Source organism: Mercenaria mercenaria, chromosome 4 (genome assembly GCF_021730395.1).
Source record: "Mercenaria mercenaria strain notata chromosome 4, MADL_Memer_1, whole genome shotgun sequence".
Taxonomy (NCBI): Eukaryota; Metazoa; Mollusca; class Bivalvia; order Venerida; family Veneridae; genus Mercenaria; species Mercenaria mercenaria.
In genome coordinates, this window is record NC_069364.1 from 37,300,057 (window position 1) to 37,416,474 (window position 116,418).

Genomic DNA, 116,418 nt, shown 5'->3' on the forward strand with positions numbered 1-116,418 from the left:
AAAAAATAATGAGACAATTAAATAGTGTTGAGTACAATATTGAATTTAATTCGACTCGTTCACAGCAGTAATAATCCGTCCAAATATAGGTTATTACTGTTGTGTACTCGCCCAACAGAATTTAGTATTGTAATTGACACTGTTAAATAATCTCATATTATTCGCCAGAAAAAATTATATCGAGTGCCTCGGTTTAACCGAGGTTAATACATTTGTTTTTCGGGAACGTATCCTATTATATTGCACTGCCCATAACCATGATAACTGCGTATAAATTCTCTTATGGTTAGTATGTCAATTATGTAATATCGTAAATGTTAGAACTTTTTTTTCAGTTCCATTAAGCAAATGTTACTCAACTTCTTGTGGAATTTTAAGCATTGGGGGTTCATTCTGGCTAATCAGAATTCATTTATTTCTAGTTTATTTTTGTGTATTTAAAAGCTGGTTATAGACATGTTTATTTGAAACAAAATTAATAAAGTAGCGTTGAAATTACACTAGTTTGAGTCCCAAAGTGCAATCTTCCGATATTTTCCTTTAAAGCTACCAGAGCTGAAGGTGGGCTATTATGATCACCCACAGTCCATCGTCGTCCCCACACTTGGCCCCATTTAGAGGCTGCCACAGCAAAACACTTGGTCTGTACGTAGCATTATCTACACCAAACTTGGTCTGTAGTATTATAAGGTCTCCTCCCAACTTTTTCAAATGGGGGCACTTGTCCCCATCTGGAAGCTGCTACAGCTAAAAAAAAAAGAAAAAAAAGAGAATAACTTGAATGAACTGCTTTTCGGATATTCACAAAACTCTAAAGGTAGTGGTCCTCAGGTGAGCGACGTTGGCCTCTTGTTATGAAACATTACAACTCGTGAAACATTTAAACAGTTTTCAGCAAAGATAGCAATCCGAAGCTTCTGTAAGTACAAAATGTATTCTTCTTTTTTCACGTGCCCATGTCTACATGTAGTCTTCTTATCGTATCGTAAATCAAATCACAAAAGCTGTATCAAACGACAAATGGTTTTCAATTATCTTTTAAGCGGTTTATTTTGACATGCAAATTTCTTCTATATCAAAAATACCTATCCCAATATTTAAAACCATTTAAACCCGTTCGATAGATAACTTTTCAACGGCTTTTATCACATACGGACGGTAAATGTACAGTAAAATGTTTTGTATTCTGATAAATTCAATAAGTATTTTTTAAAATTCTATTCGATTTCATTTACGAGGTAGATGATACGTCAAGTGAACAATACATTCACGTAAGGTGATACAGAAGACAAATGGGGAACAGCTTTGTTTATTGTATTTAATGACCATCCATTGATTCTCAATAAAGCAGACGACAGGGAAGAATTAGAATCAAGATTGTAAAAGTGTTAAACTGGTTAAGAACAAGTTAATATCGACCAAGGTAATAATTTGACAAATACTAATCCGTGGATTAATTGCTGGGATTTTAATCCTAAACCTAGGAGAGGGGGTTTTAACATAATTTTGGACTTTGGTACATTTGTTGACGCAACTGTTTATGGAATGTGTGGAAAGTAACCAAACAGAGATTGTTTAGTCAAAAAGTGCACTGCGCATTAACCGGAATAATGTGAGAGATTCACCGTAAGTACACGTACGTTTTATGTTTAGTTTCTGATCCAAAAGTGTATACCCTAGACTTAATTTATGCCAGTAACTTCAAATATATCACTGTGGCATTATTTTCCAATGTATGTAACAGATTGCAAATATTTCAGCCCTGACCGGGAATCGAACCCGGGACCTCTCACATCAAAGGTGGATACTGGATACTCTACCACGTCGCTATAAATGCTACCTCATATAGCAAGGCAGTATCAGTGCACCGTTTTACTCTACCCTACTACATACACACCACTTCATTTTAGAATTCGTCCGCACATTCCAGCAGTTTATCTCCTTGGGACGTTCCAGGGTGTATATTCATATCTACTCGTCAGTTATTTACGTTGGACGCCAATGTAACAGACTGATAATACTTCAGCCCTGACCGGGAATCGAACCTGAGACATCTTGAAATACTTCAGCCCTGACCGGGAATCGAACCCGGGACATCTCGAAATACTTCAGCCCTGACCGGGAATCGAACCCGGGACCTCTCGAATACTTCAGCCCTGACCGGGAATCGAACCCGGGACCTCTCGAAATACTTCAGCCCTGACCGGGAATCGAACCCGGGACATCTCGAAATACTTCAGCCCCTCGAATACTTCAGCCCTGACCGGGAACCGAACCCGGGGCATCTCGAATCTAAGGCGGACACACTACCACGTCGCTATAAAAGCTAACTCATATAGCAAGACAGTATAAGTGAACCGTTATACTCTACCCTACTATATACACATATTTCTCCAGCTCAAGTCGAGTGACATTTGTTTAAAGTTAGAACGACCATAAGAAGTGCAAGGTAAAAAGAAGAAAAGTACAATGCTATGGTTAAAAACAAAAGGAAAACCTTAAAAGGAGGTGCAGTAGCCAGGCGCTCAGCAAATAAACGAAGGCTGGGGCTTGACTGTATACTGTGTTTGTCTAAAGCATTTATTTAAGATAGAGTGGTCGGCTCTAACAAAATGTCAAATATAATTCTGACTGGATATATTACTAAAAAGATATTTGAAATATAAAAGTAGTCTAGTTGGAAAAGTCCACAGGTATATATATATACACTCGTGAATCATCTGAATAACAGACATCGTGTAGTGACAGTTCGAATCCCAATGAAACCGGACGTATTTACAAGTCAGTCCTGGCTTGATTGTAAACATTTTAAAATTATACCCTGTTTGCAAAGGAAGTTGTTAGAGAATCTGTTTAACATAAAAAAATATAAGAAACAGGCTTTAAACTGAAGCTTAGAGTCATTTACAATTACAACGCATGGAATTCCCGCTATTTTATCCGGTATGGAGAAATACAATTTCAGTTATAAATAGTAAAAAAGGATTTGTAAAGCCATGAATTTCTTTTTATACTTTTCTTTTATTGAATACTTCGACATTGTGTATGTACTCAAACTGCGTCACAACATGCAATTAAATTTGTTGAAAAGAAATTAAATAACTTTCAAACTTTAAAGTATCTATCTGTTAAAACGTGTAAAATTTCAGGCAGTTAATTGCGTTCTTTGTGAAATTTTTTGATGCTATCAATTTGCTGGTTAAATATTGGACTCTTTTAACTTGGCGACTAAGGACGGTTTTTGACGCGATATTGAGACTTTTCAATGTCAACAAAATACTTCACTTTAATGGTTTACTTGTCGGTTGTAAATTTGAAATGATAATGAAAAAAGAAGCCTTTCCATATATTTACTGTCTTTCAAAGGATGCCTTATAGGATTTTATACCATTAAGGAAGTGCATGTAGCGATTTAAGAGGGCGCTATTACAAGAACTTGTAATATTAAATATTTTGAAGACATTTCAACTACACATTTGACGTACTTACTACAATTTATGACAGTTATATCATCAGTACAATTTAAAGAAATGTAATATAACTCCATACCTACCGAAACTAAATACAAAAATACACTGGGTATTGGGAATTGAATAACCTTGTGTGTTTCTGTTTTTCTTTTAATCTATTACGCTAATTAACTTATGTTGAAGTAGAACTCGAAACAACGATCAGTCACATTGAGTGGTGTGTTTTCTTGTGTTTTACTCAATTTGAAGAACATACATAACTGAATATTCAAAAACTTTTTTGACACATGAGCATTGACTTTATATGTTGTCTATGTGAAATAGAACTTTATACATAAAAATCTTCTATCTATGTATTTTTAACTATTAGATTTATTTCACTCTTTTTTTCAATAACCTTTTCATAAAAAAAACCCAATAAATTATCAGTATAAATACTATGATATATAATTTAAATGTTTAAATTATTTCCGTGACTTGTGTGATTATGATTCTTTTTAATTTTAAATTATTCAGAAGAATCAACCATCTGTGTACCTTTAAATTATTATAAGCCGATCAAGCTATTTAACAGTTCTAAAATTATACAGTTATTCATTTCGCAAAGAAACAGCTTTAAGATTAAGATTTAACCGTTTTAACGGTCCCTCTTACCCATTTAATTATTATTGATATAAAAAGTTTTGTTGTTATAATATGTCCAAATCTCTTAAAATTTGTGCACGGTTTAATGGCGTTTGCTGACGAAAAAAAAAGTCCTGTATACATTGTCTCGTTTTATTTCATTTTGTAAGAATAAGAGCAAATCATACTGTCAAAATGACCCCAAGTCAAAATTTTACACAAGAATGAACTTTAATTTAGAATTTTACTTTATCTCTAATATAAGTAATGATCAAATACTAGTCTAGCTACTTTCTTTTCAAAATCGTAAACCTGTTCTTAATTCTAATAATCTAAAGCAAGATTCGGGCTTAGCTATATACATGTATTGTGAAGCGAAGGGTAATACATGTAATTAATTAGTGTAAAACTAAACAAGAGCTGTCTGTTGACAGCGCGCTCGACTTTTCGAAGACTTGGTGGAAGTATGGGGCCAAAATATTACCAGAGATTTTCAGACAAAAGAAAAAGAATAGATAAGACAAAAATGTACCTGTATTTGTGGATTTGGATAAGTCTTGCACTATGACCATGATGGTAAGCAAGTGTTCAAAGTTTCAAAGCCATATATCAAACAGTTTAGACAACATATGGAATGGTATGCGAAACGTAACTAATTTCTACGTCAAAAAGGGCCATAACTGAGCTAAAATCCTTGTTTTAGCATTGCCTACATAATTATGTAGACCATGATGGTAAACAAGTAGTCAAAGTTTCAAAGCCATATGACAATCAGATTAGGCAAAAGTGATTTCCAAGTCCAAAAAGGGCATAATAGTTGAAAGAGTTATGTACTCTTGCCTACAGATGGAAAATATGACGATAAACAATTTCAAAGCAACATGTCAAATAATTCTGACAAAACGTTGACTTGTACGATAACTGAACCAATTTCCAAGTCCAAAAATGGACATAATTCAGCCAAAATCCTTGATGGAGTTATGTACTCTTGCCTAAAACTGGACATGGTGATGGTACACACGTGTTCAAAGTTTCAACAAAGCTTTATCTAAAAAGACATCGTCAAAATGCGGACTGCTACGAAAACTTAACTAATGTGTGACGCCGACACCGATGTCGACGCGGTGGTGAGTAGAATAGCTCTACTTATTCTTCGAATAGTCGAGCTAAAACAGATGGTCTAAATACGGGCTAAAATTGATATATGAGCCGTGCCATGGGACAACCAACATAGTGGCTTTGCGACCAGCATAGATCCAGACCAGCCTGCGCATCCGCGCAGTCTGGTCAGGATCCATGCTGTTCGCTAACGGTTTCTTTAATTGCAATAGGCTTTGAAAGCGAACAGCATGGATCCTGACCAGACTGCGCGGATGCGCAGGCTGGTCTGGATCCATGCTGGTCGCAAAGCCACTATGTTGGTTTTCCCATGGCACGGCTCATATGTTGTGATCTTTATTTATATTTCTTTCCAGAAATAAAACAGCTGTGCGTCTGCCATGACAACGTGTTTACCATAAAGAAGAACCAATTAATACTTAATTGAGACAATCAAGATCATCTGATTGATGCATCCATTGAAATGTTCAACGTTAAATGAAACTAAAGAGACACGCGACAGCTGGTCAATACACTGTAACAGCAATAGTTCCATGAGGTGGCATCCCTTTTTATCGCGATATGGATATAGAAAAATATTAAAAATGGCATAATACAACTGGTGGATAATTCAACTTCTCATTGGCATACAAAATCCCTATACTGTTTGTAAATATTGAAACAGTTCATTTATAAGCCACGCAAGGAATTATTGATTAGGACGATAACTCGCACCAGGGATATATAAATACAACTTACAATAATAATAATAATGTCAGTTCAAGTGGAAAGTGAAAACCTACCACCACCTAAATTGAATGGTCAAATGACAGATTCATATGGACTTCCGGTTCAAGAAAGCACGCCGAGAGGTTTACACTCGCGACCAATGGTAGGCTCTCCTAGCAAACCAGCGTATGGAGTGCGTGTTCCAGTATTGAAAGATTTGGACGGGCATTTCCTGGGACGTAAACAACCGGCACATTGTCGGTTTGATATCGTGGAAAAGATTACCACTGTGATTAAACCTGGTGCATATGGTCTGTCACAAAATGAACATGATACGGCGGAAAATAATTCGCCGAAAACCTCCGAGGGTAATTCGATTAAACGAGTAACTGTCACTCGTCAACCAACATTTCATTCTACTTATTCAAATTTCACAAAACAAGATGATCAAAAAGATAGCAGTGTTTTGGAAAAGATCGGCCCCTATCACTGGAACACTTGGGTTAAAAGTGGAAAAGAGGGAGATGCTCGAGATGTTCTATATAAAAATACGTACTGTCAAGTTCCGGAACAGGTACGATACCGTACGCTGACCTTACCGCGTATATCAACATCTTCTTCGACCGAAAGGCCTTGGACTGTGGCGGGAGACGAAAAACCGGTTGTTACGAAATCTGACCACGGAGAATACAACAAGGTTGTGACAATTGTACCCCAGCAGCCAAGAGGAACTGTTGTTCGTTTCCGGGAATATATGAAGCCAGCAACTTATTCTTCGGATGGTCGTCCACTGGCGGTAAAAAGTTACAACACGAGACCTGTCCAGTATAATCATTTCACAACAATTTCTGACGGGTTTCCACTCATTCGACATGATTTCCGACGGTCACCAAAGAAAACTGAACGGCCCCTCAAATTCGAAAATTCGCGATATACAAAAAAAAGTAAAGACACTTTATTTTCCAAACATATTCTTCCAGCATACAAGCAAGCTTTTGATAGGGATTACAGTTCTGCGGACACTTTTAAAGAATATCTGGACTGTCTGCAGCAGACGGCAAAAGCTAATACCCCAGGCATGCACACACGTGACATTTATGGTCACCGAAATTCAGAGACGCGCCAACCAATGGATTACCATAATGAGGTCTTGAAGTCAGTCTCGGATGTCAACCAACCAGAAGAAGACATAGTAAATGGAGATCCTCATGAAATATCAGTGGATATAAGAAAACAACAGAAACCTGAAACTGAACTTTTGGATTGCATAGACGGACAAAAGCCGCCAGTTATAGACAATTTGTCGTCTGTTCATGGAAGCGTAGTTCGCGCACATAGTGATACCCAGTCTGTTACAGTTCCCCGTAGTAGTAGTATAGTGGACGGTAAGAGCGTCGTGAAAATACCAAGTGTTGTTTCTGAGGCAGCCAATAGTGTTGCACAAAATGTTATCCCAGAATCAAAGTTGCCTCAGGTGGAAGAAGATGGCTCACATTGTCCCGCGAATACTCCTACACCTGGTCAAGAGCTCTGAAGTTCCTCTTCCCTTGCCACATAGTCCAAGAACTAGCGGTTAGCCGTTTCAGCAGGGTATTACAGATATATTTTTTATACGTCCTTTTTCATGAACATGTTTCTATAAAATAAAATTATGAAACGATTTCATCGTAAGAATGTTACAATTTAATTGAAATACAATTGTAATATATATACTATGATGTATACGTGTTTTCAGTTTCATTTATAACAATAATAATGAATGCCACAGTTACCATACTGTAGCAGATCGTTCCTTAGACGTGTTGTAACGTTTAAGACGTATGCGATTTAAGGACTTTCTGACTATACCCCCACTGACTATACCCCTACTGACTATACCCCCAATGTATGCAGATGTGCAAATATGTCTAGGGTTTTCATGATTTCCAATATTAAAGGCTTGGAGGTAATTAAAAGTGTATAAGGTATAAAAATAAAGCATATTTATATCTTACAGAATAGTGAACAAATGAAAAGTGGAAAAAAGGAAGACCATGCGTTTCTTTAATATATATATACACGTATATTCAGGTCTAACAATAGATGATATCAGCGAAAGACAGATGAGCTGAAACCATTAAATTTGACACGTCTTGAATACTTCTTATTATCTCGCAGATCTGGAATAGGTTCTGGGTGTTCTAAATGATACCTGAAATAAAAGAATGTTTATTTTAAACTGGACCAAAGTAAATAAAACATTTGTTGTAATGAACAACATAACAAAGTTAACACGAGAGTCAAGAATTAGCTGTAACTTCACATATATTAAGAGAGTGCAATAGAATGGTGTTTTGTTGATTAATCCCCGTGTGCATACAGCATAGACTGTGTTACGAAGCTTGAATCATTCTTACTTACCAGAGGTACATGATGAACCTCTGACGGATGAAAACAAACTATATACTTTTAGTAAACCGTGCGGACAACGTCGTCATTTTCTTGGATCGGTCAGAGTTTAAAAAAAAATCTATCCCGCTAATGCAATCGATCAAAACAAAGAAAGATGTTGAAAAGCGAAGATGATATAAGGCCGAAATCATGCAGTTGTTATTTACCGTTATGCAGTTGTCATAACTTTTCATTCTGTTGTAAAAGTGTGGTATATTTTATATGGTATATATTATAAACTGTTGTGCTTACTTAATTTTAATTCTGATGTGGTCACTTTACATAGTGGTCTTTTTAATTCCATTTTGACGTAATCACACTACATTATGATGTTGTTACTTCTCTGGCAGCCGGTTTTGGTATTTGTCATTCGGCATTATTTACTTGTCATTCGGCACTGGTTATTTGTCATTAGGTACTGGTCACTTGCCATTTGGCACTCAGTCTGGTTACTTGCCATTCTGCACTGTTAACTTGTCATTCGACAGTTTTAATTTGTCATTCGGCACTGTTAACGTGTCATTCGGCTCTGGTAACTTGTCATTCAGCACTGGTAACTTGTCAGCCAGCACAGGTAACTTGTCATTCGGCAGCGGTAACTTGTCATTCGGCATTGGTTACTTGTCAGTCGGCAGTGGCAACTTGTTATTCGGCACTGGCTACTTGTCAGTCGGCAGTGGTTACTTGTCATTCGGCACTGGTTACTTGTCAGTCGGCAGTCGTTACTTGTCATTCGGCACTAGATACTTGTCAGTCGGCAGTGGTTACTTGTCAGTCGACAGTGGCAACTTGTTATTAGGCACTGGTTACTTGTCAGTCGGCAGTGGTATCTTGTCATTCGGCACTGGTTACTTGTCAGTCGACAGGACAGTTGTTAAGGCTTGTCCTTTGGCACTGGCTACTTGTCAGTCGGCAGTGGTTACTTGTCGGTCGGTAGTGGATACTTACCATTTGGCACTGGCCACTTGTCAGTTGGCAATGTTCATTTGCAATTCGGCAGTGATGTACTATATGCGCCATAACGTTGTCACTTCTAACAGTCAAAGATATATGAAAGCATCAACAGGTCACTGGTCATATCTAGTTGTTTACTTGTAGACAGCTTCATCACTTAGTTAATCAAAATAAAGAGGAACATTCATCTTCTGAAAAACGTGCGCGACCTTCATCAGATACTTTAACAAAATCACGGATATCTGCCTTTACGCCATTTCATATCTTTGATTGGTAGAAGTAGAGACGATGCTAGATAGTGTATCAAGCTCATCGTTGCCGAGGGACATATTATGACTGCCGTATGACGAGTAACAACTGCCTACTGACAAGTTACCACTGCAGAATGACAAGTTACCACAGCCAAAGGACAACTTACCACTGCCAAAGGACAACTTACTGCTGACTAATGACAAGTTACCACTGTATAATGACAAGTTACCAGTGCCAAATCAATGCCAAGTTGCTTCTGCTGAGTGACAAGTAACCTCTACTGAATGAACAGTAACCAATGCTAAATGATATGTAATTACTGGCAAATGGCAAGTTACTGCGAACGGTGCCGAATGAAAGTAATTATTGTGTTTGGCGTTCGATAGTACTTAGGTCTACTACAGGACGGCAAGTTTCCTCTGCTAAAGGACAGATTACCACTGCCGAATGACAAGGTACCTCTACAGAATGACAATTTACACAGCCAAATGAATTGTTACCACTGCCGAACGACATATTACCATTGTCGAATGATACGTTACCATTGCCGAATGATATGTTACCATTGCCGAATGACATGTTACCTCTGCCGAATGATATGTTACCATTGCCGAATCACAAGTTGCCACTGTTGAATGACATTTTACCAGTTGCTTCAGCTGAATGACATGTTACCACTGTCAAATGATATGTAGTTACTGGCAAATGGCAAGTTACCGCGAACTTACGATAAGTTGCATTGAAAAATGACAAGAAACCACTGCCGAATCCCAGGTTACCACTACTGAATGAAAAGTAACCACTGCCGAATGACAAGTTGCTAGTGCCGAATGAAAATAATTATCGTATTTGGCGTGGTACAGAATGACAATTTACACTGCCAAAAAAATGACATGTTACCATTGCCGAATGACAACTGTCAAATGACAAGTTGCCACTGCTGAATGACATGTTACCACTGCCAAATGACAAGTTGCCATGCCCTGCTGAATGGCATGTTACCACTGCCGCATAACAAGTTGCCACTGCTGAATGACAAGTTACCACTACAAAATGATAAGTTACACTGCCAAATGACATGTTACAACTGCCGAATGAATGGTCACTGCCACCAAATGACATGTTACCACTGCCAAATGACTAGTTACCACTGCTGAATGACATATTACCATTGCCAAATAATAAGTTATCACTGCTGAATGAACTGTTACCACTGCCAAATCACAAGTTGCCACTGCTGAATGACATGTTACCACTGCCGAATGACATGTAACCACTGCTGAATGACAAGTTTCCACTGCCGAATGGTAAGTTGCCACTGCTGAATGACGTGTTACTTGTGCCAAATAACAAGTTGCTACTGTTACATGCAGTGTTACCACTGCTGAATAACAGGTTGCTACTGTTGATGAAAGACATGTTACCAATGCCAAATAACAAGTTGCCACTGCTAAATGACATGCCACCACCGCCGAATGACAAGTTGCCATTGCTGAATCACATCGCTTACCTAGTTTATACTAATTTAATTTAGGTCGATTGTGAAGCAAATTCTACATCTTATATTAATCACTCTCGACACTTCATTGATCGCGGCCGATGAGGCCGCGATCATTTTGAATAGGACAAGTATATACGTGCTGGGGAAAATATTTCATGATGGACCTGTGAATTCTTTACTTGTGGGTGAAACAGGTCTCATAAGCGTAAATACGACTAGCTTCTACTGATTATAAAACATACCGTACGATTTGTTGTGAATTAACTGTTATTGTACTTTTAGTAGTTCAACCGCCACCCTTGTTTAAGAGCAACATTTAAAAAAGACGTTTTTTTCATCCTCAAGTAATAAGTAAGTAGACTCGCCCAGTTTAATCAATCTAAACGCATACATAGAGCGCTTACTTCACCCGATTTACATTCGGAACATTTTCACGCGTTTCGGGCTTTATTACCTGCAGCCTGAAGGCCGCAGGTATATTGGAATGCAACAAGTAGTATAGCACATGGGGACTGGGTGATTTCACGTGACTTTTTACCGATATGCGATTAGCTTATCGCATTTATGGAACGCCGTTTTTGCAATATAGCTAGCACTCTACATGATATATAGAGAAATGATTGTAACCTGAATTCCTCATTCGTTATTTCATATAATTTATCCAAACTTTCAGCAATGATCAATATTTATACCTTGTTGTGCATAAGGGTTTTTATGTTAATTGCTCTTCAATTTCCTAGATTAGGCCTAAAAAAATCTTTGTTTCCGGTAACATGCTAAAACAAATTAGGGTAGGTAGGTCGGAAATTTTTTTTTTTGGAATTTCTTTTTATTAAGGGAGACTTTTCGGAAATTATTTTTGTGTCAAAAAATGACTACAAATAAGGGGGTTATGCCTTTAGAGCATCAGTAAGTTGATTTCTAACATCCCATGTTTAAAGCATAAAAAGTGCAGTTTTGCAACTTTTTGTTAAAAAGTTGAAAAAAAAAATCTCCAAGGCCATAAAAACATTTAGGGTCGGGCCAAAAATTTAGGGTAGGTCGGGATACCGGAAACGAACAATTTGTTTTACGTCTTATGGTCCCGTGTTGTCAAGCAAGTCCAGGTGAAGGCATGAATCACATTTGTGAAAGCTCTAGTAAAGTATTTCAATAGTCAAGGAATGCGACCAGTTGAGCTAAAAGTTATGTTATACATGAAAGGGAAATATAGTTATTTTTGCTCAAAAAATAACTTTCAGAATTAAGAAATACATAGTTCATATATCTACTTGTAAAGCATGTAGAATGGAGTAACATTTCTTACATTAAAGCGTAATGGCATAATAAAAAACAAAACAAGTACGTTATTCACCCATAAGTTACTATCAACAATTTCTGGTCTGTATAACTTCTGGCCGCAGGAAACCTTTCGACTTGTCGTATTTTTGAACCGTCCAAAGCACTCTACATTAGCATTAGTATGGTGAGGAACGAACGACAACTGTGCTTGGAGATTGCGTCCAAAGATGTTGGAAATGTTTGTCTCATTGTTTATTTTTTTTTTAATAAAAATGTTACTGCTTTAATTTTCTACCACTTTTTTTCCACCCTTGCCTGAAAAAAAACAGTAATGAGTTTGTACACTGTTCAGACAATTGTGCTCTGTTGAAATTTAACCAAACACAAGTTTACCTGCATAAACAGAAAGCGTGATGTCACCATGCGCGGATCCAGAGGGGGATGGGACCGGGGGTCCGGACCCCCTCTGGAAAATCTTTAAAAAAGGAAAGAAGACAAGAAGGAAATAAAATGTTTTTCGAAAAAGGCAACATTAGGACTGCATGTAAAGTATATGCGGCTGCTGCTACATACGACCCCGACATAATTCATATTATTTATCTAAAAGAAACTAATAATTTTACCTTCAAGAAAGCTTGATTTTATCACTTTTCCCAATTTTAACAGGTTAGTCCATAAAACTGCCCCAGAATGCAAAAAATGAAGTGCTAAATTTCAAAATTTCCAGGGTGGTGGGAGGGGGTGGCAGGGGATCGGACCCCCTCTGAGAAAATTGGCTGTGTCCGTGCATGGTCACTATACCTGTCCAGTACTGGACATTATGGTAAACGCTTCTTTCCTGCACAAATGACAATTTCGCAACTTCTGTCCGGTTTGTACAAATTTCTGGCCGCGATAAACCATTTGACTTGTTCCTGATGGAATCCATCGCAATGAGGGTATGAGAGATGAGAAGCCAGTTTCCCTTCTAATGCTGAGTGCTAAGCAAGGGTGCTTCTGGTATCCTTTTTCACGTCTTTGGTATGACGCGGCCGAGGATCGAACCCGCGACCTCCCGCACTCAAAACAGAGGCTCTACCACTACGCTATCAAGGCAGTTACCACTGCCAAATGTCATGTTGCCACTGCTGAATGAAATGTTACCACTGCCGAATGACTAGTTACCACAGTCAAGTGACAAGTTGTCATTGCTAAATAAATGACAATTGCCACTGCTGAATGATATATCACCACTACCGAATGACAAATTGTCTCTGCTAAATGATATGTTGCCATTGCTGAATGACATGTCACCGCTGCCGAATAACAAATTGCCACTGCTGAATGACAAGTTGCCATTGCTGAGTGACATATTACCACTGCCAAATAACAACTTGCCAATGCTGAATGACATGTTACCACTGCCAAATAACAAGTTGCCACTGCTGAATGAAATGTTACCACTGCTAAATAACAAGTTGCAATTGCTAAATGACAACTGCCACTGCTGAATGACAAGTTGCCATTACGACATGTTACCACTGCCAAATAACCACTTGTCACTGTTGAATGACATATTACCACTGCCAAATAACAAGTTGCCACTGCAGGATGAAATGTTACCACAGTCAAGTGACACGTTGCCATTGCTAAATGACAATTGCCACTGCTGAATGAAATGTTACCGCTGCAAAATCGCTATTTACCACAGCCAAGTGACAAGTTGCCACTGCTGAATGACAAATTGCCATTGCTAAATGACAAGTTAACACTGCCGAATGACAAGTTGCCATTGCTGAATGACAAATTGCCACTGCTGAATGACAAGTTGCCATTGCTGAATGACATGTTACCACTGCCAAATGACAAGTTGCCATTGCTGAATGACATGTTACCACTGCCGAATGAAAAGTTGCCATTGCTGAATGACATGTTATCACTGCTAAATAACAACGTGTCACTGCTGAATGACATGTTACCACTGCCAAATAACAACTTGCTACTGCAGGATGACAAGTTGCCACTTCTGAATGGCATGTCACCACTACCGAATTACCATTGCCATTGCCATTGCTGAATGACATGTTAACATTGCCAAATAGCAAGTTAGTTGCCACTGCCGAATGACAAGTTGCCATTGCTGAATGACAAATTGTCACTACTGAGTGACATGTTACCACTGACAAGTGACAACTTGCCACTACCGAATGACAACCTGCCACTGACAAATGTTAAATTACCACTGCTGAATGGCAAGTTGTCACTGCCGAATGACAAATAACCGCTACCGAATAAAAAAATACCATTGCAGAGTGAGTTACCATGGACGGAAGACAGGTAATCCGTGCCAAACGACAATTTTTATTGCCCAATGACAAGTTACCGCAACCATTCAAATCGTGTTTGACGTTCCATACGTACTAATACCTACATGTTTTAAATATGAAAACTCCACATTATTTCGTACTTTCATAACAGAACTTTTCGTCATCCAGTTTTTGTTGTTTTGCAACATCGTGGTTTATACTTTTCGGCATTGTAACAAGACTTTTCGTCATTATGGTTTCGTTTTTTAACTACAATGACAAAAGGTCGAGAAATTGTGAAACTACCATGTTAAAAAGTCGAAACCACGTTGAAATGTCGAAACAACGATACTAAAAACCCAATACACAACAGATGTATTGTAAAGTCGTAACCACCATAGATGTTTTAGTAGGGCTATATTGAAAAATCTAAACCATACTATTGAAAAACCAAAACAATGAAAAAACAAATCCAGACTTGATAATGTCGTAAATTCGAGTTTTCATCACTTCGCAACTTGATGATGGAAAGCTGACAGCATGATTTCAACATTACAGATTTTTGCAAGTTACTTTTAGTGTTTCTGGTTCATTGTGTGTGGCGAGGGTTTAACTGTGACACCACAGAAAACAGAGTAAACAGATGTAAAAATATCTTCAACATTTTTGAAATTCTACAGTAGGTCTCAGTCCTATTGACCTTACGTTCTCGAATGGGAAAATTAAACTTACTTTTTATGAGCATCGCTCTTGTTAGAACTTCCTATGACGTCTGCAATGCATGGTATCCTCAGGTTGTTTTCATCTCTATACATCCAACTATTGCGTCTCGTCTGCTTCATGTTTGGCGGAAGCCCCTTTTTTAATGCCTCCTCTTTATGTTTCTGTGGTACCCAAGGTTGCGTGGGAGTGTGTAACTCCGTGGCAGCATTTACTCGGTAAAGTGACTTCAACTGATCGTTGAACATTCGATTAGGAGTTAAATAAAAGTGTCGATTCTCCAAGTCTGAGGCGTATTCGTTTTGTGTAGACTGCAAGTGGATAGATGATGGAAGTTTGGACTGATACACGTTGGTGAAGATAATTTGTTCATCCCCATAACCTCTATTTTTACTGTTATCTTGCCTGGGTCCAAAAGTGTCCTTAAACGTGCTGTAACCTTCTCTTTGGTTTGAAGGGTTACTCTTTTCATTTTGCTCCTTTTCAGTTTGTATTTGACCCTGTTTATGTTCTGTCTCTAAGTCAGCATTGTTCTGATGGCATACACATGTATCGTTTAAACAATTACAAATCTCTGTTTGTCCGCCCGAGACTTTCAAATCTGATATCAGACTGCAATCATGTTTGTCTTTAGGATCGAGAATGCTATGTTGAGCAGACGACTTTTCTGTTTTCCCGCCACTGTATCCAGTATGGGTTGATTTGGTTGAACTATATTGTCTAGATTGGAACTCAGCAACTTTAGCCTCGAAGCCCGTATTGCATCCTCCGGACCAACAGTAGTGGCATGGGTCAGGGTGATTGTGAATGTGGTTACATGTCGGAGTCTCGATATAGTCAGGACCATTGTCCTGAAGATACTGGGCATCTCGTTGAGCTTTAGCTACCATGAAAGATGTTATGTCCGCTATAATAAAGGAATATAAAATATGCCAAATAACTATAATGCTCTGTATTGTATATTTAAACGTTTCTGGCACATAAAATCAGTTTTGTATGAATTTATGATGCTTTTGATGTAAAAATGGAAATAAATTATATAAAAAAATATAGTGCTCTGTATACACGTGCTTCTTGTCTAACACTGCTGATCACCGCGCAGTTATCACTGAAGTATTCCTTCAAGCAATGTTATAGTTTAACTCTGGAAATATTGAAAAGACAGAGATAAAAGCAAATGAACGACTAAATAATGCTAGAAACGTCTTTCCAACTTGAAGTCATTAAGCTTTGCGATATACCGGCAGAAATATAGCTTTCACATGTCTCACTGAAATCAGTTTTCTCCTCACCTTTAAAGATGGTGTTGTAACGCGTTGTACAATACAAACGTGTATTGTTCTCTTCAATAGCTCTTCTTGTAGCCTCACCAAGAACATGGTCTCCGTCTACAAAGCAACACGACAAGTAGCAAATATTGTTATCGTTTAAAATACAACGGGACAAAAAAAAAAAGAAAACAAAAAACAAAACCCCACATGCAATATGCTTTCAGGTAGCAAAATTATCCAACATGATAAGAATTCAACAAAGGCAACACATATAACAACTGCAGCTGGAACTGCACTTGTACACTGTGTTAACAGAACTGCACTTGCACACTGTGCTAACTGAGCGCATTGTACACTGTAAACTGGACTGCACATGTACACTGTGCTTAATGGTAGCTGACTTGCACACATGATGAACGATGGAACTGACTTGCACACTGTCAACTGGAGCTGCACTTGCACACTGTGTTAACTGGAACTGCACTTGCACACTGTGCTTAACTGGAGCTGCACTTGCACACTGTGTTAACTGGAACTGCACCACTTGCACACTGTGCTAACTGGAGCAGCACTTGCACACTGTGCCAACTGGAGCTGCACTTGCACACTGTGCCAACTGGAGACTGCAGGCATGCTTGACTGCAACAGCACTGCACTTGACTTGACGCACTCAGGATGTTGCACCTGGCACTATGATGCACACTGTGCCAACTGGAGACTGCACTTGCACACTGTGCTCAACTGGAGCTGCACTTGCACACGTGCCAAGGTCTGCGTTAATGTGCCGGAGAGCATGCACCTGTGCAACTGGAGCATGCACTTGCACACTGTGCCAACTGGAGCTGCACTTGCACACTGTGCCAACTGGAGCTGCACTTGCACACTGTGCCAACTGGAGCTGCACTTGCACACTGTGCCAACTGGAGCTGCACTTGCACACTGTGCCAACTGGAGCTGCACTTGCACACTGTGCCAACTGGAGCTGCACTTGCACACTGTGCTCAACTGGAGCTGCACTTGCACACTGTGCCAACTGGAGCTGCACTTGCACATGAGTCCAACTGAGCTCACTGCACCTGTGCAACTGGCGTGAGCTGCACTTGCACACTGTGCAACTGGAGCTCCACTTGCACACTGTGCTAACTGGAGCTGCACTTCACTTGCACACTGTGCTAACTGAGCTCCACTTGCCACACACTGTGCTAACTGGAGCTCCACTTGCACACTGTGCTAACTGGAGCTCCACTTGCACACTGTGCTAACTGGAGCTCCACTTGTACACTGTGCTAACTGGAGCTGCACTTGTACACTGTGCTAACTGGAACTGCACTTGTACACTGTGCTAACTGGAGCTGCACTTGTACACTGTGCTAACTGGAACTGCACTTGTACACTGTGCTAACTGGAGCTGCACTTGTACACTGTGCTAACTGGAACTGCACTTGTACACTGTGCTAACTGGAGCTGCACTTGTACACTGTGCTAACTGGAACTGCACTTGTACACTGTGCTAACTGGAACTGCACTTGCACACTGTGCTAACTGGAACTGCACTTGCACACTGTGCTAACTGGAACTACACTTGTACACTGTGCTAACTGAACAACAACAAACTGGACTTTGTACACTGTGCTAACTGGAACTGCACTTGTACACTGTGCTAACTGGAACTGCACTTGTACACTGTGCTAACTGGAACTGCACTTGCACACTGTGCTAACTGGAACTACACTTGCACACTGTGTTAACTGGAACTGCACTTGCACACTGTGCTAACTCTGAATAGCATCATCCATGAGGAAGTTGAAATGTGTTTGTTTACAGAGGCTATTGCTGTACGTAAACTCTAAATCAATCTATTTAATATTTGGAACGAAAAAAAAAACGCGTCTACTTGCTCTAAATTAATTCATTTGGAAAGAAAAAACAGTCACTGTCCTGATGTATTTGCTCTAGATAAATCTATCTGGAAAGAAGTCGGAGTTATTTATACAAATCAATATATCTGGAAAGAAAAACCCATTCCCCATCGTGAGGTATTTGCTCTAGATTAATCTATTGGGAAAAAAGCAAGATTTATATTTTCGGAAAAGATTCAGTTCTCGTAGGGAGGTATGCTCTAGATTAATTTATTTGTAAAGAAAAAACTGAGTCCCCATCGGGAAGTATTTGCTCCAATTCAACTAATTTGGAAAGAAAACCTTCTGCCGAGAGGTATTTGCTCTATTTATTTGGAAAGAAAAGCTCATGCCTCGTTAGGAGGTTTTTGCTCTAGATTAATCTTATTAGAAAGAAAAACTCAGTCCTCGTTTGGAAGTATTTGTTCTAGATTAATCAATTTGGAAAGAAAAACTCAGTCCTCGTTTGGAGGTATTTTCTCTAGATTAATCAATTTGGAAAGAAATGCTCAGTCCTCGTTTGGAAGTATTTGTTCTAGATTAATCAATTTGGAAAGAAAAACTCAGTCCTCGTTTTTAGGAATTTGCTCTAGATTAATCTATCTGGAAAGACTAACTCAGTCCTAGCTGGGAAGTATTTGTTCTAGATTAATCAATTTGGAAAGAAAAAGTCAGTCCTCGTTGGGAAGTATTTGTTCTAGATTAATCAATTTGGAAAGAAAAGAAAAACTCGGTCCTCGCTGGGAAGTATTTGCTCTAGATTAATCAATTTGGAAAGATGGGAAGTACTTGCTCTAGATTAATCAATTTGGAAAGAAAAACTCAGTCCTCGTAGGGAAGTATTTGTTCTAGATTAATCAGTTTTAGAAAGAAAAACTCAGTCCTCGTTGGGAAGTATTTGTTCTAGATTAATCAATTTGGAAAGAAAAACTCAGTCCTCGTTGGGAAGTATTTGCTCTAGATTAATCTATCTGCAAAGAAAAACTCGGTCCTCGTTTAGAGGTATTTGCTCTAGATTAATCTATCCGGAAATTAACTAAGTCCACGACGAAAGGTATTTGGTCTATATTAATCTTTCTGGAAAGAACAACTCAGTCCTCGTTGGGAAGTATTTGCGGAGAGAAAAACTTGGCCCAGCCTCCGTTGGGCGGAATTAACTCTTCGGGGTTAAAGTAACATGTGATATACTGTAGTAATAAAAGTTTGGTATAACAATAAGACAGAGTTAGTTGGAAAGAAATTACCGTAAAGTCTAGAAGCATCATGCCTTGGAAACATTTCACACTTGTAGTCCCTAGGTACCCGACGGCTTGTATTTGATACTGAATTGCGTAGAACGGTTAGATCGTGATGCATTGGTTTTGGGAACCTTTAAATAAAAAGGAAAAAGTACATCTACGTGTAATAGGATCATATGATGACATTTTTTTAGGTTTGTACGTTAATCCTGCTGTAATGTAATTTTATACATCTGATACATTCTCCTGTTAAAATTATCCCGGAGGATGGTTGAAAATTTATTCCTTTTTTATCACGCCGACACACACACAAATGTATAAAAAAGATTTCAAAAAAAATAAATATATATATATATATCAAAGCTTTATCCATCTACACACGAGACGGAAGTGTCACTATTCTCATTTAATTAAAAATAGATATTGTATACTTAATACAAGCACATTTGTTCAAAAAGTTGTTCAATAGTTGGACCAAAACTTGTCAAAAACACAAAAAGAAAACCTTTCCTTCAAAAGGCTTGTTTTGTTTGGTATATATATTTCTAATGGACAAAGGTCAAAGAAGTATAAAACTTCAGGTATGTGATTTGGCTAGAGAAAACGCACATTGAAGCATATATCATTTGACTGATTCCCACTTTTCTAACTACACACCAGGTTTTTCGTTGATAGCTCTGTAAAATATTAACACATTTCAATGAAAGTTGGACACTTTGCAAGTATGCGATCCTGTAACGAGAAATATGAACTAGTTTTCCAGTGAAAGATTTTTGTGACATAAGCGGCGCAATATTAATGAGCGGAAAAAGAATTCTTATTTATCGATGCAAAACTAATTGCCATTTTACTTATATTGTGACACATATTTGGTCATTTTCCTTCGTAATCATCGGTATCAATGTATTTTGCTGCCACGCCGTCTATTCATGTAGCGTTATTTGTGACTTGAAAATGAAACTATTAACTGATGCTAAATTTCAACTAAACGAGTTGAAAAAATTGTGTGCACCCGTTACGGCTGAATGAGTTTACTGCCGACTGGTATCATTGTTATGTTCCGCCGATTTTAATGAAATATTAACTAAACAGTTCTCACACCCTACAAACGACTGTACTTCCCCTCTTCCTCTTGCGAGTGATCAAACCAAAAAACAGACACGCGGAAGGTAAGATTCGTCTTGAAATTAATTATCTTGCTTTACACTGTATGTTTATTTAAGTTTAACGATATGTCTAACTTAAATGTATGTATATGGTGATATAATAGATGAAACTGACAGTTAATGTTTACAAAATGCTGCCAAAATGTTGACTAATCACACTCATTGCATGAAAATTCACTCGACCAAGTCACGAAATTGATGAACAACACGTCAAATTGATTTGCAATCAAATAATCCACGATGTTTTCTGAAATAAGTATGCATACTCCATAAATATATGTAAATAAGATGTTACATATCTACTGCGTTTTTGAATGAAATTTATTTTGATCTAGTCGGTGAAAAAACATTCACTGTATGCCGACTTGCCAATTTTGATATTTGATCTGAACGCGTATTTGCGAGTGAAACTGTATTCCATTTTGCGAGTACAATAGGCGATGTATGTTCTTTAAAGTCGTAAATAAAATAAAAAAAAATGCATACAAAATTGTCTCTTTTGAGTCGTCATGTATATGGCATTTAATGTTCGGAACTCCTCGTGCTATGCTTGTACTTATCCTTTGGTGGTGGGGCCGTGGAGGGTCTGTGACTCGCTATCCTACTTAATTATATAATGAATTGAATGCTTCAGCATCGTTTACATGCAAGTATTCAGTATTGGTTTTACACATATATATACTATCATAATACAGAATTAGAAACTGAAAGTATATACAGGGTCCCTACTATGTCATGCAATAAATTAACCGTCGTTTCCCTATGGAAATCACGCGAAGAAATGTTACCTGACGATTTCAAAATATCGATGAGATGAGACAAGAGGGGACTATAGGTTGACCCCCGTCTGTGTGCCCGTCTCCAAAAAAAAGTAATCCTCTGATTTTTCAAAAACTATTACACCCGCAAGTATCCTGCGAATGGACGTATAGATAGAAAACGATAACGAAAACATTATCAGAAAAATCGACTAAGTCCTTCTTAGTAATTCAGGGTTTACTTCATGGTAAACCAGTCAACAAGATTCAAAAGTAGTGCAACTATTTTGTCATGAATAGCCTAATGGTTTCACTACCCGATTCCCCCTTTCTCAATAATAACATAAACATGTAATCGTTACAAATACCGTGCGCGAGTAGTACTAATAAGCTTTGATAACGTGGCAGTTGAGTCCAATAAGTCCAAGGGTGTTCAAAGATAATCCGTTATAGAACAATTGTAAAGTAAATATTGTATTTACCTTTTTTGAAAAATAAACAGTGTCGAAAGTATTGAGGTCAACTGACACATTATCAAAGTTTATTTACTACCTGTCAAGATTTAACCGTTCTTTCCATGTTTGAAATAATTTATATTTGATAGTGATAACGCTTGCACACGCCGGGAATCTGTCCTTGCGGATTTAGTCGTTTTCATTGCTAAGTCTGACTCAATCCACTTCCGTTGTTTTAAAAATGGCGTGAGTTGTACCTCGTCCTTGTTTCAATATCATCGGCAAATTCCGACGTTTAAGTCAAAAGCTGTGTGTTATTTGGTAAGTATAAATGTATGAGAAATGATTATCAAATCACGGCGGATAGTCAACACGACGGCTGTATGTCCAGGCGCAGCTAAGGTTCATGTGACTGCACCTACATTGATGCTAAAGAAACACATTTAGGGCAGTGTGTAAGAAACAGGTGCCCTTGTTTTTGACCCTACTCGACCCAGATTTGAACTTTGCCTATTTTAAAGATCATCCGGATTAACATTCTGACCAAGTTTCATAGAGATATTGCCATAATTATGGCCTCTAGAGAGTTTACAGGCTTTTCCTTTGATTTTATCTGGTGACCTAGTTTTTAACCCCACTTGATCCAGATTTTAAATGTCACCTATAGATTATCAAGATTAATATTCTGACAAAGTTTCATTACGATACGATCATAGATGAGGCCTCTAGAGTGTTAACTAGCTTTTTCTTTGATTTGACCTGGTGACCAAGTTTTTGACCCATCTGACCCAGATTTGAATTCGACCTAAATATCATCAAAACTAACATTTTGAAGTTTCATTAATAAATTATCACAAATGTGCCCTCTAGAGTGTTAACTAGCTTTTCCTTTGATTTGACCTGCTGACCTTGTTTTTGAACCCAGATGACCCAAGATCGAACTCGTCCAAGATTTTATTGAGGGTACTATTCTGACCAAGATTAAAGATTGGGCCAAATTGTGATCTCTAGACTGTTAACAACCTTTTCCTTTGATTTAACCTGATGACCTACCTAGTTTTTGAGCCCAGATGACCTAATATCGAACTCGTCCAAGATTCCATTGAGGGTAACATTCTGACCAAGTTTCATTGAGATTGGGCCAAAAGTGTGACCTCAACAGTGTTAACAGTCAAATTGTTGACGACGGACGACGACGACGGACGACAGACGACGGACACAGGGTGATCAGGTGAGCTAATAAACCCTCATTTTTTTTCCTCTAATGGCACTTCTGCTTGTTAAATGGGGACTTATTTCATTCGCAGAATGTATTTTCAGTAAATAAGACAACTTTCATGTTAAATTTCGTGTGTTTATGGCAAATACAAAGACAAAACTAAAATAGAGCTGTTTACTGTGCGATGCTGTCATGAAAACGATCCACAAAGGATTAGTGGATTCAATCTGGCGCCGTTTCACTACAAATCACCCCATTTACTGATATATCGGTTTGAAGGGGTTGAAATTCTAGAAAATATAGTTTGTGTGCGAAAACCAATCGTCTCATTGGGGGTTCCATGATGGAGAAATTTGTCCCAATTTTATTTCAGAATCCCTTACTGCATAAAAAGTTATGGCACGGACACGAAAAACAGACTCTGTTTCACCTTTAGGCTAAGTGTCACATTAAAGAGAAAAGGAAAAGAGTAAGACGGACGTTAACTACATATTGCCGATGTTTGTGTGTAAACTTTGAGAGAGGTAGGTGTAATAGTATTGAAGTAATTGCACAACCAAATTTATGAGGACACACATACAAACAGACCGAACAGACAGACCGCACGGTGACTGCTATATACCACCCTCCTTCAAACTTCGTTTGCGGGTTATAAGTATGAAGAAATACTACAGGAGCATAGGAAACGCCGATATTTTATAAATAAGTCACTCGCAAACAGGCATACAGTCTTTTTACGAAACTCGCAAGCACTTGTACAGTCCTTGAGCAAGCTTGCATACAGTGAGGAAATAACACCGAATCTTCTTTCATTGACGGTTATAAACAAATTGGAGAATTAATCAATGATTTGATTTTATTTACCAAACTTGTATTGTCTTTATCCAGAAACAGTGGAATTTACAGAAAGTCTTTCCCTTCAAGCAAGAAAATATGTACTTTTGACCCCGACAATGTACAATTTCTGGACAAAATCAGTGATGAATCGAGTTTTTTGCTATAATTCTACCTGTAATCAGACTAACACATTATATACAGAAACAGATCATGTTCAGCCTCCGATAAAATATAAATATACATATCTTCAAAGCAAATCAGTCACTTTAAAATGCTGTTTTTCAAATTTTAGCTGTCGGTTTATTGTTTTGATCACTCGCAAGAGGAAGAGAGGATGTACAGTCGTTTATAGGGTGTGGTTCTGTGTTTCAAGGAAATGTTGTGAAATACACAAGTTTTGAAAACTTGAACTGGAAAATATCTTGACATAGTAGCCATCTTGAATTTCTTCTTTAAGTCTTAACAAACATTTTAAAGTACCTACTTAGATGAATTAAAATTTGCGTTGAATTTATTGTTTATTTCACCAACAACAGTTTTTTTTGACGAAAAATCTAACGTAGCTTAAATTTTGTAAACAATTCTGAAAAACCGAACAGTTTAAAGCAGCATGCCTCCAGACCGTTCGACAACAAAGAAAACATTTATTTTAGATATCTTGAAATAAATGTTATATTACTTAAGAAGGCTTTAAAACTTAATTACTGACAAATTTTATGTTAAGGAAACACTTGAGAATTTGTTGTTTTTACTACTTTTTACGATGAAAATTAAAAAGCATTTGTCATGCTTTTACTCCAGGTAAACTGTCTCGATTATAAATATCTATATTTTGGAGACACTATTCACTATTTCAGCTATAGCACTATTGGTTACGACGACGGGAAAATGTCTTTATTGCCGCGGCGGTTCGGGGTTCGATTCCCCACGCAGTCATCTTTTTTTTCTTGATTTGGAACTTTTAAAATATTTTAGAAACAAAAATTCATCTTCTAATGTTCATAATATGATCAAACTTCAATTTGAAAGAAAGATTATTTTTAGCTAAAGCTGGAGGCATGCTGCTTTTAGAGGAAAAAAATAACAAAATAATTATCAAGCTTTAAGCTATTTAACGAAAATGTCATCCTTAAATATTTAACGAAAGTTTTGAACAACTGGGCCAGTGTGTCCAATTTTCATTCAAAACTGTCCAATTTGGTAAAATTTTATAAAACCAAAAACCAGAAAGTTGTTGAGCATATCTTCACAAAGCAAATATCAACGCCAGGTTAGCCAAAAGTGAAAGCACGCAAGTGAAATATTTTGCTTATTAAAACATGATGTTTGTCCTATCCATACAATGTAACATGCCGCTATATTGAGCAGCACGTCAGATAAATTATGGAAACTCAAAATATCAGTGAAATATCTACTTTTGGTTTAAAAGATTCAAATTATACTTACATATATCCTTCATACTTTAAATGGTCGGGATCTTCTGCTACTGGATGGCAAGAAGCGATGTTAGTGCTACTGAAAATTGAACAAACAATACATAAGATCTTCCACGGGAAACAGCAACAATAATGTCTTCTGATGACATAGACACGCCAGTCGGAAATGCCCGACTCCGCTCTAAATTATCTTAATGGCGGTCAGGATTATGATGATTAGTTTTACCATCACAATTATCATAATCAAAAACAATTGCAGCAGTAGAAAACAGTAGCATGATACGAATATTGTACGACAGAAATATGCCGAACAAGCATATAATAACCGGTCTATACATTTTATTTATCAAAAAAGCTTATATCCCGCTGTAATACGGCCAAACGTGCTACATGCCAAAAAAATGCTGAATAACATAATACACAACAACGGCTAATCCGAAAGTTAAGATTTTTATGATAATGAACTGCCTACTTGTAACTTGTAACGCGATATAGATATGCATTGTACTTTTCTTGCATGTATTAGATACGTACTTTAGCAAAGTTACCATGTTTGTTTGTTTTGGGTTTAACGCCGTTTTTCAACAGTATTTCAGTCATGTAACGGCGGGCAGTTAACCTAACCAGTTTTTCCTGGATTCTGACCATACAAACCTGTTCTCCGCAGGTAACTCCCAACTTCCCCACATGAATTATCAGAGGTGGGGGGACGAATGATTTCAGACAAAATTTGCTTTCATCAAATCGTCACGGAGAAACATACGCCCCGACCGAGATCGAACTCGGGACCCAGCGATCCGTAGACCAACGTTCTCCCTACTGAGCTAAGCGGGCGGGTAAAATTACCATGAATGCGGCTGTCGGCAATTCTATATAGCCCAACAAAAAACGCCTTTAAAAAATAGGATAGGATAGGATAGGATAGATCCCATGGGATGGGATGGGGATGGGGATGGGGATGGGATGGGATGGGATACGATACGATACGATACGATACGATACGATACGATGCGATGCGATACGATACGATACGATAAGATCGATCGATTGAAGAAAATATATTTTACTGAATATTCATTAAAATATAAATCAAGAATAAACTTTCATTATTGTCCGTTTGGATATTGCATTGTAATTTATAATTATAGCTTATACGAAATGAAACGCAGAATGTAAATAAATACATCCGCGGCAAACCCTCAAACAGAAAACACTGCTATACCACATACTATCTACGATATCCGCCGTTGGCAGCACCATACTCCAATCTCTCAATGTCCTCATCCTCACCCCATCGTGAACGGGCAATTCCGTGCCATCGGATAGTGTAGCCCGGAAGTGGAGGTAAACTGGTACATAGGTCATTTATTCTGAAAAGTAATAATACAGCTAATTTTGCATGGACTGTTTACACAAAATGTGCATACAGAATACCCTGTCAATGAAGATCACCCTTCTGGGAGATAAAAAGTCATATTTATTGGCCTGAAGCCTTTATTCTCGGGAAAAAATACAATGTAAATAATAGGGAACAAAACCAGCGGTATTTACAGCCAGATGCTCTCTGTGTACAGACTGGCTTCGGCTAATGTTTGACTGTACATATTTTGGTAGTTGTAGTCACAGAGCGGCGGGCCTACATTTAAAACCCATTTTCGCAATTGTCGTTTTCTTGAAATAAGATTTTCGTACGCTGGTATGTTTAGGACATATGTTATTATTTTCTTAAGATTAAATTATCTCGTGCGCAAGACATATTATCTTGAGCTATCAACATCTTATCTTGTGCGCACGACATCTTATCTCGAGCGATCAACATATCATCTTGAGCGATCAACATCTTATCTTTAGCGATCAACATCTTATCTTGAGCGATCAACATCTTATCTCGAGCGATCAACATATTATCTTGAGCGATCAACATCTTATCTCGAGCGATCAACATATTATCTTGAGCGATCAATATCTTATTTCGTGCGCACGACATCTTATCTTGAGCGATCAACATCTTATCTCGAGCGATCAACATATTATATTGAGCGATCAACATATTATCTTGAGCGATCAACATCTTATCTTGAGCGATCAACATACTATCTTGAGCGATCAACATATTATATTGAGCGATCAACATCTTATCTCGAGCGATCAAAATATTATATTGAGCGGTCAACATATTATCTTGAGCGATCAACATCTTATCTCGAGGGATCAACATATTATCTTGAGCGATCAACATCTTATCTCGAGCGGTCAACATCTTATTTCGTGCGCACGACATCTTATCTTGAGCGATCAACACCTTATCTCGAGCGATCAACATATTATCTTGAGCGATCAACATATTATCTCGAGCGATCAACATCTTATCTCGAGCGATCAACATATTATCTTGAGCGATCAACATCTTATCTTGTGCGATCAACATCTTATCTCGAGCGCACAACGTCTTATTTATATATATTAAGGCCCTTTGTGTGTGCATTTAGGTCATCAGTAAAACATACGGACAAGTTGTTAATTAGGGTCAGGCCTATTCCGCTGTTATTTGAACTTCCCACAAGTACATGTACAAGCTGGAAAGCAATGCATATAATTGGTCATCCTATCAACATAACCAATGATGCATACTGCATGTTAGAACAGCAACAAGTTTCAGTTCGACTGATAAATTCGCGCAGAAAAGTTGCATGTATGAATTAAGGAAAACAAGGAAAATCGTTTAATATATGGGCGAAGTATGGAAACCCTGGAGAGACAATTGATTTTCGTACTTCCCACTTCTGACTTCTAACATTTGCACTTCTCATTTCCAACGTCTTGATTTCTTTCTTCTAACTTTCGCACTTCTGACTTCTAACTTCCACACTTCTGACTTCCAACTTCCTGACTTTCAACTTCTGATTTCAAACTTCCACACTTCTTACTTCCGACTTCTTGATTTCTTACTTCCTTCTTCTTACTTCCGCACTTCTGACTTCTAACTTCCGCACTTCTAACTTCCAGACTTTCGACTTCTGATTTCCAACTTCCACACTTCTTACTTCGACTTTTGACTTCTTATTTCCCCCCTTCTAACTTCCGCAAGTCTGACTTCTAACTTCCGCACTTCTGACTTTTACTTCCTGCCTTTTGACTTCTGATTTCCAACTTCTACACTTCTTACTTCCGACTTCTTGACTTCTTACTTCCCTCTTCTAACTATCGCACTTCTGACTTCTGACCTCCACACTTTTGACTTCTAACTTCCTGACTTCCAAGTTCAGCACTTCTGACTGCCAACTTTCCTTTTTAGGAAATCGGAAGTAAGAAGTGTAGAAGTTGGAAGTATGAAGTCAGAAAGCTGGAAGTCAGAAGTGCGGAAGTTAGAAGTCGAAAGTGCGAAAGTTAGAAGAAGGAAGTAAGAATTCAAAAGTCGGAAGTAAGAAGTGTGGAACTTGGAAATCAGAAGTCGAAAGTCGGGAAGTTGGAAGTCAGAAGTGCGGAAGTTAGAAGTCAGAAGTGTGGGAAATCAAGAGTTGGAAGTGAGAAGTGCAAAAGTTAGAAGTCAGAAGTGGGGAAATACGGGAAATCAATTGTCCCTCCAGGGGTTCCAAAAGCGAAGCCTACATAATATTTTTTTTTTTCAAGGGCTTAAATTTATTTCTTTGCATCCATCACTGATTTTTGCTGCCATTCTTTATCAGTTTCCGTATTTAAATGTCTAACCCCCGCAAACATGTGAAACGGTTATAAGTTTAATCTAAATAAAAACAAAAACGGTGGCAGCCGTATGCTTTTACTAATGATCGAATTTTACACAAAGGTCCTTAATAGATATTGATAAGATGACCGAGAAAAGATGTTGATCGCTCAGATAATATGTTGATCGCTCAAGATAATATGTTGATCGCTCGAGATAAGATATTGATCACTCAAGATAATATGTTGATCGCTCAAGATAATATGTTGATCGCTCGAAAAAAGATGTTGATCACTCGAGATAATATGTTGATCGCTCAAGATAAGATGTCGTACGCACGAGATAAGATGTTGATCGCTCGAGATAATATGTTGATCGCTCAAGATAAGATGTCGTGCGCACGAGATAAGATGTTGATCGCTCAAGATAAGATGTTGATCGCTCAATATAATATGTTGATCGCTCAAGATAAGATGTTGATCGCTCAAGATAATATGTTGATCGCTCGAGATAAGATGTTGATCGCTCAAAATAATATGTTGATCGCTCAAGACAAGATGTCGTGCGCACGAGATAAGATGTTGATCGCTCAATATAATTTAATCCTAAAAAAATAATTGCATGTCCTAAACATACCACCGTATTTTCGAATATATCGGGATTTAAAAAAAAATGTCACCTTCTTCATGTTGGTCTACAGACTACAGGCTACAGGCGGGGCGTATGTTCTCCGTGACGATTTGATAAAAGACATTGTGTCTGAAATCAGTCGTCCTTCGCCTCTGATAATTCATGTGGGGAAGTTGGCAGTCACTTGCGGAGAACAGGTTTGTACTGGTACAGAATCCAGGAACACTGATTAGGTTAACTGCCCGCCGTTACATAACTAAAATACTATTGAAAAACGGCGTTAAACCCAAAACAAACAAACAAATCTTCATGCATGCCCTAGAATAGTAACAGAACGTTTGTAATGAGCAGAAGCACTTCAAATATTTTGTAACGCAAGCAGTTTTTAAGAACTTACAAATACCTTCTAAAGCAGGATTTTGACCGTCTTGAGCCAGGAATTCGTCCGCCTTTTGTAAAACTTTCCAAAGAATTCTTTCGGGCGAAGCAGCAAATTTATGCCACTAACGGATTGGAGGACACGTTGATACAAGAGACGTAAAAATATCAAAAGCGTGCTACTTACGTGGTATAGGGGAGTGGCTCTCTACAGGCTAAAAGTCTACCGTTACTTATTAGCGGCAACTGGTTTAATGTGCTCATTTCTTTAACGGCTATCGCCGCCATATGTAACAAAGCACTGGGTGACTAAATCCAATTTTTTTTACAGCATTTTATTTTAAGTAAGTTAAAAGCGAAGACATTTACTATTGATTCGGCGTAACTAACGTCAGCGGATCCAGTTGTCAACGACATTTAATATGACGTCATAACAAAAAAATGGCGGTACTTTATAAAACATATAGTGTCCCACTTAATGTTATAGGGATTACAGATCTTATAGGTTAATATGAAAACAAGGTTATGTCAGTATTATATAAGCATAAATCTCACTAACAAATCTCTTTCATTTTTACATGTTTAACTTATTACCCCACCCACTTTATTTTCAATGGAAAAACATATTTAGATCTACAAAAAAAGGTTTTTCAAAATATTTTGCAGCTTTAATGACACACAAAAATTCTTCAAAATGGAAAGAAAAAATTTTGGGGTCACCGTGCATCTAAAAGAATTATTAAAAAAAAAACTTAAAAACTAATGAGTTTTGATATTTTTTGTTCTGTTTGTTTTAATTTATATTTTCTAGATAATATAAAGTGCTAACTTTAAAACTTTTATTTCAATTATAGCTTATCATTATATGTATCAGTCAGGAAAACTCTCAAAACCAAACATGATCTACTTTAATAGATATTTGAAATTACCTACCCCTACCTCATCGTAAATTTTGTGTCAATTTTAGGCAAATGCCAGACAAAAATAAGGGTTTTTTTTTTTCGCAAAAAATAGAATCTATTTGGTTAAATAGTACATTATTGGTCATATTTTAATTATTTACATTAATTTTTGCCAAAACTTGTTAGAAAGCAATATTCAAAGTAACATTTTAGCCTTTGTATAGTTTATATATATTTATGTATTCGGTGAGCACACTGGCCATAGCTTTATCAGATCAAGTGGTTCCAACGTTGTTTGAGCGGTGAATTTTACGCCGATCAGATCGAGAAATATGGCCGATACTACAAATTTCCGGTCTTGTAAGTATAATTTAAAGGAATTTCTACCCGTTAAATAACGAATCAAATGAAAACAAAGGGCGCAACTGGAGCGCAAATGTGTCTATGTTTTAGCACATGTGTCCATTTAGCTGAGATTTTTGACAGTTTTTGACTATATCGCCTCAAATATAGTGTTTATCGGGAACAAGTAACTGTTAAAACACTTTTTGTGTACGGGTTAACCCCTTAAAAACAAAGCGTGTGTTTTTCATAGAATTATTCGGGGGTTTTTTCTGAAAACAAAATCGGCCGAAAACCAATGCAACGCCGGTTCGGGTGGGCGCTATGCAACGCAATCAATAGATCCGTTTTGTGTCTTACTTGCGAAGTCTTATCCGTCTTAAAAAAAGTCATTAAAGCCCAACAATGAATAAATTTAGAGAGTTTTATACCATTATAATGATCCCGCCATATCTAATATATTGTACTTTTACACTTTTATGCTCGCTTAATATTTTACATATTTTTGCAGACATTGTCAACTTGAAAACATCAACACAAAAACATAAAGCAAGGATGAACATTGAGCAATGTCATTAAGTAAATAACAGTATTAGTTCGTAAAAACAAGAACCAGTTCACGATAAATTTATCTCCTCCCCGATGGTACTGAAAAGCCCTACCAAAAGCAGATTGACTCTTTAAATCAGTTAGTTGCAGTTGGTTACTTTTTAGACCCTTAAAACCAATAAAATTGCGATTTCATTACTGATTGTTGTGCATTTTAAACTGTTCATACAAAAAAAAATAAAATTTGGTCCATGATAAAAGTATTGATCAGTTGTTTGTATATATTTTCATTCATATTCCTGGTGAAGCGTTCATTTATTTTCAGAGAGATAAATCACCTGTGACCTTAACTTTTGTTAAGTAATCAAAAATCAATGGGGACATTACTCTACAGTCAATCTCCTATGAAGTTTCAAAATTCTGGGTCGAGTGATCCTCAAGTTATTGATCAGAAACGGGTTTCCATGTTCAGACCCCTGTGACATTGACATGTGATGTTTTTGTTTTTGTTTTTTTTTTATTCTTTTTTTTAAATGAGATCTCATCTCGGTAAAAACAGGCTATGAATATATTATACATAAATTACATAGATAAAAGACACTTCAGAATAGTTCTTAAACTAAAAGAAATCATAAAAGAATATTTACAATGAAATTAAATGTTTCATTCAATTTTAAAACAACCACTGAAACAACTCCTACTGTCTCCAATATCAGCACACATCATGATCTTCGGGTTGCATTCAGTCATTTTTCAGCTGTAGATTAATATAATATGCATGTTTTAGTATTGTTATATTTTCTGGTTCTTTGGGATCATGGAGTCCATTCAAACTATGTGTAATAGAGTTCTGCTTAAGTCGGTGCTAGGGGGCGTGAGAGGTGCTGCACATTTCATTACCTCTCATGAACAGACTCTGTCAAACCGAGTCTGCTATTATTCTTCTTGGTTGTATTCTATGCTTCCAAAGGATCTTTTTACGAATTTTATTGTTCGAATTCAAATATTGAAAATTGAATTTTTTCTAACTTAGTTTGAATGATCTCAAATGATTCCATTGCAGTCTTCCGAAATTCTGTTCTGAAGTGTCTTTTATCTATGTAATTTATGTATAATATATTCATAGCCTGCTTTTACCGAGAAAAAAGTATAAAATAAAAAAATCACATGTCAATGTCACAGAGGCCTGAACATGGAAACCCGTTTCTGGTCAATAACTTGAGGATCACTCGACCCAGAATGTTGAAACTTCATAGGATGATTGGACATGTAGAGTAGATGACCCCCTATTGATTTTTGAATCACTTGGTCAAAAGTTAAGGTCACAGGTGATTTATCTCTCTGAAAATAAATGAACGCTTCACCAGGAATATGAATGAAAATGTATACAAACAACTGATCAATACTTTTATTATGGACTTTTATCATGGAACAAATTTTATTTATTTATTCATTAGCCTCGTCCAAATATGGATTTTCACTGATGTGTACTCGTCCAATAGAATTCATAATTGTACTCAACACCGTTAAATAACCTCATAATATAAACCTACGGTCCAAAAACGCCATATTATTTTCAAATTAGATTAGAGTCCAAAAAAAATTCATATTATTTGTCATATTGGACAACTCTTCCAATTCCTTAATGCAAAGAGTCGTTCAAAAATATTTCCCTTGTATAATGCGTTTCGTCTGCAGACACTAGTAAAATGATAACTTGAAAAATGCGATTACTTTCTTATCTCAAAATATGATGATTTTTTTAAAAAAAAAAAATCTGCGCTGGGCATCAAAGCACGATATTATGAGAAAAGAATAACAACTGCCAATGTTTCTTGTAAATTATTTGGAAATATTTCAAACCGTCATATTTTTATTCTGTCAATTCTTTTTTATTTTGATAGATCTACTGTTTAATAACCTCAAAATATACTATATTGAGCATCCAATGTCACGCAATGAAACTGTTTTATATATCATAATTATGACAAGAAACTTTTTCATGCACATTTTCCCCGTCTTTACAGTTTTGTATCTTTACATTACCGTAGATATCTACTTGGTTTGTATAACTATTCCCTTGGAGCTCTTTGTAACTTGAAGTGGACATGTTCAATCATGATAGATATGTGACTCGTCCCCTCTTACAACATTTTTGCAACTTTTGTTGTAGGCCCCTACTTTGTAATTAGGCGGGAAATAACTTTAAACTACACGTGACTGGAGTGTCTCATAATAAATGCCATGGATGAGAATTAGGATAATATTACAGGCACGTGTCAAGGTGGGGGGCCAGGGGACCCGGGCCCCCCAGCTGGCTGGCTAGTTACGATTTTTATTACTATGGGCCCCTCAATTAACAAATCTATACACCAGCGCAATTGGCTTGATTTGACAGCAATACACATAGTCCGAGAAATTCGTAAAATAATTGTGCACATCGTGGAAAAGCATGAAACTTGGGATGAAAGCTGATGAATATATTTCATTTTATTTTAAAAGTGGGAAGCGGGCTGTGAAAAACAAAAAGGCTGCCAAAATCCAAGATGGCCGCCCCAAAAATTACAGTTCTAAAAGGAAAATACTGAGACGACTGTTAAGATAGCATTAAAATAACATATTTTGGCATGCATTATAATTATATCAAATTCAAATAAGCATGATGTAAAAAGCCCAAAATAAAATCCAATATGGCTGCCAAAATCCAAATGGGCGGGCCAAAAAAATTAGTTTACGAAACAAAAACGCACTACAACTGAACATTTTTGTAATTATCTTGAAATTGGCAAATAATTGTATACAATCATACTCAGCTTCCAATAAGAAATGACAAATTAATAAAAAAAGTCCAATATGGCTGACAAAATCCAAGATGGGTGCCATAAAATCATGTTTTCATAAGTGAATCACGCAACCATTGGTGTTTACTTTTTGTGTGAATATTTATGAAATTTACATAATTCATGCAAAGTGTACACTCCGAAATAACTTAACATTTGTTAATAAATCAATTAGTATGGCAACAAAATCCAAATGGCCACCTTAAAAGTTAGATGTAGTTTTACATATTACAGAAAAGTTTCATTTCCAAAAAATGCCATATATCAAAGTTCATTGGACCAGTTCTGACCATCGAATGTTTTAATATCATTCATATATAATGTATGTATGTTAAAACAAAACTACAAAACAACATCGTTTAGTGGATACATACTGATGTTTTACATATTTCAAGTGTCATTTCAATTCTACCAAACAGACCTTGATATTTATTGTTTCACAGCGCGGTGCATTTAAGTTTGCCTTCAAGCAACTAGGTATTGATATATCAGAAAATCGAAAGAATTATTGATTATGACAATAATGCAGTCATATCATGTAAAGCAGCAAACAATGTTCGCCGGGATATGTTCAGTGGCAAAAAATGTGCTTTTAATGGAACATTGCAAGAAACTTGCCAACAGAAGGCTATACCAAAATTCCTACAGACTATTTTTGAGATGATCTTAGGGGGTTCAAATATTAAGACAGGACATCGAAAGTTGGTGATTTCAATCCGACATGTCCCAGAGCACAACTTATATTTAACAGCACATCTACTCGTCGCAGAGACCAACAAAGAGTGTGTAAATTGCAAGCAACCGAACCATCTCTACCAATATATGTAGGACTCATTGTACATGCAGAAAACCAGAAAGCGATGGTTTTGTGGATAAGCTTTATGATCTCGGGCTGTCAGTCTCGATGATTCACGTTGATTGCAGTTATACACACCCTTTGAACAATGTTTGCTGCTTTACATAATATGACTGCATCATTGCTATAATCAATATATTTCCCCGATTTTTTTCAAGGCAAATCCTACATCATCATTAAATGCCAAAAAAACTTCTCGGCCTTCCCTTATTTTGCATGCATGTCTTTAAAATGTGCCATGAGTCTAGTTTCAATCTTGTTGAGTGAACTGCGAAATGTAGATACTTTATGTAAAGTTGACCCATCTCATTTATTTCAAATAAAACATGTGTTATTATCAAGAAGAGTTGCATTTGCAGTGCTCTTCCGTGTAACTTTCATAGGTGTTGCATCACTGTATACTGATGCAGCCGCTTAGTTGCCGTATCAAGCTCTCGGGCTCTGAACTTTACTCTGCATGTCTCATGCCATTTATCTTGTTCTTTGTCAATGTATCAGCTAAGGATGTTTCTCTTTTCAAACTTTCCAGTTTTAAAGTACTGGAAGACAAACCCCCGGTTCTATGAATTTGAAGATATTATCACAAAATGAGGTATACTCCTTTCCAAAGCCTGGATGAGGGAGGGTTAAGGTTAGCAGGGCATTGTAGGGGTTCTCTTGTAGTTTCTTGGCATATGATACAGAGATGCCAGTTGATTTCAATACCCTCCTTATCTGTGTTTAGGTATCATTTGACAAGTTAGTAGTTTATAAGCATATTAAGTATGTTTTTTGTCCAACAATGCAATATCTATAGCAAGAACATGCAGTAATAACCTCCACCAACAAGAGCTGTCGGAGGACGCAACGCTCGACTATTCAACAGCCTTGTCAATTGAATGAATACAGAAGTTGAAAAAGGGGCATAATTTTGTAAAATGCAAAATAGAGGTATTGAACCTCTGTACTGCATGTCATAAACATGACAGTGAACAAGTGTGTGAAGTTTCCAATCCTTTCCAATTTGTAGATCTGAGATACCAGCTTACACACAAAAACTTAACCAAAAACTGCTAAGTCGAAAAAGGGGGATAATTTTGTAAAAATCAAAAGTAGAGTTAGGGACCTTCACAGTGCATGTTAGATCATGACAGTGAAAAAAGAGTGCGAAGTTTCAATCCATTCCAATTAGTGGATACTGAGATATCAGATTACATACAAAAAATTTTAAACCCAAAAAATGCTGTCGAAAAAGGGGCATAATTTTGAAAAAAGAGTAGAGTTATGGGGCTGCTTAGTGCATGTCAGATCATGACAGTGAACAAGTATGTGAAGTTTTAATCCATTCCATTAGTAAGTACTGAGATACCACCTTACCTACAAAAACTTAACCAAAAATTTCTAAGTTGAAAAAGGGCATAATTTTGTAAAAAAGCAAAATAGAGTTATGGAACCTGTGCAATATAGGTCAGTTTATCACAGTGAATAAGTGTGTGAAGTTTCAATCCATTCCCACAAGTGGTTTTCTGAGTTACCAGCTAACATACAAACCTTAACCAAATCGGGGCGCGGACGCCGACGCAGACGCCGACGCATGGACGAGTCCAATAGCTCTACATCTATGAATAGTCGAGCTAAAAACTATGTCTTTCTACTACTACTACTACTAAATACACTATTGTTTCATGCTGAAAGTAAAAAATGAACACTAGTTAAAGGGTACAGTTTGTAGTTATCCAAAAAACAAATGGGTAGGTGCTATATTGTGCCCTACATGAAGGATTGAATATATACAGATAAATACATGAGCTATAGTAGGTAAACCATACTGAAAAGCATGGAACTATGTGCACTGCATGTTAGACTGATGTGAAATTATACAGTCAGGGTATTAAAACGTATAGATAAACAGTTGATATATCTTTTATAGATTTACTTGGGAAAAGAAATTATATTTGTTATTTTGAATTGCGGGAACATGTGTCAGTATTAATGTTGTTGACATATATTAATAAATGGCTAAATTTAAACAAAGGGAACAACTTTTGTTAATAATTTATGCATTTTAAAAAAAAGGAAGGAACTTTTTAAAATCTGTTTTAAATATCAAATCAAATAGTTGATATATAACAATTTAACTTTTATTTGAATCCATACAGCATGAACAGTATTTCTTTTATACTCCAGTAACAAATTCTGTTAGTAGTACACTTCAATAAAAAATTCTATTAGTAATTTATTCAACAAAATGGCATTTTCATTTACTTTGTTCTTGAAATATGGTAGAAAACATGTTTTGTTTATTTACTGTGTACTAGAGAGCATTTCAATTAAGTATTATTGTTAACAATGCTTACTTCCACCTAAAGTAAACAATGCTTTGTATTTTTGGCAGCCATCTTTTATTTGGGCAGCCATTTTGGATTTTGTCAATACAAATGAAGACTTATTCCCGGGATTATATTATGATATTCTACTAATTCCCATGTGCATGCTTATTGCATGTTTTACTTAGCTGTTTAATGATTTCCTTAATTTTTCATAAATTTTGAATTATGGCGGCCATCTTGGATTTTGGGGGCCTTTTTTTGGGTTTAAGACGCTGCTTCCCACTCTTAAATGAAGAGTAATATATTTATCTACTACCATGCCAAGTTTCATGCTTTTCACAAAAAGTGCACAATTCGACCCTTTTTTAGGAAAGGATTTCTTGGACTAACAGGCTAAAGAGCCATAAAACCGTGTCCGGTAGTGAAAATTAGCCCCAGGCATATTACAGGTAAAAGTTTATCTGTACATGCTTCATTGACCGCTCGCTTTTTAAACGCGGTACTTGATTGGGTAGTGGGTAGTTTTTCATTATATTTGCTTAGAACACAAGAAATGCAGAAAAAGTTCAAAAATATTTTTGTGTTTTTATTCATTTTGTTATTAATACTTATTTGTGAACTTAGTAAATCATTTTTCTACAAATCATGTCATTTTTGTATATCAATTTTGAGCAGTTTTTGATAACTTTCTTTTTAATGAAATTACACATATTTTTTTTTTTTTTTTAATAATTAGAAAAAAGTTTTTTTTTTATAAATATTATGATTAAAAGAAAAATATAGAATGAATGAAATTTTATTCAATTGATTAAAATGTAGTATAATTATTGCTGACAATCAGACTGGCATCAGTCGTTAGAGTCATTAAATGTAAAGCACCTGGCCATAAAATGAATCCTCTCTGATACCACTTTCTGAAAAAAGTTTACAATATCTCTTATCTCTGTCTCTAACTGCTGAGATGAGCCTAGAGAGAAAATGTTTTTTTCTGAGAAAATATCAGTGTCAGTATGAAGAAATTAATATTATTACAGATTATTTGATCTCAACAGACTTTGTAAGTCTAACAATCATATAGATCTAGTTTGTTTTATTATGATAAATAAAGTTGATTTTCAAACCACTATCTTCTTTATTACTGGTAGCTGGTTATACTTTGGATTGGTAGATATCGGAGCCAATACACTGAGACCTGGGTATCATACAGAAAAATGAAGTCCATACACACTAGACTTTTCCTTAAATATATAATACATTCATGCATCCTTAAAGGTGTTTCAGGTAGCAGGAAAATGCATCTTTTCATGTACCATATTAAAAAATTTCGACATCAGGAGGGGATACCCCTCCCGAACCCACCCCACGTTGGGCCCCCCAGCAAAGAAATCCTGGACACGGGCCTGAAGATAGTCCTGTTGATCTGTCTGATAATACAAATAACACACAGCAGTGTTTCTTGCATGATAAATACCCTAGATTGGCAAACCCTAGAAAATCGATGCCGACAGCGATATCATTCGTTAGCAATCACAACTATGGCAGCTCCCACTGACAAAATTTCCGCAAACAAAATGTTCTCAAAACGGCGTTTATTCAATGATCCTGCATTTCCAATTTACATTTCGGGTTTCTTGGTAATAATTTTTACATCTTGTTGTCTTCTTTTGCATTGTCATCACGATATTTAGAGTAAAAACCAGTGTGGATGACGTCACTGTAACCGCAGGTAATGCACTAGTGCTCGGAAGTTTATCAAAATCCGGAGTATTTGACACAGTCATCAAATCGCACAGAATTATTTTTAGCTCATCTGATTTTTTGAAAAAAAATGATGAGTTATTGTCATCACTTGAGCGGTTGTCGGCGTCGGCGTCGGCGTTGCCTGGTTAAGTTTTATGTTTAGGTCAGCTTTTCTCCTAAACTATCAAAGCTATTGCTTTGAAACTTGGAATACTTGTTCACCATCATAAGCTGACCCTGTATAGCAAGAAACATAACTCCATCTTGCTTTTTGCAAGATTTATGGCCCCTTTTGTACTTAGAAAATATCAGATTTCTTGGTTAAGTTTTATGTTTAGGTCAACTTTTCTCCTAAACTATCAAAGCTATTGCTTTGAAACTTGGAATACTTGTTCACCATCATAAGCAGACCCTGTACATCAAGAAACATAACTCCATCTTGCTTTTTGCAAGAATTATTGCCCCTTTTGGACTTAGAAAATCAGTTTTCTTGGTTAAGTTTTATGTTTAGGTCAGCTTTTATCCTAAACTATCAAAGCTATTGCTTTAAAACTTGCAACACTTGTTCACCATCATAGGCTGACCCTGTACAGCAAGAAACATAACTCCATCCTGCTTTTTGCAAGATTTATGGCCCCTTTTGGACTTAGAAAATATCAGATTTCTTGGTTAAGTTTTATGTTTAGGTAAACTTTTTCTCTTAAACTATCAAAGCTATTGCTTTGAAACTTGCAACACTTGTTCACCATCATAAGCTGACCCTGTACAGCAAACAACATAACTCCATCCTGCTTTTTGCAATAATTATTGCCCCTTTTGGACTTAGAAAAATCATTTTCTTGGTTGAATATTATGTTTAAGTCAACTTTTCTCATAAACTATCAAAGCTATTGCTTTAAAACTTGCAACAGTTTTTCACCATCATAAGTGGACACTGTACATCAAGAAACATAACTCTATCCTGCTTTTTGCAAGAATGATGGCCCTTTTTAGACTTAGAAAATCATGGATAGGACAATATTTCTATTATACAAAAAAAATCAGATGAGCGTCAGCACCCGCAAGGCGGTGCTCTTGTTTATCATTAAAAGTAGTTTGACTTTGTATCTCAAACAGCCAGACCAGAGATATGGCCCTTAAAATTTGGTGTTGCATGTAGCGGAAAAAAAAATTGTGCTACATGAAACATTCTTCTTCTTCCATTAATGTAAGAGGCTCACTCTGGAGCATTGTCATACATGGTGACTGTACAAAGTAGATGTGAGGTATGCGCAACTGATGTGGGTGATAAAACTATTTACATTATCAGTTGGGTGCTAGCATGTCACGATTGTCACCAAACCCCTCTTAAAGGCCTCCAAGCTGGGTGCAGTGGCAAGGTGCTCTAGCTGGTATCTGGTTCCACAGGCGTACATTACAGGAATATAAATCTATCTTCATTTACTGTTTAACTCCCCTTTCACTGCCAAGGTAACCTAGTGGTAGAGCATCTGCTTCGATTGTGGGAGGTCATGGGTTTGATCCCCGGCCACGTCATACCAAAGATGTAAAAATGGTACTAGTAGCTTCCTCGCTTGGTGCTCAGCATTAAGAGGATAGTGCTAGGACTGGTCAGCCCAGTGTCAGTATAATGTGACTGGGTGGGGTATTATGCCACGTGTCTATGGTGTGATATTCCAGTGAGGCAGCACTATAAAGTTGGGCATTGAGCTCACTGCTACAAGTAAACACCGTCGTTTATATGACTGAAAAATTGTTGAAAAAGACGTTAAACCCAAACACACACACAAACTCCCCTTTCAGGTATTATTAGCAGATGCGCAGTCAGTGCAAGGGAAAGATTTTTACAAAACTATAATTATTGACAGTGAGATTTCAAAGTGAAAAAGTGAGACTGAAAACAGTTAAAAGTGTTAGATATACCAGGGTCACTCAAAATAGAATTCATTTTTGAAAGACCCTGGATATACAGACAAGAGTAGTAAAATCAGGTTAAAAATGCAGTTTGCTTAATTATTTGTATGTTGGCATACTGCCTGCTTGAAAGATTCAATTATGCGTAGGCAGGAGGTTGTTCCAGATCAGAGTACTTATGGATTTTTCTATAGGCCAGGGTGTGTGTGTGACAAGTTGTCCCCTTGGTCGCTCAAAATATGCTGGGAAAGGAATAGCTACTGGTGAATGGACAATTTTGTAAAACATTATTAATTTTGCATCATCTTGTCTGTTCTCCAAAGATCTTAAATCAAGAGAATTTTGCATATCTACCAATATTATTCAGCTATTATTCAGCATGTAAAGTTTTGCACCTGGGGTTTTGTTTGGAATGTCTGTCCTTCATATAAAAAAAGTATTTGTCTCGGAGACTTAAAATATTAGTGGTAAAGTTAAGGTAAGCATTTATTTAAAGTCACATATAATTAACATATACACAAGCTACAAAGCTCTTGAGTGACAAACTAGTTATCCAGTAACAGATACTACCTGTACTTATTTTACCTTCTTGTACAACAGCAGAGTGGCATGAAGTTGTGCACCTGGTGTTCTGTTTGGGATTTCTTTCCACCAGACCATGACTTGGTGAAAACAACTAATGATTTTGAATTATCTCCCTTTAATAATGAACGAAATTTCATGCTAAATAAGGCCTATTCTCACCTATTTTGGTTACGGAAACCATGAGTAACTGAGTACTCGATTGAAAAAATAGGTGAGTACCAAAATCGGTACCCATTGCCATTCCTAATATATCGTGCAATTCTGGTCTGGAATATTTCTTAGCAACCACTGGTTGGAATTCAGCCATACGTGTAATTCATAGGAAGCTTTACTATTAAGAGGAGATGTGCATATTATCTTTGTGTTCCATTCAGATGATGTTATACAAAGTTATTGCCCTTTGATTATTCTACAGTAGTATATTATAGTACATTTCTTGTCCGGAGTATTTCTCAGCAACCACTGGTTGGAAGTTGGACATACTTCATGGGAAGCTTACTATCAAGAGGACATGTGCATATTATCATCGTGTTATGGTATGATTATTTTTCACTGATTTTTAGCTCACCTGTCACGAAGTGACAAGGTGGGCTTTTGTGACCGCTTGATGTCCGTCGTCAGTCGTGCGTTGTGCGTCGTGCGTCAGCTATTTGTAAAAAAATCATCTTCTTGAAAACCACAGGGCAGAATTACACCAAACTTCACAGGAATGATCCTTGGGTGGCCCCCTTTCAAAATTATTCAAAGAATTGAATTCCATGGAGAACTGTGGTTGCCATGGCAACCGAAAGGAAAAACTTCAAAAATCTTCTTCTCAAAAACCAGAAGCCCTAGAGTTTAGATATTTGGTGTGAAGCATTGCCTAATGGACCTCTACCAAATTTATTCAAATCATGACCCTGGGGTCAAAATTGACCCCGCCCCAGGGGTCACTTGATTTTACATAGGAAAATCTTAAAAAATCTTCTTAAAAACTAGAAGCCCTAGAGCTTAGATATTTGACATATGGCATTGCCTAAAGGACCTCTACTAAAGTTGTTCAAATCATGACCCCGGGGTCAAAATTGACACTGCCCCAGGGGTCACTTTATTTAACATATGAAAATCTTCAAAAAATTTCTAAAAATAAACCAGAAGGCCTAGAGCTTAGATATTTCACATGTAGCATTGCCTAGTGAACCTCTACAAAATTTGTTCAAATTATGACACCTGGGGTCAAAATTGACCCTGCTCCAGGGGTCACTTGATTTTACATAGGAAAATCTTAAAAAATCTTCTTCTCAAAAACCAGAAGCCCTAGAGCTTAGATATTGGACATGTAGCATTGCCTAGTGGACCTCTACTAAATTTATTCAAATCATGACCCCGGGATCAAAATTGACCCCATCCTAGGGGTCATTTGATTTTACATATGAAAATCTTCAAAAAATTTCTAAATATAAACCAGAAGGCCTAGAGCTTAGATATTTCACATGCAGCATTGCCTAGTGGACCTCTACAACATTTGTTCAAATCATGACCCCCGGGGTCAAAATCGACCCCGCCCAAGGGGTGACTTAATTTTACATAGGAATATCTTCAAAAATTTTCTTAAAATAAACCAGAAGGCCTAGATCTTAGATATTTGACCTGTAGCATTGCCTAGTAGACTTCTACAAAGTTTGTTCAAATCATGACCCCTGGGGTCAAATTGGCCCCGCCCCGTGGGGTTACTTGATAGTACATAGAAAAATCTTCAAAATTTTCTAAAAATAAACCAGAAGGCCTAGAGCTTAGGTATTTGACATGTAGCTTTGCCTAGTGGACCTCTACAAAATTTGTTCAAATCTTGTCCAAATTGGACAAACAGATGTATTATGAATGTGATGATGGGTGCATCTGCCTGTTTTTCTGCCAGTCTGTCATAATGCATAGTTCATGTCAGGTGCAAGAATTCAAGTTCTTGACTTTTAACATGGCATATAGGTAAGTGGTGAGATGTGTTGAGCACATAGGGTCAAAGGTCAAGTTCACAAATAGAGCTCAGAGGTCAAATTTATTTCTCATATTTTGTGTCTGGAGCATAACTTAATACTATTAAAGGTACTGGCTTTAAACTTGGCAAATTGGTAGTTGGCAATGTGACAATATGCAGAGCGCATGTATTTGGTTGGTAGGTTAGTCAAATTTGGCCACCATATTTTGTCTGGAGCATAACTTAGTAATCATTCAAGGTGTTGTCTTCAATCTTGGCATTTAGGGAGATAGCCGTATGACAATATCATAGGTGTTGTATTTTGTGTCCAGAGTACAACTTCAAAACTATTCAAGGTATTGACTTAAACTTGGAATATAGGTGGGTAGTGATGAGACGATCTGCACTCCCCGAACCCCACCCCCACCCCACCCACACCATAAATCCATGAATAAGCAATCGCCTGACTATCTTACTTCAAAATTTAACCACAACCAAATATCTGATCGTGAACTTAGATAAAATCAAAACAATGAACTAAGGATACCAAAACCAAGAATAGAATTTTTTCGTAAATTTCGGAACTACATGTACTCGGGACTCATAATACGGAATGATCTATCAATCTATTAATCACATACGCTCATATGATACTCTCATAAAATTCAAAATTCCTGTCCTCAATGGCACTTTTCTTATTATTATTAGAAAATACTGTCTACAAAATTCTATAAATTTCCTAAATAATATGCAGACTATTGATGTATGTCATTAACTTTTCTTTCAATATTTCTTTTGCTTATATATTATTATGTCTCCCACCACACAGTGGTTTGGGAGACATATTGATTTACTCCTGTCTGTCTGTCTGACTGTGTGTGTGTGTGTGTGTCTGTCTGTCACAAAGCTTGTCCACACTCTAAGTCGAACATTTCTCATCCGATCTTCACCAAACTTGAACAAAATGTGTTTGACCATGAGACCTCGGCCAAGTTCGATAACTAGCCAAATCTGCCCAGGCACTTTTGAATTATGGCCCTTGAATTACTGATTGGGACCATTCATCAAAGCCATCGAGAGAAACTAGACATTTTTCAGTGGGGTCCACTCATCAAAGCCATCGAGAGAAACTAGACATTTTTCAGTCGGGTCCACTCATCAAAGCCATCGAGAGAAACTAGACATTTTTCGCAAAAGCATCTCTAGTTTAATTTCATTTCATATTGATTTTGTTGTAATAGTAGTTATGATTAATACAGTAACTTTATCATGTTTCTGTAATATTTTTTCTTATTCAGTGTGTATGATGCATTCATTTTCAATGTTTAGTTTTGTGACTATATTGTACCTAGTATGTCATTATTGTTTGTAAATCATGTTTATTGTTCTTGTTCATATTTATACATTGGACCTTATTGTAAATTGGTTCTGCCAAATATGTCATCCGCTATAAATTAAGTCTCCACTATAAGTTAAGTGTTTGTTTACTTACTTACACATAGAAATTAACTACCATCCCCCAACACCACTCCCAAAAAAGAAAATTTACTTAGTTTCTCATACCTTAGTATTCTGTCATTGCTGCCACTCACCCCAACCACTACCATATTACACCCTACACTCTGACACACACGCTTAAAAAATCTGTCCTTTGTTTATTTTGTCTTCAGCACAACTTCAAAACTAGTCAGTTTATTATACCCCCAGATAATAGTATCTAGGGGCTATATTGGATTCCGGTCTGTAGATGGAATTTGTCTGGGCTGTTTCTCAGCAAATATTTGGCAGATTTCTATCAAATCTTGTAATTATGATCAGTACCAAAACCAAAGAGGTAATACCTCAGCAGAATAATTTCATGAGGGCGTAGCCCGAGTGAATTATTCTGGTGACGTATTCTAAGCCGAGTGTATTAATTAAGGTAAAACACGCTTTTGCTATACATTATTTCGATTCTAATATGCCCTTAATCTAAAACAGTAGATAAAATATAGAAGTGCTCTTTCTTGGCCACAAAAAAAAAAAAAAAAAAAGACAACATCACATGTTAATGTGACCTCATTTTAGCATAATTATGTGTGTTTTAACAGAAATAAGCATATTAGAATATAGTATCAGTATAATTGTTCTTGTAATAAATAATCCCTTATTAGCTCGACTATTCGAAGAATAGTCTAGCTATTCTACTCACCCTGGCGTCGGCGTCGGCGTCACACCTTGGTTAAGTTTTTGCATGCAAGTACATACAGCTATCATTTAAAGGCATATAGCTTTGAAACTTATTTATTCTTTTTCTAGGCCAATTACCAACCTCACTGGGTCAAGTTCCATAACTCTAACATGTATTTTGAGCAAATTATGCCCCCTTTTGGACTTAGAAAATTCTGGTTAAAGTTTTACATGCAAGTTACTATCTTCAAAACTAATGCAGATATTGAATTGAAACTTCACGTGTCTTCGGGGTTATAAAACTAGTTGATAGCACCAAGTCCCATAACTCTGACCTTTATTTTGGGCAAAGTATGCCCCCTTTTTGACTTAGAAAATTCTGGTTAAAGTTTTGCGTGCAAGTACATACAGCTATTACTAAAAGGCATATAGATTTGAAACTTATTTTTTCTTTTTTTAGATCAATTACTTACCTCACTGGGTCGAGTCCCATAATTCTGACATGTATTTTGGCCAAATTATGCCCCCTTTTGGACTTAGAAAATCCTGGTTAAAGTTTTACATGCAAGTTACTATCCCCAAAACTAATGCAGATATTGAATTGAAACTTAATATGTTTCTTCGGGGTTATAAAACTAGTTTATAGCACCAAGTCCCGTAACTCTGATATGTATTTTGGTCAAATTATGTCCCCTTTCGAACTTAAAACTCTTTTGATATTTAACATTTTGGGTAATAATTTCCTGCTTCTGTGACAATATTTCGAATAGTCGAGCTTGGCTGTCTTATGGACAGCTCTTGTTTTGCATTTAAGCTTGTTTTCTTCAGACATACAGTACTGTTTATGTTCCACTTCAGGACTTGTTTGGAGTGAGTATGATTCTCCCGCTGATAGCGACTCATGCACGGGACCTGGGTGCTTCACCTACAGTTGTAGGGGTTCTTGGTAAGCATTATTTAGCATGGCTTCTGCACTGTTCTTACTTCTTGAAATTTCCTCTATGTCCTGTATTTTACTACAACTTGAATCAATATTCAATGTAAATGTTTTTCTGCAGGGTTACTTTAAAGTTTTCTTTCAGTCATATTTGTAGGAAACCTGAAAAAAAATGAAATGTGGATATTCTTGACAATTTTTTTTTTCAACAACAGGAAACATTGCATAACACAATTCAAAAATATTAGAACTGGGCTATTTAAGGCCATGATAACAGTAGCTGTATCCTGACTCCGGGTAGAATCTGCTGTGTAATCTATGTAACATAGTCTTTTCTTAAATGAACATGGGCACACGTTCCCATGGGATGGAAAATTACAAGTGTGAAGTTTTGATTTTCTCGGAAACTCAAGAAATAAAATATTGTTTTCGGAGTTCATGAAAAATGAACAACAGAACAGGATCAGCAAATCCATGTTTAATTTGCCCATCCTATTCTGTTGTTCACTTTGCATGAACTCCCAAAAAAAATTTAGTCATTTCTTATACTAACATATGATTTCTTTCCATTTGTAAACAAGGTTATACTGTAAATTTCACACAAGTCATTTTGTTGCACTTAACATTAAAATCAGCTTCCCAAACATTCTGTTTACCAGACGTACATCTGTGATGTCATCTAAGGAATGTTCTCCCTGACTATACACGGACATCGTCAAAACAGTGGCCTGTTATCATTAAGCTGCGTTAATTTGACATAATTTTCGTGCCTTTCCTTTTGCTGTTCAGAATAAATAAAAAATAAATATTACAGAATAAACATCATAATTTTCAATGGAAAAGAATAGGGTGAATGTAAATATTGTTCAATGCTTGAATAAAAATAAATAACCAATGAAAAAGGGGTTTCCTTAAATGGCGTGCATAATATGGCACACCATGCTTGTCAGCGGGTGCCATTGAAGCTAGCAGTCAAAACATTATTTGTCTTGTATATAGTATAGAGTGAGAAATATGCAATTACTCTCAGATGAATCAAGCTTGCATAAAAACACTGAACTGATATGATGACTGGAAAAGTTTACGAAAAATGTACTTGGGTTCTCTTAATTATTGGATATTTTGACCGATACAACATTCTACAATATGATGCATCAGTTGTATTCAATTTATATCGAAAACTGGTACACACCCCTAATACCAAGCACAGCCATGATAGCTTTGTATATATTGTCCAGTGCCAAGTTTATCATACTTACATATTGTTGAATTGTTCTGGCATTTGAAATATTGTTATGCTATTAAAGCTAAGGTATGCATGACATTGTCATTTACATAATTATTGAAGTGAGACATGTGCTTTTTCTTAAAACAATCTCTATAGTTCATTGAACGGTATTTCTTTGTTTCAGGTTCAACTTATGGAGCCATACAGCTGTTCACAAGTCCATTAGTGGTGTGTATATCATTTTATTAGTTTACATCATTAGGAGCTATTGTGATCACTGTTTCTCTTTTCATCTGTTTGTCTTTAAACAGTTGCTTCAAATAACGTCTCCTGGAGGCACTTGATCCCTTTTCAGGGGCCGCTAGAGCTAACAATAGAAAAACATTTTAATGACTCCTCTCATGAACTGCTTGTTGGATATTCACAAAACTTGGTCTGTAGCATCATTATAAAGTTCTCTCCAATTTTTTTAGCTCAACAATTTCTAAAAAAATCTTCTTGAAAACCTCTAGGCAGAATTACACCAAACTTCACAGGAATGATCCTTGGATGGTCCCCTTTCAAAATTGTTCAAAGAATTGAATTCCATGCAGAACTCTGGTTGCCATGGCAACCGAAAGGAAAAACTTTAAAAATCTTCTTGTCCCAAACCGCAAGGCCTAGAGCCTTGATATTTGGCATGTGACATCATCTAATGGTCCTCTATGAAAATTATTCAAATTATGCCACTGGGTTGAAAAGAGGCCCTGCCCGGGGGGTCCCAAGTTTTGCATAGACTTATATAGGAAAAACCTTTAAAAATCTTCTTGTCTAAAACCACAAGACCTAGGCCTTTGATATTTGGTATGTAGCATTGCCTTGTGGTCCTCTACCAGAATTGTTCAAATCATTACCCTGGAGTGAAAAGAGGCCCTGCCCCGGGTGGTCTCAAGTTTTTATTTTTAATTAAAAAATCTTCTTGTCCTAAATATCAAGGCCTAGGCCTTTGATATTTGGTGTGTAGCATTGCCTAGTGGATCTCTTACAAGATTGTTCAAATTATACCCCTTGGATGAAAAGAAGCCCCGCCCTGGGGGTCACTTGTTATATTAGTTATATAGGAAAAAGTACTTAAAAATTATTAGATCATAGTTCCTAGACTGTTTAATTATAATTACCTGATGACCCCAAGTGATTAGGGGTCACCTGACTGTGACCTTGACCTACTGACCTACTTTCTTGTTTTTTAAGATGCAACCTTGAAATTTGGATGGCATGTATAGTTAAGCACACAGATCTTAAAACTGACTTTCAGTGACCTACTGACCTATTTTCTTTATATTTTAGGATCAGTTTGTCATTTGAATCATGTGGCTCATATTACTCAGGTGAGCGATTCAGGGTCATCATGACCCTCTTGTTTCAAATGGGGGTCACTTGGCCCCATTTAGGGACTGCCACAACAAAAAAATAGAAAAAAACCTTTAAATAACTTTTAATGAATCTCTTAATGGATGTTCACCAAAAGATTGACGTCCTCCTCAGGTGAGCAACTTTGGCCCATTTAGACCTGTTGTATTTTCTATAAATCGTGTGTAATGGGAGCTTCAAAAATCTTCTGATCCCAATGATCAAATTTCAGTAGAACAGAAATATGGAGACCCTTTTGTCAAGACAGTTTAATCTCTCTGACATATATGTTCTCTGTAGAAAAATATTCAAATACTGTTTTAGGGTCAGTGGAGTGATGTAGCTGGGCGACGTTTTACTATACTTGTGTGTTTGGTCATGTCAGCTTGTGGGTACATGATGTTTGCCTTTGCTACAACAGTTGTTCTCATGTTTGTTGCAAGGCTTCCACTAGGTAATATACCAGTTCTTACATACCAATGCCAGATACTACATGACATGTCTGTTGCTATGCTTCTACTAGGTAATATGTAAGTTGTTACATACCAATGCTAGATACTACATGACTGTACACATGTCTGTTGCTATGTTTCCACTAGGTAATATGTAAGTTGTTACATACCAATGCTAGATACTACATGACTGTGCACATGTCTGTTGCTATGTTTCCACTAGGTAATATGTAAGTTGTTACATACCAATGCTAGATACTACATGACTGTACACATGTCTGTTGCTACGTTTCCACTAGGTAATATGTAAGTTGTTACATACCAATGCTAGATACTACATGACTGTACACATGTCTGTTGCTACGTTTCCATGAGGTAATATGTAAGTTGTTACATACCAATGCTAGATACTACATGACTGTACACATGTCTGTTGCTAGGTTTCCACTAGGTACCGTAGATACCCATGTATAATGCGCAGTTTTTTTACCCCCGGGACCACCCACGAATCGTGAGTGCGCATAATATACAGGTATAGACAATTTTCTAACTTCAAAACAAGTTTGTTACCGATGTCCGCCATTTTTGTAAAGGGAAACTACTCCCCGCGCTTACTGTCACCGCTAAAATCTAAGATTGCCGTTACGTTCCCGTAAAAGATCGATGGTTTATTTTTCTTTCAAACAAAATTAATTTCATATAAATTTAAAAGTATTTTGATGAAAAAAATGTTTATAAATCACAAAAATTATGATACTAATTAAAAATTGAGAATTATCTTTAACCGAGATCAAACTGTGAACAACATAATTGACACGAGGTGACACGTTAATTGCCGGTAATTATTGGCTATTTGTTTGTGAGAAAAAGACTATCACACCTTTTGTTATTGGTTTGAATTGAGAAGCTTATGTCATTTTGAAAAATACCATTACGAAATATTAAATCAGCTGCTGTTTATTTATTCAAAATAGTTAATTAAAAAGGTAAAACAACAAATAAAACCATATTTTATTGGTTTTATTTTCGAGAAAACAAAAATCGATAGTACCGTGAGACCGATACTGCACTCCACCGCGGAGATAAAATTTATTACCGGTGTCGATGTAAACTCTACTTTCGTTTTCCATCCACCTCAAAATTGACCAAAAATGTTTTTTTTCCCCAGGATTTCGGGCCAAAATCGGGGATGCGCATTATACACGGGTGCGCATTATACATGGGTATCTACGGTAATATGTAAGTTGTTACATACCAATGCTAGATACTACATGACTGTACACATGTCTGTTGCTATGTTTCCACTAGGTTATATGTAAGTTCTTGCATACCAATGCCAGATACTACATGACTGTACACATGTCTGTTGCTATGTTTCCACTAGGTAATATATAAGTTCTTACATACCAATGCTAGATACTACATGTAGTCGTGTACTGCTAGGTAATATATAAGTTCTTACATACCAATGCCAGATACTACATGTAGTCGTGTACTGCTAGGTAATATATAAGTTCTTACATACCAATGCCAGATACTACATGTAGTCGTGTACTACTAGGTAATATACGAGTTCTTACATACCAATGCCAGATACAACATGTAGTCATGTTTGTGGCTAGGCATTATATAAGGTCTTGCATACCAATGCTAGATAAAACATGTACACATGTTTGTTGCCAAGCTACCAATACATAGTATATTAGTCTTTGTTTTTTTATACCAATGCTATATACCGCATGCACTAAAGTTAAAGGTAAGTTCAGTTTAATGTCGCTTACAATCAACAGTCAACATGAGCTTCAAAGCTCTTGTGCAATAAACTAGGTATCCAGTGACAGATATTTACCTGTGATTATTTTACCTCCTGGTACAACCCTTTAAATGCTGACGCCCAAACATTAGGGAGCTACCAGTACCATGTTTCACATCTTTGGTATGTCATGGCTAGTGATCAAACCTCAGACCTCTCTTGGGACATAAAGATATTTTCATTAGCCTGTTCACTGTAACTATCTTAGTTTACAATAATAAAGAAGGGGAATATCGGGACATCTTTTAATGGAATTTGTTTATTATTTGTTTGTTATATTAAGTGAAGTTTTGCTTGTTTTCAAATTAAATTTTTGTTTCTTTTTAGGTATTTTCAAACATAGTCAGAATATAGGCAAGTCATACCTTGCAGATATAACTACAAAGAATGATCAGACTGCTAAGATAGGTCATTTCAATGCGGCTTCCAGTATTGGATTTGTGCTTGGTCCACCTGTTGGAGGACATATTGCCGAGCTCAAAGGTGGATTCTATCTAGTTTCACTGCTTACTGGTGCTGTATTCCTTTTGAACTTTGGTATGAGATATAATTACAGTTTGATTACATATTCACTGGTGGTAAATGAGCAATCCAATTTCTGCTGGGAATACACTTAAAATGGGTTGCATGACTTCCAGTGCTGGTGTTGCACACCAGGATACACAATATCAAAGTAAGTGGGTTTTTGTTATAAGCTCAGTTGAAATTTGTTCAGGATGAGCTATTAGTATAGGTGGATGGTCTGGCATCATCGTCAATCGTCCAGCAATAACATTTTTAGTTAAACATCTTCTCCTCTGAAACTACAAGTCAGAATTACACCAAACTTGGTCAGTAGTATCCTGGCATTTACTTCTATCAAGTTTGTTCAAATGTTTCACCTTGGCCCCTTAAATTAAGGGCCACTAGAGCTAAAAATAGAAAAACCTTTAAAGAATTTCTTCTCATGAACCGCTTGATCTTCATCAAACTTGGTTTTTAGCATCATTATAAAGTCCTCTTCCAATTTTATTCAAATAGGGTTGTCTGGCCCATTTTAAGGGACGCTAGAGCTTAAATTATAAATACCTTTAAGTGAATCTCTCATGAATCACTAGGTGGATCTTCATCAAACTTGGTCTGCATCATTATTATAAGGTCCTCTCACAAATTTATTCAAATGGGGGTACTGGGCCCCTTTCTGGGACCACTGGAGCTAAAATAGTAATGCCTTTATAAGATTTCTTCTCCTGAACCGCTTGACAGATTTTCATCAAACTTGGTGTGTAGCATCAGTATAAGGTCTTCTCCCAATTTTGTTCAAATTGGAGAACTTGGCCTTTTAGGGCTAAGGCTTAGATTAGAAATACCTTTAAACAACTTCTTCTCGTGAACAGCTGGATGGAAACGAGGTTTATAGCATTACTATAATGTCCTTTACAAATTTGTTCAGATGGGGGCAGTTGGCCACTAAGTCTAAAATTGAAAATTACTTTTATAGACTTCTTCTTATGAACTATTGATGCAAATTTGGTTTGTAGCATCATTATAAGGTACTTTCCCAATTATATTCAAATGGGGATGATTGGCCTCTTTTATGGGCAACCAGAGCTAATGATAGAAATGCCTTTAGACTTTTCTCACAAACTGCTTGCTGCATGCCTTTTAGGGTCTGCTAGAAGTAAAAATAGAAATACCTTTAAAAGACTTCTTCTCATGAACTGCTTGATAGATCTTCATCAAACTTGGTCAGTAGGATCATTTTAAAGTCCTCTCTCAAATATATTCAAATAGGAGCAGTTGGCCCCTAAGAAAGGGGGCCACTAGGGCTAAAAATTGTAATGTCTTTTGACAAATGTGTTAAGTAGGAGACACTTGGCCCCTTTTAGGTCCTGCTAGAAATACATTCAATTTCTTCTCATGATCTGCTTTATGGGTCTTCATCAAACCTTGTCAGGAGCATCATAATAATTTCTTTTACCAAATTTGTTCAATTTGGGACACCTTTAAAGTACTTCCTCTCATGAACCACTTGATGGATCTTCATCAGACTTGGTCTGTACGTCATTATAAAGTCTTATGGCAAATTTTTCAAATGGGGGGCACTTGGATCCTATTATAGGGCACTAGAGTTAAAATAGAAATACCTTGAAATGATTTCTTCTGATTGTTATGTGTTGCCTGACAGCAAAATATAGAGAAAAACTTTCAAGAACTTTATTAAATGAACAGCTCACAAAGCAAAGTCTGTTGGTTAAGGTTCTCTTCAGGTGAGTGACATAGGCTCATTTGGGCCTCTTGTTGATAATGATACATGAACGAAATATTTTCCGAAGTAAGCAAAATGTAATTCGACATGAAAATGAATAAAGACCATACTTGTGAAATATCTGCTTTGTAATTTAATAATCGGCTCTGTTATCATGGAAATTCTGCTGCCACAGTCAAAAAGGTGTGGAATCATGAAAAGTTGTTTGCCTACTTTCTGAAAATAATCAAATAGTCATGAATACTACATATACTTGAATAAAAATAAAATATTGCTTTTGGGGGTAGTATTGGCAGCAGAGACAAATCTTGATTCTTGCATCAACAATACCCCAACAGAAAAAGTTTCCAGAATTTGAGGAATTCCCTGCAGCCTGAAACCATAAAAATTTTGTTTGTGTAAATTCAGTTAAAGGCTTTTTAAATGTGTCCGACTTGAAAGCATTGTCTCTTTGATTGCCAGCTAATTGCCTTTATAATTATGCAAATGATATACAAAATAATAACCAGTCCAGTTTAAAATGTAGTGAATTATGTCTCCCCCCTTTTGGGGGGGGAATTTTTTTTTTGCCTTTGCCTTTGTCCATCCGGTCCACTTAAAACTTGCCCGGCTTTCAAAAGTCAACTGCGGCGATTTCGACGAACTTCACAGGAGTGATCGTACCAAGCCTAGTTGTAAATATCCCCAGCATTTTTTGTCGCTGCACAAAATGGCCAAAAGAGTAAAAATAGAAAATCTTTTTTAGGCTTTCACAGGTCAAATGCTGGCCGGATTTTCAACGAAAACTTCACGGGAAATCGTCCAACCCTAGTTTTGCATATGCAAACACATTCCGTTAAATGACGTAAGGTGGGAGGCATTTTGGTGTTGGTGTTGAACATTCGAATAACCAATACTTATTTTGCCAAGGGTTTATTAAAAAAATGTATAAGCAAGTTTTACCTTTTAAAAATACTGATGAAAAATCATTTTACCCATCGGGGTTGTTAATAATTACTTGCAATGAAAATGCTTTTAAATTAGCATTTTGGAAAAGATGGCATTAAATTAGCATTAGCTTTACTATTTTTATCAAAATAATGCTTAAATTAGCATTAATGGGGATTAGCATTAGTTCCATTATTTTTGGAATTTGTGTTATTATCACATAAAATGTTTTTCATTAAATCATTTTAGTTTATAGGCTGGTCGTTACATGAATTTAAAATAGGTAGATTCCTTGTTTATATCTGATTTTTTTTCTTTTCCATTATTTTTATAAAAAAAAAATAAAAAAAGAGCGCTCGTAGGAGACACAGCCCCCAATGGCACTTTGAATGAAAGTTATGGCCAATTTTTTGAGTTTGGACCTTTGACTACGGGTGGGTCTTGGTGCGACACATCGTCTTACTGTGCACACTTCTGTAGTTTTTTAAATTCCTGCTGAAAGACAAAGAAAAGGCCCGGACATGCCCATAATTTATCATGAAAAATGATCTTTAAGTCAAAGTGTGCCCTTGACCTTTGGCTATGGCCGGGGTCTTGCGCACTGCAGTCGTTTACTGTGGTAACATTCATGCCAAAGTTATTGAAATCCCCCATCGTGCAAGAATGGACCGGACCGCCCTAATGCATACCCTTTAAGTCTAAGTGTGATCTTGCCCTTTGAGTCGGCCCGGGTTTTCGCACTCCCACGTCGTCTTATGGGTAACATCATCCCAAGTTTTTTGAAAACCCATCCATGATACAAAGTATGGACCGGACACCCCCTCAAGCACTACCCTTTAACGTCAAAGTGTGACTTGACCTTTGGTACGGACCTGGGCTTGGCATGAAGTTGTCTTACTGGGGTACAATCCATGAAAAGTTTTTTGAAATCCACCCATCGATGACAAAGATAGGCCCCCGGACCGAAAATTTTGCGGACAGACCGCGACTGACAGAGGGTTTAAAAAAATATATGCCTCCCTTTGGGGGCATAAAAAAAAAAAAATATAATGTTAAAAGTACGTTTTCATGAGCTTTTTTAACTTTTAGAAAAAAGTAAAGTACCTGTTTAATGGCCCCCAAACCCCAAATTTAACATGATATGTAAAGCTAGCTGCCTTAACAGGTTTAAACATCACTATAAAAGGCATAGTGAAATTGATAAAAAGGGTGTCAAAAGATTAATGGGTTTTTGATATTTTGGGTGACAAATTAATTATGTCACACTTTATGGTATTAAAATTTGCCCTTGGAGTTGCCCAAGGGTTTTTTTTTAAATGTATTTTTAAAAAATCTTTCGGTTTTTACATTGAACAAAAGGAAATTTTATTCATCAGACATTTTATTAAAATCAAACAAAATTTATTAGGAATACTAAAAACCTGTATAAATAACAGCATACTGGTGTATTATTTTTTTTCCGATAAAAAAAAATAATGCCTAAGTAATGCAAAAGCATTAGATTACTTATTTGGCATTAATTTAGCATTATTTTCAATCAAAATTGTGGCATTAATTTACTTGGTTATTTGAAAAAAATAATGCATTCTAATTTACCTTTTTTAGTTTAAATACAACCGAGTGTATATCAAAAATCCCCTTGATAAAATCCCTCCACCAAAAAATGAGGGAGTTCAAAATCCCTTCATATTTTTGCGGGGTTTTTTATCAAACCCCCTCTGTGATTTTTTTTTAAGTTATAGATATCAGTCCCCCAATTGAATTAGTTTGCTACGTTATCCGTTTTGTTCTTTAATTTAATTTCATTTTTTAAAAAATGCTTTCAGCGTCTAAAAAAGACTTGAACCCAGTTGCCAATTCCGATATGTTTCAAAAAAGCTTTTTTTTTAAGTCAAATTTTAAAAAAATCTTCAATTGACTTTTTTACAGGGTTTTTCATATCAATATCTGACATTTTCCCCCTAAAGATCAGTTTGGAAACATAAGGAGGCCAGTTCCAATTCCGTGTGAATAACCAACTGTCGGGTAGGCAGTTGGTTATTCGACATTTTACATACGTCGGGTTTTTTGGGTTTTGAACTTTTTAAACATTTATTCAAACCTTGTTTTGTTCTTCAGTGAAAATATTTATTCCTTTAAATGATTCAGCGTCTAAAAAGCACCGGGAGCCAGTTGACAGTTGCGATATGTTTCGAAAACCCGATTTTTCGAACATATAAATTAAATAATTCAATTTTTAATTATTTTGTTCCTTTGTATCAATACCCGACATTTTTAAACGTATACCCATTTGGAAACAATCAGGAGAGCTAGTTGCCAATTCGCTGCAAATATCCAACTGCATATGGTGGCAGTTGGTTTTTAAAACTTTTTACAGACGTAAAATTTTTGGTCAAAAAATGATAAAAAAATCAATTTGGGTCCTTGTTTTTTTTTTTAAATGTTAATTTTTTCCCTTTAAATACATTCAACGTTAGAAGCAAGGAGAGCCATTTGGGCCAATTCGCGTATGTTCAGAAAAGTCGTTTTTTCAGAACATTATATGCATAAATAATTCAATTTACAGTTTTTTTTTTTCATATAAATATCGACATTCAAAGTATAGGTCAGTCTTGGAACATCGCAGGCCGTCCCAATTGCGGGGAAATAACCAATCCCTACTGGTAGGGAGGTTTTATTGACATTTTTTGACACCTGTTTTAGTGAACATAAAAAAAGAATTTTTCTTACCTTTTTTTTTTGTTTTTGTTTTATTTTAATTTTTTCAAATGCATTAACAGTCGCAAAACGCCCGAAAGCCATTTGCCAATTCGGATTTTTTCAGAAAACCCAAAATTTTTTCAGACAAATGAAAAAAAATTTAATTAAATTTTTACTTATTTTGTTATTTTATCAAATCTGACCTTTCAACGTTTAGGCATTTTTTTTTTGAAAATTCAGGGAGCCCTTTCCCAGTTGCGGGAAAAAACCAAACTGCTACTGGTAGGCTTTTTTTGGGTATCGTTTTTTACAGCGTTATTTTTTTGGGTCAAAAATAATAAAAAATTCAATTGTCCTTTTTTCGTTTTTTTAATGTTAATTTTATTCCTTTAAATGCATTCAATAGTTCAAAAGCACAGGAGAGCCCAGTTGCCATTCGCGATATGTTTCAGAAAACCCAAATTTTTCGAACTATGAATAAAATAATTAAATTTTCTTTTGGTTTTTGTATCAATACCCGACCTTTCCGTTAGGTCAGTTTGGAAACACTCAGGAGGCCAGTTGCCAATTCGCGTGTGAAAAAACCAATGCCAAACTGGTAGGCAGTTGGTTATTCGTCATTTTAAGACAGTCATGTTTTGGTCGAAAATGAAAAAAAAAAAATCAATCAACCTTTTTTTGTTCTTTATTTAATTCTATTCCTTTCAATGCATTCAACATTCAAATGCCCCAGGAGAGCCAGTTGCAAATTCCATTTTTTAAAAAAAAAAGCCTTTTTTTTTCGAACTCGTTTTTAAATAATTCATTTTAATTTATTTTGTTCTTTCAATAAATTCCCCGACAGTTTCAAGTTAGGTCAGTCTTGGAAACACTCAGTGGGCCATTCCCAAATTTGGGGTTGTGAAAAAACAAGCTATGGTGGGAAAAGTTGGTTTTCGACATTTTACGAAAGCCATTGTTTTGGTAGACATGATAAAAAAATATTTAACCCTTTTTTTTGTTATTTTATGTTAGTTTTTATTATTTTAAATGATTAACGTCTCAAAATGCACCAGGGGAAGCCAGTTGCCAATTCGGGTATGTTTCAAAAAAACCCTTTTTTTTCAGAACTTGAAAAAAATAATTCGTTTTACAGTATTTTTGTTTTTCTATCAATATCCGCACTGTCAAGATAAGTCATTTGGGGAAAACTCGGGACCCAGTTCCCAATTCGGTGGAAAACCCAATGCTATGGTAGGCATTTGGTTTTGGCATAATAAAGACAGTCATTGTTTTGGTAGAACTGATAAAAAAATTCTTCTAACCTTGTTTCTTTCTTTTTGTTATTTTTTTTTTTTAAATGATTCAACAGTCTAAAAATTTTCACCAGGAAGACATTTGTCAATTACGTTTTTTCAAAAAAACCCGTTTTTTTTCAGACAAATATAAATAAAATAATTCAATTTTAAAAAAATTTTTTACATATATTTTTCTTTCGTATAAATATCCGCACTTTCAACGAAAAAGGGTCAGTTTTTTAAAAACACTGAAGAGCCAGTTGCCAATTCGCTTGCAAAAAACCAAGTGTTTTAGGGTAGGTTTTGGTTTTATTCGACATTTTACAGACATTTGTTTGGTCGAAAATGAAAAAAAAAAAAATCAACTAGCCCGTTTGTTTTTTAATGTTAAATATTTATTCTTTTCATGCATCAACAGTCTCAAAAGCCCCAGGGAGCCAGTTCCCAAATTCGGATATGTTTCGAAAACCCGTTTTTTCAGACACTAGCATAAAATTAATTTTCATTTTTAAATTTTTGTTCTTTGTTCAATTCCGACATGTAAACGTATAGGTCAGTCTTGGAAACACCAGGGATGCCATTTGCCAATTGGTGGAATAACCAATGCTACTGGTAGGCGGGGTTTGGTTATTCGCTTTTACGAAGTCGTGGTAGGTCGAAATGAAAATAATTTTTCTTACCCTTGTTTGTTCTTTAATTTAAATTTTTTTTCCCTTTAAAATGATTCAAAAGTCTCAAAGCCCCCGGAGGCCGTTGCCAATTGGGGAAATTTTTTTCAAAAACCCTTTTTTTTTCCCAAAACACATTGATTAAAAAATTTCAATTTTAAATTTTTTGTTTTTGTAAAATATCGACCTTAAAATTTTATGGGCCCGTTTTGGGAAAACACTGGGAGAGCATTCCCAAAATTTGGTGCGAAAAACCAACTGCCTATGGTAGGGTTTGGTTTTTCGACATTTAAAAGTCATTTTTTTTTGGTGATTGAAAAAAAATTTTAAACCCCTTTTTTTTGTTCTTTTTTTTTGTATTTATTCTTTTAAATGCATTAAACATTTTAAAAAAATTCACCAGGAGACCAGTTGCCATTCGCGTTTTGGTTTAGAAAAGGTTTTTTTTCAGAACATGTGATAAAAAAAATTCATATAATTAATATTTTTTGTTTTTAGTTAAAAATTTTTTTCAACAAGAAAATAGATCAGGAAAACACCATGGTTGTTGTTGCCAATTGTTGTGATTCCCAAATCCCTACTGGTAGAAAGTTAGTAAATCAAATTTTTAAAGAAAGCCCATTTTTATTTAAAAATGATAAATTGTCAACGCCCCCTCACTGCATGGCCCCGATGAAAAATTCTTTTTTTGGGGTTTGAAATATCAAAAAAGTTATTCACTTTTTATATAGAAGCAACAAAACAAGGGAAAAAAAGAATGAACTGAAATTTTATTATGCAACAAAGAATGTTGTATATTTTGGCTTATTTTAAAATGCAAACTTTTTTTTTTAAGGGTTTATCCTTTATAATACATATTTCTTTTAATGGAGTTGTTAAATACCATTCATAAAATAAGTTTCTTTATTAAAGCGGAACTTTTTAAAAAAAAAAAAACGGTCCACAAAAACCCCATACGAAGCTTGCGGTGCGTTATTGAGTCGTTATTTTAAAATTTTATGAAGAGGTTTTTTATAATTAAACATTAGTCATTAGCGTAGTGGATTGTTCATTTATGGTAGTTATGTCTTTGTATAAATAGTCAAATGGGAAAATGCATTTACCCCTCTATATCTGGGCCTGATTGCTAAACGAGCTGTCATTAATATTTTCTCCCCAAATCAATTAAATGGACATTAACATCGCGCGGGATATAGATTACGGCAGTGGCAATTTGGGGAATTACACTAGACAGTGTGTGAAAATTTTAGAGGAATGTGTAAAAAAAAAACATTGTTTATGAGCGCACCATGAGAAAACCCCCAAAAAGTGTGTTTGCGACCGCATGGATCCGACCAGTTGCGCATCTCCAGTCTGGGGCAGGATCCAAGAGTGTTCACTTCAAAGTCTTTTGCAATTAGAGAAAACCCTTGCGAAAAGCATGGTCCTGACCACTATGTTGGGTTTTTATGGCACGGTATTATGATATATAGATATATAAAATCAGAAATTTTAAAAACCTCAAAATCGATATTTGTTTTTGAAAAAATCAAAACAAAAACCAAAAACGTGAAATTTAAATTTCATTTAAATTATGGTTAAAAATGAAAAAGGGGTACAGAAAGGGAAAGGTGTTGCATATCAGATTTTTTAACAATTACTATACATACAACAAAAAGCAGATTTTTTTAATAAAAAATGAAAAATATATAGTTTTATATAACTTTTTTCTTTTTTTAGCAATTGAGACTACAAAAACTACTAAACAGTTTGTTTTTCGGCATTTTTCGGAAGACCCGTTTTTTTTTTATTTATCTTTTTTTTTTTTTATTTTGTTTTCAACATTTTTTTCCAAATTTGGAAAGGGTTAAATTTTTTCGTGGGGTTGAGCAATGGTTTTTGGTCGGCCCCTTTAACTGATTTAAATTTTTAATTTTCAATGCCTTTGAACCCGTCTGAAATGGATTTTAACCCCAGTCAGATTTCGCCCTGATGAAATTGACATTTTTTTAAATTCCGTGGTAATACCCCCTTGAAAGATTTATGACCAAGTTCCCCCCTCCAGTTTATTTTGACTTAAACTTCTTGAAATCCATCTCTGAAGGTGTTATTGAACTTGCTGCGTTTTTTTTCCCCCAGGATTTTTAAATTTGGGGAGTGCCATGTGAATTATTTAATGGTATGCGTGGTTATTTTCATTTGTCAAAAATGGTGTTTAAACTCTGGCCCGGCTGGCCCGGGGGGGCCTGGCCTGGCCGGCCCCATGAGCCCCAAATTTTGACTGACGGGCAGGCCCGACCAGGCCCGGGCCCTAGATTTCAATTTTGTGAAAAATATTTTATGCATCTTTTTTAAAATTTCTTTTGGATAAATTTGGATTTTTCAGACTTATATAAATTTCATTTTGAACGCCCCCTCTGTAAAATTAACACCGGGAATAAGCCTTAGCAACATACTAACTATTATGTCTAATTTAAAGGTGATGCCTGATTAATTGTTAGCTATTATAGGGGATTCCACCCTCAATTGACCCTTGTGGTGGTTTTTTTTCCCCCAAAATTTAAAAACCTATAAATTTTTTTTTTTGTTTTTGAGGATTATTTGTTTTTTCCCAAGTTTATTGAAATGCATCAAGAATATTTTTGTAGCTTCGTAAAAAAAAAAAATTTGCCCAAAAATAAAAAAAATATAAATATTGAAAACAGAAAAAATAAAATTTCTTTTTGCCAGGTGTAATGAGAAAAGTTTTGCTGACAAACGTTATTTACCAATCTCGGGGGTTAAATTCGAAAAAACCCCGTTTGTCCATTTTATTAATTTTTTTTTTAAAATTTTCCCCTGTAATTGAAGCGGGGAAAATTTTCCTTATGTGATTTATTGTTCATTTATTTAAAGAAATACACAAGTATTGAATTTTCTACATACAAGTTATTACCTGAATGTTGTAAGAAAAAACCCGTAGCAATAAATGACATTTTATGATTTAAAGAAAACAATTGAATTGAAAAAACCACGGTAAATGTTGAAAGTCGGAGAAAATTTCACTACGCATGTGCTTGGGTTTAAAATTTGATGTTATTTTGGTCAATTTAGATATTTTAGGTTACAATATGATGTAAAATAAAGAGTGGCACCTGTCTATAAGGACAAAAAACTTTCAATTTTAAAAAATGCTACCTCGTTCTAGAACCGGGGTAGTATGGGGCGGGGGGGAAAACGATATAAAATTTTTTAGTTTTGGTTATACACTGATGGTCCGTCCCTAGTTTGTTTACATATATTTTTTTTATCCATTTAAAAGGGGAAATAACTCCCGCAGGTTGTTTTACATTTACTTTTTTTATTGCCCTGGTTCCGAACATAGGGTTGGGTTTACCATCAGATTTTAAATGTGCTTTTTAGAGGTAAGTTTTTTTATTTTGCTTGCGTATTTATATAAAAAATAACCCCAGCCAGGGAGCCCGGCTGTTATACCGATGAATATTTTTGTAAGATTTTTTTTTTGTCTAAGTATGTGGAAAAAAAAAAAAATCATAAAAGTCTTGTGAAAACAGGTCAGGCATCTTTAGCATGAAATTAAACATTAGAAATAACATAACCAATGCACCATTTAATTTTTTTGTGCAAGAAAAATATAATAATCTAAAATGCCCAACCCCTGACATGAGTTAGAGGTCCCCCAAATTTAAAGAAATTATTTTATTTCTCTTCCATAAATTGAACTCAGCTTAACTAAACCAAAACATTAAAAATTAAAAGAAAGTTAAAAGGTAGCTAAGGGTAGTAGGGAAAAAACCTGTAAATTTCAATTCCCAAGGATGTGTTCTCGTGCATGTAAATAAGTTTTATTGCAGAGGTAAACTTATCAATGAAATTGCCCTTAGTTTTTTACCAAGTGTTAAAGTTGCTTTAAAAAATTTGATTACAGAGAAAAAGGAAGTTTCATTTTTTTCACCATTTTCTTCAGTGCAATCTGTATTTTAAAAAAAGTGAATGAGGCTAATTTTAAGATTCTCCTGAGGATGGTTGACATGCAGCAAGTAAACAATGCGGTTTTAAAACTGCTGCTATTGTTAAATTTTTATTTAGATTTTTGCCATTATTTCTTTTGTTTTAAAAAAATCTGGCCCCTTTCCCGGCCTGGCCTGGCCCCGCCGTCGAAATAGAGTCTTCGGGCCAGGCCCGGCCCGGGCCCGGGCGGGCCCGGCCCGGCCAGAGATTAGAACTGCGTAAAAAATTCACTTTTCGGTCGAAAGTCAAAGAAGTATTCAATATTATAGATATATCATTTAAACATTTATTTGTACTTACAAAAAAATATCGCACTTTCTTTTGAAAATTTAAGGAGACTGTGGGTGCAAAAAAAAAACTCCTACTTGTAGTGGGAAAAAAAATCTACCATTGAGTTTCCCAAACTTTGGGGAATATAACTAAAAAACCCTATGTTAAACAAAACCCTAACCTTTTAGTCAGTTATAAAACACAAAATGTGGTTTTAAAAATGGGGGCGATTTAATGTTGACGCGATGTAGCAGTAAGTTTGTTGATGCCATTTTTAAAAGGCTTAAAAAATGTTTTTTTTTTTTTTTTTGAATGTTTTTTAAAAAAAAATAAAAAATTAACGTAAAAAACAAAAAAGGATTAAAATGAATTATTTACATTTTCGACCAAAACTGACTGTCTGTAAAATGTTTCAATAACCACTCCCTCCCAGTAGGCAGTTGGTTTTTCGCGCAATTGACAAGGGCTCCCTGAGTATTTCCAGGACTGCCATACTTTTTGAAAGGCGGATTTTTGATAGAAAGAACAAAAAAATTTTAAAATTTGAATTTTTTTTATGAATGTGTCAAAAAAAAAAAGGCTTTTTGAAAAATCCGTTTGGCAACGGGCTTCCCCGGCTTTTTTGAGATGAAAAATTTGCAAAAAAAGAATAAAAGATTCATTAAAGAAAAAACAAGGTTAGAATAAAAATTTTTTTTCATTTTCTACCAAAACCTTACTGTTGTAAAATGTCGAATAACAACCCCTCCATAGGCAGTTGGTTATTCGCCCAAAAAAATTTGAACGGCCCTTGATTTTTTTCCAAGACTACATAACCTTGAAGTGTCGGATATTGATAGAAAGAACAAAATCTATGAAAAATTGAATTAATTTATGCTATGGTCGAAAAATCGGTTTTCTGAAACATTCGCAAATTGGGCAATTGGCCCCTTTGGTCTATTAGAGTTGAATGCATTTAAAAGATTAAATACTAACAAAAAAGAAGAAAAAAGGGGTTTTTGAAGATTTTTTTATATGTTCTCCCAAACCAATGCTTAAAAAATGTCATAACCAAAATGCCACCATTAGGCCTCCTGGGTTTTCTAAGATGCCCCTATAGTTGGGGGAATGTGGATAATGAAAAAGAACTAAATATAGTAAAATTAAATTTATTTTATTCTATGTATAAAAAAAAAGTTTTTTTGAAAACCACGGAATTGGCAATGGCTTTTGGGTGCATTTTGATCGTTGAAAGCTTTTAAAAGAAAAAAAACAAAACAAAAAAACAACAACAAAAAAGGGGTTAGAAAATTTTTTTACTGTTCTCCCAAAACAATGATCCCTTTTAAAAAGTCGAATAACCAACTCCTCCCATAGGGTTGGTTATTCGCAGAAAATTTGGGCAAGGCCCCGATGTTTCCAAGACTAAATTTTGAAAAGTGCAGATATTATCAAAAGAACAAAATATTGAAAATTGATTTTTTTATTCATATGTTCTGAAAACGGTTTGTCTGAAACAAATCGCGAATTGGCAATGGTTTCCCTGTGTTTTTGGGGGCGTTGAATGCATTGAAAGGATAAATATTAACATTAAAGAATGAAAAAAGGGGCTAAAATAAATTTTTTACTTTTTCGACCAAAACTATGACTGTCTTAAAAATGCCAAAAACCAACTCTACCTTAAAATTTTTTTTCACCCAAAATTCAAACTCTTCCTGATTTTCCAAAACCCTAAAACTTTTAAATGCAATATTTTTTTGAAAAACAAAAAATTTATATGTAAAATTGAATTATTTTATGCATATTTCTAAAAAGGTTTTCTAAAAATTTATCCCCAATTCAACTGGCTAAACTTGGGCATTTTTTCTTTAAAGCATTTAAAAAAAATTAACACAAAAGAACAACAAGGACTAGATTGATTTTTTTTACATTTCGACCAAAAACTATGACTGTCAATAAAATTTTGGGAATTCCCCAACTCTAACAAGTAAGGTTGTTTTATTCGCCAATTTTGCAAACGGCTCTTGGGTTTTCCAAGATACCTATATGTTAATGTCATTTGAACAAAAAAAACCCAAAATTTGAAATTAATTTTTTTTTCATTTGTTCTGAAAAAAAGGTTTACTGAAAAAATCGGAATTTGGCAATGGCTCTCCGGGGGGCATTTTGAGACTTTAAGATTAAAAAGAATAATTTTTAAACAAAATTTTAAAGAATGAAAAAAAGGGAAATTTGATATTTATCTTTTTCGACCAAAAAATGACGTCTTTAAAAAAGCCGAAAAACCCAACTCCTACCTAGGAGGGGTTTTTTTTAACACCAAAATTGGAAAAATGGCTTCCTATTTTTTCCCAAAGGCCCAAAAAAATGGAAATTTTGTCGAAATTGGTATGAAAAGAACAAAATTTTAAAAAATTAAAATTTTTTATCTTTTTTGTCTAAAAAAAAATCGGCTTTCCTAAACATAGCGAATTGGCAATGGCTTCTATGTTTTTTGAGATGTTAAAAGCATTTTAAAAGATAAATTCAACAAAAAACAAAAACAAAAAGGGTTTAGAAGTTTTTTTTTATCATTTTTACCAAAAAAAAAGGACGACGTAAAATGTAAACCAACGCCACCAGTAGCATTTTTATTCGCACACAAAATTGAAACGGTTCCTGGTGTTTCCAAGTTCCCTTTAATTTTTTAAATTTGGGATATTGATACAAAAAACACAAATATGTAAATTAATTTTTATTCATAAGTGTCTGCAAAAAGGTTTTCTGAAAACATTCGCAAATTTGGGAAAACGGTCTCTGGGGCATTTTGGACTGTTGAGTTTAATGCTTTTAAAAGAAAAAACTAACAAAAAACAAAAACAAAAAAAGGGGTTAGAAGAATTTTTTTAGTTCAACAAAACAATGACTGCGTAAAAATGGGTAAGCAACGCCTCCCTAGGCTTTTGGGTTTTTCCCCGCAAATTTGGAAAATGGCTGCCCTGAGTGTTTCCCAAGATGACCTTTTTTTTCGGTGAAAGTGTCGGTTTTGTCGAAGAACAAAAATTATGAAAAAATTAATTTTATTTTATTCATATTTTAAAAAATCGTTTTTTCGAAAAAATTTTCCAAATTGGAAACGGGCTCTCCGGGTTTTTTGAATGTAATGCTTAAAAGGAATAAATATTAACACTAAAAACAAAAAGGACAGATTGACTTTTATCTTTTTGACCAAAAAAACGTCAGAAAAATGCAATAACCAACTGCCTACAGGGGGCATTGGTTTTTCGCACGAATTGGCAAGGGCTTTTTGGTGTTTCCAAGATGCCCAAAATTTGTTGGAAGTGTGGATAGATAGAAAGAAAAAAAAAAATTGTAAAAGAATTTTTTTATTAATGTGTCTGAAAAAAAAAGGGGTTTTTTAACGCGATTGCGCGGGCTTCCCGGGTGATTTTGAACGTTAAATGCATTGAAAGGAATAAATTTTAAACATTAAAGAACAAAAAGGGTAGTTGATTTTTTCATTTTTTTCGACCAAACTAGGGGACTGTCAGTAAATCCCGAATAACAACTGCTACCATTAGGCAGTTGGTTTTCGCAGGGAATTGGCAACTGGCTCTCTGATTTTTTCCAAGGGGCCTATAGTTGAAAGTTTGGAAGGGTCGAAAGAAAAAAAATCATGTAAAATTGAATTTTTCATGCATAGTGTCTGAAAAAATGTTTTTTGAAAAATCGCGATTTGGAAACGGGCTCCGGGTGTATTTTGGGATGTTGAATGCATTTAAAAGAAAAAATACTAACTAAAACAAACAAAACAAAGGGTTAAAATAAATTTTTTATATGTTCTCCCAAAACAAGCAAAGAGTAAAATGTTGAATAACCAATCCCTCCCAGTAGGCAGTTGGTTTTTCGCACCAATTTTGGCAATGGCTCTCCCGGTGTTTCCAAATAACTATACGTTTTTTTGGGCGAATATTTTTTTGAAAAAAAAAATTATGTTAAAATTGAATATTTTATGTTTTTGTGTTAAAAAAAGGGCTTTTCGAAACAACAAAGGGCAACTGGCTTATATGCTTTTGAGACTGTTGAATGCTTTTGAACGGAAAAAAATTTTAAAATTTAAGAAAAACAAGGACTAGATTGATATTTTTATCATTTTCGACCAAAAAAAGACTGTCATAAAATTCGAATAAAAATGCTCCCGGGGCATTTGGTTTTCGCAGCGAATTGGAAAACTGGTTTCCCTGGGCTTCCAAGAGGACCAAATATTTTGAAAGGCGGATATTGTTAAAGGACAAATATATGTAAAATTGATTTTTTTTTTTTAAGGGCCCTGAAAAATCGGTTTTCTGAAACAAATCGCAAAATTGGCAAGGGCTCCCTGGTGCTTTTGGGGATTTTGAATGCTTTTTTAAAAAAATAAATATAACATAAAACAAAACAAAACAAGGGTTGAATAAATTTTTTTCATGTTCTATCAAAACACTGACTGTATTTTAAAATCCGTAACCAATGCCCCCAGTAGGCATTGGGTTATTGCCGCGAATTGGCAACGGGGCCTCCTTAGTGTTTCCAAGACATTTTGTAAACGTCAGATATTATAAAAAAAACCAAAATTAAAGTTTTTAAAAGATTTACCTTTTGGGGACTAAAAAAAAATTTTCCCGAAACAATCACAAATTGGCAATGGCTCTCAAGGTACTTTTGAGACTGCTGAATGCTTTTAGAAATAAAGTTTAAATTTTAAGAAAAACATGTTTTTAAATGATTTTTTTTATCTTTATGTTTTAAAGATAATCAGACGTTATAATTTTTTAAAACCCAAAATGGCAATGTAAGTATTTGGGTTATTCGAAATTTTCAACTCCCAAATACCACGCCTACCAACTTTTACTGTATTCCGTTTACTGCACAAAGTGGCCCGACTAAAGATGAAAAATCTTGTCCGTTCCCACATCAACTGTGGCGGGATTTTGAAAAACTTAACAGGAGTGTCAAACCATCCAGTTTGCATACCGGATGTTCCGTTCAGCCAAAATTTTTCAACCCTTTCAAGGCAAACGCAAAACAATTTTAATTTGAAATTGACGGGAGTGCGTATCTCCCTAGTTGTGCATTCCCCAAAAGTTCCGCTTCATTGCCAAATTGGCCCGCAGATAATTTTAATAGGGGGGCTAAAATTTTTTTGGAAAAAAAAACCCCTTTCTTTTAGCATGTTTTTAAGATTATTTGCATTGTCTTTTCTGAACTTTCAAGGCCACTGTCCCTTTTGGTATGGACAATATAAATACGGGGTATTTCATTATCTCCGTTCGTGTTCAAATAACGGTCCCATTCTTCTCGAAATAATTGAGGCAATTATATCTATTGAAATGATGAAGTTCTAAATATATATGTATACTTATGTAGGCGCAAACTTGTTTTGCAGTCACATAAATGACATGAAAGTTTGAATTTGTAATGTATATAAGCAACTCCATTGCAGGGGCGCAACCCATTCCCGATGATTTTTAGTCAATTGTGCCCCCATTAGCTGGATTTGAAGCAAATAAATGTGATATTTGGTTTATTTTGGTTTATCATTAGAAGCGTCAGATGGCCTCAAATAAGGCACACAAGGTCAGAAACTGGCATTTTTGTTGATTTCATACTTTTTCACGCTTCATGTGGACAGAGATTTTGTAATTATAGGACGGAATCGTAAATCACAAACCAGATATTTCACATGTATGATATTTAATCATATTTGTGTCAAATAGCATTTATAATTGTGTCATAATGAGAAAAAACTTAACTTCACCTACCTCAGTTTCATATTTTTATAGGTGCAACACAAGCAAGAGACATTGGGCAACCCATTTTAAGCATATTCCTAGCAGGAACTGGATTGCATGTTTACCACCACTGCTATTGTAAAATTATTTGATATAACATTTGTAGTTACAACTAAATGGCTTTTTTAGCTGACTTTGGGTGAGCTATTGTGATCACTCTCCATCTGGCATCTGTCTGTTCACACTTTTCTTCAAATGACATCTCCTTGGAAGTTGATGAAACTTGGCATGGGGGTTTCTTGGGTGGTCTTCAAAGTTGATCAAACCATTCCACATGGTTGCACATAGCGGCTACCAGAGCTAGAATTAGGAAAATCTTCAAACGACATCTCCTCTTAAAGTGCTGATTTTGAAATAATTTCACACAAATGATCCTTATGTAACTCTGTATCAAGATTGTTCAAATTATTTTGATTCATCAAAAAACATGGCCACCAGAGGGCATGGTCACTTTTCCCTATAAGTATATAGTGGAAACTTAAAAAAAAAGTTTCTTGTATGAAGCTGCTAGCCCAATTATAAAATAATTTCACACAAATGGTTCTTGTGTGACCTCTCTACCAATTTAAGATTGTTCAAGATAAACATGGCTGCCAGGGTAATTTTTCCCTATATAGTGGAAACTTTAAAAATCTCCTGGTAAGAAACTGCTGGCCCAATTTGAAAATTATTTCATACAAATGGTCCTTGCATGACCCTCTACCAAGATTGTTAAAATATTTCTATTCATCAAAAAAATGGCTGCCAGAGGGGTGTGATCAGTTTTCCCTATTTGTATATAGCGAAAATTTTAAGAATTGTCTTGTAAGAAACTGCTGGCCCAATTTTAAAGTACAGTTGAAATTGATATCTGGAATTCTGAGGGGTTGAACGTTTTACTTTGAGATAACTGAAATTCATCTTAAAATGAAATTTTGTGCACATGTCATCAAGAAAGCCAGAATTTTTAGATAAGTATGTTTGAGATATCGAGTTTTGACTGTAATTTCATATAAATGGTCCTTGTGTGACCTTCTACTGAGAATGTTTAAATTATTTTGATTCGTCAATAAACATGACAGCCAGGGGGTGTGGACCCTTTAAGTATATATTCGAAACTTCAAAAATCTTCTTGTTAGAAACAGCAGGCCCAATTTTAAAATAATTTTACACAAATATTTCATTGGTGACCCTTTAGTGAGGTTGTACATACTATTCTGTTTGGTCAAAAACACATGGCGGCCAAAGAGTGTGGTCATTTTTCCTAATAAGTATGTATTTGAAACTATTTGATATTATCTCTTAGTATCCTATGTCATCATTCCTCCAATCCTATCCCCACCCCCCTGCCCAACACAAACATGCATTACCTGCCCATATTTATTTAGTAGATACTGAGCACTATATGATCTATGCTTGTAGGTAAAGATCACTATTGAAATTTAAGTAAAATAGATTTTGTTTCTTAGCTCCTAAATCATGCCTTGAAGCATTTTTAGCCCCCCACTGGTGGAACACTGGAGGGGACTATAGGAATGCCCTCTGTCCATCTGTCATTTCATCTGCCCACCTGTCTGTCTGCAAATCTGGATTCTGCAATTACTCAAACAGTATCTGTTGCCAACAACCACAAGGGATGAACACTGACGAAGTTTTCCAATGGTAGGGGACCTCTGAATTGCCATTACTCGGTCACTTGTTTCCGATAATTTCTCCTCTGAAACTACTAGTCATAGTTGCACCAAACATGGTCAGTAGCATCCTGGTGTGGCCCTCTATCAACTTTGTTCAAATGGTTAAGCTTGGCCCCTTTAAGGGGCAGCTATAGCTTAAAATAAATATCCCTTTAAGAGATTTCTTCACATGAACGGTTTGATTTATCTTCATCAGAATTGTTCTATAGCACCATTTTAAGGTCCTCTCCCATTTTTTGTTCAGATGTGTGTGTGGGGGGAGGGGGAGCTTTGTCCCTTTAAGGGGCTGCTAGAGTTTAAAATAGAAAAAAAAATTAAAATGACTTTTTCTCATAAAGCACTTGATGGATCTTCATCAAACCTGGTTTGTAGCATCATTATAAGGTCCTCTCCCAAATTTATTCAAACAAAGGTACTTGGCCCCATTACAGGCCGTCACTACATCTGAAAACTAGATTTGTAGCATCATTATAAGGCCCTCAACCAACTTTGTTCAATTCGGAGGCACTTGGCCCCTTTTAGGGGATTCTATAGCCAAAAATAGAAATACCTTTAAATGACTTTTTCTCCTAACTGCTTGGTGGATCTTCATCAATTTTGGTCTGGAGCATCATTATATGGCCCTCTACCACATTTGATTGGGGACAATTGTAGCTAAAAATAGAAATACCTTTAAACAACTTCTTTTCAGGATAGATCCTCTCTTACCAATTTTGCTCAAATAAGGATGGGGCCACTGGAGCTGAAAATAGAAATACCTTTAAATGACTTTTTCGCATGAACCATAGGATGGATCTTCATCAAACTTGTTTGTAGCATCACTTTAAGGTCCTTTCCCAGTTTTGTTCAAGTAGGATGTTTGGTCCTGGGGCTGCTCGAGTTAAAACCTCTCTCAAAATTATAGATATGGTTCACTTGCCTTGTTCACACAGGCGGCCGCAGCTAAAAATAACTACTTGGTGGAATTGTTTGTCTGTAGATCTTGCATAACTTTTTAATGGTCAACAGTTTTGAAACTGCAAAAAGGTGCCATCAGAGCCTTATAGAAAAACAGCAATGTCTGCAGACAAACAGATCCATAGATGTTCATCAAACTTTTGTCTGTGACATCCTTTCGTTGATCTCTGTGCCCGTCCAGTATGCACAATAGGTAGAGCACATGACTTTGATTCAAGAGGTTGCAAGCTAAATCCTTTGGTGAATGTACACTGTGATGATTTGATTCATGTGTGGAAGGAGTAGGTTTTTATATGCCAGTTTGGGAAAAAACAGGACATATTACGTGATGGTGAATGTGTCGGTCTGACCATCATATTTCATATCTTAAGCATAACTTAAAAATCACCCAAGGTGTTGAGTTCAAACTTGGCATATAAGTAGGTGAGATGAAAGGTCAGATCTGCCATCATATTTCGTGTCCATAGCGTAATTTAACTAGAATGTTGATGCTCAACAGGCAACAGTGTCAAGCCCAAAGCTTTGAATACAGTAATATGGTGATGAAACAATATGCTGAGTGCAACAACCCTCAACCACCACCCACTCTGCCATTTACACCCCAACAAAAACTTTTTCGCACTTGGAGTTTCTTGTGTCTTGGTATCCTGTCATGGCCACCACACACAACCCACAACACTGCCAAACACCACCCACTGCACATCCCCTGCCCCTACCCCATGCCCTATACCAAAATGTTTTACAGAACTTTGTATGGTGTGTCCAAGGTTTCATAATCAATTTATTTGTCATATATTTTGACTATTTTTATGCTCCCTTTGGGGGCATATTAAAATTGCACTGTTCGTCCGTCCGTGTGTGCGTCAGTATAAATTCTTGTCCGGGCTGTAACTCTGTCATCCATAAAGGAATTTTGAAATAACTTGACATAAATGTTTGCCATAATGAGATGGCATGTCATGTGCAATACCCAGACCCCTAGCTTCAAGGTCAAGGTCACACTTAGAGGTCAAAGATTAACTTTCAAGTCCGGTCCATAACTCTGCCATCCATGAAGGGATTTTAAAATAACTTGGCATAAATGTTTACCATTATGAGACGACTTGTCATGCGCAAGACCAAGACCTCTAGCTCCAAGGTCAAGGTCAAACTTAGAAGTCAAATGTTAACAGGGCCTGTTTCGTGTCTGGTCCATAACTCTGCCATTGATAACAGGATTTTGAAATTACTTGGCACAAATGTTCCCCATAATGAGACAACTTGTCGTGTGCAAGATCCAGACCCCTAGCTGGAAGGTAAAGGTCACACTTAGAGGTTAAAGGTTAACAGGGTCTATTTCTTTTCTGAACCATAACTCTGCTTTTGATGAAGGGATTTTAAAATAACAGCATAAATGTTCCCTATATTGAGATGACATGTCGTGCGCAAGACCCAGACCCCTAGCTCCAAAGTCAAGGTCAGACTTAGAAGTCAAAGGTGTTTTTTTTGGGTCCATAACTTGCCATTTATCAAGCAATTTGAAAATAATTTGACACAAATGTTAAACATATTGTGAAGGTGTGTCACACTTATGACCCAGGTCTCTGGGGTCAAGGTCAAGGTCAAGAAATGATGCGTGATTTTTTTTTTTGCACAGATAACTGTAGCATTCTTGGGCACATTTTAGGGGCATTTGTCACTAACCAATAGCTGTTGTTTTTTATGCCCCCAAAGGGAGGCATATTAGTTTTCAACTGTCCGTCCGTTCGTTCGTTAGTTTGTTCGTTCGTCACAACGTTAACTTTTTACATGAAGGCACTTTACTCGCGAACCACTGCACCCAGGATCTTCAAACTTCACATGCTGATAGTACTTATTGAGTACACCACCCATACTGACTTTGGGGTCACCAGGTCAAAGGTCAAGGTCACAGGGGCCAACGTTAACTTTTTGCATGAGGCACTTTACTCGTGACCCTGCACCCAGGACCTTCAAACCCTTCACCTGCTGATATTTACTTATTGAGTACACCACCCTACTGATTTTGGGGGTCACCAGGTAAAAGGCAAGGTCACGGGGGCCAACGTTAATTTTTTTGCATGAAGGCACTTTACTCGTGAACCACTGCACCCGGGACCTTCAAACTTCACCTGCGGGATAGTACTTATTGAGTACACCCCCCCTACTGATTTTGGGGGTCCCAGGTCAAAGGTCAAGGTCACCGGGTTTCAAGGTCAAGGTGCTGCGGGGGGCATTTGTCACCATTAGTGACAGCTCTTGTTTCTTTTTTTTTCTTTTTTTTTGCTATAGCATTTTCATTTGTTAACATTGCCATGTATCTATATAATAAGCTTCATGTAAAAATATCTTGCACTTTACAAGTTATTGCAGGATCTCATTTTGTTCGGACAAACACACTAGGGGAAACTATAAGTTTTCTTATGGTGGAACATAAATGATCTTCCTGTCTCTATATCATGTCAGGTCTTTCTCAAAAGATTTTTTTTTCATAATTTTGCTAACTTGACCTTTGCACACTGATACTTGACCTTTGCACACTGATTAACATATTGCCTGAAACTTGCTTTAGAAAAAATCTACTTTTAAATTTTCTAGCATGTAATTGATGTGTATTTCAGTTTTGATATGGCTCACAGTACCAGAAACAACATCAAGGAAGGAAAAGATGAGAAGAAACTATTCCTCGGCAGATTCCTTAAGACAGATGCAGTCGGATGAGCTCAATTTCAGCAGTAAAGGCTTTATGCAAGCAGTTACAGAAATTGATTGGCATGATTTATGGGACCTCTACCTTATCAAATTTTTACTTGGAGCTTCTGTGATTGTTTTTAGAAGTAATTTCTCATTAATGCTTCAAGAGAAATACCATACAACTCCTGCAGAAAATGGATATATCATTTCAGTGAATGGAATAGTTTCAGCATTTGTAGGTTTTTTAACAGGATATATAGCAGATTATTACAATAATAATGCAAAGTTACTTCTACATTTATCTATTCTTCAAGTGTTTGTCCTGTTATGTCTTTCACTAACCACACCATTATGGATATTTGTTATAAGTTTGTTACCACTTGGGTTTGTAACAACTATATCCCGAGTTTCTGGGACTAGTTTGACGTTTGAAAGGGGAAGCAAGGAAGAAGTAGGTATTCTTATGGGTTTTCAGCAGACTTGTATGTCAGTTGCCAGGATGTTAGGACCAGTGGTTGCTGGGATAGCACAGGAAGCGACATCATCTGGACCAGGAATTGTGGGAGCTGTACTGGCATTGACTGCAGTATTAATAATGATTATCAGACCACAGGATCCAATGAAAAGATCATTTAAAGTAAAGAAGCACATTTAATCTTTATTTTTTACGATATGATATATTGCATTATTTTCTAAAAATGAATTATGGTATAAGGTAGCATGCCTTACAGATATACCCAAGTTGTTTCAAAAGCTAGGAAGGTCTTTCAGATTTTGATATTGTAAATAAATGTTAACATATGATATAGCAAGTTTTGTGCAGTATTATTCATCAGAAAGATCAAAATAAAAGAAATCTGTTTATAACAGCTCCAGCAATCTTCTACATACTAAATGAAATTCAGTGTATGTTAATGTCTCTTGATCATTAAATACTCTACAACAAACACATTTTAGACATTCCTTTGGTATCACTGCAAACAGGTTGCACTGTATATAGTCCATGAAATAATGGAACTGCTTATTATCCAGTGGGTCTAAGTCCTGTTTTAAGTATTTTCCATTTTGACATACATCTAGAGTCGTGCTATATGTTGTGTTCGTACCAATTTGGCTCAATAACTGAGGCAACATAAACTAACAACATTTATTCATTCTTCATTCATACATAATAGATGCTTGCTCATTTCTAATGCTCTCAAAGAACTCCCCTCTCAGAAAGAGTGCAGCTTAACCAAGCATGCTACATGTAATATGATACACTAGTGTATACAACATCAATTTGTTTGTTAGATTTCCCACTCTTATTTTTACTGAGAATTGTTCCAGACTTTTTTTAAGCTTTGCACAGTGCATGAGCTGTTGCTGTGTGCAGTGTCTGTTTGTTGACTGTTAGGTTTTGTGGAGTGAGAGTTTATTTTCCATTTCTTTCTTAGACTGGCCTCACCACTGGGAGGCAACAAGGACAATTCATATTTGTGGCTGCTGAGTGACATTCCTGTTGTAATGTACCCCATCTCTCTCTATGGTAGCTGAATTGCTGTGTTTCTGCATAACAGTATATGGTTTAGATGAAAAACGCTTGTCTGTTTTATCTTTCTTTTGTTTCTTAACAGGACTGAATCGCCTACAGAAATGGAATTTTCCAACATGTTCCTTTTTTGATCCATATACTGTTTTGAATTATCTTTTTTCTCGCAGTCTCTGTCTCTTACAGATTGATCCGAAAGATCAAATTTACCATATTCATGTCAGCACGGGACTTTGGTTCTAATCTTACAACCATGCTACTGCGATACATCAATAAATATGTCTGAAGTTCATATCTCCAATTACATTTTTCAGCAATTGCTATGCGAATAAGCTTCATTATACTTGACATCTGTCTTTCTACATGTCCATTTCGATTCGGCGCCAAGGGCGTAGAATGTGTGAGTTTAATGTTTTGTTCTTTTAGAAATGACTTGAAATAGTCACTCGTAAAATAACTTGCATTATCAATCCTTAAAAGGAAGCATGTTCCATGTCTTGCGAACATTTTCATAAGCACTGTAGCAATATATTCCAATGTGTTGGATTTTACGATTTCTGTTTCCACAAATCAACTGTTAAAATCTATCACCATGACCAAATTTTCACCTGTTGGAAGTGGTCCTAATAAGTCACATGCTAAATATTCTCACGGTCCACTAGGTAGTTCCGTCAGTTTTAGCGGTTCCATAGGCACTTGAGAGCCTTCTAATTGACACCCGTGACATGATTTACAATGTACAAACAGTCGCGAATTGAAGACATTTCAGGGTCGTATTTGGACGCTTTTTCTCTTTCTTGTGTTGTCACAGCTTCAATGCCATGTAAATATGTGTGAAATCTCTCGACCCCAAAAATTATGCCAGCGCATTCTTTCTTGGTAACCAAATATCGCCTTCCAACATCTGTTAAACTGCAGCTAGCATAACAAATTACATGGTAATCATTACCTTGATGTTAAGTAAGCACAGCCGACACCCCGTAGGGACATGCGCCAGTCATGACCTGTATTTTGGCATTCATGTCGAAATAACCTAATGTTTCTGCGCTTGCCAATTTCTCTTTCAAGATATCAAAGCTATTTTGCTCTTCACGACCACATATAAACCTTTTTCAGTGTGAGTTTTCTCAGCGGTTCTGAAATTGAAGTCCTATTTTGAATAAACTTAGCATTGACTAATTCTAGGAATGATCTAACTTCAATGGCATTTTGTGGTGCTCTTGCAGTGAGTACATCACGCACTTCACTCTCGGTCGGACCGACCCTGTGCTTGGACAATATGATCCCCATGAATGTCACTTTTGACATTTCAGTTTGACACTTTGATGGGTTTAACGTGAAACCTTTTTCATGCAACACTTTTAAGCACATTTTTTAAACACTTGGTGCTCCTTTTGTACGTGCTTGAACTATTATGTCATTATGTTACATGTACCAGTGCAATTTTGCAGAACTTGTTTTTTCTGAAAGATTTCACTAGCACAGCCTGGAGTAATCTTTTGAAACGGGACATTCCAACATCCCTTGAATCATGATGAAGCTCTAGTTGATGATAGACATTGGAAATGTCTAGCTTACTAAACACTGTTGATCAGTTCAGATAGTACAGCACCTCGTCAATGGTAGGAATTGGGTGTCCTACCCATTTCACAGCTGTGTTGCTGCATCTCATATTGAAAACAAGTCTGATATCGTTGTCTCTACGCACTAAGATACTTAGACTTTCCCAACGCCTAGGACTGTCAACTCTTTCGATTATGTCATTGTTTTCTAGATCTATTAGTTTTTTCTCTAGCTTTTCTTTTAGACTGAAAGGTATACGCCTTATGGTCCGAGAGCTCACGGACTTTTATTGCAACAATTGAGGCCAAAAGAAGTTTATACTTTTTTGGAAACAGTATTTCACATCCTCCATGAAAACCCCTTTCTTAAGTGTCAAGCCGTGCCTATCTATATTTTGTTCACTTATGTTTGGGGATAGGGGAAGTAAATCACTTGAAAATATTAGGGGGTAGGGTAAAGTTTTCGTCTCAAGTTGCTCACTGTTTAATTACAGTAACTATTTATTGTCAGTAAATGTATATATGGCCAACAATGACAGCCCGTAAGAAATTCATCAAAAAGGACTGAAGGGCAAACTGGATATTCAAGGTCAAAGGGCAGATTTTTGTTAAAATCACAAAAATTTGGCACATTTGAATTTTTTTTTTATTCTTAAAAAAAGTTGTTATCATAGTCACTCATCTTTATTTATGTATGTGATATATCAGCCAAAATCAGAAGCAATTTTTTTTGCAAAAAGTCAAGGTCAACCCTGATTAATTGAAGGTAAAAGTTCATTTTCATGCAAAAATGTGAAATTTTATCTTAACTTGTTTTAATCTGTTTAATATGTCTTCCATTATTAGTCACTGAAGTAATTCGTTTAAAGTTTGTATGTCAGGCAAAGTCACCAGTGCAGATGTAACCCCAAAACTGCCAAGAGTAAAGCTAATATCAAAGGTCAAAGGTCAAATTTGTGTTAAAAAATAGCACGAATAGCTTCCTGTTTGAAATATAACAGATATGTTTTCATCATTATAAGTAATTGCTCGTGGTTTTTTTTAATGTATATATGTCTCACAATGTCAATAAAGAAGATATGTATAAAGGCAGACAAGTTCAGATGTAATATTAAGGGTCAAAAGGGCATTTTCAAGTAAGGAATGAAAAATAGATCTTTTTACTTTTCTCTTTGTTGACAATATCATGTCGATCTAGTCAATGATATCTGTTCTTTTTAATGTATAAATGTTTTGGCGATGGTCTGGTTTTGCACATATAATTTCAAAACATTCAAGTTTAACCATAATTGAAAGGTCAAAGGTCAAAAGTGGGTAAAAAGTTGCAATTAATTATCACTATTTGTAATATTTAATTGTTTAAATGTAATTTGTTTTTTCATTTCAGTAACTGACCGTTGTTCATTTTACTGTATATATCTCGACGATGTCATGAAGTGACAATAAGTCAAGGTCAAACTGGTATTACAGGTCAGGGGTCATTTTTGTGTAAAAGATCAAAATGTAAGCATACTTACTCATTACTTTGTCAAAAATAGCTTTTTATTTAGAAATTTATTTTAATGTATACATGTCAGCAAGGTCAGCAATGTAGATTTGTCCTTATAAGTCGAAGCCAGTATTCTATCAAAGGTCAAAGGTCAAATTTGTGTGGAATATTCAGTTAAACAGCACTTTTGCAATGATTTTTCTATTGTTTTTGGGTATTTTTGTCAACACTAGTAAATGGGTTCATTATTCATTTTAAAGTATATTTAACAAATGATAAAAAATCTTCCTTAATTATAAAAAATTAGTCAATGTCAAACCTGGCATTAAAGGTCAAGGAGAGCGTCTTCAAGAAACTTGCCATTATGAAAAATGGCTGGAACAAGCTGGGGGCAAATGAAAAGATCCTACGGCAAGTCTACACAGGCACCGAACGGCCCATAGCAGAGTAAGCATCCGGCTCATTGGGGAACTGCTTCCATAACCAGTAAAGATAAATGGACAACGTTCAAAATTCAGCCCTGAGGATATGTCTTTGAGCATGTAACAACTCCAATAAAGGAAATGAAAAAGACATCCCCCTTGAGCCATTAGAGACAAGACGAGAGTACAAAGCCCTTAGGCAGGCAGAAGGCAAAAAAGACTACAAACACACCCACTTATTCAAAACTCGAGAGCAGAACAAAGAACAGACTGAAACGGGCGTCTAACCATTCGTCAAAGGACTGCAGAAAGGAAAAGCAGAAGCCCCGGGGCCAGAGGCAGAGCCCCTTGTGCCGGTGAAAGGGTTCCTAGGCAATGTGCTCCAAAGATCAGATTGGAGGTGCCAGGAGTAGAAGAAAAGGGAAAACAAAATCAGGCTCACCAACAATCTTTTACGGTAGAAATGATTAATGACCGCTATCCAGCATACTCTTGGATCCAAGCAAAATACCGATAGATCAGTGGAAAAAGCAGTTCATGAATGTGGGAGTGAATTGCCTACATCAAATTCTCTCACCCTCTGTCAAACCAGTCGGCAGAGATTCTCCAACTTTAGAGCCCAGCGCAAGCCCCAATTTCGGCCCCACCCCAACTGTATGGGCGAGGAGAAAAGGACAAAATATTGTTTCCTAACAGACTCCAAGTGAGCTCTTCAGGCTCTCTCAGGAGGTCCATCAGACATCTTAACGAGACAGCTGCTGGAAATGTGGGCAAGCCCAAAATGAAGCTGCGGACGAACTTTGCAAAGGAAGCAATCAATAAATACAGTCCCCCAAACCCCCAACTTCATACAGAGAATCTAAGATTCTGCTAAGAATAGATTTGCGTCAGACTAGAAGAACATAAGTGATGGAGGCTACCTGCCCAATAATAAAGGTCTGCAAAGCTAATCCGAGAAAGCCAAGAACTTCCTCCGTTAGCGCACTGGACACTGTGGCCTGAGAAAACATACGAAGAGCGGGGTGTTGCAAAGACACCAAAATGCCAGTGCGTATCAGAGGAACAAATACCATTACACTCTACAGAAAGGTTTCTGTCTGGAAGAAGTACGCAAGAAGTTTGCCCACAGACATCCCTTTTGAGCCAAGCTGTGGGGAGATGTCAGCGACTTGCAGAACCGGTGCAGTTCACTGCCGCATCTAGTGTCAAAGCCATTTCCTATTTTATTTTGTTCTGGAAATTTGATTTTAGGCACCACTCCCGCATTCTGAACTGTTTTTCCACTGATCCATCTGTATATGCTTGGATCCAAGAGTGTGCTGGATGCTGTCATTGTCATCTCTAGCGTAAGAGATTGCTGGTGAGCCTGGTGTTGTTTTCCCTTTTCTTCTACTCCTTTGGGAACCACCAATTTGATCTTTGGAGCACATTGTCTAGGAACCCATTCATCGGGCACAGCTGCTTTGCCTCTCATCTAGTGCTGCTGCTTTTCCTTTCTGCAGTCCTTTGACGATATGGTGAGACTCTGTCGTTTCAGTCTGTTCTTGGTTCTGCTCTCGAGTTTTGAGTGGAGTGGGTGTGATGGTAGTCTCTTTGCCTTCTCTGCGCACAAGGGCTTCGTACTCTCGTCTTATCTCTAATGGGCTCAAGGTTGGCTGTCTTTTCGTTTTTTTTTTTTATTGGAGTTGTTTTCCTCTGGCCTGAATTTGAACCTTGTCTAGTTTATCTTTCTGGTTATGGAAGCAGTTCCCATGAGGTGGATGCGTGCTATGCTATGGGGCCGTATGGTGCCTGTGTAGACTTACCGTTAAGACTTTTCATTTGCTCCCCAACTTGTTCAAGCCTTTTTTCATAATGGCGAGTTTCTTGAAGACCTCTCCCTTTACCTTTAATGTCGGTTTTTTACAATTTTTTATAATCAAGGAAGAATGATGTCATCTGTTATATATACTTTAAATGAAAAATGATCAGTTACTAGTGTGACAAAAATTTCTAAAACAATAAAGAAAGATCATTACAACATGCTGTTTTTGCGAATTTTTTACACAAAATGTCCTTTACCTTTCATAAAAGGGTTGGCTTTGACCTTTTAGAGAAAACCTACATAGCTGTCCTTGCTTGAATTTTATAAAATTAAAATAAAATTTCTAAAATTGAATTATAACAAGAAGCTATTTTTAAAAAAGAATGAGTAAGTATGCTACATTTTGATCTTTTACACAAAAATGACCCTGATCTTTAATACCAGGTTTGACCTTGACATACTTTCCCTTCCATGACATTGTCTGACATTATACAGTTAAAATTGAAAAAACGATCGTTACTGAAATGACAAAACAAATACTTTTAAACAATAAAAATTGTTACAAACAGGTGATATATTGCACATTTTACCCACTTTTTGACCTTTGACCTTTCATATTATGGTTTAACTTGAATGTTTTGAAATTATTTGTGCATCAGACATCGTCTAACATTTACATATTAAAATGAACTGATATCATGGACTAATATCGACAAGATATTGTTAACAAAGAGAAAATTAAAGAGCTTTTTTTCATTCTTTTACTTGAAAATGACCTTTGACCCTTATATTACATTTGAACTTGTCTGATTTTAGACGTATCTTTATTACTGACATTGTGGGGACATATAATACATTTTAAAAAAAATCACGAGCAGTTACTTATAATGATTAAAACATATCTGTTTATTTCAAACAGGAAGCTATTCATGCCATTTTCACACAAATTGACCTTTGACCTTGATATAAGCTTTTCTCTTGGCATTTTGGGGGTTCATTTTGCACTGGTGACTTTGCCTGACATACAAACATTAAAACGAAATTAACTTCATTGACTAATAATGTGGGGAAAACATATTAAACTGGGCTAGAAAAAGTTAAGGCAATAATTTTTTACGTTTTTACATGAAAAATGATCTTTGACCTCCAAATTATCAGGGTTGACCTTGACATTCTGCAATAAAAATTTGCATTGCTGATTTTGGCTGATTTATACGCATTTACATAAATAAAGGGCGAGGTCTTATGATAATAAAATATTTTTAAGAATAAAAATAAATTCAAATGTGCCAAATTTTGTGATTTTAAATAAATTGACCTTTGACCTTGAATATCCAGTTTGCCCTTCAGTCCTTTTTGATGAATTTCTTACTGCTGTCATTTTTGGTTCATTATTTACATTTACTGACAATCAGATAATTACTGTAATTTAAACAGTGAAAAAACTTGTAGACGTAAAATTTACCCAAACCCCCTTATATTTTTACAAGTGAGTTTTACCCCCCCTATCACAAACATAAGTGAACAAAAAAAATAGATAGGCACGGCTTTGACACTTAAGAAATGGGTTTTCATGGAGGATATTGAAAAATTTTCCAAAATGTTAAACTTCTTTTGGCCTCTTTTGTTGCAGTAAAAGTCCGTGAGCTCTCGGACTATTACTGATTGGACAACTGGTTTGATGTTTTCATCACTGGGAATTTGCAGTTGAGAAAATCTTTCATTTTCCCTGTTCCTTTGAACAGTTCAGGGTTTTTGCTTATGATGTCTTCTTTGACCAAAGTAACTTCAGGTCCAGTCCTGAGGACATTGAGACTATTGGATGTGTCTTTAATAAGCAGTGCTTGTCCCTTACTGTCCAGAACCGAGAATTCTACGTCATTGATAGTCTCTCAATTTTCACACAAAATACACCAAGCAGTGGTTGTTTGCTTCCATAAGCGAACACTATTTTATCTGTGGATTTTTGATGTGTTAAGCGTTGAAATTGTTTCTGCTATTTTAGAAAATTCCATGTGTTTTTGTCCACAATGTTACAACTAGCTCCTGAATTTATGTCCATATTCAGTGGAATATTACTGACATTGACTGTTATTTTGTTTGACACTTTCCCATTTGAGTTGATGTTAAAAAAAAAAGATATTCATTTTCACTGTCTGAGGAGGTTTCATTGTCAGGTGACCGAACTTTCTGTTTTGGTTGTTCCTTTTTCCTTTTAGATTTGTATTTTACTGCAAAATGTCCAGTAAATTCACATTTTGTACATACTGCACATGCTGCTGGACAATTTTGATCTATAGCCACGTGACCCCATTGGCCACAGCTGTAACATTCTACATGCATCAGCAGAGGCTGTTGATGAAATCTGCCTCTACCACTAGCTGTTCGCTAGTAGTTGTCATTGTCGCACAGTCAAATGTTTCAGTTGATACATGGTGTCATCCGTTTGTTGCTGTTTTGAACTTTGATGTTCCATTTGTGGCACTGTCTTGTGCACGTTCGAATGTTGATGACAGTTCCAGAACTTTTTCTAATGTCAAGTCTTTATGACAGAGGAAAACTTTCTGCGTAATGTTGTTGATGTACATTTTTTGGTCTCTAATTCTATCATTTGTGTCATTAAAGTCCCATGAGATACCTAGTTGTTTAAGATGCGTTGCGTATCCTGGATAGTTGAATTTGTGTCCTTCATAATTATGATATATCAAGTTTTGGCTTAAAATCATTATTTAATGCATCAACTGCGGCATTGAAATTATTATCATTACCAGTGTTGTCCAGTGTTTAGAAAATCCCTCGCACTTCTGGTCCAACCAGATGCAGCAGTAGTACTGGTTTTTAGTTCACCTGAGCACAAGGTGCACATGGTGAGGTATTGTGATCACAATGTGTTCCACTGAACCACTGTTTTAGGGAGACATGAATTTTTATAATAATCAGCTGTAGTAGCTGGTATCTGAGATGCCAGATGATTGTAGTGTCTAGACTGTCTTGTGTAAGGTGTAACATATTGCTTAGGATCAACATCTACGTAATGATAAACCATTTTGTGAAATAAAATTAGTCTTCTATATTGTCTTTTAAATTGCAAAGTATTCTAGTTTAAGTCTTCTGTGATATTTGAGACTTTGCCCAGGGTCTTTGTGACTGTATGTTAAACGAACTGACAAAATTGGCCCAAACGAATCAACTGAAGAATGCTTTAAATGTTTAATTTCTGCCTTTGTGTACAATCTGTCTTTTACAATTCTACAAATTTTAACATTCTACGTCAAAACTGCAAAGAAATAAGTACGAAATATTACCTTAAGAGTCTTAAATCTGAACACAAAGAAAATACTGCATCGTGAAATTATGAGACAAATCTATTCGAACGTTTGGAAACAATACAAATATGAATCAGATGCCAAATACAGCCGAAAGAGTTAAGTAAAACATTTAAATGTACTAATTTGCATCAATACCAACCTCTTTGGGCCTGAATAATGTGTCCACGAACGAAGGATTTGACACAAATGTTAAACGTATCTTAAACGTATTCGTAATGGCGCGCAAAGTAAAAAGGGAGGTTACTAATAGCTATCACAATCTACGTTTCTTTCTAGAATTGATTCGTACCTAGTTAATATCGTAAGCGACAGTCACATGGCTCCCTTAAATTATGATAAGTAATTTACCAAGTTAATGTTATAAAATTAATTATCCTGCCTTCAAAATACATTATATTAATCATCTCTGCATTCATGCTCTCCGACGGGGATTTCCTCGATCTCGTGTAGCAGGATCAACTTGTGAATAGGTCTGTCCAGATAGGTTACAGCGTTTACGCTCTTACCTTAACTATCAAGCGATGAATCCGCCAAAGCAATTCGTGTTTTCCTTACCAGACCATCTTGATCCTTCACGGTTTCAACTATCCTAGCTAACCTCCATTGATTCCGAGGCTGTTCATCTGGATTACAAACGTTGCTTTCCATATTTTGCTTAACTTAAAGGATATCTTAAAATGATTGGTTACTTGAAAAAATTTGAAAAAATACAAAAATACAATAGTTGGAGCAGTATGAGTAAAATACAGTCCTAAACAATGAAAGTAATGTTCAAATACAAACAGGTTTGCAGCAGTGCAATCACTACCTACACACTATGTTTTATATCTAAGTAACACTGTCTAATGTTTATCACAATTGTGTGGCAGTGCAATCACTACCCTTACAGAAGAAAAAGGCCTGCTGCGTACTCTTGCTGTGTACATACAGCGTATATGATGCGTACATGATGTGTACTGAAATCAAGGGCTTTAAATAGTACGCAGGATATACACCGCACATACACCGATAGTACGTTTGTAGTACACTTTTGACATGCAAATGAGCTCTGCCGCGTACTACTTGCTGCGTACATGCTGTGGACTACATAGTACACAGGATGTACGCTGGAGGAAATTAGTATGCGGGAAATAGTACGCAGCATGTACGCGGCACATACACTTTTCACATGCAAATGAGCCTGCGGTGTACTACCCCTGTGGCGTACATGCTGTGTACTCCTGCGGCGTACATGCCGTGTACTCCTGCGGTGTACATACTGTGTACTCCTGGCCCAAGTCCTGCGGCGTACATGCTGTGTACTCCTGCTGCATACATGCTGTGTACTCTTGCGGCGATAATGTAAATTCCTTACCCCACCAACTTTCTTATGCAAATGCTTACCATTTGGACAGAAAAAAAACAGAAAAAAGATAAGTGACATGCATCAATAAGTATTTACCCTTACCAAAATAATGTAGAATGATGTTATCAAATAAATTAGTATGCTTTTCTTCATCCACATTTCAATGAAATAAATCAATTTTTTGTAGCATTTAATTTGGTAAACATTTGAAGAAAATGGCGTATCTGCATCAAGGGGAAACAACTTTAATGCAACTAAATATAAGTGTTATGATTTATCATAATCGATGTGTGCCTAGTATGTATTTATTTTGATTAAAATCAATCTGAGAACAATCTAGGACTGGAATTATATAAGCATTTATACACTTTTATGTCCGTAAAAACAAAGAAGTATAAAATACACAGAATGGCAACTGGCAAATTTTCATTGTTCAGAATACCGGTAATCTGAAATATTCTATGCTATCAAGATAAAAGTTACTCGGAAATCAAGTTCTTGCTTCCAAAAAAAAAAAAAAAAAAAATGTACAAATCCTTCCTGCATGAAGTGTACTTCAGACTTTTACCTGAAAAAATTCAAAGTATAAACACCAAAAGAAAATGAACAAGTCCCTCCCGCATATATGAAGTTTACTTCAGACTTTAACTTATAAAAAAAAAACTAAGTATAAATTCCAAAAGAAATTGTACAAGTCTTTCCCGCGTATATGAAGTGTACTGCACAAATTTCAAAGTATCTGCGGTGTACATACAGTGTACTATTTTCTTGTACAAGTCCCTCCTGCGTACATGCAGTGTACTCCTTAAATTTTCAGAGTCTGTGCTGCGTACTTGAAGTGTACTAGTGACCTCCTGCGTACATGCTGTGTACTCGTCGAAATAGTATGCGGCATGTATGCGGCATGCGGTGTATGTAAAATGTACTCCTCTGGTGTACTACTGTGTTCGCGGCATATACACAGTAAATACGCAGCATGTACGCCACAGAGGCTTGCTTCTGTAAGGGTACCTACACACTATGTTTTATATCCAAGTAACACTAATGTTTATCACAATTGTGTGGCAGTGCAATCACAGCCAACACGCAAACGTCAAATTGTAAAAAATGTGTAAACAGAAATTACACACAAAATCTGCTAATGTTTTTCAATAACGAAGTTAGCCAGGATTTTGCTAAGTCATGCCCCGGATGTACTCCATCTTTTAAGAGACTCAAGTTGAAGGATTATCGAGCTTTCCTGCCTTTAGACTTCCTGCTGCGTTTCAAGTCTTCGTTGAATTTTGGCGTGCAAATTCCAAGATCAGTATTCAAGGTATTAATAGAATTGTTCAACTTGTCAACAGCCAATGATAGTTGTTTATCATCTTCTAAGAAATCTCTGGTTTTCACCCCTTTAAGTTCGTTCCAGATTTGTATGGAATAATAAGGAACCTGCAAAAACATTACTCTTACATTGTTTAAGATGCATTTATCTTTAATTTTGTTTATGTTTTCTTGAGGCAGGTTTCGTTTTAGATAGATAAATTTGCCTCTCTTTTCTGTAAGATCGCAAGTCCCAATCCAGACATATATGCAAGCAGCACCGACCTCCTCCTTCGGTTTGTGCACGTTTCGGTCGATCCACTTTAAAGCTGCACCAGAATCAAATCCACCTTTAGAAATCCACTTTATGTTTGATTGTATTACGGATTGGCCATTAATGTAAGGCTTTAAATATTTCCCTTTGCTATCGCTGAGAATAATCGGAGTCCGTTGTAATGTAAGATGTTCAGGATCTTTGTACTCTCTGACATGCCTTTGAAGTTTGCTTACCCTCATCTAGCCGTAGAGTTTCGACTGTGACGTTACGTTAAACGAACTGACAAAATTGGCCCAAATGAATCAACTGAAGAATGCTTTAAATGATTAATTTCTGCCTTTGTGTACAATCTGTCTTTTACAATTCTACAAACTCTAACATTCTACATCGAAACTGCAAAGAAATAAGTACGAAATATTACCTTAAGAGTCTTAAATCTGAACACAAAGAAAATACTGCATCGTGAAATTATGTGACAAATCTATTCAAACGTTTGGAAACAATACAAATACGAGTCAGATGCCAAATACAGCTGAAAGAGTTAAGTAAAACATTTAAATGTACTAATTTGCATCAATACCAACCTCTTTGGGCCTGAATAATGTGTCCACGAACGAACGACTTGACACAAATGTTAAACGTATCTTAAACGTATTCGTAATGGCGTGCAAAGTAAAAAGGGAGGTTACTGATGGCTATCACAATCTACAATTCGTTCTAGAATTGATTCGTACCTAGTTAATATCGTAAGCGACAGTCACAGTCTTGCTGTAATTATTTGTTTACAAATCTTGCAGCTTGTCTTTGAATGTTTTCTAATTTATCTATATCCTTCAGATGGTAAGGGTTCCATACACTAGAACAGTTTTGTTAAGTTTGGGGGTTAGAGGTCCTACAGGATTATTTAGCCATGAAATTCGGCTCAGAAAAATAAGAAGTCAAGTAGATTTCACAACACTTTATATGAGGTATAGGAAAACTAAATATATATGATGTACAATAGGTGTACAAGCACTAAAATATGAATACATACCACACCCCCACACTTACTTAAAACTTAATTGTAAAAGTTAAGCAAAAATGTTATTTAAGGTGATATTATTAATTGAAATAACATGTTCATACATTATTTTTGTTTGAAAATATTATCAAATTAAAATATTCCGAACACAGGTTTACAATCTAGTTATTAATATAAAGATATAATTATGTAAGTCTGTTTATTCATACATGTACACAACATATCAGCATATGAAAAGTAATAACTACAACTAGTAAAGAAGACTAGAAAACAAAAACTAAATAAACTAAGTTATAAGCACTTCTTGTGCTATGTCAAGATCATGCCTGGGGATTATTATGCCCCTTAACACCTGTGATCTGATAAATCAAACACTCTTGACCTTAATATAATCCAGATTCCACACATGCAAATTATTGTGCCCCTGTTTTGGAATGAATGACAGATCCAACTTATCCGTTGTTCTTTTACAGTGTGATTGGAACGTCGTAGTTTTGGAATGTTGTAGGTCCACATGTAGCTGTTGAGCACTGGGTTTGTTTGAATTATGTCCCTGCTCTGGAACACATTCACCACTTGATCTTGATCTGGAATCACTATGAACACTTGTTTATTCCCTACACTGGTGTCGGAAACTTCAACAGGTGTGGGGTAGATATCTGCTGATCTATGTTGATCAGCATGTCTTCTCCATGTTACTGGTTCCTTTTGTGTCTTAATGACACCAGGAATCCACTTTTCACATTTCTTGTGATAATCTCTTACTATTACCACATCTTGTATTGAATAGTTCCTGTCCCTTTTTCCGTTGAGATTTTCCCATGTGATTTTCTAAGCTCAGTTTGAACTTATCTAGCAGGGTCACCAGAGCACGACCAAACATTAGTTTGGCTTGTGTTTCCTGAGTTGTCGAGTTCTATGTTCCTATATTGCATAAGAAATCTTGACAAGTTGGTCTGTAAAGTTCCTGAATCATTTGTGAAGGCTAGAGCTTGTTTAAATGTCTGAACAAATCTTTCAGCTAAATCATTTGTTTTTGGATGGTACGGTGCTGCAGTTATGTGACTGACGCCATTCTTATAAGAGCTACAGCTACTTGTTTATCATCATTAAGTGACTATGTAGGCCAAGAACCATAACTGTAACCTGCATTTTGTCAGAATTATGGTCCCTTTTTGTACTTAGAAATTCTGAACTACAACACTTTTCTTACATACTGACCAGCACACTTATAAACTATTTTGGCCGAATTATGGCCCTTTTTGGACTTTGAAATTGGTTCAGTTTTTGTATAAGTCCATGATTTGTCAAAACTATTTGACGTGTGGCTTTGAAACTTTTGAACACTTGTTTATCATCATGATCTCCATCTGTAGGCAAGAGTACATAACTCTGTCAACTCTTTTGGCTGAATTATGGCACTTTTTGGACTTAGAAATCAGTTAAAAAAATTATACCAGTCCATATTTTGCCTAATCTTTTTGTCATATGTCTTTGAAACTTGTTTACCATCATAATTTTTTTATACCAGTCAATATTTTGCCTAATCTGTTTGTCATGTGGCTTTGAAACTTGTTTACCATCATTGTCTACATATGTAGGCAAGATTACATGACTAGGACAAGGACTTTAGCTCAGGTATGGCCCTTTTTAGCTCGACTTTTCGAAGAAAAAGTAGAGCTATTGTACTCGCCCCGGCGTCGGAGTCGCTGTTGGTTAAAGTTTTTGATAAAGTCAAATATCTCTGTTACTATCAAAGCTATTGACTTGAAACTTAAAATAGTTATTTACCATCAAAGTCTACACCAGGAGAAACAATCCCCATAACTCTGATTTGAATTTTGACAGAATTATGCCCCTTTTTAACTTAGAATTTTTGGTTAAAGTTTTTGATAAAGTCAAATATCACTGTTACTATTAAAGCTTTTGACTTGAAACTCAAAATTGTTATTTACTATCAAAATCTACACCAGGAGACGCAATTCCCATAACTCTGATTTGAATTTTGACAGAGTTATATCCCTTTTTAACTTGGATTTTTTTTTTTACTGGCAAAGCTCTTATTCAGAGTCAAGCACTGAGAAAAGTCGAGCGTACTGTCTTATGGACAGCTCTTGTTTGACATAGAAATTAGTTGTGTTTTTCATACCATTCCATATTTTGTCTAAACTGTTTGATATATGACTTTGAAACTTTTAACATCATGGCCACACATTGCCATATAGTGCAAGACTTATCCAGTTCCACAAATACAGGTATGTTGCTGGTCTTATATGTTTTTCTTCTTTTGTCTCAGGTAATATTTTGACCCCATACTTTCATCTGTTCTTCAAATAGACAGCTCTTGTTTAGAAAACAAATTGTATCCAAGAAAGATAGTAGAAAAGAAGGTTACACATAGCAGTACAACAGGCCAAGTAATAACTTTATTTTCAAGTGACATACTAAGAATACTTAAAAATACAAACCACTTATTTCCATTTTGCGTAAATGACGTACAATGTAAATTTCATCTTTCGTTAAAACTTACAGCTCACCAATTATAAACTGAAGTTGTCTTTCCTTTTTAACAGTTTAATTTTTGCTCAGCAGAATTTGGTGACAGCAGATAGTAAGCTCCAATATAGGGGAAGAGAAAATAATGGCAGAAGACAATACAACAACAGGGGACACAATGTGCCAGATAGAACTAGACTACACAGTTACAAACACAGCACAAAATCTTAATTATAGCACTGTCATATAATGTTGTTTATTCAAGGAAGTCTGGGTAGCAGTGTGAGCATATCTCGTATGATTTAATAGGTAAAACAGAAAATTTCTAATCATTTTATATATGAATTACTGTTTTTGAATTGGAAAGGGATCATTAATGGCTCTTATTGAAAGTGATGTTTTTGATGATGCTGTACTGTGTTAACTGCTGTAAACAGAAACAGTTGAAATGTTCAGTATGATTCTCACACTAATACTGACTCAAGGACAGGATCTCGGTTGTTTTTTTGCAGAAACTGTTTTACCTGTAGCTCACTGAGTTACGATTTGTATCTCGGGAACCATTACATTTGATTTAGATTGAAATGCTGAAATCTACTATAAGTTAACTAAGCTAAAAGATTTATTATTGAATGTGCATTCGGGCATCAGCCTTTAGATGCTTAACTTATTTTTTCAAATGTTTTTTCTGTACTGCTACACACAGGAGGGTCAGATGTTTGGTGGTGAGACACTTTATTGTAAACAGAAAATAGACCAGTTTCACATAAGACAAATATAGCATTCTCGGGGGGTTTCTCGCCAGATCAGATTGTATCTGGAAGTGGAGTGTGTTTAAATATCATGTATTTTATGAATACAAGCACTCTTCTATAAGAGTTGTTATATGATAAGCCTGACTGGCAGCAATAAAATAGACACCTGCATGCAAGCACACAAAGTCCTCCTTGGAAGGAAAAAATATTGTAGGGACGATATTGGCCACTAAAAGCTGTGATCATATTGTACATTTATAATATTGATCTATTTAACTTATTTATTGAAATGGTAAATGCAATTGGTTTTTATATTGTTAAAATCTGTTATATCTTTTAATTACTGTGAGAATCAGTGTGCATGTACTGGTGTATCATACTGATATCTTACATGTCTGCATTCTGTTAATGATATCTATGATCAAAATGTCTCCCACAAGTAGTGGGGGAGACATACTGATTTAGTGCTGTCTGTCTGTCACAAAGTTTGTCCACCCAACTCCTCCAACACCAGTGGACAGATTTATACCAGGCTTCACAAGAGTGATTATTGTCAAGCCTAGTTGTGCATATCTTCAGCATTTTTCGGTTTGATCATTTTCAGCGGAGTTGGCCCTTGGTTCATCAAATTTTATGTTTTTGCCACTTCACTTCCATTATTTGGCAGATTTCCACCAGGCCTTACAGGAGTAATCAGTGCCAAGACTTATTTCACACATCGGTGTCTTCCGGTTAATGTTTTTCAGAGGAGTTAGTTCTTTTTTGTCAGATCTTATATTTTGGCTAAACCTTATAGGAATTATCAGTGTTAAGTCTAGTTATACATGTCATTGGTGTTTTCTGGTTTAGTGTTATTCATCAGAGTTATGGCCCTTGATTTGTCTTATTTCACAGTGTACTTTCTCCTTGCTATAAACAGTTAGGCTGAATTTCACCAAACCTCACAAGTGAGTAGTGTGAAGCATATGTTGTGCATGTTATTGTCATGTTCTGATCAAGTTATTTTCAGTGGAGTCATGACCCTTGATTTGCCAAATTTTTATGCCCCCGGCATCTACTGATGCGGGAGACATATAGTGATTGTCCTGTCCGTCTGTACGAGGTTAACCAAATGGGACAGTTTCGTCTAGCATCAATACCCCTTACTAGATGACTTGATACTAATGCAGATGTAACCTGTGACTATGCCTCATCTTCAAACAGCACCTGACCTCAGTTTGACCATGACCTTGACCTCATTTTGGACTTCAACCTAAGGTTGCTTATATGGGCCATCTCTTGGTTAACCAAATGGGACCGTTTCGTCTAGCATCAATACCGCTTACAAGAATGAATTGATACTAATACAGATGTAACCTGTGACCATTCCTCATCTTCAAACATCACCTGACCTCAGTTTGACCTTGACCTTGACCTCATTTTGGACTTAGGTTGCTTTATATGGGCCATCTCTTGGTTAACCAAATGGGACCGTTTCGTCTAGCATCAATACCACTTACAAGAATGAATTGATACTAATACAGATGTAACCTGTGACCATTCCTCATCTTCAAACATCACCTGACCTGTTTGACCTTGACCTTATTTTGGACTTGGGTTGCTTTATATGGGCCATCTCTAGGTTAACCAAATGGGACCGTTTCGTCTAGCATCAATATCACTTACAAGAATGAATTGATACTAATATAGATGTAACCTGTGACCATTCCTCATCTTCAAACATCACCTGACCTCAGTTTGACCTTGACCTTGTTTTGGACTTAGGTTGCTTTGTATCGACAAGGATGCCACCGGAGGCATCAAGCGTTTATTGAATGCAGCTCCTTGTTATGCCCCCGAAGGGAGGCAAATTAATTTTCAACTGTCCGTCCGTTCGTTTGTTAGTTCGTTCGTCACAACGTTAACTTTTTGCATGAAGGCACTTTACTCATGAACCACTGCACCCAGGACCTTCAAACTTCCCATGCTGACATTACTTATTGGGTACACGACCCCTACTGACTTTGGGGTCACCAGGTTATAGGTCAAGGTCACCAGGTCAAAGGTCAAGGTGCTGCGTGGGCATTTGTCACCATTAGTGACAGCTCTTGTTAGCTCGACTATTCATAGAATAGTAGAGCTATTGGACTCGCCCATGCGTCGGCGTCCGCATCGGCGTCCGCGTCCCGATTTGGTTAAGGTTTTGTATGTAAGCTGGTATCTCAATAACCACTTGTGGGAATGGATTGAAACTTCACACACTTATTCACTGTGATAAACTGACCTACACTGCACAGGTTCCATAACTCTATTTTGCTTTTTTACAAAATTATGCCCCTTTTTCGTCTTAGAAATTTTTGGTTAAGGTTTTGTATGTAAGCTGGTATCTCAGTACTTACTAATGGGAATGGATTGAAACTTCACATACTTGTTCACTGTCATGATCTGACATGCACTAAGCAAGTCCCATAACTCTGCTCATTTTTTTTTCAAAATTATGCCCCTTTTTCGACTTAGAAATTTTTAGTTAAGGTTTTGTATGTAAGCTGGTATCTCAGTAACCACTTGTGGGAATGGATTGAAACTTCACACACTTGTTCACTGTGATAAACTGACCTACATTGCACAGGTTCTATAACTCTATTCAAAATTATGCCCCTTTTTCGACTTAGAAATTTTTGGTTAAGGTTTTGTATGTAAGCCGGTATCTCAGTACTTAATAATGGGAATGGATTGAAACTTCACATACTTGTTCACTGTCATGATCTGACATGCACTAAGCAAGTCCCATAACTCTACTCTTTTTTTTTTCAAAATTATGTCCCTTTTTTTGACTTGGCAGTTTTTGGTTAAGTTTTTGTATGTAAGCTGGTATCACAGTATCCACAAATTGGAAAGGATCGAAACTTCACACACTTGTTCACTGTCATGATATGACATGCAGTACAGAGGTTCAATACCTCTACTTTGCATTTTACACAATTATGCCCCTTTTTCAACTTTTGTATTAATTCAATTGACAAGGCTGTTGAATAGTCGAGCGTTGCTGTCCTCCGACAGCTCTTGTTTTTTATCTGTGCTACTTCTCTGATACCACTGGTTGAAATTCCAAAAAGCTTCATAGGAGTTACCACTGCCAAACCTATCTGTATATATGGTTGGAATGTTCTGGTTCATTGATTTTCCTTGGAGTTTCGGTCCTTAATTTGTGGCATTTTACAATTTTTATGTGGTAAATGGTGGGAGACATATTTTTTGGTGAAAACAATCTCTAGTTGTGTTAAATTTGTGTGAGCAATATTTAACAGCATTTTTAGTTCACGAACTGAAGGTTCAGGATGAGCTATTAGTATATATGGAAGGTCCTGTGTCCTTTGTCCATAATTCATTCAAACATTTTCCAAAACTACTGATTGCTGTATTTATTGTGTACATGTATTTAGAAGCTTTGTTTGAAATAAAAGGACGGCATGGTTTTGTAACTATTTACAATTGTAATCAAAATGATCTTGAATGACCTGTCTTATTGTTTCTGGAAATATTTCACTTGCTGATGATATGCCAAAGTTTAGCCTTTTATACCTATATATTCCCTTATGCATATTGAAAGTAGTTACATATCTGGATTCCGGATGTAAGACTAGCTGGTGATATCCAGACTGGAGAACGAGTTTACTGAAGATTTTCGATCCATTTAAATCGTTCAGAATTTCATCAGTTATTGGCATAAGATGTCTTTCTTTTTCAGTTGCTTTGCTGGCCTCTCTCATATCCACATATAATCGTATTTCGTCTGGGTTCTTCTTGGGTGGGGTAACAATTGGTGATATCCAGGATGCTGGTTCATTAATAACTTTTTCAATGATGTCTTGGTCTATTAGCTTGTCAAGTTCTTTTTCTACCTTATTTCTGAAAGGGGTCCTGCGATTTCTTTGTGCTACTGGTTTTATTTCATTGTTGTGTAATTTTACTGTTCTGTCTTTTAATTTACCTATTCCTTGATAAATTCCGGAATATTTTTCACCCAAGTTATCTTCATTTTTGTCCAGTCTGTGAATAATCTCGATAACTTTCAGCTCAAGGGAAGTTAACGTTCCATGATCTCCTTTAACAACATAGAATTTTGCTAATGTTATTATATTGTTTTTCTCCACAGTTATTTGACATGCCCCGAGCAACTGCAATGGCATACATCCACCATAAGGGAGAAGTTTCAGTATATTTTTGGTTGATAGCCTTGGACTTCCTAACTTTCTATAAGCACTTTCATCAAGTATGTTAACTGTTGCGCCAGTGTCTATTAACACTTTTATGTCCCTATCGTTAAGCTTAATGTTGCACTTTGGGGATCTTTCATCCTTTCTTCTTATTTAATATGCGTATTCTTCATATATAGTACGTATTTTAACCTATCGCTACCTGTTAAAGATTATTGTGTGGACTTGGAACTTTTTCTTTTTGAACTTTTTTTTTTTGAACTTTTTTTCAAGATGAACTTCCCTTTGTTGAGACTATAAATAAATCATATTGTAACTTTTTTATAGTTGACCAAAGGGAAAAATCAAGACCATTTTTTCTGTGGTACAACATAGATGTTAATTTTAAATTTTAGGTGTATTTTAAGGTATCTCTTCCTGGTATGGACTTTTTTGTGGTCTTAGAAAAACAAAACTTACTTCCCTTTGTTGCTGCTATAAATAGTTTATTCTTGAAACTTTTTAACCTGGTTGTTAGAATTGGATATGTCATTGTTTTGGCTTACTTACCAGATTTATACAGAATATGTTTTACTGTAACATCTACATGACGGACGTATATTGTGACATTCTGGCACTCTTGTTATTTTTTGTTCATGCCAAGATGCTGTATTGGCATGCAGTATGTTCTATGAAAAATGTCCTTAGGCGGGGGATGTTGGTAACTCTGTTACAAATTCTTGTTAATGATGGCTTTAATTTGGTCCCCGTTCTTATTATGGTTCCCATTCATAATGGCAGATTATTGAAGAAAATATCTGCTTTGAAAGACCCTTTTCCGTTAGAAGTTTAAGCTAGTTTTCATTGTAATACTGTCTTGCTGAGGGAAGCTGACATAAGGGTTTTTGTTGGTCAGTTGATGACTGAATATTTGAATATTCTTTCAGAAGTTTCACCATTATTTGAATACCAAAACTGCTATACATTGCCATCCATACTAAAAATAGAAAAAATAAGCTTTACATGGGCTTTTCTTATGAATTGCTTAATGGATCTTTATAAAGATCTTAATCTCTTGTTACAACAGTATAATGATTGTCATTACTGTATGCAGCAATACAGTGATGATCAGTTTCTGCACATACAGTTATATAAAATTTAAATAATTGTCTTTTCTGCATTGGTGAAACTCCTACATGTTTGTTAGTCACTTATCCAACTGAAAATTACATTAAATACTGTAGTTGCCATTGTAATATTACAGAATCTGCTTGAACATTAAAAGATTCTTATTCATGCAGTGGTCATGACAAGAAAACTACAAGAATACACAGAGCAAACCCATAGTTGCAAGTTCCAAATCCAGAAACTAAGAAGTAAGTCAGTGTTATAGCTGTGACAAGGTTAGAGGCCAGGGGTGTGGAAATTCCAATATTTTTCACTTGTCCACGGACAAATGAGACTTAAAAATCTACTTGTCCGCAGTCAAAACTTACATGCCCTGATTTTCAACGTTTTAGCATGCAAATAATTATTTGGATAATAAACTACAAGTAGTAACAAACGCTGTAGCTGTTTCAAAAAATAAGCGTTCGACACTTTAGCAATGTGTTTGTCCGTGAGGCTGTCGAACGTTTAACAGAAGTAACAGAAATACCTAAAAGACTGCCCATCATGCCATGCGAAGCCGTGTGAGATAACATGAATTTTTCTGATTGTTAGAAAACATGAAACTTCCTGACTCGTACGAGCGAGCCCTTTGTGCTTTGACTGTTGGCTTCGATTTTTGTTAGCAGACGAAATTGTTACAACGAATTTGTCCAATACTTTGTAATAATTGTTTACGTTTCCGGTTTCTATTCGCCTAGTTATCGTGTGCAAAAATCACACGAGATCTTGACAGGGAACCAATCAGACCGCAGTGGAAGAGATGCTAAATTTAGATGCAGTATGATTTTCCCAAAACTGGAGAAATCAAGAGGCCCTCAGCAGGTGAAACATCCGTTTCGTACCTCCAGTTCTTTTATAAACTCCATAAACTTGAAGCACTGTTCAGTGTTTTAAGTTATTCTTTTCTCTTTTTATTTCAAACCAGAAAATTTGTGCTTGTCCGCGGACAAACGGAATGCGAAAACTTACTTGTCCGCCGTCAAAAAGTCCCGAGTCGTACAAGTCAGACATAGGAATTCCACACCCCTGGAGGCACTATAAACATTCATCCTTGGGTGTTACCTTGATTTTAGAACTACAGATCTTGGTCGGTATCTCACCTCTTACTTTTATGCAGTAATTTCAAATGGATGGCTTTTCATGAAAATTTACCCTTGACCTTTGATTTCTAGAACATTAGTAATCAGAGGACCCTGCTAAATCAAAACTTTTTCAGCTTCGCTGTGCACAAAGTGCTTGTGATGAACTTTTAGGATAGTTGAATGTCCATTTTCAGTTGGTTGTCCACAGTTTCTTCGGACGGACATCTCCTACAAAGCCAATTTCTACCAAACTTCACAGGGTTTTCCTTGTGTGGTCCCCTTATAGATTCCTTCAAATCTAGTCATCCATGAAGAATTCTGGTTGCCATGGCAACAAGAAGGAACAAGAGGGTCATGATGACCCTGAATCGCTCACCTGAGTAATACGAGCCACATGTTTCATATGGCAAACTGACGCTAAAATATTAGAAAGTAGGTCAGTAGGTCACATTCATGGTCACTGAAAGTCAGTTTTAAGATTGGTGTGCAAAACTGTACATGTCATCCAAATTTCAAGGCTGTATCTTAAGAAACAAGAAAGTAGGTCAGTAGGTCAAGGTCACAGTCAAGTGACTCCTAATCCTTGGGGTAATCGGGTAATTATAATTAAACAGTCTAGGAAATATGATCTGATAATTTCTAAATTTTATTCCTATATAACTCATATAACAAGTGACCCCCAGGGTGGGGCCTCTTTTCACCCCAGGGGCATAATTTGAACAATCTTGTTAGAGATCCACTGGGCAATGCTACATACCAAATATCAAAGGCCTAGGCCTTGAACTTTCAGAAAAGGTTTTTATTTTTTTCCCCAATATAAGTCTATGTTAAATTTGGGACCCCCAGGGCAGTTCCTCTTTTGAACCCAGAGGCATAATTTTAACAATTTTGGTAGAGGACCACAAGGCCATAAAACACACCAAATATCAAAAGCCTAGGCCTTGCAGTTTCAGGCAAGAAGATTTTTACAAAAAATTCCAATATGAGTCTATGTAAAACTTGAGACCCCCCTGGGCAGGACCTCTTTTCACCCCAGGGGCATAATTTGAATAATCTTGGTAGAGGACCACAAGGCAATGCTTCATAACAAATATCAAAGGCCTGGGTCTTTTGGTTTCAGACAAGAAGATTTTCAAAGTTTTTTCCTATCGAGTCTATGTAAAACTTGGGACCCCACCGGGGCAGTGCCTCTTTTCACCCCAGGGGCACAATTTGAACAATCTCATAGAGGACCATTAGATAATGTCACACGCAAAATATAAAGGCTCTACGCCTTGCAGTTTTGGACAAGAAGATTTTTAAAGTCTGCATGGAATTCAATTCTTTGAACCAATTCGAAAAGGTGCCACCCAAGGATCATTCCTGTGAGGTTTGGTGTAATTCTGCCCAGTGGTTTTTAAGAAGAAGATTTTAGAAATCTTGACAGACACACGACTGACAACGGATGACTGACAATGGACATTAAGCAGTCACAAAAGCTCACCATGAGCCTTTGGCTCAGGTGAGCTAAAACAACTTTTAAAATCTTCTGTTCAGAAACCACTGGCCTGATTAGGAAATAATTTCACAGAAATGTTCCATTTCACCCTCTACTGAATTCCTTCAAATCATTTGCACATACTCAGTACGCAAAATAAATTTGCCTAGTTATTACAGTCAAGTCCTCTCAAGAACTGCTGAAACGTCAAGTCAGCAAGAGAGCACAGCCTCTCCTTGTCTCAAATCCAGCCAAATCATCTTTACTTTAAACTGTTTATTGCATAATGCATGTATTAACAGAATTACAGATATACATTAACACTTGATAAAATTATATCAATAACATGTTGGGCCACAACTTCTGCCAAAGTTAGCAATTGACCCTTTAACTATTACATAGTATTAATTATTTTAATGAATTAAACTATATATTACAAACAAGATTGAAAGAAAAAAAAACATAATGTGACTGAAACTGAAGAAAAAATATAATAACAGTTGAATATAATGCTGCTACTGCCATCTATTTGTTCTAATGGATCCATGGGTCATCCATTGTTCCTCAGTTTTGGATAAATTTGATTTTAATAATTATCATTCAAGATTAAATTCTAGGAATTGATAAAAGTAACACTTCACTACTGGATTGCTGTTATCATTCATGTACATATACGTCTTGTCATGTTTAATCTATGTCTTTGTTTTAATGTTTTAATTAACATTTATAAAGTTAATTAGTTTTAAGCGATTACTATCATGTTGTAAATAACCATGTATATATTTCAAGAGGCTCACAGGGAAGACTGGGCTTGCCCAACTGTGTCGCCTCTATAAATAAAGTCATTATTATTGTTATCATTGTTATTATTATTATACTGAAAAGTTATGGATTCTTGAAATAGTTTGATTCTTTGTTGTGAATGTTTAATACACTGAAAGAAATAGTGTACAGATTTTTCACTGGTGTAACCACAATCACATTTGGATTTTATCTCTTAAATAATTACTACATCTGTTTCTTGACCTTGTGTGTAATACTGAGGACTACTTTTCAAAAAGTGTTTTGGGATTTTGGTGCTTTGAACTTCTCTTTAACCTTGATTTAAATGTATAATTTAAAAAGAGATTCAGAATTTCTTACATTAACATCTAATGAATTCTGAAAATCAGTAGATGACGGTATGACCAAGTTACTAAAAATCTGAGTTCTTCCACCTACTGTTACGTATTTATTTTCAAGTGGATTTGCTACATACCACATCAGGGCTAACCCTACAAGTAGTTGTGTTTTAAAAACACAAAGTCATCCCCCAGGGTGTATGACCAAAGATGATGTTAGTTTAAATAAGGTGGTCATAATTATGAAGGTCAAAGTCATCTATATATAGGTCAGTTTGTAGGTCTTGCCACAAGGTTTGTTGAGAGTGAATATGAACTAAATTGGGTCATTATAAGGTCTGTAGGACTAACAAGAGCACCGCCTTGCGGGTGCAGACGCTCATCTGATTTTTTGTCTCTGTATAATAGAAATATTGTCCTACCCCTGATTTTCTATGTCCAAAAGGGGCCATAATTCTTGCAAAAAGCAATGTAGAGTTACGGTACTTGCTGTGCACAGTCAGCTTTTAATGGCGAATACCTGCTCCAAGTTTTAAAGCAATAGCTTTGACCGTTAAGGAGAAAAGTTGATCTAAACTCAAAACTTAACCAAGAAATCTGATATTTTCCAAGTCCAAAAGAGGCCATATTTCTTGCAAAAAGCAGGATGGGGTTATGTTTCTAGCTGTACAGAGTCAGCTTTTGATGGTAAACAAGTGTTGTAAGTTTTAAAGCAATAGCTTTGATAGTTAAGGAGAAAAGCTGACCTAAACAAAACTTAACCAAGAAATCTGATTTTCTAAGTCCAAAAGGGGCCATAATTCTTGCAAAAAGCAATGTAGAGTTATGGTACTTGCTGTGCACAGTCAGCTTTTAATGGCGAATAACTGCTCCAAGTTGTAAAGCAATAGCTTTGACCGTTAAGGAGAAAAGTTGACCTAAATGCAAAACTTAACTAAGAAATCTGATTATTTGCTAAGTCCAAAAGGGGCAATAATTCTTGCAAAACGCAGGATGGAGTTATGTTTCTTGCTGTACAGAGTCAGCTATTGATGATGAACAAGTGTTGCTAGTTTTAAAGCAATTGCTTTGATAGTTTAGGAGAAAAGCTGACCTAAACATAAAACTTACCGGAAACCAGGCAATGCCGACACCGATCAAGTGATGACAATATCTCATTTTTTTTTTTCAAAAAATCAGATGAGCTAAAAATTTAAGTTTGAAGGTGAAGGTCATATGAGGGTCAAAAAATTTTTTATAGGTTAGTTTGTAAGTCATGCCAAAAGGATTGTGTTGAGTGCGAGTATGAACTAAATCAGGTCATTAGGCTATAGACAATCTTATTTGTATGGACAGAATGATGAAGGTCAAGGTCATCTTGGTAGTTAATCTTGACCAGTAGCCAGTTATCATCATTATTTGTGTTTAGGTCCAGCTTTTCTTAAAAACTATAAAAGCTACAGTTTGAAACTTTGCACACTTATCATCGTACCCACCCGCTTAGCTCAGTAGGTAGAGCGTTGGTCTACCGATCGCGGGGTCGTGAGTTTGATCCTCGGGCGGGGCGTATGTTCTCCGTGACTATTTGATAAACGACATTGTATCTGAAATCATTAGTCCTCCACCTCTGATTCATGTGGGGAAGTTGGCAGTTAGTTGCGGAGAACAGGTTTGCACTGGTACAGAATCCAGGAACACTGGTTAGGTTAACTGCCTGCTGTTATATGACTGAAATACTGTTGAAAAACAGTGTTAAACCCAAATCAAACACACAAACTGATAAGCATTTTTTTTTTTATAATTATGGCCCTTTTTGGACAAAGAAAATTCGATTTTCATGGTTAAATTTTTTGTTTAGGTCCATTTTTTCTCAAAGACTATAAGAGCTACAGTTTGAAACTTTGTACACTTGTTTATCATCATTTGGTGAGTAAGTAGGCCAAGAAATACAAGTCTAACATGCATTTTGTCAGAATTATGGCCCTTTTTGTACTTAGAAAATTTTAATTTCTTGGTTAGGTCCACTTCACTTGAAATTACTAGCTTTGAAACTTTGCAGACTTATTTATCATTATTACATGAGTAAGGAAGAAGAGTCGTAAGTCTGATATGCATGTATGTAGAAAATTTGAATTTCTTTTTATTACGTCTCCCCCAGGAGACATATTGTTTTTGCCCTGTCCGTCCGTACGTCACACTTCATTTCCGAGCAATAACTGGAGAACCATTTGACCTAGAACCTTCAAACTTCATAGGATTGTAGGGCTGCTGGAGTAGACGACCCCTATTGTTTTTGGGGTCACTCAGTCAAAGGTCAAGGTCACAGGGGCCTGAACATTGAAAACCATTTCCGATCAATAACTAAAGAACCACTTGACCCAGAATGTTGAAACTTCATAGGATGATTGGCCATGAAGAGTAGATGACCCCTATTGATTTTGGGGTCACTTCGTAAAAGGTCAAGGTCACAGGGGCCTGAACATTGAAAACCATTTCCAACCAATAACTAGAGAACCACTTGACCCAGAATGTTGAAACTTCATAGGATGATTGTACATGCAAAGTAGATGACCCCTATCGATTTTTGGGTCAATCCATTAAAGGTCAAGGTCACAGGGACCTGAACATGTAAAATCATTTTTTGGAAATAACTTGAGAACCACTTGACGTACAATGTTGAAACTTAATAGGATAATTGGACATGCAGAGTAGATGACCCCTATTTATTTTGAGATCACTTGATCAAAGGTCAAGGTCACAGGAGCCTGAACAGTGACTTGAGAACCACTAGGCCAAGAGTGTTGAAATTTAGCGGGATGACTGGACATGCCAAGTAGATGATCCCTATTGCAGGTAACTTGAGAACCACTTGACCCAGAATGTTGAAACTTAATAGGATGATTGGTCATGAAGAGTAGATGACCCCTAACAATTTTAGGGTCACTCTGTGAAAGGTCAAGGTCACAGGGGCCTGAACATTGAAAACCATTTCCGGTCAGTAACTTGAGAACCACTTGACCCAGAATGATGAAACTTCATAGGATGATTGGTCATGCAGAGTAGATGACCCCTAATGATTTTAGGGTCACTCTGTTAAAGGTCAAGGCCATTTCCAATCAATAACTTGAGAACCTCTCAACCCAGACTGTTGAAACTTCATAGAATGATTGTTCATGCAGAGTAGATGACCCCTATCGATTTTGGGGTCACTCCATTAAAGGTCAAGGTCACAGGGGCCTGAACATTGAAAACCATTTCCGGTCAGTAACTTGAGAACCACTTGACCCAGAATGTTGAAACTTAATAGGATGATTGGTCATGCAGAGTAGATGACCCCTAACAATTTTAGGGTCACTCTGTGAAAGGTCAAGGTCACAGGGGCCTGAACATTGAAAACCATTTCCGGTCAGTAACTTGAGAATCACTTGACCCAGAATGATGAAACTTCATAGGATGATTGGTCATGCAGAGTAGATGACCCCTAACGATTTTAGGGTCACTCTGTTAAAGGTCAAGCCTACAGGGGCCTGAACATGGAAAACCATTTCCAATCAATAACTTGAGAACCTCTCGACCCAGAATGAAGAATGATTGTTCATGCAGAGTAAATGACCCCTATTGTTTTTGGGGTCACTACATTAAAGGTCAAGGTCACAGAGGCCTGAACATTGATAACCAGTTCTGATCAATAACTAGAGAACCACTTGACCCAGAATGTTGAAACTTCATAGGATGATTGAACATGCAGAGTAGATGACCCCTATTGATTTTGGGGTCAGTCTATTAAAGGTCAAGGTCACGGACCTGTTCATGTAAAATCATTTTTTGGAAATAACTTGAGAACCACTTGACCTACAATGTTGAAACTTAATAGGATGATTGGACATGCAGAGTAGATGACCCCTATTTATTTTGAGATCACTTGATCAAAGGTCAAGGTCACAGGAGCCTGAACAGTGACTTGAGAACCACTAGGCCAAGTGTGTTGAAATTTAGCGGGATGACTGGACATGCCAAGTAGATGATCCCTATTGCAGTCAACCATCAGTGTCTCTTTGACTTTCGCTCCTGACCCCTATTGACTTCTTGCCTATAGGACTTTGCATTGGGGGAGACATACGCTTTTTTACAAAAGCATTTTCTAGTTTAGTTTACTTTTCTTGATTTCTATAAGAATTATAGCTTTGAAACTGTGTACACTTATTATCAGATTAGTATGTAGGTCCAGAACCATAACTCTCTCTTGCATTTTGTCAGAATTATGGGTCTCTTAGTGAATCTTAGAAAATCAGTTCTCGGTTGTTTTTTTGTTTAAGTTCACTTTTCTTGAATACGCCATAACCCTTTTTTTTTAACATATTGTCCGGCATTTGCAGAAAAGCATTGGTGCTCGTTTTTAGCTATATTGTCCCCTAAAATCAGTCAAGCAGAACCATTTGAACAAGTTTGAGAGGATGCTACAGAACAAGTTTGGTTAACAATCAAGCGGTTCACGAGTTGTTTGAAAGTTTTTCTCTTTTCAGCTCTGGCAATCAATCATAACCATTTGAACAAATCTGAGAGAACCATGCAAGGTCGCAAGAGACTTAATTTGGTAATCATCTTTCAAGCTGTTCAGGAGAAGAATGTATTTAAAGGGTTTTCTGTTTTTAGCTCTTGCAGCCTCTAGTATCAGTCAAGCGGAAGCATTTGAACAAACATGTGAGCTACAAACCAAGTTTGGATATGATTCATCAAGTGATTCAGAAGTTGTTAAAAGGTTTTTTCTATTATTAGCTTTGTTGGCCCCTAAAAAGGGATATGTCAGGAATCAATATCGCATACCACTGAATTTGTATGAGCAGTCATGCATACTGATTGCAACACAGAGACATATACAGACTACCTCATGATTTTTACATAAATGAACTATTAACAAGTGCCGAGTGCGTTGTGTATTAGTTATCTATCTTGTACGAGGGCTCTTCAAAAATAGCGTAGACATTTTCTCTAGCTCTTATATACTAAAATGAAACAAAACAAGAAATATATCATGATTTGTAATCTTTCTTCTAACTGCACTGCAAATTTGACATGATTATGACTACGCATTCAGGAGTTACGCCTCCTCGAAAACAGTGACTTACGCGAACCCGGCGCACAGTGATCATATTTGAACGATGTCATGCCTTCATTGTGATGCTTTCATCAAGTTTGCATTAATTCATATTTGTAAATTTATTTTATAAATTCTCATGAGCAATACTTCAGTCATAACAAGTTGTTTTGTTATAATACTAAAATGTATGAAAACTTATGACATTCATCTCGGACAGGGTACTCAACGCGAGTACTTGGGTCTTTTTCTACGGCGACATACATTGGCGTTAACGTCCGTTTTCTCCCTCCGTCTCCGCTGTTTTTACGCAATTCTGAACATTTTAAGCATCGTTTGTACCACTTGAAGATAACGACACAGATGACCGAACATTATTGTGGTGTCTGCTTCATTAAATTATGATTTTCAGTTGCTGTTCACCATAACTAAGCAACTGTCTTATTATGTATGCGAGTCGATGACGACATTACATGCATTATAAACAGTAATACTCACTTAGTTTAAACGTTGTTTTCTTCCATCTCCCAGGTCGGAATGGCATCATACTCTACGTACATGTCGCCATGACGTGTTGATGCTCTTTGGCATATTTTGGGGCAAACAAGTATATTATTAATGCCAACATTAGCAATCAAATTTAAATCACGACAGATCAAAAAGCAACTGCACCGGTTATGTGTAACTATGGTAAAAAAAACGTTTGACGCGCTTCGCCTATCAGCAAAAATGTTACAAAACATGATTGTATGACCAAATTACAGAAAGATTACGAATTACAACGATATATGTCACATTATTATTTACACAATAGGCAACATTTGACAGCAAAAGTCTACGTTATTTTTGAACAGCCCTCGTATCTGTAACATTTGCACAAACAACAATTAATTTTCTAAACAATTATGTCTCCCACCACATAGTGGTGTGGGAGACATATTGATTACCTCCAGTCTGTGTGTCTGTCTGTCTGTCCACACTCTAAGTTGAACATTTCTCATCTGATTTTCACCAAACTTAAACAAAATGTGTTTGACCATAAGACCTCGGCCAAGTTCGATAACTAGCCAAATCGGTCCAGGCGTATTGGAGTTATGGCCCTTGAATTACCAACAAGAGGGCCAAGATGGCCCTAGGTCGCTCACCTGATAAACACACCATAACAGTGTAAACATGTTTGACATAGTGATTTCATGGAAACAAATATTCTGACCAATTTTCATTAAGATTGGATCAAAAATATGGTCTCAAGTGTAAACAAGCATTTTCTTCAATTTGACCTAGTGACCTAGTTTTTGAGCTAAGATGACCTACATTTGAATTTGACCTAGATTTGATCAAGGCAATCATTCTGACTAAATTTCATCAACCTCGATTGAAAAATACAGCCTCTATCACATACAAAACGTTTTTCTTTGATATATCCTAGCGACCTAGTTTTTGACTCCAGATGACCCATATTCAAACTTGACCTTTATTTCACCAAGGCTAGCATTCTGACCAAATTTCATGAAGATCAATTGAAAAATACAGTCTCTATTGCATATACAAAGGTTTTTCTTTGATTTGACCTAGTGACCTAGTTTTTGACCACAGATGACCCATATTCTAACTTGACCTAGATTTCGTCAAGGCAATCATTCTGACTAAATTTTATGAGAATCCAGTGTAAAATGCAGCCCCTATTGCATAAACAAGGTTTTTCTTTAATTTGACAGGGTGACCTAGTTTTTTAGCCCAGACGACCCATATTCAAACTCCACCTAGATTTCGTATAGACAAACATTCTGATTAAATTTCATGAAGATCCGGTGTAAAATGCAGCCCCTATTGCATACATAAGGTTTTTATTTGATTTGACCTGGTGACCTAGTTTTTGATCCCCGATGACCCATATTCAAACTTGACCTAGATTTTATCAAGGCAATCAGTCTTACCAAAATTCATGAAGATCAATTGAAAAATACAGCCTCTATTGCATACACAAGGTTTTTCTTGATTTGACCTAGTGACCTAGTTTTTGACCCCAGATGACCCATTTTCAAAACTGGCCTAGGCTTCATCAAAGTAATCATTCTGACCAAAATTCATGAAGATAAAATGAAAAATACAGCCTCTATCGCATACACAAGGTTTTTCCTTGATTTGACCTAGTGACCTAGTTTTTGACCCTGGGTGACCCATTTTCAAACTTGGCCTAGATTTCATCAAAGTAATCATTCTGACAAAATTTCATGAAGATCAATTGAAAAATACAGCCTCTATCGCATACACAAGGTTTTTCCTTGATTATACCTAGTGACCTAGTTTTCGAACCCAGATAACCCATTTTCGAACTTGGCCTAGATTTCACCAAGGTAATCATTCTGACCAAAATTCATGAAGATAAAATGAAAAATACAGCCTCTATCGCATATACAAGGTTTTTCCTTGATTCGACCTAGTGACCTAGTTTTTGACCCCGGGTGACCCATTTTCGAACTTGGCCTAGATTTCATCAAGGTAATCATTCTGACAAAATTTCATGAAGATCAATTGAAAAATACAGGCTCTATCGCATACACAAGGTTTTTCCTTGATTTGACCTAGTGACCTAGTTTTTGACCCCAGATGACCCATTTTCGAACTCGGCCTAGATTTCATCAAGGTAAGCATTCTGACCACAATTCATCAAGATCAGTTGAAAAATACAGCCTCTATCGCATACACAAGCTAAATGTTGACGGACATCAAGCAATCAGAAAAACTCACCTGAGCTAAAAATCAGCCTTTTTAATCTTGTCCGCACTCTAAGTCGAACAATTCTCATCTGATTTTCACCAAACTTTAACAAAATGTGTTTGACCATAAGACCTCGGCAAAGTTCAATAACTAGCCAAATCGGTCCAGGCATATTGGAGTTATGACCCTTGAATTACCAAAAATCAGCCTTTTTAATCTTGTCCGCACTCTAAGTCGAACATTTCTCATCGGATCTTCACCAAACTTGAACAAAATGTGTTTGACCATGAAACCTCAGCCCAGTTCGATAACTAGCCAAATCGGTCCAGGCATTTTGGAGTTATGGCCCTTGAATTACCGAAAAATCGGCCTTTTTAATCTTGTCCGCACTCTAAGTCGACCATTTCTCATCCAATCTTCACCAAACTTGAACAAAATGTGTTTGACCATGAGACCTCAGCCAAGTTCGATAACTAGCCAAATCGGTCCAGGCATTTTGGAGTTATGGCCCTTGAATTACCGAAAAATCTGCCTTTTTAATCTTGTCCGCACTCTTAAGTCGACCATTTCTCATCTGATCTTCACCAAACTTGAACAAAATGTGTTTGACCATGAGACCTCGACCAAGTTCGATAACTAGCTAAATTGGTCTAGGCATTTTGGAGTTACGGCCCTTGAATTATCAAAAAATCGGCCTTTTCACTCTTGTCTGCTCTCTCGGTCGAACATTTCTCATCCAGTCTTCACTAAACTTGAACAAAATGTATTTGGCCATAAGACCTTAGCCAAATTCGATAACTAGCCAAATCCGCCCAGGCACTTTTGATTTATGGCCCTTGAATTACTGATTGGATCCACTTGTCCAGACCATCTCATTGTCTAAACCATCAAGAGAAACTAGACATTTTTGATAGGGGCAGTTGTGGGAGACATGCGCTTTTCTCAAAAGCATCTCTAGTTTTAATTTGACTTTAAATTTTTTTTTCTTTAAAAATGCCGCTTAAACAAAATCAACTTTGATATAATGTCGAAATGCAGTTGATTCTCCTGTAAAATGTGAAGCTGATCATCAAAAGGTCTACTTCCACTTTTACATTGAACTTGGCTAGCAACTTTCAGTCATCTTAGTTATCTGCCTCATGATTTAAACAAAACTGCGCATCTATTTGATGCTCGGTTGCTTAGAGATGTGCGTGTTATCCTATTTCCTTTAAAGAAAAGTGCTGTTAAAAATTGCAACACGAGTGTCAGAATGTCACAATATACGCCTGTCGTGTAGATGTTACAGTAAAACATATTGTGTGCAAGTTTGGTAGACAGTAAGCCAATTACATATCCAATTCTAACAACCAGGTTAAAAAGTTTCAAGAATAAGCCATTTATTGTAGCAACAAAGGGATGCAAGTCCACGAGAAACTCTTTTCTTTTTTTCTAAGTCCACACAAAATTCCTTACCAGGGTAGAGAATATTAGAGACACCTTAAAATACATCTAAAAATTGGGTGTAACATGCAAGGTGATCTCGATTTTTCCCTACGGACAATAATAAAAAAGTTACAATATAAGCTATTTATAGTAAAGCAAAGGGAAGTAATTCTAAACCAGGGACCTATGACACTGTGTCTCATGGTGGCTAACATTTGTTCCAAGTTACATCAAAATCCCTCCAAGCATGAAGAATTGCTCCAGACAAAGTATCGACCTTTAACCTCCAAGTGTGACCGTGACCTTAGACCTAGGGACCTGGTTCTTGCGCACGACACTCCGTCTCATGATGGTGAACAACTGTGCCAAGTTACATCAAAATTCCTCCATGCCTGAAGTAGAAATACTCCGGACAAAATCATTCTTGAATTTGACCTCTTAAATGTGACCTTGATCTTAGACCTAGGGACCTGATTCTTGCGCTTGACACTCGTCTCACGATGGTGAACATTTATGCCAAGTTACATCAAAATCCCTTAATGCATAAAGAAGATATGCTCCGAACAATTTTGTGGATGCCGCCCGCCCGCCAGGGGCGTTACCATAATATGTACTGTTTACAAAAAAGTGGAAAATTCAACAGGAGCCAGCCCAGGTGTCAAGCTGATTTTTTCTAGGAAGTTTGTTTTAGTAACCTTATTTTCCGAGCAAAATTTAAGCTGGACATCAGGTCCTGCTGAAAATGAAACGCGCGCATGTATCTTGTGTGAAACTGGTAGATTTGTTTGTTTTGGGTTTAACGCAGGAAATATTCTACTAAATATTACTAACAGAACAGTTGTTTTTTTGTTTTACAAGATAATGACCAAATTATTTGGAGGCACAGTGCACATTTGTTATTTGGCCCTTTTAGTTTGTCGTTACACTTCATCTTTGATTACATGCATAAATGGTTTGTTAATAAAACTTCTATGAAGATACTACACTGCAAAGATACTGCATAGAATGCAACCAAGCAAAACAACAGTACCAAGTTTGTTTAGGAGAGGTAATGGAATGTGCAGCATTCCTCACCTACCTGTAGAACCAACTCAAGCAGAATACTATTGAGATATTTCCTAAAAAAATCTTGAAAACCACTGGGCAGAATTACACCAAACTTCACAGGAATGATCCTTGGGTGGCCCCCTTTCAAAATTGTTCAAAGAATTGAATTCCATGCAGAACTCTGGTTGTCATGGCAACCGAAAGGAAAAGCTTTCAAAATCTTGTCCAAAACCACAGGGCCTAGGGCTTTGATATCTGGTATGTAGCATAATCTAATGGCCCTCTACCAAAATTGTTCAAATTTTCCCCCTAGAGTTAAATATGGCCCCGCCCCGGGGGTCACATGGTTTTTATAAACTTATATAGGGAAAAGTTTGAAAATCTTCTTGTAGAGACTGTACCATAGCTCTTCACATTCTTCAATTTTTCAAAGTAAGTGGTTTTTACAAGAGCACCGGTTACAATTGAAAATGTAAACAACAGACTCTATCTATAAATTATTTGAAAGAATGATCGTCGATCTTAGTCATAATACTGATTGACAGTGGATGCTAATGACTCCATGTGTTGCAGAAAGGTATTAAGTTTGTAACTGTAATTTCCTATCAATTGATATCCTCTTGAAACTGGTGAAGAAATTGCTTATATTTGGACAAAGCCCACCGTCTTTGCCATTCGCCAGCTGCTAAAAAGGCAAACATAATTATGAGAATCTGTAAGTTATATTTCACTGGTACTACCAGTTAGTTCATACTCTAAAAAACACGTCAGAGAAATTTGGGTAGTTTTGACCGATCAAAACGTTTATAGCATTTGATTATATTTTTTCTTTACATGAAAATTGCCGTTAGGTAACAAAGCGAATACGCCGATAATCCGGAGTAGGCCGATTATGTGTTATTGTCACAAAACTGTTCCAGTTCACGTAATGTAATCGGTGCACTTAAACTGCCTAGCTATAGCTACTGCTGTTATAGGGAAGTGGTAGAGTGTCTGCCTTAGGTGTGCACACTGGATAACCGGCTATCTTGACGCCCGCTGGAAATGTAACTCAGCTGGAAATGTAACGCAGCTGTAAATAGGTAGGTAAAGTTTTTCATTTATTTCTATTAAAACGAAGCCAATTCTTGCAAATCAACTTGACAGTTTTATCAAGGAATGACCATTGCTTACATTTACAATTTCTGGGCCAAAAACGATCGTTATGTTTTGAGATATTCGCTAACAATTTCTTCACTTTGAAAAATCGAGCAAAAATCCAAAGTTTTGCGCAAATTGTTTTGTTTATGAACAACCTGTGAAAAATTTTATCATCTGGTTGAACAGATGTGTCCTTTCGGAACACCTGTGTGAAGTTTCCGGGTTCTACGTTATTCCTGAAAAAGTATATTAGCTGTTAAATAGGCATGGTCGAAAAAAAAGACTGTCGAAAACGGCCGCTAGTGCTGTCGTTGAACTCAGATGTTAGCATTTATAGACTATCCATTAACTCCGATGATTTTGAATACTTTTGTAAGTAAAAAGTATTACTGGTAGTGATCTGACGGAAACGTAATTATTTTTAAAATTGGCACTTTCATTTCAAGAGGCTTTAGGACTATATTCCTTCACACCCGGGCTGAATTTAAACGTAGTTCACGCGTTCTTGCCATTTTTCCAGCATGCGAAAGCCAACCATATATTTTTTTGCAGTTACACCGAAGCAATATAGTACATATTGCAATTTTGCCAGCTTTTGATGGTGGAGGAAAACCACTACAGGTGCCTCCGGGCTGCTACAGAAAGTAATTTCACCTCGGGTTTTGCAAGTGCAAATGATTGCTTCTGGCCGTCAGTCCTTGATGGTGCTATTTTGTTTTATTCATAAATACCCTTTCAACAAATACCAGTTTATTCATGGTCTAAAACTGCAAGTTGTTGATGTATAGAGGCAAACGATTGAAAACGATTGTTTCAAATCTAAATAAGCAGTACTTTGCAAAATCTCACATGAATGTTAATTAGTTATTTCTTAGCATGGCAGTCACATGTAGCTTTAATCAACATATAACAAGGTAGATCGGAACTGTTCTTTGCTTGTTTACGATCTTACGATAACGGATCCCAGAATTTATGTCACAAGAGTTATCCCCCTTTTGTGCAGTTTACGCATTTGCTCTTTCTGTCTTACACTGTTATTTTGTACAACGCTAGGTATTGTATATTGTTTCACATACATAATGTCTTTTTGTTTAAAAATAAAAGTTTTACGCATACACAGTATTATAAGCCATAAATAAGCTGCCATAAAACACAGACTTTTAGTGTATTCGTGTATATCCCTTATCTACTAAGATTCGTATATAAATGTGACTCAGAGGTACAATGATAGCCTACTGATTTGTACTGCCAATCCCGTACTTCAAAACATGATAGATGTCATTTGGATATCTTAGATCCAAAAATCAATTAGAGGACAAGTTCAGGTTCTGCACACGAGGAAATTGTTCATGTGCATGTAGAATCAGATTCCGGACAAGACACTGCGGGCGGACGAACGGACAGACGAAAGGAACTAAGCAACTTTTAGACCCTAAACCAAACGGACAATGATAATGAAATCAACCAGAATTACTCGACAAGGCAATAAGGACCATACATAAGTATATTCAAACTGTTTACGGACTGCAAGTATACACATTTTACACAAATTAAAGACGAAAGAAGTCGCAAAAACACAGACAGACAAAACAGATCCAAAATATACATAAAGAAGAGACACTACGGGGCATATTACATGTCTACAAGACATTTTTTTTTAATTTGATACAGCTGTATTCTCGATAGCCGACAGCTGACTTCAACGACTGCCTTTTGCAAATACAGCGGCCGTTTTCGACCATGCCTATTTAACGGCTAATATACTTTTTCAGGAATAACGTAGAACCCGGAAACTTCACACAGGTGTTCCAAAAGGACACATCTGTTCAACCAGATGATAAAATTTTTCACAGGTTGTTCATAAACAAAACAATTTGAGCAAAACTTTGGATTTTTGCTCGATTTTTCAAAGTGAAGAAATTGTTAGAAAATATCTCAAAACATAACGATCGTTTTTGGCCCAGAAATTGTAAATGTAAGCAATGGTCATTCCTTGATAAAACTGTCAAGTTGATTTGCAAGAATTGGCTTCGTTTTAATAGAAATAAATGAAAAACTTTACCTACCTATTTACAGCTGCGTTACATTTCCAGCGGGCGGGCGTCAAGATAGCCGGTTATCCAGTGTGGTGTGAGAGGTCCTGGGTTCGAGTCCTAGTTACAGCTTAACAATTTTCATTCTGCTACAGCATCTTTTTGTTGTTAAAGGACTGTTCCAGTTGTTCTATACTTTTAGCACACAGTATCATGGATCATTATTTAGAAATCCAGATCACAGTTGAATGTTAAATCAAATGCACCAAAGTAGAAAATATTCGCTATATTATGTCCCTTTGATGATTCTGCTTTCCACGTTCAAGAAGAGTTACATTTCCTTGATCACAAAATTTTCTTTTACATGAAAATATTAAATGCTCATAACTCTACGCTTCTGGTTATAATATTGTCAATATATCAATTTTTGAGAAATAGTTGGACATTCGTCTTCATTTCTAAGCTTTTTAACTTCATACCTATGTTTTGAAAAACTTAGGTACTATCTCTACTTCTTGTACAAAACCACACGCCCTAGGGCTTTGATATATGGTATGTAGCATTATATAGTGGTCCTCTACAAAGATTGTTCAAATTATCCCCCAGGGTCAAATATGGCCCGCCCCGGGGGTTCCAAGTTTTACATAGACTTATATAGGAAAAAAAGATTTAAATCTTGTCTGAAAGTTCTAGGCCTAGGCCTTTAATATTTGGTATGTAGCATTGCCCAGTGGACCTCTACCAAATTTGTTCAAATTATGCCCCTGGGGTGAAAAGAGGCCCCGCCCTGGGGGACACTTTTAATACGAGATATATAGAAATAGTTAAATCAAAGGCCTGAAGGGCCTGAGAGTCGGCTAATGATTGATGTACTGGTAGTATAGTCTACCAGTTTCAGTTTGGTTTTAGTTTTTTTCCCCATCTGAACAGAGATTTTGTTACAATAGATGAAATGGACATTCAATCGATGCCTAGTAAAACTTTGATCGACATTATACAAGTATTTAAACCCAATATATTTCTCTAAAATTGAAGAGTGGTTCGCAAAAATAACTAGAACTGTCACAGGAGTGACTCATACCCCCACCATAAGGTCTTGTCACAGAAGAATGGCAACCATAAGAAATCTTAAAAAT

At 36.3% G+C, this 116,418-nt stretch overlaps 3 protein-coding genes and 2 long non-coding RNA genes across 13 annotated transcripts; 3 read left to right on the top strand and 2 right to left on the bottom strand.

Annotated features, from left to right (window-relative positions):
* Positions 1-1,120: 1,120 nt before the first annotated feature.
* Positions 1,121-7,643, top strand: LOC123551467 (uncharacterized). Of its 3 annotated transcripts, none has more exons than XM_045340428.2 (2): positions 1,121-1,636; positions 5,570-7,643. In XM_045340428.2, exon 2 carries the CDS (start codon positions 5,965-5,967, stop codon positions 7,453-7,455), a length of 1,491 nt encoding a protein of 496 aa, XP_045196363.1. In that variant the 5' UTR covers positions 1,121-1,636; positions 5,570-5,964; the 3' UTR covers positions 7,456-7,643. The 3 variants fall into 3 exon arrangements, with proteins under 3 accessions (XP_045196363.1, XP_045196362.1, XP_045196364.1); XM_045340427.2 differs by having other exon boundaries at positions 1,121-1,626; XM_045340429.2 differs by having other exon boundaries at positions 1,121-1,423.
* Positions 7,644-7,942: 299 nt separating this feature from the next.
* LOC123551466 (uncharacterized) lies at positions 7,943-30,709 on the bottom strand. Of its 4 annotated transcripts, none has more exons than XM_045340424.2 (7): positions 30,500-30,709; positions 26,852-26,992; positions 25,633-25,701; positions 19,758-19,882; positions 16,637-16,732; positions 15,357-16,251; positions 7,943-8,112 (listed from the first exon to the last, which is right to left on the bottom strand). In XM_045340424.2, exons 1-7 carry the CDS (start codon positions 30,598-30,600, stop codon positions 8,010-8,012), a joined length of 1,530 nt encoding a protein of 509 aa, XP_045196359.2. In that variant the 5' UTR covers positions 30,601-30,709; the 3' UTR covers positions 7,943-8,009. The 4 variants fall into 4 exon arrangements, with proteins under 4 accessions (XP_045196359.2, XP_045196358.2, XP_045196360.2 ...); XM_045340423.2 differs by having other exon boundaries at positions 16,586-16,732; XM_045340425.2 differs by lacking the exon at positions 16,637-16,732.
* Positions 30,710-39,640: 8,931 nt separating this feature from the next.
* LOC123551468 (major facilitator superfamily domain-containing protein 9-like) lies at positions 39,641-76,432 on the top strand. Of its 4 annotated transcripts, XM_045340430.2 has the most exons (7): positions 39,642-39,744; positions 42,778-42,885; positions 47,331-47,418; positions 48,822-48,865; positions 50,351-50,480; positions 52,619-52,828; positions 75,409-76,432. In XM_045340430.2, the coding sequence occupies exons 1-7, from the start codon at positions 39,646-39,648 to the stop codon at positions 76,134-76,136; spliced, it is 1,407 nt and encodes a 468-aa protein (XP_045196365.2). In that variant the 5' UTR covers positions 39,642-39,645; the 3' UTR covers positions 76,137-76,432. The 4 variants fall into 4 exon arrangements, with proteins under 4 accessions (XP_045196366.2, XP_045196365.2, XP_045196368.2 ...); XM_045340431.2 differs by lacking the exon at positions 42,778-42,885 and having other exon boundaries at positions 39,641-39,744; XM_045340433.2 differs by lacking the exon at positions 42,778-42,885 and having other exon boundaries at positions 39,719-39,836.
* An 11,149-nt stretch (positions 76,433-87,581) lies between these two features.
* On the bottom strand, positions 87,582-89,203 carry LOC128556303 (uncharacterized). Its single transcript, XR_008370554.1, has 2 exons — positions 89,130-89,203; positions 87,582-88,938 (listed from the first exon to the last, which is right to left on the bottom strand). It is a non-coding gene; the product is annotated as an uncharacterized LOC128556303 (long non-coding RNA).
* On the top strand, positions 88,846-101,578 carry LOC128556302 (uncharacterized). The gene is made up of 2 exons (XR_008370553.1): positions 88,846-94,438; positions 94,614-101,578. It is a non-coding gene; the product is annotated as an uncharacterized LOC128556302 (long non-coding RNA).
* The last annotated feature ends 14,840 nt before the right edge of the window (positions 101,579-116,418 follow it).

Bases quoted from the DNA above. Each gene is read 5' to 3' on its own strand.
- LOC123551467 (XM_045340428.2), top strand. From the start codon at position 5,965: ATGTCAGTTCAAGTGGAAAGTGAAAACCTACCACCACCTAAATTGAAT.
- LOC123551466 (XM_045340423.2), bottom strand. From the start codon at position 30,600: ATGGCGGCGATAGCCGTTAAAGAAATGAGCACATTAAACCAGTTGCCG. The intron at 26,993-30,499 runs GTAAGTAGCACG...ATTACTTTTCAG, and splicing joins GAGCCACTCCCCTATACCAC to AATAAATGACCTATGTACCA. The intron at 16,733-19,757 runs GTAATTTCTTTC...GTTGCTTTGTAG, and splicing joins TGATGCTTCTAGACTTTACG to ACGGAGACCATGTTCTTGGT.
- LOC123551468 (XM_045340430.2), top strand. From the start codon at position 39,646: ATGGCAGCTCCCACTGACAAAATTTCCGCAAACAAAATGTTCTCAAAA. The intron at 50,481-52,618 runs GTAATATACCAG...GTTTCTTTTTAG, and splicing joins TGTTGCAAGGCTTCCACTAG to GTATTTTCAAACATAGTCAG. The intron at 52,829-75,408 runs GTATGAGATATA...TGTGTATTTCAG, and splicing joins TGTATTCCTTTTGAACTTTG to TTTTGATATGGCTCACAGTA.